The 118,732-nt window shown below is 39.7% G+C and overlaps 4 protein-coding genes across 4 annotated transcripts; 3 read left to right on the top strand and 1 right to left on the bottom strand.

The window, feature by feature from the left end:
* Positions 1-6,775: 6,775 nt before the first annotated feature.
* Positions 6,776-11,405, bottom strand: LOC124149830. Its single transcript, XM_048381553.1, has 3 exons — positions 11,369-11,405; positions 8,680-9,120; positions 6,776-7,115 (listed from the first exon to the last, which is right to left on the bottom strand). The coding sequence occupies exons 1-3, from the start codon at positions 11,403-11,405 to the stop codon at positions 6,889-6,891; spliced, it is 705 nt and encodes a 234-aa protein (XP_048237510.1). The 3' UTR covers positions 6,776-6,888.
* A 7,866-nt stretch (positions 11,406-19,271) lies between these two features.
* LOC124149874 lies at positions 19,272-108,806 on the top strand. The gene is made up of 30 exons (XM_046521705.2): positions 19,272-19,338; positions 19,720-19,770; positions 23,542-23,586; positions 29,273-29,402; positions 30,161-30,285; positions 31,558-31,737; positions 39,369-39,554; positions 44,081-44,338; positions 46,396-46,614; positions 49,578-49,769; positions 52,200-52,679; positions 56,783-56,944; positions 57,647-57,808; positions 58,756-58,960; positions 61,171-61,355; positions 65,980-66,147; positions 67,631-67,861; positions 70,152-70,322; positions 72,270-72,449; positions 75,466-75,744; positions 78,735-78,890; positions 81,148-81,339; positions 84,446-84,601; positions 86,467-86,706; positions 88,152-88,311; positions 92,080-92,195; positions 100,982-101,123; positions 103,266-103,369; positions 104,204-104,332; positions 106,080-108,806. Exons 1-30 carry the CDS (start codon positions 19,287-19,289, stop codon positions 106,517-106,519), a joined length of 5,496 nt encoding a protein of 1,831 aa, XP_046377661.2. The 5' UTR covers positions 19,272-19,286; the 3' UTR covers positions 106,520-108,806.
* Positions 108,807-110,165: 1,359 nt separating this feature from the next.
* LOC125372336 (putative protein TPRXL) lies at positions 110,166-111,667 on the top strand. The gene has a single exon (XM_048381960.1). The coding sequence runs from the start codon at positions 110,178-110,180 to the stop codon at positions 110,985-110,987; it is 810 nt and encodes a 269-aa protein (XP_048237917.1). The 5' UTR covers positions 110,166-110,177; the 3' UTR covers positions 110,988-111,667.
* On the top strand, positions 111,374-112,972 carry LOC125372335 (ribosome-binding protein 1-like). Its single transcript, XM_048381959.1, has one exon. The coding sequence runs from the start codon at positions 111,374-111,376 to the stop codon at positions 112,421-112,423; it is 1,050 nt and encodes a 349-aa protein (XP_048237916.1). The 3' UTR covers positions 112,424-112,972.
* Positions 112,973-118,732: the final 5,760 nt, after the last annotated feature.

Genomic DNA, 118,732 nt, shown 5'->3' with positions numbered 1-118,732 from the left:
CACATTACAAATATACCTGCTTGTAACCGTTTTGCTGAATGCAGATAAGTTAACCATCTTATTGTGAATATTATTGTCCATCTTATGAATCTTATGTGAATGTTATTGTCATGCTTAGTACCTGAAACCACATACCAAGTATACTTGCCTGTTAAACTTCTATTGTGAAATTCTAAATGTCTATGAATCTTATGAATACACAGTCCTCTTTGAATTATCTTCGGCATTCAGATTTAGTGCTTTCTTTGCAATAACCTCTAATGACTTATTCGATACAGCTATTGGCAGGGGAAAGTGTATATGAAGCATTGTTAAAGTCAATTGGACTGGGGAGATATTTATAGGAAGGCTACAAGCCACCAGTGTACTATGTGGTTTCACCTGACAAGTCACCTACATGCAAATGAACCACCCATTACCACTACACTAATCTGTTATAGAAACTGTTGGGGGTAATGAGAGAGTAGGCATGTTGGGTTGACACCCAAGATACTGAGTATTGATAGTTGTATCATCATTTTGATTATGGAATCATCAGGCTTAGTAAGTGTTATAAAAACACTCAAGCATTGCATTATTCAACGAACAGTATGATATCATTGTTGGATATAATTAGAGGTTGATTTTCATAAAACCTTTTTCTGAATGCTCTTCATTTCTGGTGTCCCCCGCCGTGATATTGCTGGAATATTGCTAAAAGTGGCGTAAAACCACACTCACTCACTCACTCACTGAATGCTCTTAGACTCTACAGTAATGTCAATGTTGTAAATATAACTCTGTTGTATACTCTTCTTCCAGCCTTGGAACCTTTTTATTTTTATTTTTTTATGCTTGATCTATGTCCAGATACCTGGAATTAAGTCATAATTTTATACCCATTGAATGGTTGTTACTCTGGTGTACATGTAACTATTTTCAGAGTATTATTATTTACATCAACCAATGACATTTAACAACTATAGTTTGTTGCCAATGAAAACTGTAATCGGTCTCCCATCTGTATATAAATAGGATGACTATTTTGAGAGAGGAAAAGAGGGAGCAGTCCGGTCTGCCAGCCTTTGTGTCCTGACAGACATAAGGGTCATTTTGCATCTTTTAGTTTTGTATTCATGTGTATATATGTTCTGCACTACTGTTCATTAATTGTCATGAATGCCATTATCATAATTATCCCCAATTATTATCATTATCATGATAAAAGTTGAACCCTTAATAAAAAGCCTACGGAAATAGTTCACTTTGTATATTACTAATTGCAATCATAAACCGAAAAACTATGACATTCATTTGCCTGAAACTGATCTGAATTTCATATTTGAGCACAAAGTCTGTGGGTATGTGCTTTATAATATTTAACTGATTATTTTAACTTGGAAAATCATGAATGTTCATCAAGGGTGTGTGTTTATTTCTCCCATATTAGTCACAACACAACCATATCATTGACAGATCAGGCCTACATCAGAATGAATTATTTGATACTGGAGGCAGCCATGGATTGAAATAAAAAGTTAACACCCGATATTTTGGTTGACTGAACTGAAGTTTGGCCACATGCTTGAACTGCAAAAAATGTAACCTACCTTTTGAGCACTTGCATAGAAAATATCCTCCCACCTGTATCGTACTTGTCTTCTGCTAACTAGTTGAACGCCATCTGTGTAAGAGCAGGTAACTCCAGCTTGAAACAAATGAGACCAGGGCAGGTAACTCTTATGGGCAAATATTTCCAAGTTCAAACTTCAGGTCTTCTATTAGGCTGTTCATTTTATTGCACATACCTGCTTCATTTTGCTTTCACAAGTTTAAATTGCTCCTTTTGTCAATTTTAGCTATAATTATCAGGGGTTTTAAACACCCTACCTATGTATGTTCAGTTGACATCAGCATAAATATATGATTATAGACATAGTTACAGACTGACTGAAATAAATGTTACTTATCAGTTACGAGTAATCATGAAGCTGTTTAAGGAAATCAAATATGTATTTATCAGTATGCTTTTTAACTTTTCAAGTAATTGATAACAATCTGAAGTAATTTGAAGAAATTCACTTGTAATATTGGGTAAGTCATGAAGAAAATGAAATACTTAATTTAACCATTTTACACGAAGACCACATCAGAAAGTAATGGAAGTCAGAAACTTTGGGACATAAATCAACATTTGTGTTTCATCTGATAAATTGTATAAATGAAAAATAATTCTTTGATTATATACAACATGTTCTCATTTTTTTATTTGGTTCATGGATTTTTTTGACAATAACAAAATTGGATAAACAATAAAATCTGAAAAGCAGTATTCATCATACTGACCACAAAACAATTAACCATAGGTTAAGCAATGAGATGATCATCATTTCATCATAATCGTTTAAAATAATTAACTTGAAATGTCTTTTTTAGTTTTGTTTACCCCACCTACCAACCAGTATTTTGCACAAAAAAATATATAAACCATAAAATATGTAAAGCTGTACCTAGATATATAGGATAAAACTGTAATGAAACTTGTTTTACGCATGGTTTGTAGTGGGTTTTTAAAAGAAGTTGTGATGTTTTGAATATTGACTTTGACAATGCCCTTTTAATTGTAAATTTTCTGAATATGCATTCTGGCCTCTGTAACCATCTTCTCTTCTGAAACTGCAAGACCCAATACAGCTTTAATGTGATAATTGTGAGCCAGAGAACAAATACACGGTACATATAAGTGATATTGTGTTTTTTAAAGAATTGATGGATTCTGTCATGTTTGTGTTTTTCAAGGCTATAGCAATATATATTTGTTCCTGTTGGTTTGTATTGGAAATATCATGTGACATTTATGTAACTTAAACTGCTTCTTGTACAGTATGGGTTACCTGTGTGCCTGGTGTGTACATTATTTATTTATATTTATGTAGGATCCTTGTATGCCCTTCATGATTATTGATTCAAGTGTTTGTATATATTCAAGAACATTCCGGTGAGCTGCGGAGGGTCATGGCTAGATTTATAAACATTCCCAACCATGAGCACATGTTGAGTCAGTCAGCGTTTTTCATCTCTTGTTTCTCTTCTCAGTTTCACATTATGTTTTTTTTGTTAAATTAATATTATCAGACATTAAAAATTTATGTATTTGATTTGACTTATGTGTAACTATGGTAACAAAAATAGTACATACATGTATGTCACACCATACTATTACCCTTCATTTGTATAAGGGAATCATTGCCAGATTATCCAGCAGCCTTGTAATGATGACTTAACTTTTTATCCCCCCGGCATATAATGCGGTGGGATATAGCGATCAGCCACTCTGTCTGTCCGTCCATCCATCCGTAATCATTTCCTTTTCCGGACCAGAACTCAAAAACAATTCAGTGTATTTGATCGAAACAGTCACATACTGAAGTTGTGCCTTTTACTATATAGGAATTTTAGAAATTTTTATTTTTTACGTTTCCATGGTAACAAGTTGGACTTAAGTTCTATAAGGGTGGTGTTGGTTTCCGGAGCGTAACTCAAAAACCGTTAAATACTTTCTTACAAAACTTTGCATGTCTACCAGGCACATACTGAACTGGTGCCTTTTGCTATTTAGGAATATTATACATTTATATTTTTTATGTTTCCATGGTAACAAGTTGGACTTAGGTTCTATAAGGGTGGTGTTGGTTTCCGGAGCATAACTAAAAAAACGTTAAATACTATCTTATAAAACTTTGCATGTCTTTTGCTATTTAGGAATTTTTATATATTTTTTTTTTTTTACGTTTCCATGGCAACCAGTTGGATTTAAGTTTTCATATAAGGTGGGTTCACTTATGGAGTATAACAAATAATCTGTTAAATATTTCCTTATTTCCTATATATAAAGTACATACTGAACTGGTTCCATTTGATATTAAGGAGTTTTAGAAATGTTTATTTTAGAATTTCCATTGCAGCTATTTTGACATGGGAATGTTGAGTCAGTTACCTGGTTTGGGACCATTACCTATTAAAATGTGCAGGGGATATAGATGACTTCGTTGACTATACGCTTGTTTAGTTATTGTTTCTTGTAATTTGTCATTTGTTTGCAAAAAAAACCCCACAGAAACACACATTTTACTTTCCATTTCATATGGATGCGACCATGGTGGATCTTTTGTTGGTAAACAATGTATACTTCTTAAAGAACATTCAACTCGACTCATTACATACAGAATTGCACATTTACTTGTGGTTACTTTACAGACAGCTGCCGGTGGGAAATGTCATCATTCTGATGACTCTCGTATGACGTCCATACCCAGTAAATCTGTTTTGTAACAATGGTATTCCTCCATATTTCTTGACACTATTTAACCTTGTGGAGATAAGTTATACTTTTTTTATGATTTGTATATTATTTTGAAAATACTTGTCAGGCAGATGAATGTCTGGAGTTCACCCAAACTATGGTACTGAAGTTTGATACTCACTGTATTGTTAAAGATAATTTGAGGTCTCATACGAGGCATATTTTGAGTGTTACATAAGCATTATGCAATAGTTTTAGTGGTAGAAGGAAGATATTAGAGGCGAGTGTAATTCTAAGAATATGTTCAAATTCCATATAATTGATTTCGTTTCTGTTTTTCGTTTCGTCAAATTTTGCTTCCTTCCGGTTCAGAGGTCATACACAACTCACTCACACACTCCTAAGGAAGATCAAGATTTATGATATAGACTCAGTAGTATGTAGTGAATGCAAGACAAGCATATGATGATTGTATAAAGATCTAGTAGAATGATTTGATGCCTGTTTATCAAATATACATTACAGGTTTGTGAACCATGATATCCTAAATGGTGATGCTCTTTAATCTCAAATGAGATATACAATGTAATAATATTTACTGGATTGGTAGTATTTATTTTGTTTGGATGTATTTCATAAAGGATGACTTGAATATAGCATGTATTTTCATATATTCAGTCTTGAGCAAAGTTAAACCCCATTTTACCTCACCGAAACGTAGGAATAGTTTCATTCAGAAAAAATGTCCAACTGATTGAAAATGTATGTAACCCCACCTATTAAAGTTTGCAACACATATTTGGATGACATTGATTTTCAAAGTCACATTGTGTGAAGTTGGGTTCCACAAAAATGATAACTGGAATAAAATGAAACTTTATGCACATGATCTATTGTGTGTTGTCTCATTTTGAGAAGATACTTCATGACCTCAAATGAAGATCAAGGTCACCAAAATCCAGAGGGACGTTGCAAACGGGAAATCGCTTGCAAGCCGTTTGCAATCGCTCGCACCAATCACTGGCTGGGGTCGCTTCGTTCTCAAATCGTCGCCCGACGGAAATTGAGATTGACAGGGGAACAAAACATTCTTGACTGGTCAGCTGGAATATGGGCAAAGGCAGCTGACATCCAATCATCCCCACTCTGCTCCTCATCTTTAAAGTAATGATCAGTGAATATTCATAAATTCATCGGCTCGTCATTGAGCCTCTTCTATTACGATATTATCTTGGGCAAGCCAACCAAGCTTTAGTCGCGCCCCTATTTTGGAAGAGCGCGCAAGCGGTGCCAGCTGTTGCAGACCCCAGGATGAGTGATTAATGTGTTTACACTAATTAAGCGATTCCTGGCTTGCAACGCGTCCCTATTGTCAAAACGATGACTATTTCATTTTAATTCACGATTATACAAAGCATTATTCAGCGATCAGTAATACATACACTTTCTTCTATACTGCCATGTGTCAAAGTCTTCACATGAAAAATATGAAAAATAAATAAATCTAGAAACGTATAAAAAAAGCAAGTCTAGCCAGCTCCAGCTAGCTCTATGAAATCAGCATAGGGAATTTTTTAATTTATTTTTAGAGTCAAGAAGGGTATCGTGTAATGTAACTTTTCATAGACTAAATGTTAGTCTAATACTGTATTGACCCGTGAAGATCCGGGGTAGAGTATGTCTTCAGCAGCCCATGCTTGCAGTAAAAGGCGACTACGCTTGACATAAATAGGCGACTAACGGGATCTGGTGGTCAGGGTCGTTGACTTGGTTGATGCATGTGGATCGATGCTCACGATGTCAATCATTGGATTGTCTGGTCGAGACTAGATTATTTACAGCGCGCCATCATATAGCTGGCATATTGCTGAGTGCGGCGTTAAACAACAAACAAACATACTGTATAATTCCGAATGTATATCGCTTTATATGGTTTCGACAGAGACTGTTTATGGTCTCATAAATTTGTCTGGCAATCTTAGATTGAAGGTCAAAGTCATTAGACCGGATGTGGTTATTATTTTATTTGGGTTAACTGGGTGCATGGAACATTCTGTTTTGAAGTTGACGTTGTGCTGCACTGGGCATGAGTTTTCCCAAACCAAAGTGATGTGTAGTGGAGGTGATGTCATTAAACTGAAAAACCCCTTATTATTTATTATTAGGTTACTTAGAGGCATTGTACTGCACGGGTTCTACACAAAACTCGGTGCAGACGAAGCGAGTTACCTCCCTTTACCCAATGCATTCCGATAAACAACGGTTCATTACAGAAGTTATCGATACCTATGCGAAATACGCAAGTTACCTAAGATGCGTCCGATTATTAATAAGGGGGCTACATGAAATTTATACCCCGACTGTGAGTAGGGTACATCTGAAGGGAAGATGTAAATCCGGCTGGGGCCAATGCAGGTAGCAAAAGTACTTTAATATACCTATTCACCCTCGCGTCCCTCCAAACATGGTCACATACATTACAGAAAACATTAAAACAATTTGATCAGCCGTTTTATTTTTTTATAAAAGTTAGATAACATTCGATATGTAGAAATCCATTGTACAGGCATTGCTATCTGCAGATCTTGAAGGTCATACCACGTTCTCTACCTGTACAGGCGGGCGATGACGACGACAGCAGACAGGAGGCTGAGGGTTGTAACGGTAGGAGCTGAGGCTGAGGAGCCCAGCATCTTGGTGGTGAGTTGTGTTGTCACGACAGATTGGCTGCTTCCGTTTGCGGGAGACTGCGGTGGGAGATCGGTTGTATTTGTCAAGGCTTGGGGGGTGTTGTCGGAAGTGTTTCTGCTGCTGTTGTAACACACGGAACTGTCTGAAAAAGTATATTTGTGAGGTTGGACCATCGTCAGCAATGATTGGCAAGTTAACTTTTACCAGCCAGTCCAGAAAACCAGAGACTAAAATTTTATGGGACAACTCAATGTAAGAAATATGCGGATCTGGGGAAGGAGGTGGGGGTGGTGTATATTTGTGTACAGATGGCCATTCCACCACCACCGCTACCACAATCTCTAGAAGTACACTAAATATACATTTCAAATTGTTAACCGAATTTGGTCTAATCTCACCGCTTGCTTCCCACTATGGATAACTCGTAATTCGATGTGATTTCGATTGTTCATAAGACACTCTCTTTAATATTCAGTTGATTGTTGAATATGAGTCATGTTGAGAAATAGAAACGTCAAAGACTGTTGTGCAAATCAAGACATGTCCAGACTAGTGCACATTTACATAGATGCGCTATGGGCTGGTCAAAGTGTCGTCGTACTGGACAGCTGGCGCTATGGGCTGGTCAAAGTGTCGTACTGGACAGCTGGCGCTATGGGCTGGTCAAAGTGTCGTCGTACTGGACAGCTTCGGGCGTAGCTCACCCAACTAGTTGTCGATCATGTCGAGCATGGCATATTGCGAACCTCACTCATTAACTATTGCGCCAAATATCATTCATTTACTGATATTCACTAATTTTGGAGTTTGGTATTTACGCCGCTTTAAACAGTATTTCAGTTTTATGTCACAGTGTGTAATTATATAAGTTTGAAGTGTGAGCAAAGCCTGAAGTAATGACTGTCTTAGATGTTCACAACTGTGATGCTGACAAACCTACAAACACAAACAGAGTGAACCGGAATACGAACCCCTGCTCATAGGATTCTGGCACGCCTGAGGATCGCAACTCTGCACAGAAAGTTGCGGCACCTTATGTGACTGGGCCACCCGTACCACCCTAAAATGTCAGAAAGTACTTACACGACATTCCAAACCCCGTATAGTGTTACAAAATGGTTGAGAATCAATCGCTCAAACACAACTAAAACAATTGGCTGAGTAATGCAGTGCTGAGGTACCCAAATCAGTGGAACTCATGCTGTACTTACAGCATGTCAACGTACAACACCGTTTGACAGAGACAAATAACATGTTAAGATGAACGACACAACACAGAAAACAAGCTGTTGGCAGGCAACATCAAGGAGCAACGCATGACCACGTCGCAAGGAGTTTACGCTGTAGCAGAATGACAGTTACCGGGCGCGGCAATAAAACGCTGACGACTTTTTGTGGATGTGATAATATTTTCAACAAGCAGAGGCTGATTTTTTATTTACACAAATTTATAAGGTGTGTATTTTCTGTCTTCCCCCACCTCCCATACTCCGCGAGAAATCAAATCGTCCACTCCTAATCGCATTCTTAACCTCTCAAAATTTCGTTGCAGACAATCTCTTCTTTGAAATAGTATTACGTGGACATAGATACATTAATACACGCACATATACACCACTGTTCAAACCAAACGTCATCTCGATCGCAGTCAAAGGAAGGTTTGCCTTGAACAGTTGTGTATTTTCATCGGTTCCTGAAATTCTCACCCCCCAACTTCCAGCTTCCTGTCAATCTGGCAGACACTTGGACCTTCGTGATCCGGAAGTCGTTCCCTGTGTCGAGTGATGCCAACACGACATTCCCTTTCTCGCATCCCTTGCCGAACTCTAGGATCTTGTCGAGTGTACGGGAGCTCACCCAGAAGGATGCGTGACCCCAACAGAATTCCTCCTCCACCATAGGTTTGACCACCACCTGGCACTGACCTCCGCGACAGGCTGCAATTTCCGAGACGACCGATCCTGCTCTGATGGTGATTTGATATTCTTCCTGAATGTCGTCTTGGAGATATAGAGTAACGTCATCACAAGACTTCACGTCAAATACAAACAGCTGCTCATTGTTGTTTAGTTCTATACTAGCTGCGGCAACCAGGACGCGTTCGTTATATACAGTTGAAAGTTCTTCCGTCACACTGGCGATTGGTCCTAGTGAAAATGAAAACAAAACAAGCTTTACAATCATTGCATGTCTTGCGCATTGTTCAAATTTCATTTAAACCAAATGTGAAACTAACGGTATACAGCGTGAAGTGGTTAGTATTGTCGTGTGGTAGTAATTCTAAAAACGTCTAGAGTTCATTTCCAGACTAGGTCTAAACGTGATTATTACCATGTGTGGCGTATAGTCACCAAGCAACCAATTCATAAACAACTTGAATGTATAGGTGTGTGTGACAAAAACACAGGCAATTTCAAATACTTGTTTGTTTGAGAGATACGTTAATCAAGACGTTGTACTGCTGCCGTGTGCAGTAATGGAATTCCATTGTTACGCATTTAGGCCATGTGTTACTTTAGGTCTTTCAGCCCTTTTGTGTGGCTCGATGACTATCTTTGATAGAAGCATCTCTGATTATTATCAAATACTAATTTATGAACGTTCTGAATGAATACCACATGCACATTTCAACTAAAGAGTATTTCTAATCACAACGAACGGAAAACAAGAACTGGTAAACTGTGTTTTTTCTCTCGATACTATCGATAGTGTAGAGCAGCACTGATGTATTGTCTCTATAAGTCGGGTAAAACCTGATTACTACATTGGTCCACGTCATTAAAAAACATCACAGGCAGAAGCGTGCCGTTTTAATAACGTTCAAGGACTGCCAATTGCCTTGAGCACAGTCCTTTAATCATCTAATTTAAAGTATTGGTTACAAAAATCTATTATTTGTAAAGATAAATTGTGTTTATTCACTCCAAAGGTGGTTTTAGGTTTATTACGCGAACCCCGAGAATTCTTATATTTCTGGGGGATATGTCCAAGAGAAATCATTGGCACATGTCAGTATGACGAACGCCAAACGCCTGCAAACTTTTAAGATGTTCTTTGATTTATGATAACACAAAGACTCCACAGACTAAAATTGTCCACTTAAAGTGCATTAACAATTTCCGTGTCAACGTCTCAGTGTATGATCTGATTCAATTTTCATGTCCCTGGGGAATATTCAATGAAAGTGTTAAAGAGTTCACAATACCTCCTACTCCCATTCACTGTTTGAAGATAGCACCGAAGTTGCACCACTCCTTAAACATCACAAAATCGGAAATCTCCCCCGTCACGCTGTGTCGGCCATGTTTACGTCGCTATGTAAATGTCTTACGACGCGCTGTCATTGTGACTGATTTACTAAGGTAGTTTCTCAACAGACCTTTCTAATTTAATGAGGATATTAATTGAATACATCTGTTCTAAAGAAACTTCAAAAGTTGTTCCTGGAGAGCATGTTGAGCATACATACACTCTTGTCACCTCTCGTTTTGAATCATGCGTACTAAATAAAACTGTCTTTAAAACTACATCCTTCGGGGTAAAAAATAATGATATAAAAAAACATAAGAATTGATTTTCAGTGCGTGTGAATTCATTGGATTTTGAACCTTCATAGAGTTCAGTTTGGCTATCACTCTATGAAGGTTCATACTCCAATGAACTCACACAAAGTGGAAGTCAAGTCTTAATACACAAGTACAGATCGATAGCAAGAAAACGGGTTCAATAATATGTGGCATAAATACCCAAGGATTAGAATCAGTTTTGATCAACATGGCATGGCATCGACATGGACGATATCATGATAAGTATCTGTTTGTAAATCATACTGTAACTATAGACAGGTAATTTTGGTAGCTAACTCTGACCAATATAAAAGGGGTCAAAGGTCACACAATGACGACCATAACACGGTGGTATGGTGGCGGCCACCTTCAGCAGTTATCAAATTATGCAAACTTCTTCCCACGTACAGCCAGCATTTTACATTGACACATACTAGGGAGCAACATGATATCCCCAGTTTCGTTTGGTGCCCAGCACATAATATTATGGGCACTTTTAACAAATTTAAGATGATATGTACTTCTGACCATCTGAAGCAAGATTCAAATCATACGCGCCCCTAGCCTCGCGTAGCAGTTGATAGAAATGATATATATCCATGAATGCGTGTTGCAGCTTTAAAAACATAAACACCTTTTGCCTTGTTCAGCCTTTTCCCATAATATACCACTGATGTCAGTGTCAGATTTAACTAAACGCGACAATGAGGATATGACAGCCAAGGCAATGGTACATTGAACAAAGCCAAATAGCGTAATGCAAAACTGATATTTCCCAGTAACAATGCTTAAAAAATATAAGGGGAAATATTATGAAACTGTTTCTTACCCTGGAGGAATAACAGCCATGCGATTATACCGACCATTTTCATATGTAGAAAGAAATAAGACGTCTAATATATACGTATATACATGTGTAAGATCACGTGAATCCTTACAGTATGGGTAATCTTTGAACTTCCATGATTTCCTGTACACATGCAATGTGTATCGATAATTACCCATCTTCGAATGATTAGTTTCTGTGCACAACTGCCATAAAGTATAGCAAACCAATATATCGTTCACACAAAGGTGTATTTATAATTTCCATGCAAGCATTTCCCTCGACCTTATCGTTCATTAATCTTTTGGCAATGCGCATGTGAAAGGTAAATAGGTAAATATACGTCGTAAGGTGAGTTACTGTATTACACTTTATACCATGATTGTTTTGTATGTGTCCCAAGTGATTCTACAGTGAAATAGTTCACTGATTCAATATACATGTTAAAAATTCTTTAGATGGGGATCGACTGGCCACACTAGTTGTTAAGTACGGACAGGTGTCCTACAGGTGTCCTTTGAAGACGCCCCTTTTGAAGGTCCGGGTTAGAATATGTCTTCAACAACCAATGCTTGTAGGTAATGCTTGTCCAAAGAGGTGACTAACGGGATCGGGTGTCAGGCTCACTGACTTGGTTGATACATTTCATCGTATTTCGGCTGTATTTATCATTCAAATCGGGTTATATCAAAATTAATGTTATATCACATGAATAACACATTTCCTACCAGAGTGTGTATGCTCTTCGCTACTTCCTCAAAGGTCGCCACTCGAAATCTATCATTCTTTCTAATCATCTCACCCAACATATTTTTTCAAAATATATACAATATATATACAAAATTTAGTAATCAAGTCTGTATATTCCACTCATCGATGACTTCAGCTTGGATCTGAAGCCAACCTCTGAAAAATATTGCCGCTTCAGAAATATAACAGAACAAAGAGTGAGTGAGTGAGTTTGATTTTACGCCGCTTTTCGCAATATCCCAGCAGTACCACGACGGGGTACACCAGAAATAACAGGTTGAAGTATATAGAGGCTGGCGTGAGAATAGTCAGATATGGAGTCAACTGGATAAAGGTCGTTCTTTCGACTGAGCGTGACAAGAGACTGGGCTACTCTCTGCAAGGACTGAATATTTAGGCGTTTCATGAATTGCCTCAGTGAAACTGTTACACATATAAACTGACTATAAACACATATTATATGACTATAAAATATACAGACAATAAAATAAGCAATGCTCAGTTGAAATATGTACTTTGTGTTGCAAGTCAAAATAGTGTAAACGAAAATCGCACAATACCAAGCAAGTGACTTATCAAAACTACGTCACCATTACCGATGCAAAGATACTTACTTTTCCTTGTTATTTTCAAGACTAAACTGTATTTTAGTTTGTTGATCATTATGACTAAACGCCCTTACTCTATCAATAACAGCGACAAATGCGCTTACGAATGGCGCAGCACAGGTCGCTAACTAGTCTAGATTTCTGCTACATCATCCGGTTACTCACGGGGAAAAAACAATAACAAAGGCTACAACCAGTCCCGGGGAATTGCTCTAGGTCAGTGCCCCTTTAAGCTACCGGACCAGGTGAGCATCACACGAAAAGCAAATTACGCTTCACGCTACCTATAGATTAAACATAGATTTCCCGGGAGTAGTTTTATGCATTCGAAACACACCAGTGACATGAGGAAATATATCCCGGAATTGTTACATTATTTGTAAAATGTATTTTGGAAACAAAGACTGGTCCAGTTATACAACCCGTGTTAACAGTTATCTGTCCATGCTTCTTGTGCTGTGTAGGTGAAACAACATTAAGAAATAGTGTATCAGATAAAGTTTGATTTTTAGGAAAAAAACCGCTGACATTTATGGACGAATTTTGATCCCCTTGATTAAGTGAAATAATGGTAATAAAATATATTTTAAGAGCTACGGAGCTGCGGATTATCTGCTAAGAGTCAGTTCAGTAGCTCTTGGGCCCACAATACATGTACAACTAGACCTGTTTCCTATCACAAGTAGAGACACTTGGTTTGTGGGTTTGTTATTGGAACGACGTAACCTTAAACCGCCATTGACGTCAGGAACAATACCATGTATGGAGTTATCTTTAATTACTTGCTACATCACATAGTTATCATATTACATTGTTACGAACAGTTTCGCAAACAATTAGCGTGAACTAGAAGATACAGCTATCAGAATGTTAAGTGAGACGTATGTGTATAATTGCCTTAATTAATATTTTGCATGGTATGATAATGTACACCAGTTCAACGCTGCGTGCTAAAACATCGTTATGGTATTCTTGGCACTTTTGTATGGTAGTAAACCCTGGAATACCGTTCACTCCACATTGTACAAGTCTTTCTCCAAAGCTTCGTCGTCCCCTTTCTATTAAGAGTGTTGTTATTGTTGGGATGCACGTCATATCCCGTGTCCATCAAACTAATTAGTGTTAATAAGACCTTCATTTTGCTCCCGTGGCGACTGCAAGCCCGAGTATTCCTCTAAATAGTTTTCAAATTGTGTGTCTTCACCACTATCATGGTCTATAAAAGTATCTGTCTATCGTGTGCCAAGTGCCAGTCGAGACGAAACGTTGTCATGACGCTATGTGTGCAGCTTGGGTATTATATTTGTGTGTTTAGCGTATTCAGTAAAAGCAAGCGTGTCGCGTATCATAAAATATGTATTTATAAGACTTAATGAATCTTTAAATTTCTTTAAACACGCTCTCATTGCTAACTGGTGGGAGCTGGGGTCGGGTAGTCGCAATAGGATCTGGATTATGGTTGCGTGCGTGGGTGTACCATCGTATCCGAAGCACTTGGACTGTAGATAATCCTGTCACAAACCAGGGTTCGATTGCAGATTTAACGTTACATCACCCGTCCCGTCAATTACGTGTGTATCTTTTCCTGGTCTTACGTCACATCACTTGCCCTGTCAATTACCTGTGTGTCATTTCCTGGCCTTACATTAACATCATTTGTCCCGTCAATTACTTGTGTCAGTTCCTGGCCTTACATAACATCATTCGTCCCGTCAATTACTTGTGTCGGTTCCTGGCCTTACATTACATCATTTGTCCCGTCAATTACCTGTGTCAGTTCCTGGCCTTACATAACATCATTTGTCCCGTCAGTTACTTGTGTCAGTTCCTGGTCTTACATTACATCATTTGTCCCGTCAATTACCTGTGTCGGTTCCTGGCCTTATATAACATCATTTGTCCCGTCAATTACCTGTATCGGTTCCTAGCCTTACATAACATCATTTGTCCCGTCAATTATCTGTGTCAGTTCCTTGCCTTACATAACATCATTTGTCCCGTCAATTACCTGTGTCAGTTCCTGATCTTACATTACATCATTTGTCACGTCAATTACTTTTGTCTTTTCCTGACCTTACACAACATCTTTTTTCCCCTCAATTACCTGTATCAGTTCCTGGCCTTACATTACATCATTTGGCCCGTCAATTAGCTGTATCAGTTCCTGGTCTTACATAACATCATTTGTCCCGTCAATTAGCTGTATCAGTTCCTGGCCTTACATTACATCATTTGTCCCGTCAATTAGCTGTATCAGTTCCTGGCCTTACATTACATCATTTGTCCCGTCAATTACCTGTATCAGTTCCTGGCCTTACATAACATCATTTGGCCCGTCAATTAGCTGTATCAGTTCCTGGCCTTACATTACATCATTTGTCCCGTCAATTACTTGTATCAGTTCCTGGTCTTACATTACAACATGTGGCCTCCAAGATGTACCAATTATATTATGCATTTAGTGATGAAAAACTATTTACCTGAATTTGATTTATGGTACACTCGATTTTTGTCAAAGTGCCTTTATTATAGTTTTGATGTCAAACCTTACGATACACATATACAATAATATATGGCCCGACAAAGCTAATACACTGAAAAATTGCCAGAAATAACGAATATTGCGGGGCAATTGCATCAAATGTTCTTCATTGAAAGCCTTATGTTCAATCCCATATCATTGCCATTCTTGGTAATCTTCGGGAGTTCTCAGCATGTCATATCGGTGCGCATGACCCTTATGTGTCATTACGCAGTTGAACGCTGGCTTGTATTCTTTTCTAATTAAGTAACTACAGATGCGCCTGATTAGTGGCGATGTAAACGAGATACATCAATTTGTGATAAGCGAAAGTGTAAAAAACCAGGACGAAGGCTGCAGTGAACCACGCGCAGATTGGGAATGCGCCAACAGCAATACTGTTGGCCTGTTATCGAAAAAATTAAGTTGTCCAAGAAAGTACTTCAAAATATAATTATGCCTCAGACTTGTCTACCACAAAAAATACATGGTTGCGAGATTATTTTGACACAACAGTATTGTGGTTCATAGTTTTAATTTAAACAAATTCTGGTTCTGAAGCTGTAGCTTAAACAATATAGAGTCTTCGTGCAAAGTGAAAGTACTAAAACTTTCGGTCATTTCCCCAAGCCATGTGTGAGTTGTATTATTACAGAATAGATGAGAATCTTACAGGTTGCGAGGTTGATACAACAGGTATTTGTGATTTCAAGTGAGTGGAAACCACAGATTGTTTTTATGACAGTGGAGGAGAAAATTGGTCTATTCAGACTAATTTACAATCAATAACTAAGTAATTTAAGTACTTAGGGAGTGTCGTTTGATCCGAGAAATGGATGAAGCTATTTACTGATGGTATCAGTCAGATAATGTAAAACAGACGCTCAAATTGAAGTAACTTCCTGAAATGAGAGAATTCTTTTTGTGCTTACTTGTACCAACTTTGGCACCTCGATTCGCTGTGCAGAGTTGCGTCCCTTGGGCACGCCAGAAACCTATGATTGTGGGTTCGAAGACCTGTTCGCCCCGATTATGTTTCTAGGTTTGTCAGCACCATACCCGTGGGTTTCGAAGTGGTAAACGTCTGAGACCTGCACCACTTCGGGCTTTCCTCCCACATTAAGCTGACACGCCGCGATATAACTGGAATACTGTTAAAAGTGGCGTAAAACCCAACTCACTCACTCATGTCCAGGACGTTTTGGCAAAATGCCTGCATATTCGTCGTCCAAACCACCCTTCCAGACCGACGACCGAAAAAGAAGGAAACATCAAACGTGCAGGCGTGCTCGCCCGGGTTCCATCGATTTCATGTCTTCGGAGTTTCATTTTCAACTCGCATTTGTCTAACTGTGCCTTCCCATTCTCAGGGAACAAATGTTTTAATCCGGCGGTTACTGACCATGTCATTTGAATCATTGACTTTTTTGTTCAGGCAGTTTGACAGTTGTAGTTCTTCTCCACTTTTGCCTTAATTGACAGGTCCTAGGACCTTTGTTTTATGCTACTCTTGTTGATTAGCTGCTGACTTCGTGGGTGTGTCAAGTTATGCTTAAAGAAAACAATCACCTGATTCATGTCACGCTTCAGTATATATTCCTTATCAATCTCGTCATTTTTGTCTGCTTTGATGTATTTAATTTGTTTTCGTTTAAACTATTGTATATAATACACGTATTCATTAACGAATTTCATTATATTGGCGTAGTGGATTCTTACAAAAGTTTGCACATCATTCTTTTTTTATTCATACCTCAAGCTACCGAAAAAAATACACAGTCATAGAGCTGGAATATTGCTGAGTGTGGCGTTAAACAACAAACAAACATCACAGTCAGTCCTCAAATGTATTTTATGAATTGGTGGTAAATAATTCTTCACTGAGGTTGTCAGTGGCTGTAACCTTGGGGGAACTGGATCAGTAAAAACTATTGTCCTACCTCAGTGTTTTATCGCAGAATATATGTGTGTTTGAGTCTCCGGTAAAAACTTGTCATTAATCACCAGTGGCTGAAAGGATGGTGCAAATCCTGCTTGGGAACCGTGTAGTAGGAGACGTACGTAAGTCCGCATGCTTCCCCAGGTATGGTGGCCTAACTTTGGTATTCTTATGAATAGTCATATTCTATAGTTACATACTAGTTTTAAATACAAATGTATGATTCTCAAGTTGTCCATTGCCGACAAGTTTTTACATTGTTTACATGTATTTATTATTATTGTAAATGTTACACCCAATCTGTGCAGCTGCCCATTGCGTGCATTGGGCAGGCCGTTTAACAATGCGTGCAATGGGCAATACAGCATGCCCAATGCATGCAATGGACATTGACGTGTATGAGTTTTAAAATCCTCAGATAACTCAAAAGGATAAAGTTATTTCATAAGGATCTATTCACCGAGTTATTTTACAATGATCTCCTGGGCGAATTGTTTTCACGCACGGATGCATCAACATTAAATCTTAAATTACTATTTATATGGTTTCTTAACTACTGTAAAACACAAATAAGATACGGCTTTTATTACAAGAATGGGTTGGGCTATGTATAATTGACATACAGTTTATTGTTTTGATATCAATCTACCCGAATGAATGAAACAAGCTATCCTTTTAAAAGGTGTTCATTGTATTACATTTAGTTTCAATTAGTTTCTCCATCTTTGAGAGGTGTTTTGACAACGCAAACAAGTTCACTAGTTCACTTTTCATTTAAATGCACTGTTTCCCTTTGATCATTCCCAAAGCATGACTAAAGACTTTGTCACAACTAGTTATGTTTTCTCTTTTTTTCACAAACATTCTGATGGTATATTATTTTCAAAAGGTTGAGCTTATGCAATTGCGGCACAAATAGTTTTATCTCTGATATGAAAAACATTACGTCAATCATATATACTCAACCACATATCTCAGGCTATGAACGAAGAAGACCTAGAAAGACTTCTTGACAACACCTCTACTGCTTATATTAAGACAGATGCTGTTGACGCCACTAAATATAATTCTATATATACTTCTCGTAATTACATGGTTGAAATGTTGCCGATGTAACTTAATGTGTTTACTCACTCACCTTTCACTGAAAGGTTAATCTTTTCACGAAATGACTTATTTCTCAGTGTGAGTGAGTGAGTTAAATTTTTTGTCACATCGGCAATATTTCAGCCATATCGTATTTCTCAGAGTGAGTGTAACATATAGGCATAAAAGCAGAACACATGGCTGCAATGCTAGGCAACTGTCAACATGTTGAACAAACCAAGTAGCAAGTCATGTCTCTTGTCATGCATCAACAAGACATAGGATAATTCATCATATACTAGGAACAACATTTTAGGGAACCCCTGTCATTTCAGTTATAAAAATGAAATGGCCAGCTTTGCTGTTTGAGACTCAGTTACTGCATGAAGATCATGCTGGTTATTTGGATGTGCCAGTAAATGTCACTGATCGTGTACAACTTAATGCCTCTACAAGTGGAAGGAGGCCTAGAAATACTGTTGCCAAGCAGGGGAACAAGCTTTGTAACAGTGCAAATGTTTGTCTTTACTTTTTATAATTTCCACACGGTAACATCATAAAAAAGAAGAATATATATAAAGTAAAGACAAACATATGCACTGTTACACAGCCCTATGACTCTTTGCCTGGATCGGCTTGGATAGCAACCTAATTATCTGAAGAATGGACACCTTCTGTTCAGAGTGTGACAAGTAATCTGTTTTCAATAACAGAACATAGTCGACTACATCGTACTTTAGGTTTTAGGTGAATGTCGTGTGAAAATAGGAACGGGGGACTCCCTTTTATTTACATCATTTCCGAGGAAAGGAATCAAATACAAACAACATGAAATTAATACCCATAACTTCAAAAAAAGTGCATCCTGTTTTCTTGCGGCATGTGAAATATGATGCTTCATGTTATCATCAGTGTTAAATGGACATATCATCTAATCAGTCTAACCACAGCCAGATGTTGTTTGTCCGGCATGCAATTCTTGGAAACAAAATTTGATACTGGTCGCAATAAGATATAATGAACCTCTACCATTCCAGATACACAACTCGAACAGCAACCACTGGGACAGGTGAGATTTCCTTGTGTAGAAATTTTCTGGTTTGGGTGTATTACATCGGTGGCATTTAAAGTTTATAGTTTCAGTATTTGCAAGTGTTGTCAGGAACCCATGTTGTTAATAATGATTGTGACATGTTGTAGAAAACTAAGCATACTTGGGCTGAGCTAAATATTTAAATGTGAGTGACTGTGTGTCTTTTCTGAGAGTATTTTCTAGCAAGGTGCTTATCAGGTGTATTTCTTCTCTTTCCAAACTAGTGGAATGAAGACGGGCAAACGAAAAGGCAATTACGACCACGTGTGGACGATATATCTAGCCTCTAGCCAGTAGTACTGTTTTTAGATACAGGTCAATGTTCTGTTACCTTTACAAACCTCCTTTATGTTTCAGAAAAGAACATCCCCAGGATGTACTTACAATGTCTCCTTGTACTATTATGTGGTGAGTAGAATGGATGCATGATATTGTAGAATGGATGCATGATATTGTATTATCAAATGATTTAAGAGTGCAGTTGAAAATTGTCATGGTAAAATGTTAATGACATCTTATACTGAACTTCTCGGTGACAACTTAAAAGGTGTTTGCATGCACTTGCTTAAATAGAAGCAGACCCTGCACTTCCATGTCCAGATAGCCCAAGCAATAGTTACTGCCATCACTTATTTCCAGTGTGTATAATGTGTTATATGGATATGGACATTTGAACATTACGCGATTCTGATTGGTCAATCAGAGCTTATCAAATAACAATAAACGTCCTCTGATAGAACAGCCGATTTGACGGCTGCACCAGCGAGGAAGCTAATATTTTTAAAATAGTCTTTTTCAGGCATTTTAAAATAATAATATGTACAATCAGAGACCTCATACTGAGGGACAGGCCTCAGCAGTCGATTATCATTGTCGTGCCCTTGAGTGTAATTGATACATGGGGAGGCCTTCTTTTTTTCTCCTGACAGCGGTTAAGATGCACGACACATGCGCAGATGCTCTGACCTGAAACCTTGCTTAGTCTTGTAAACAACCTTACCCAATGTTTGAATGTCGAGAGTGAATTCCCTTCGTTAATCCCCACATGCTGAGATTACGCAGATATTGTGAGTATTAAGTGCGGTAAAAAAAGTACATCTTTCAGCTTAAAGGCAACGAACAGAAGCTAACAAACTTGGTCAATGAAGGTGTGTAATTTACGACAAAACATCACTAGACATGATGATTTACCATTTCAGTTGTATTTCCTGTTCTGCTGTTTTCTATGCAATATTAATTTGTATTTGTCTTGTCTTGTCTTGTAAACTAAGCCGGAGAAAGCAATAAGCTGGACACACATTTCCTCCCATATCTACCGGTGACTTGGTTATAAATCATTTAGATTATTGAATTTTCTGTCCCTTTTGACACTGATGTGATTGACAAGATTTAGGGAAACCATGGTATAAATATGCAGACCTCGCTTTCGAAATGTGACGCTTGAATCCCAAAGTACCAAGTTGTCCGATTCCCCATTGTTCTCTGTGCCTTAGGTTTTGTACCTCCCAATCTGTTGACTGACATTGGGAGAGTACCCAGTTTTGCTACCAGGAATACAGCCTTTCTGACAATCTGGGTAATGCAGAAGGCTGCAGTGTTGGGGAGTCTTCACATTCTCCAAAACGTTCCGGGTGGGTTTGAATAGGCAGCGCTTCCTGGGAGAAGTCCCATTCGCTGTCTGGGCTGCTTGTACAGGGGGTAATGGCCCTGAGCTGATGATGAGCCTAACCAGCCTGACTGTGCCAGGATCATCCAAACCCTCTTTGCTGCAGTTTATATTTTAATCTGTACATAATAATAATGATGTAACATATCTTATAAAGATAACACTTTCTTAGGAAAGTACAAATTCTCGTATGTTTGGGTGTTCAGTTCCATCCAGGTTTCGAACCCACACTGCCAGAGTGTGGCACCGAATCGCCAGCACACAAAATCAGTGTTCTAACCCACTTAGTCACCGAGGCTTCCACAAAATGAATGTCCGACAACTGGTAGCCTAGATCACGTACTTTGTGTACCCCTCTGACAATTGAAGCTCTACCAGTACCATAATATTGTGTGTAGTTTTACTAACGTTCTGAAAATATTTGCACATTTTTATCTGAACATTTTTAGCTGTTTTACAATATACTGTTCCCCCAAATGTCTGACCATAGCACAATATTGGTGTAACCACTGCATCAAAAATCGTGAAAAGATCAGTACAGTCAATATTACCTGCTCATTTTTGATATCCGTATACTGCCATAAGGGCTCTATGTGCTTGTGATGCAAGAAAGGATCGCGCTTCAGTCCAAATAGTCTGGGTGTAAATACTAAACCTTAATATCTATAAAATGACACCACCTAAAGCTTCTGATCATGGAGATACCAGTCGCAGTGGTCCACTGTTAAAACACTAGAACCTTTGTCTTTTTAACATTTACCTTCATACCAGTTAATTTACAACTTTCCAAACTAACACTCTGTTTTCTAACTAAAATGTGGTGTCAGCAACCACAGAAACATCATCAGACCATGTCGACCATATTCTTGTCACCATACTAATATGTTGATACACTCGTGAAGATCCGGGTTAGAATAGGTCTTCAGCAACCCATGCTTGCCGTAAAAGGCGACCATGCTTGTCGTAAGAGGCGACTGACGGGATCGGGTGGTCAGGCTCGCTGACTTGGTTTGATGCATGTCATCGTATCCTTATTGCGTGGATCGATGCTCATGATATTAATCACTGGATTGTCTGGTCCACACTCGACTATTTACAGACCGCCAATGGCTGGAATATTGCTGAATGCGGCGTAAAACAACAAACAAATCCTATAATTGAACAACCTGGATGAAATGGTGTTCGTATATGAAAATAAAATTGTTAGTGGTTACTGAAATTTGAAATATTGTAGGACGTTCTGGGAAATTAATTGTTGTCTGAGAAATTGAATTAAATTAAAGACATCAATTCCCTTGTTTGCAAATTTCAAAATTAAGAAAATGCAGTCTTTGTCTGATTTAGTGGTTTCTGTTTCTGGTTTGGCCAAATGTTTCAAAGCGATATCAAGATCTAAACCCTCTAGTCGATATTGTGGGCTCTTGCTGTTTGTAGACACACCCATCAGTTGCTGGAGTCTGAAACAGAGTATAGTCATGCACTTTACTTTGTGCCGTCCTAATGGTTCATGAAGGAGAGACAACAAATCGTCCAACTGAATGATATCATTTGGCCTTCGTCAATACATTGAAGTTGGCAGTTCGTTGGCTAGACAGACTGTCAACGTCTTTTATTTTGTCATATCATCAACCTAACATTGCATTTACACAGCAGTCGAATCCAATGTTTTTCTCTGGACAATCTTTAAGATCGACTTCATTTAAGGCGATTAGATGGATGGTATATTTTCTCTTATATCCCAACTTTCATGCAAATGATGGAGTGATTTTCAGAACTGAAATGTTGGTTGATACAATTGGAAACATTTCTGTTGATGCTCGGTCTATGCAGGCTGACTCGAGTTGACAGTTTCACTATCTCGGCCCAAACAGTTTATATTTTGTTCATTCAACAATATTTTGGTAAATGCTACACCCAACTAAATAACGAAATAAATTATGCCATGACAAAAAGAAATAAAGTAAATCTTCCGATTGACCCCATCAAGTGAGAACTTGGTTTCATATTTTAATGGAGTAATTTCTAGCGGAAAATGGAGAAATTGTGAATATCTCTGATGCCGCCATTTTCTTTAGGTACTGTGCACAATAGGACAATGGAATATTGTACGATTCCTTTCGTTTATTTACACACAATGTTCATGTATGCATATATTTATTAGTGATAAATGTCTTTTAATAAGAAAACCCCCAAACTAACATAAGTCAACGTTAACAAAGCGCTGAACAGCTAAAGAAATTGTTTATGCATAAGTACTTGTTCATCACACCAACATATAAATGACACTCAAAGAGGTTAGTGGTATATGCACTTCTGACTTAATGTCCATGACCTTCAATTTCAGCATGCTTGATTATTGCTATGTGGAAACATGGTGATGTATGTTATACATGTGCAAGGAAGTAGAACTTCCTTTAACATAGGGATCACATTTCTTATCAGTCACATTTTTGTGTGATGTTGACGTAGTCATTGAATACAGTGAATAACACGTGAATGACGTCTTATTTCAGGAATAGATATATGCATCAGCTGCGGCGATGGAGGCGGAGGAGCAGGTAAAATTACTTTCTCATCTTGGCACAAAACTGTATGCACTATGTATCCACCAGCTAACATCAATCTATATTTTCAGTTCATGGCGGTCACTGACCCATAACACAATTTTGACAAGCAACTGTTGTATGTGTGACAGCTGTAATGTATATAAAGTTCACAAGTTCTGATATTATTCGACATTATATTGCCATATCAAAACCCATAATAATAAATAATGATGTACCGGTGCTTTAATCGTAGCATTATTAATACTAGACATACGAGTGGTGAAGCAGTATTTATTATATATTTCTATCTTTTTTTTCCTTTTCAGTTTATCACAATTATCCCCTCCAAAACAGTATGGAATCATTAACTATAAATGTAAAGATCAATCTGAAGAAGAAAGATCTGTTTTGAAAAATGACTGCCAGAGATAGTACGGTTTCGGAACAAAAACTCACCAATTCACCCGAAACATTACACTATGACCGTGCAATTCCACCAGAGCGAGGGGACCTGTCTTGATTTTGGAACGTCGTCAAATCACTCTTAGCCATTTGTATTGTTGATTTTCAGTATCCACAATAACACGTAAGCTCTCTACTCGTTCTTTCATGCAGTGTATTGTGATCAGATTGGGAATGCTTTGTCTACAGGGCTATTGACACAGTTCAAACTGGTAGAACTTAGCGAGAAGTACCCAATATGTTCAATGTGACTGTGATTTGCAGATTTTGGAACATGTTTCTGCAGACACAACATGTTAACGATCGGCCTCGCACAGGGCTCCTGAGGTCAACAAGTGCAGGAACGATTAATCAGAAACACCAGTTAAGAAATCGACCGTCACAGTTCAAGTGAGAGGCCAGACGTTTAGAAATCGTCTGCGTGCTCAGCGTCCACGTGTTGTACCATCGTTAACTAATCGACACATTCTTACTAGACGCCACTGGTTCATCGCCGACGGTAATCCCGAGGCAAGGTTGTTAACTGACAAGAAAAGTCAATTTTTCACCTGATATTTCGTGGCGTCCTTTCTATGCCCCTCCGTTTGACCAATCAGATTCCACCTCTCACATTACTTGCATTTGCTTCAAACAAAATGGCAGCACCCAGCCAAGACGATCTGATCGATAATCAAGATCTATATTGTAACAAAACGGGTCCTTGCCTCGCGAAATGTATCAAATCATTTGATAAAAATATGAAAAGATTTGGAAAATATCTGTCGACGCCTGTTGACGGTACACATGTTTTGCAAATCCTGCAATCAATTGAAATGTGCACATTGAATTCCATGTTGTTTTCGAACCAGGTGTCTATTTCCTTCCTCGATTTTGATTAGACTATGCATATACTTATAGTCCAGCCAAAACGTAACCCCGGAATTAAAAGGCAAGTGCCCACCGTGTACGTATCGTTACTCAAGAAGCAAAAGGTCACCAGAATGCAATGGTCAGCCATGAGTCCTGACCATTATTTGTTGTCTCTGGTCATTGATTCGGACCATGTCTCGCCGTAGACATACGAATGTGTGACCACCAAGGCATGGTTCATCTCAGACACCCCTATATATCGTCTTTTTTCACGCTTACAATACACCGCCAGCGTGTTCTGTTCATTGCCAGGTTACAGCTATAGTCCTTTCCCCCTATTTTGTTTTGGAGAGAACATATACAAATGTGTCATGTACGTCATGAGAAACAATTCGACAATCTGCATATTGTTATTGGTTTTCATATTTTACTGCGCTGACTTTTGAATCATTACTGACGCAGTGTAATATGTGAAAGTAGTTTGGGTTGAAAATCCATGACAGTTTCCTGTAGCCAAACCATTTGACATGAAAATGTCAAAACAATACTTTAGAAGATGCCCTGACAAGTGAATTTATTCGCACGCTTCGTGTTTTCGACTCGAATGCTTGAAAATGCGTTAGACGGGGGACATGCTATCCCTGGAGATAAAGAGGATGCAGTCTTGTGCATAATAACGAAAACAACCCAATTTTTCCTATTTATAATCCATTTACCCACATGAAATAAGTCGAAACTGAAATAGAATACTGAAAATAAACTGCTTTCATGAACTGTCGCCTGTTATAAAATGTGCTGCCGCTTGACTATATTCAATAAACAAGATATTAAAAACTCGCAACATCGCTTGGCTTATTCAATGACATTGAGTGTAGAGATGACAGGTCGCCCAAAGCTAGGAGCTTAAGCACACTCGATGACTGCTGACGTTATTGGGCATAGTTTTGCCGGTGCACCTGGCAACAAGATATCACATATGACGTCAGAGGAAATTGTGACGTGTTTGAAAAAGTCTGTGGCACTAAAGGTAGGTCAAAATTCGCACGGAAGATGAATCATAAAGATATATTAAGAAGCGTTAGTATAATATGATAATAGCTTCCATTCATGGTCTCTACATCGATTCAAGATCCATGTGCAATCTTTCAAGCAATTCTTCTGAAGTGGGTAAATGGTTTTTAAAAAATAAAATGGAAATTATCAAATGTAATGAGGGTGGAATAGGTGCTGTCCTGCCGTCATGTTTTGCTTCGGGAGTATTACTCAAAGACCGTTCAATAAATCTGGAACAAACATTGCATCGTTCTTGGCATGAAATTGTACCCTTTCTATTTAGGAATAATAGAAACATATTTGTTCAGTTTCCATGACAACAATTTAAATCAATCAGGTTAGGGTTTGTTTCCAGAGCATAACCCAAATATGGTTCAATTTTGGTGCCCAAACTTTGCCCAGCTATCAGGCTAGACAGAGACCATACACTGATATATTTTCCCAGATCTAGCATTGAACTAGTACGTTTTTCACTTTAGGAATTTTTAAAAGTTATTTCCAGTGCTTTTAAGGAATTTTCCAAGGCCTCAAACTTTATTGAAAATTAAGTAACTGTAACACAATTTGTTTATGTGATTTAGTTTTAACACAGAAGTTGCTGCCTATTTTAGTGACCAACTGGACATATAATACTAGTTTCATCACTTCCAAGTTAGTTCCATGGAACATTCTGGCACGAAGAATGTGTTTTCTGAAACTGGAAGTTAGGTAATCCAAACTAGGTGGACTCATATGTTTGTCACAAGAGTAAACAGAACCATGGAGTTTTCATGAAAAGTTTCAAATGCAGAAAGAAGTGATTTCAAAACCCAGAGGCGACATGTTACAAACTGGCAGTGCTGACAACTTTGTTATAATCTGAGCTAGAATCCTGGGGACCTCTGGTTTAAAATTCTTATGCAGCATGAATGTCTTTTCCAAACATTCTAGTGAGATTATACAAACTGGAAGTACTTATATGTTTTCTAAAAAAGTGCTTCAACAATTACACTTTCTGATTTAACATAACATAAGAAAGCATGTTTTCAGAAACAGGAAATGATTTAATACGACTAATTAATAAATGTCTGAATGCTAAGTAAGCAAAAGCCATGAAGAATTTTGGTTCAGTGCTTTAGGTTATATATTTCATTCTTGGTGTAGCCAATTGAAAGCCCATCTAAATGGACCTCCTTGTATGTCAAACTGGATAATTCAATTCAGAGAAGTATCACCTTTGTAAAGTTAATTGCAGCCTTTTTCCTTTTTAATTTTTTTTTGATGTGTCAGGAATATGAATATTTTGACTGTCTTTATTTGCTTGTGAATGTAAAGTATGAACACAATTTAGGATGGCAGCTCACATGGAAGTGTGTGATTTTATTTAGAAGATAAGGTTCCAGTAATTCTGAAGTGAACATGTTGGTCCAGGATTCTGGTCTTTCTGCACTTCAGATTATGGCCCACTCCCTTCTGCACTACAGATTATGGTCCATGTCCTTCTGCACTATAAATAATGGTCCATACTCTTCTGTAGTACAGATTATGATCCATGTCCTTCTGCACTATAGATAATGGTCCATACTCTTCTGTACTACAGATTATGATCCACATCCTTCTGCACTTCAGATTATGGTCCATGCCGTTCTGCACTATAGATTATGGCCCATGCCCTTCTGCACTATAGATTATGGTCCATGCCCTTCTGCACTACAGATTATGGTCCACTCACTTCTGCACTTCAGATTATGGTCCATGCCCTTCTGGACATAGATTATGGTCAATGCCCTCCTGCACTACAGATTATGGTCCACTCACTTCTGCACTTCAGATTATGGTCCACACCCCTCTGCACTACAGATTATGGTCCATGCCCTCCTGCACTACAGATTATGGTCAACACCCTTCTGCACTACCGATTATGGTCCATACCCTACTGCACTACATATTACCGTCCATGCCATTCTGCACTACATATTATGGTCCATGTCGTTCTGCACTACAGATTATGGTCCATGTCCTTCTGCACTACAGATGATGGTCCATGTCCTTCTGCACTACATATTACCGTCCATGCCATTCTGCACTACATATTATGGTCCATGTCGTTCTGCACTACAGATTACGGTACATGCCGTTTTGCACTACAGATTATGGTCCATGTCCTTCTGCACTACATACTAGCGTCCATGCCATTCTGCACTACATATTATGGTCCATGTCGTTCTGCACTACAGATTATGGTCCATGCCCTTCTGCACTACAGGCTATGGTCCATGCCCTCCTTGATTTTCAGGCTACCATTTGGACAATCAATTTCTGTGTCATGGTGCATAAATAATAGATACATTTTAAGTTATATTTCCCAATGTATGAAATTATTAAAATGGGCATTCAACCTCATGTGCAAATAGTGCATAATGGATGAAGAAAGGTATAAGCACTTCTGGTCTGATGATGTCAAACCCAGTTTGGGAGTACATCTGCAATTCCACGTGTGACTCTTTGAGTAGCCCTATACTGATGTCATGAGAATGGTCGTTAGTTGCCACCAAGGAAATATATTTAAATGATGTTACCAGTGCCTTGCAAAACACTTATTGACGTAAAGTCAAACACTGTTGTGTCAAAGTTATAGGGACCTACTTAAAAAACTTCAAGTTATCCGAAAATAATAACTAAAGAAGGAGTACACAGGGACCAAGCTTTCATTTTGAGACAACCGTTCGTTTGACACATCAAAGTTCAACACAATGGTGTTTGACTGTATTGTGATCTTGACCTTATTATAACATCTTTAGGTTTAACAAGAATGCTGCATGATTGTGCAAAAAAAATAATCAAGCCACAAGGCTCTGTAGCATTCCTGAATTGTTTTAGATTTCAATTGGTAAAAAAACAATGTTGAAATTAGTAACCAGCTCCTGCATAATAGATATCTTTACAGCATACATTAAACTATGCACTGATAATGGAATAATTTACTTGGAAGAGGGAAGAACGTAGGTTTAAAACTTGTGAAAATATGTGAAAATACTGATCGGGAATATGCAACAGAAACTTGTTAATTTCATAAAGATACATGACGAAATACCTGATGCAGTGGTAAATGTAATATAAATATATAAATGCACTTGTTAAACCCAGATCATTACTATTATCTTATTTGAAATGCGAATTATTGATGTGTAAATGGATATTCTAGTCCTATAATATTTTGTACCCTGTTGTAATGTTAGATCAAGTTCTTTCTTAGTTCATTGGTATATAACAGCATTTTGAGAGAAGATGTAAAATATGTTGGTGAAAATGGCCTCTGTCTACACATTTACACCAACAATAAAATCTTTTTCAGCCACAAATGAACCACCTTCCATAAAATGCCCAACTATTAAAGGCAATTGGGTTGCTGACAAAAGAAAGACGACAACTTCAGTACACTGGTCTACACCTACAGTCAGTGACCCCAATGATTCAAGCTTGACGTGAGTACCGTATATCGATGTTCTCAACGCGATCCACCTATAAGGCAACCAGCCTGTAAAAGCCGGAAACAGCAACCAGCTGTACACACGTTTTCTCCCAATCTACCGATGATTCGCTTGAAAAAACACCCAATACAATCTGTGTTAGCACATTTGACTATTGTTAAATCTGTAACATTTGTAACATTTGTTACATTTGAATACTTTCTATATGGCAATCTACACTTATCAGAAGGATGCACAATGTACGTGATCTGGACTACCAGTTGTCATTCCTTTGGAAGGCTCGGTGATCGCTGACTGTGTGTGGTGGCGAATTGGTGGCTCACTCTGAGGGTGTGGGTTCGAATCCCAAGTGGTACTCAACCGCAAAGTACTACAAATTGTACTTTTCTAAGAAAGCGTTATCCCAGATATAACATTTGTTACATTTGACCACTTTCTAAATGACATTGTGTATTCAAATATTTGTGACAGTGGGGGAACTAGTGGTTACAATTAATTATTATATAGTAACATGAAATAGTTTCAGAACACATTTCTTACTTAAGGAAATGAACATTGATATTTTCTTGTGAGGTGTAATTAAAGCAGCTTTAAATTTAAGTCACTGACCAATGTTAACGTTGTAGACAAGAAAGAGTGGATTTGTGCTCATGCGATCAGCATTTGGTATGTCAGGGCCAGACTCAATTTTAATATATACAGGCTGATGATATATTACTTGAATATTTCTGATTGTTTACTTGACCTTGCAGAGCTGTGCTGAAGAGTGGCAAGGGGTCAGGATCCAAGTTTGGACGTGGAAGCCATTCTGTTTCATACACAGTGACGGACAGTGGAGGCCTATCTGCTTACTGTATGATGAATTTTTATGTGGAGGGTACGGAGAGTCTTCACTTATAGTGTAATCAAGAGAGGACAGTGGAGGCCTATCTGCTAACTGTATGATGAATTTTTATTTGGAGGGTACGGAGAGTTTTCACTTGTAGTGTAATCAAGGGAGGACAGTGGAGGCCTATCTGCTTACTGTATGATGACTATTTATATTGAGGATACGGAGAGTCTTCAATTATAGTGTAGTCAAGGGAGAATAGACTAGTTAGCTAGGATAGGGATGAGAACTAAATTTAGATGGCTCCAGACACATTTGTATATTTGAGCTTATTGAACACTGCTAATTATGAGGTCACCAGACATTACACGGCCTGAATCTCTATGAAGATGTATTGGGCCATAATATAACTTGGATTTTGTTCATGTTAAAGACCTGTAAAGGTTAGGTTAACCTTTTTTAAAATTTGTCTTCATTTCGTGAACATGTTTAAGCATCACCGTCTTTGAAACCAACCGAATCAGAGAGCTGATTATTGGGTTTGATATGTAGAACTACAGTGGTGGTCATGGCATTAGGAAAAAATACTTGATGAAATCAACTTTAGGAAACAATTTGAGTATGAAATTGAGAACATATGTATAAAAAGGCATAGGTTATGTTCAAAGCCAGCCAGGTGTCTCTGTATTTATACTTTCCAGGGATACAGGTGTCCCAGTTGTCTGATGCACTACAATTTGCTTAAGATGATCCACCACGTTATAACTGAAATACAAAACAACTCAACTCACTCTCTACAATTTCGAACATATAAACAAAATGGATAAAGAACATTTGCTAGCCCAGGTGAAGTATCTCAGAGATGGGTAAAATCTTTTTTTAGAAATGAGCTATATACCTCCATTCGTGAGAAACATATTTATGAAGTAAAGGGAAAACTACCTATTCCAGCCATGGATTATCAAATGACACATACTAAGCTTGATTCCCAAGGCAGTAATGCTGTGGCCATCATAGACTGTATTTAATACATATCTAGTTGAATGCTTCAGAAGAAAAAACTTCATTTGGAAAACAACAAAAACAGTGTATGGCATGAGCAACGGTCCATGCCATGTTATTGTCAGGATTCTTTTTTTCCTGCAAAGTTTATGACAAAGAATACCTAAAATTCATAGAAATGATTTGTCCTTTCTATGGTGCTGTTGAATTTCAAATATAGGAACAATAAGAGTCTCCAATTTATAGTACTTTTTGTTGTTGAAAACCTTAAATTTAAATCAGTGTAATTAAAGTACTCATTGATTTGAATATTTTCAGTGAAAGAATGCCGTCCACCTCATCATATACGGAATGGGGATGTTAATTGTGATCTTTATCCCTACGTCTATGGTGCAACGTGTTCATTCGGATGTGAAGAGGGTTACAAATTGGTTGGGGCATCTCAAATCGACTGCTTGGTAAGCGAGAAATGGAGCTCTGACATACCTAAGTGTCAAGGTAGGTACACCGAAAGAACAATTTATAGGACTAAAATAGCTACAGCTGTGCACCACAGAATTCCTTTGAACACCATACATCTATTAGTTCATAGCCACAAATTTCCCATATTTTGGCTGTCATCACATGTAATCCTTATGCTTTTCATATGACATCCTTTTCAATGTTAGCTATTCCCATTTAGTCTTTATGATAACCCTATGCCATTTCGTTCCTGTCACACTGAATATATCTTCAGAGAGTTTAGCCCACACTGTAATATGTAAGGTTTTCCATTTAAATAGACACTTTATGGTACATATGTAGTACTTATGTGGTTTTTCTTCAGAGAGGATAATCACATAAGTAGATTGTTTGTTGAGCATATTGTGGAGATGGACTCTTCTAAGTCTCTTTGATGCAAGCCTTGGATACTCACTCGGCCAACGTGTTACAGGTGCAGGGATTTATTATGCAAACTAGGTTCAAGATGTGCCCTCTGCACCCCTACATCATTTCAAGATTAATGAATGCCTGGAAGTCTGCCACATGATCAACATCGACAAGGAAGATTTAAAGGTGCAGGTGTCATGCTCCGGGGTGGGAAAGCCTGCCGCCTCCATGTCTAATCCAGGTGTCATGCTCTGGCGTGCGAAAGCCTGCTGCCACCATGTCTAACCCAGACTTGAAGGTGAAGGTGTCATCCTCTGGGGTTTGAAAGCCAGCCGCCACCGTGTCTAACCCAGACTTGAAGGTGAAGATGTCTTGCTCTGGGGTTTGAATGCCTGCCGCCACGTTGTCAAATGCAGGTGTCAAGCTCGGGGCTGGGAAAGCCTGCCGCCACTGTGTCTAACCCAGGTGTAAAGCTCTGGAATAGGAAAGCCTGCCACCACCGTGTCTAACTCAGACTTGAAGGTGAAGGTGTATTGCTCTGGGGTGGGAAACCTGCTGCCTCCAAGTCTAACTCAGACTTGAAGGTGAAGGTGTCATGCTCTGGGGTTGGAAAGCCTGCCGCCACCATATCTAACCCACACTTGAAGGTGAAGGTGTCATGCTCTTGGGTTGGAAAGCCTGCCGCCACTGTGTCTAACCCAGACTTGAAGGTGAAGTTGTCATGCTCTGGGGTTGGAAAGCCTGCCGCCACCATGTCTAACCCAGACTTGAAGGTGAAGGTGTCTTGCTCTGGGCTGGGAAACCTGCCGCCACCGTGTCCACCCCAGACTTGAAGGTAAAGGTGTCATGCTCTGGGGTTTGAAAGCCTGTCGCAACCGTGTCAAATCATGGTCTCAAGCTCTGGAGTAGGAAAGCCTGCCGCCAACGTGTCTAACCCAGACTTGAAGGTGAAGGTGTCTTGCTCTGGGGTGGGAAAGCCTGTCGCCACTGTGTCTAACCCAGACTTGAAGGTGAAGGTGTCATGCTCTGGGGTTGGAAAGCCTGCCGTCACCATGTCTAACTCAGACTTGAAGGTGAAGGTGTCTTGCTCTGGGGTGGGAAACCTGCCGCCTCCAAGTCTAACTCAGACTCGAAGGTGAAGGTGTCATGCTCTGGGGTGGGAAACCTGCCGCCTCCAAGTCTATCCCCGACTGGAAGGTAAAGGTGTCTTGCTCTTGGGTTTGAAAGCCTACCGCCACCGTGTCTAACCCAGACTTGAAGGTGAAGGTGTCATGCTCTCGGGTTGGAAAGCCTGCCGCCACCATATCTATCCCAGACTTGAAGGTGAAGATGTCTTGCTCTCGGGTTTGAAAGTCTGCCGCCACCGTGTCTAACCAAGACTTGAAGGTGAAGGTGTCATCCTCTGGGGTTTGAAAGCCTGCCGCCACCATGTCTAACCCAGACTTGAAGGTGAAGGTGTCTTGCTCTGGGGTTGGAAAGTCTGCCGCCACCGTGTCAAATCCAAGTGTCAAACTCTGGAGTAGGAAAGCCTGCCGCCACCATGTCTAACCCAGACTTGAAGGTGAAGGTGTCATGCTCTGGGGTGGGAAAGCCTGCCGCCACCGTGTCTTACCCAGACTTGAAGGTGAAGGTGTCATGCTCTGGGGTGGGAAAGCCTACCGCCACCACGTCTAACCCAGACTTGAAGGTGAAGGTGTCTTGCTCTGGGGTGGGAAACCTGCCGCCTCCAAGTCTAACTCAGACTCGAAGGTGAAGGTGTCATGCTCTGGGGTGGGAAACCTGCCGCCTCCAAGTCTATCCCCGACTGGAAGGTAAAGGTGTCTTGCTCTTGGGTTTGAAAGCCTACCGCCACCGTGTCTAACCCAGACTTGAAGGTGAAGGTGTCATGCTCTCGGGTTGGAAAGCCTGCCGCCACCATATCTATCCCAGACTTGAAGGTGAAGATGTCTTGCTCTCGGGTTTGAAAGTCTGCCGCCACCGTGTCTAACCAAGACTTGAAGGTGAAGGTGTCATCCTCTGGGGTTTGAAAGCCTGCCGCCACCATGTCTAACCCAGACTTGAAGGTGAAGGTGTCTTGCTCTGGGGTTGGAAAGTCTGCCGCCACCGTGTCAAATCCAAGTGTCAAACTCTGGAGTAGGAAAGCCTGCCGCCACCATGTCTAACCCAGACTTGAAGGTGAAGGTGTCATGCTCTGGGGTGGGAAAGCCTGCCGCCACCGTGTCTTACCCAGACTTGAAGGTGAAGGTGTCATGCTCTGGGGTGGGAAAGCCTACCGCCACCACGTCTAACCCAGACTTGAAGGTGAAGGTGTCTTGCTCTGGGCTGGGAAACATGCCGCCACCGTGTCCACCCCAGACTTGAAGGTGAAGGTGTCATGCTCTGGGGTTTGAAAGCCTGTCGCAACCGTGTCAAATCCAGGTGTCAAGCTCTGGAGTAGGAAAGCCAGCCGCCACTGTGTCGTACCCAGACTTGAAGGTGAAGGTGTCTTGCTCTTGGGTTGGAAAGCCTGCAGCCACCATGTCTAACCCAGACTTGAAGGTGAAGGTGTCATGCTCTGGGGTTGGAAAGCCTGCCGTCACCATGTCAAATCCAAGTGTCATGCTCTGGAGTAGGAAAGCCTGCCTCCACTGTGTCTAACCCAGACTTGAAGGTGAAGGTGTCATGCTCTGGGGTTGGAAAGCCTGCCGTCACCATGTCAAATCCAGGTGTCAAGCTCAGGAGTAGAAAGCCTGCCGCCACTGTGTCTAACCCAGGTGTCAAGCTCTGGAGTAGGAAAGCCTGCCGCCACCGTGTCTAACTCAGACTTGAAGGTAAAGGTGTCATGCTCTGGGGTTGGAAAGCCTGCCGTCACCATGTCAAATCCAGGTGTCAAGCTCAGGAGTAGAAAGCCTGCCACCACTGTGTCTAACCCAGGTGTCAAGCTCTGGAGTAGGAAAGCCTGCCGCCACTGTGTCTAACCCAGACTTGAAGGTGAAGGTGTCTTGCTCTTGAGTTGGAAAGCCTGCCGCCACCATGTCTAACCCAGACTTGAAGGTGAAGGTGTCATGCTCTGGGGTGAGAAAGCCTACCGCCACCACGTCTAACCAGGACTTGAAGGTGAAGGTGTCTTGCTCTGGGCTGGGAAACATGCCGCCACCGTGTCAACCCCAGACTTGAAGGTAAAGGTGTCATGCTCTGGGGTTGGAAAGCCTGCCGTCACCATGTCAAATCCAGGTGTCAAGCTCTGGAATGGGAAAGCCTGCCGCCAGCGTGTCTAACTCAGACTTGAAGGTGAAGGTGTCTTGCTTTGGGGTGGGAAACCTGCCGCCTCCAAGTCTAACTCAGACTTGAAGGTGAAGGTGTCATGCTCTGGGGTTGGAAAGCCTGCCGTCACCGTGTCAAATCCAAATGTCAAGCTCTGGAGTAGGAAAGCCTGCCGCCACTGTGTCTAACCCAGGTGTCAAGCTCTGGAATAGGAAAGCCTGCCCCACTGTGTCTAACCCAGACTTGAAGGTGAAGGTGTCTTGCTCTGGGGTTGGAAAGCCTGCCGCCACTGTGTCTAACCCAGACTTGAAGGTGCAGGTGTCATGCTCTGGGATGGGAAAGCCTGCCGCCACCGTGTCTAACCCAGACTTGAAGGTGAAGGTATCATGCTATGGTATTATGAATAAATTTAGTTGGATGCCACAAATTGGTAAAATATTGTATGAGACTCATGGGTCGCCATTCTCTCAACAGCCCTCCACTGATGATGACTAAGTTCAAGGATACATACTGTCAACAGGCAAATGGTGAATTTCGGAGCATACATCGTTTGGTTTGCGGCAGGGGTACATCACATGTTTTTTTGGACTCGATACACCATTCGAGATGAAATTGGTTTACTCTCGAATATCTGAGCCCGTTCAGAAAGCCAATACCTCTCAGCCAATCACATAACTTGAATTCTTTAACAAGGAACTTCACTTGGTATTGGACGAGGCTCGTTGGGAAACCAAAGGAAGCTTTCAGGTTTCCACTGTAAACATGGTGGTAAAGACTCATAAGTGACTCACCGAGTCTTTCAGAGCGCCTCACGATTCACCTTCAAGGAGACATGTCACATCTGGACGAGATTCGTTTGGTGCCCCGGTTTGGAAGGAGGAGCACGCCTCTACCCTACTTGACATTATGCCAACAACGACCTCACTACGACCAACCGCTGGTTTATCAAAGTTGTGAGGACAGGGTATTTCAACCAACGTCCAGCACTTGCAAAACACTCTAGTCAGTTAATTATATCTGGCATACGGAATCTACTAGTCAAAGGGGTGATTCATGCACTGGGACGTTCAGACACCTCCATGGAATGTTATTTACCAGTCTCCCTAGTGCTGAAAAATATTATGTCAGACATGTGCATGATAATCGATTAGAAGTTCCTCATCAAATATTATCCTGTAGGTCCGCCGAAGTTTCAGTTCGAATCGATCAAAAATCGCAGAACTCATGGGTTAATCAGCTTCAATTTCTTCATGTCCCATCCAAGTCCATCCAAGTTGTCCCAGTATTTCCGCCTATTCCCTTTGATAACCTCCTCGATTTGCACATCTACATCTAGTCAGGCTTTCATCGAACATCGACGACTTTCTCTCTGCAGTTCAGAATCCAGCTCAAATTTTATAAAAATAACAGTTTTCTGATACAGTTGCTGTCTTACCTGGGATTCCTGGTTCATCCCACCGAGTCAAAGACCGAGGTCTGAGGAAGGTTGAGGACACAGAAGGCGTCAAATCCCAACTTGACCAAAGTGTTTTCCCAGACTTTTTCCTCTACACTTGGAAGAACCAGAACTACAAGATCACCTTCTGTGCCAGCCCAGATCGCACATACTTTACAGCAGCATCCACAATCTTCACCTGCACGCTTTGAACTTCACACTTCACAATCGAAGTCTCTACTACTAGAGGATATCAAAACCCCACACACTTTCTCAAAATGGGATTTATCCAACATCCTGTCGGCCTTAATGGAAGCACGACAATATACACTTTTCGAGGAAGACAGCTTTCCTTCTAGCCGTAGTTACTGCGGCCATGACTACTGATAGGACATAAACACCATTCCATTTGAGCATTGTGGATCATCCCGACAGACTCCTATTCACAGTTAGAATACTCCAACAGCATCTGAAATGCCTAGAAGACACATACAATGACTGTTCTTCTCCTGTAAGTCAAAATTCGATAAAAGACTTCACAAAGGCTAATATTGCAGGATGGCTAAAGACAACTATAGCCGATAACTACTGCCATGCACAAGGTTTGAGAACTGCACGGCTCATGAAATACCAGCTAAGCATCATGAAACTCAGTCTCTGTCAGACAAGTCGTATCAAGCTGTCAGTGGAAACCCCACAATACCTCTACTTGCATGATATCCAACCTGATCTTGAGGGGTATATTCACTGGGACCGTCAGTAGAAGCACAGGTTTTTGTTTCTCAGGTCATTTGTGTATGAAGATTCCAACAACTACAACCTTAGAAGGTAAGTTAGCCTTTTGATTATTTGTGGCCAGGGTGTGACAGATCTTAGGTTAATGGCTGGACTCATATTATAACATCTTGAGGGGCTGTATGGTTCAAGGGAATGACACCATATTGGAGTCTCCTCAAAGCTAGATATGATGTCAGATAACTGGAAGTGACGTCATCAAAGGAAGTGACCTAAGTAAAACCGGAAGTGGCATCATTGGAACTGGAAGAGATCACCCACATAAATAGTTGTAACGTCATGAGAGAGGAAGTGATGTCACATGACCATGATGTGGCGGCATAATACCAAAAGTGACGTCATAAAAATGCCAATGTAACGGTACTTTCAGAGGAAGAATCAAGTATTGTGCTTTTTTGTTATTGTTTCTGTATGTATATTTCATTGCTGTCAGGTGTTCAGGGCTATAAGAAGCTACATCCCACCTTTCCCTTTGGTTAATTCTGGCTATGATGAAAAAAGAGAAGGGTATTCCAAGGAATCATTATCACTGTGTATAATTCTACCTCAACCTCAATTGCATCAGTGGTCTTTCCACCCTTCTCCCCAATTTATCTGCATCTACGTGATGTTGGTTATGTGAAAGAAAGAAATGTCATTTTCCCGCCCCAGGCACGCTAGTGGCACTGGTAGTGGGATTAGGTTTTCCTAAAGGCTAATTGGGAGTAGCTGACAGTGAAGAGGACATCTGTTGAAAATATATATGATTTTATAGTGTGATGACAGCGCTGTACCTAAGGTTAGACCTCAAACTATTTTTCTTTCTGAATATCTGCCAAAACTTCTGCAGCTTAAAACAACAAAAGGGTCCAGTGCATACCTAATCCCTTGCTTCTACAAATGTATGTAATTTCTTATTGTATTTTTATCAATCTCTACATATTATTAAATCATGTTTTGTTTCAAAAGATAGTAGATACACATTACTGCTAGAACTTCTAAATGACTCTCAAAGATGAAACGAAAACCTGTTTGATCACGTGTGACTGTTGATTCATATGTGAGTTTCACCCACTTCTCCTCAAGTCCAGTCTTCTGGGCTGTTAGGTGTAGAAGTTCTGGCATGCAGATGATGTCGTTTAGACTCCATGGTCTGTTTGGACTAACCTACTGAAAACATGGCCAACATTCAGAGAACTCTAGCTCCTAAACTGTTTAAATATTGTTTTGATAACCATATTTTAATATAATTTATGCTCAACTATGAGAACACTGTGTGAGTCCTGAAATGTGTTCCCTGAGCCTTTTGAACAAGCACCTTGGTCTTTCGAGACTCGGGTAGAGACATTCATATCCGGGGCAAGTATATAATTCATATAGGACCAACTCGATCACATCAACCACCTAGATATTACAAGCCCATGTTGATGCCACTATTATGAACAGACATAGACCTTATCAAGATAAGAGTTATGTCTTTTCTATCTGTTCGTTTCTTGAACAAAGAGCTACCAAAACACACAAACGTACAATGCACAGGATAACATAAAACACATATTTCCCAGACGGAGAAACTATTAGTAAGTAAATATTTAGTTAATTTCATAATGTTTCTTCCATGTCGCCGTGGCAGAAGACTATTTCGGTGCAGACTTTGTGGGTTCGAATCCCGCTGGCAGCATGTTTTTCATGAAATTGTTCTATTATCAAGAGATAAAAAAAAAAGCTCTGTCACTGCCAAATGGTGTTTTATATCTTTTTTAAAAAAACCCTGTTTGATGACTGACCTACTCTGTTTTATTTTTAGCAACTGAATGTACAGAACTAACACTACCAAAGCATGGCAAGAGCTTCCGCTGTACCAATGGGAAGATTTTTAAGAGCATTTGTTGGTTGACTTGTGATGAGGAGAATGGCTATGCACCGGTCAGGGGACAATGGACAATGTGTACCAAAGACAAAACATGGACAACATATGACATGATGTGTGAAGGTGAGACATTCATTACATTAAAATACAGGTTCTTGATTCCCATAACTAGTTTCGTCTTCGACTATTGTACCCACTCGCCAATCAGGTCTACCATATGTCTAGCATCTATAACAGTGTTTACGTGTGAGCAGAGGTTTGACTTTCCAATCTTCCAGAGGCAAGAGCGTCCACCAGCCTACTTTTCAAAGTCTAGTGGAAACTTGTCTTTGATACAGGCTAGTGAACAGTCTTGCCTTGGGAAGATGGCATTTCCACTATTTGAGTATGTTGAGACATCAATCAGGACCACACAGAAGTTTGACATCATATGCCTTGATACACTCGTAGATAACCATAGAACACACAACACTTCTATACGTGAAATCTCTGACCACGCAAGTGATTTGTCCAATATGAAAACAGGTGGTAGTGACTGTGGGCCAGATCTGATGAATGAGTTTTATAGGGCAGAAGCTCATATCTACATCCCCAGTATAGCAGCAATGGCAACATGATGAAGCAGGTCATCTTGTCAAAGTTTGCTGCATCGCTTCTCTTTGATAGACAAACACCATCTTTCCAGTTAGTTTCAACTCCACCTTTCATAGTTGTTCCCCATGATAAATAGTTTGATATGTGTTTTGCCTTTGCTGTCCAAAAAGAAGGTGTTGCTTTCAGACTTCTTGGTTTACTTGGATTCTTGTTGGCTCTCTGGATAAAAGTTATGGATCCTGTTCTGATCTCCTGCGTCGAGACTAGAAAGAAATTCTTCTGTTTGTGATTATATTTAGTTAACAGGCCATAAGAGATGGTGGCCCACGTAGAGTATGGTATCTCAGAGTCGAAGTCTGGACTGAAGCACATCAAATCATGAAAGCTGACTCAACTTACACAGATCAATACTAATAAATGTCCCATGTAGAGATACCAACAAGCCACTAAAATATACCAGGCTCAATTTTTTCTGATATCCCTTTGTATTATAATATTGATGGTTAAAAAGAACGAGAGCTATAGTACAGTTATGATTTGGGAATAACACAGGCCTTGTAGGACACCAGCCACTAGCTTCGTGGACTATTTACTGAATTCCGCCAGCTGCATGAAGAAAGTCTTATGCTCTAAGAATGGCTACATGATTAACAGACGTTATAGCATTGAATGTATGCAGGCAAAACGTGCTACGAGGCGAGCACTACGGAAATTTAGAAGTAACAAGTCTGCTGATAGCAGAAAGAGTTACTGTTCCTTAAGAAATCGATATAAGTACGAAATCAGGTTATATAAGAACAAGATACGACACAATAGAATTAGACAGCCATGTAATGCAATGGGTAATGCTAAGAAATTTTGGAAAGAGGTTCGATCCATTAACATGAAAAACATCCCTGCTTGTAGCATTTCAAAAGCTGAATGGGCAATTCATTTTAAAGAAGTATTTTCAACAAATGACGTATTTGATCATACGCTTTTTGATGACATATATGGTCCTATAAATGAAGATGATTTCTTTTCTGAAATAGATCGGGAAATCCTTGAATCTGATATTCAACTTCATGAGAAACTGACAGCAATTCAGTCACTTAAAAAACGTAAATCCCCGGGACTGGATAATATTCTTGCTGAAATGCTGCAATCATCAAGGGAGATAATTTTGCCCTATCTTACAGAATTGTTTAATATGATTTTTCGTTCAGGCGTATTTCCAAGTTCGTGGTCGAAGGGCATTGTTATACCTATTCATAAGAAAGGAGATGCTAGCAATGCAGATACTTATAGAGGTATAACATTAAACAGTATTTTGGGGAAAGTATTTTCGAGTATATTAAACAACAGACTAACGTTATGGGCAAATATGAGGGATAGAATTCCAGAATATCAGGCCGGGTTTAGAAAACACTATTCGACTACAGATCATATTTTTACATTAAATGCAATTATAGAAAAATATTTGATGAAACGTGGGAGAAAACTGTATGTAGCTTTTGTTGATTTCCGGAAGGCTTTTGATTCTGTAAATCGTCATAAACTGTGGGTGTGCCTTAGGAGAGCTGGATTACGGGGCAAAATGTACCTGATTCTTAAAAGTATGTACTCTAATGTCAGGGCGTGTGTGCGTTGTAAAGGTGATTTCACTGACTTTTTTGATTGTCCGCTTGGCTTGAAACAAGGATGCGTATTAAGTCTCATTCTATTTTCATTCTTTATTAACGAATTGTGTATAGAAATATTGAACAGTGGCAAACACGGGGTCCAATTATGTCCGGATATTTTAGAATTGTTCTTATTATTGTTTGCTGATGATGTTATTCTTATATCACACTCAGTCTCGGGTCTTCAGAACCAATTAAACATTTTGACTGATTACACTGATGATTGGAAGTTCACTGTAAACTTAGAAAAGAAAAACATAGTCGTTTTTAGAAGAGGTGACCCATTAGCTGCAGTCGAAAAATGGTTATATAAGGGTTCGAGAGTTAAAGTTGTTAGCAAGTTTAAGTATGGCTAATCTTGTTAAGGATTTATCTGTCAGGGGTAAAAAAGCCATGGTCATGTTATTGTCAACTTTATCTAAACTCCAGCCTCTATCACCAAGTATATTCTTTAAATTGTTTGACACACAGATACAACCAATACTTTTGTATGGCTCTGAATTATGGGGTTTTAAACATTTTAATACAATCGAAAAAGTACATCTTCTTGCTTGTAAAAAATGTTTAATGACTGGAGTCAACTCCCCTAATAATATTGTTTACGGAGAGTGCGGTAGATGTACTCTGTACGTTAATTCATATATTCGTTGTATCAGATATTGGCTAAAAATACTTACTATGCACAAACAGCGACTGCCAAGGAAAGCTTACAATATGTTATACAACTATGATAATCTGGGTTACACAACTTGGGCATCAATTATTCGGGTTCTTTTGTTCTCAAATGGCTTTGGCTATGCTTGGATTTATCAAGGAGTTGGTAACACCTGTATGTTTGTAAATATGTTCAAAGAAAGAATTGTAAATACCTTTTATCAAACATGGATGTCTACTTTAAATGCAAGTAGCAGATATGATGTGTATAGATCGTTCAACTCCTTACTGGAGCCTGAAAAATATTTAAGTGTTTTTTGTAATTTAAATCTTCGTTCAACATTCACGCGTTTTCGTATGGGACTGAGTGATATTAGAGTAAATACCGGAAGAAGACAAAATACGTTAAAATCTATGCGTTTGTGTCCATTGTGTGATATGGGTGTTGAGGACGAATTTCATGTACTTTTATCTGTGAGTTTTACCAAGATATCCGAAAACGTTATATCACTTATGTCTAATCAATCTTCTGGTGTAATCTACTGTCTAGCTCAATTTCTCCATCAAGCACTCAATATTCGGCAAGAACTTGTAAATACAAATGTCTCCTAGAACGCACATATATGTTGAAAGTATGTATACATTGTGTGTATTTGTATATAGGCCGGAGGCCTTTCATACAATAAACTTCTTGTCTTGTCTTGTCTTGCCACCTTCAAGTTTTAAGCTTAAGATTTACATTAAATTCATCAAGAAACTACACTGACTGTTTGTTATCAGTTTATGATATGCTTGAGCCATGACTCTTGGCCTGTGGCAACTGTAGACATGTTAAATGGTATCACTGTGGAAGGAAGAAGGTGGAGAAGAGCAACAGGGTTCATTTTGTTTGACTGTGGATATGAAACGTTCCAAGGATTTATCATTCCAGTAGCTAGAGACCGATATAATTCATTGGGATATTCTAGTTCCCTGCTAAGAAACTATCGATAATTGATACGGACGCGCCATCATGATTAACACTAATGACAAAACGAAGTTACCAAGGATACTTTAGGTCGGGGGGGGGGGGGGGGGGGGCAACAGCGACATGATCTCGGCCCATCATGATGTAAGTCGGCACCTTTTGATCTTGGTTTTAATATCAGTCAAGAAGAAGAGTGAAAAGACTTGTTCTTACCTTCAAGAATTGGTCACCTTGCCAACACCAATGGCATACAAAAAATGTAAGTTGATTTAAATATCGGCCCAGAAGAAGACGGAAAAGACTGTTCACACCTTCAAAGTAACATGCTCAGCCTTGGGAAGTCCTATATATGTTGATCATTGCTGAATATATTTCTTCAGTGCTTATTTCCATCATGGTCATGTGCATACATTGAACAAAACTCTATTTTGTTCTACCTTGGTTAGTTAGTTACCCTCTGATCTGGAAGACTCGGACCACTTGTGTGTCATTCATTTTGCGCCTATTGAGAACTATATCGTTGTGTATACAAACTGTCAGAGAGAATTCCAGTTTAGCAAGTGTTTGTGAATGACTAAATGTATAATCTTTCATCATTATGTCACATTTGCCAGTTGAAAAGTGTTACTTCAGTTTCCATGATGCTTTCATAAATGATATCCCTTGTGATCATGGTAAACATGATAACTTCAAGATATTCTGCCTTAAAGATAACATGTACCAACTTAGATTAATGTGTTTTCTTGCAAACTGATACAATTGTTTTCATGCAGATACCCAGCCACCACAAATCAACAATTGTCCTGCGACAACAATCATGAAGACGGCTGACCCAAATGCTCCAACTACTCATGTTATTTGGCCAGACATCACTGTGTCTGACAACTCGAAGGAAACTATCCCTTTAAGAAGTTCATCTGCAATCAAAAATGGTGGATCGTTTTCTGTGGGAACACACATAGTTAGTTTCACAGCAACAGACTCATCTAACAACAAAGCCGAGCCATGTTTCTTCCTCGTCAAAGTACAGTGTAAGTAACTGTCGGCAAACAATACTTGTCATTAACCACAAGAGGGGCGGTGAGGTAGCCTAGTGGTTAAAGCGTAGAAGACCCATGTTTGATTCTTCACATGGGTACAATGGGTACCATTTCTGGTGGCTCCCACCGTGATATTGCTGGAATATTCAATTTGCTAAAAGCGGTGTAAAACATTACTCACTCACTCATTAACCACAAGAACAAGATTTACATGCAACAACAATTCCAGGTGTGCTGTTTAAAGTATGACCTGATGTCTGTTTAAATTAAGATCATGTTCAATGGTCCATTATAGGGCTCTGATTTGTAGAATAGAATTGACTCAAATACCTGTTTATCAAATCTGACCCGACTTGAATACAGGACTTTTACAGTAACATGCAGCAAAATCAATATTTTTCTCCTTTTTCTTCTCAGCATCATCTGAGTCAAAATGCATCAAGACACTGTACCATTTCTCTTTCATGGAGACCTGTTAAGATCTGAGTTAGAATGGGTTTTCATGAACCCTTGCTTGTCGTAAGAGGCAACTTATGGGATTTGGTGGTCAGGCTTTATGACTTCATTGATCATGATATCGTATCCCAATTGCGTGGATCGATGCTTATATAATATCAATCACTGGATTGTCTGGTCAAACTTGATTATCTACAGATATATAGCTGGAATATTTCCGAGTGCGGCGTTAAACAACAAACAAACAAATCTCTTCCTTGAAACCATCTCAACACAAATGGTCGACATCACACCTGCACAAAATGGCGGCATTTTGGAAAGATACTCTCCTACCCAGAGTTCCATGCAGCCAGAATAGTACCTTTGCCATAAGCCAGTGCCATGTGACGATTCGTCACATCTTACATAGTCCATTCAAGATATGGCATATAGTTTTCATCTTTTTCATTTTTGACGAGTCAATACATTGAGAAAAACATAAGTCATAGAATGGTTACAGTCCGTTTGGCTCCAAATGAGAATGATGAATTGCCAAATAACTCAAAATCGGGAATAGTCTATTAAATGTCAATACGGTACACAGAACAGAGTGAGTGAGTGAGTGAGTTGGGTTTAACGCCGCTTTAAACAGTATTCCAGTTTTTCACAGCGTGGCAGCTTAATGTGGGAGGAAAGCCCAAAGTGATGCAGGCCTTAGACGTTTACCTTGTTGGTGAAACCCACGAGCACGGGTATGGTGCTGACAAACCTACAAACATAATCAGGGCGAACCGGGATTCGAACCCACAATCATAGATTTCTGGCGTGCCCAAGGGACTCAACTCTGCACAGCGAATTGCGGCGCCTTAGACGACTGGGCCATCCGTGCCCCCACACAGTAACTAATATACTGTACCAAACAATATCTGCAAATTTTTATTTTTATTCCCATCACATGAAATAGTTGTTTAGGAAACTATCATATTTGTACGTGTACAAGTTGACATCTTGAATGGAAGGGGTACAACGGTAGGAGGAACAGCGCAAACACGCACTGCATGTGCTACACAAAAGTACAGGGCATGACAGCATAAGAGGTGTCATCTCCTGATACTTGTCATCTCAATCTGACACAATCACAGACCCCGTCATCGGAACTGCTTGTGTCACCGCTGATGGTCACAACTATAGGTGGACTGTTTCTTACCGTATTGACATTTAATACACTAGTCCCGATTTTGAGTTATTTTGCAATTCATCGTTCTCATTTAGAGCCAAATGGACTGTGATTTTGTAAAGTCAAAATGGTTCACGATGTTTCTAGTGGGAAAGTTACCAGGCATTCGGGGAAAAGGTGTGGAAGGTCCTACAGTTCAAACACCCTTCCAGTTAGAATTATCTTCTAATTGTCTTCTTGTTATATATAGGACCATTAGGAAAGAAATTTGACAACTAGAAACCACTGCTGTGAAATGTATCATTTGAATCGATTTCATTTGGCATGACGTGACGCTGAATTAACATGCTAGAAAACATTTTTTTCTAAATATCAGTAGTGTCAAATCTGCAGGTTCGTTGATGTGGATACTGTTTGATTAATCTTTCATTTATAGCTGTCACGTGTGATCCTCCAAGGTTTGATGATGAGTACATGGATACGCCAGGCTGCCTCAACTTTCGTGAGGGGGCCTCATGCAAACTGGAATGTGACATGGCTATAAAATTGGTAGGAGAGAAATACATCACTTGCAAGAAGGAGACAAACGAAATGAGTGGTCATTGGGTGTATGGCACATACGATAACCCAAGTAGCAATAACTCTTATTGCAAAGGTAAGATGCATTTGCCATAAAAGTGTATTCACTCTTTGGACTCTTTGGTTTGCGCGAGGCATGATGATATTTAAAATTGAATAGAATACAATTTACCTTTTACATCATGTATATTTCAATGTCAGCTGCAATTCATACATCCTTGAATTCCTGATACATGTCAGAATCTAATGACAAAAGAAAGTGTCAAGAATACATCAAATGAAATAAATTAGATGTTACAATGAATGCTGTGCTCAGCAAAATGCACATTTAAAATGTAAATTTAAAAAAACCTTCAAATACCGTTTAATTGGCTTTCTAAGATGCTGAATTTAAGATTAACCTTATGTTTTATTGGAGCTTGGTTCCAAAATCAAATATATAATGACCTGTGACGTATTATTTAAAAATCCAAATAGGGGTTATTGAAGGGCTGTTCCACTTGATTGCCTGTACCCGTATGTTAAAAGACATATTTACATTTTAAACATAATACAGAAACACTAAAACGTGTTGTTTATTATTTAAATACATCTAATTTCATTAGCTGTTCAGTGTGTGATTTTCCATAAACCCATGCAGCAATATGTAGGAGTTTTATTTTTGTATATTAATTTGCTTCAAACTCGAAACTTTCCACAAGTGCATTTTGGGTCTGGGCTAACACATGTCAACTTAGCCGAAGTTTGGTGTGGCTGGATATTGTGAGTTGAGGTATATCTGTTGTACAAGTTGCAGCTTGGCTGCCCCCACTAATGTTCGCAGACTGTAGCAACTGCAAGCCATTGAAATAGAAGGCTTACGGAGCTGGTTGCGCTGCATGATACCGTCAGTGACGTGAATCAACGGCCTTGGGGGAGATATTGTGTTGCCATGGGACGAACATGGCGTTGGAAGAGCAAAGGCGGACGTTTTGTTTTAACTGTGTTATATTGGTAAATGCCGTACGCTGAGTAGCAGGTTATGAAACTTTTCAAGGATTGCTCATTCCTCTGTACAGAGAGACTTACATAATTCCTAGGGCACCAACGCAAGGGAACACCAGTCGGCGCCTTCAATCTTTCAGCGAAGCATCCTAGAATGTATAACGTTATATATAAGCATACAAAACCATTTGATATGTGTTTATGTCATTCGGATGTTGGGCAGTATTTTGTTTACACACAGTTTCCATAAAGCTGTAAAATAAAAAACCCAAAACAACCTACAGTACTTTTATCAGCGTACGATAGAAAGTGGAGACAGTTTGATGTAAGACATCACTTTGTGTCTTTTCTCAAAATGGTTTAATGATGAAGTTACATTTACACCATCAGATAGGAAATGTAATATTCTACAAGATATTATGAAAATGTGCGTCAGAAACCCACGTGGTTAAAATATATATATATTTTTAAACTTTTAAAACGTAATTTGTATTACGCAACTGCTGATGGGTATATTGGACATCTTATACTTGAACTCAATAAACTTTAAATTTATAATTTTTCAAACATTTTTTGGGTCATATACTGGCAAATTCATCTCTTACCCCAGTTTTCATTAAACGAATTTATTTTTACACAAATTTACACAGCCACAGATTTCTTTTTACAAACTGTTACAGGAATGAGTGATTGTTATATAGACATGATAATATTTAACAACAGTTCTTTCAGGTTTCAATAGCATAAAAAAACTCAGTATACTTTCTTTTGACCCTCAGTTTAGTTTTGATTAAATACCCTTCCCAGTAAAAGTGATACCATGCAGACACACTGCCAGTGTTTCAACTGAACTATATGACAATGGTATGTCGTTTTGCAGACCATTTTGTATAGAATGTTTGTAATGCTATAATCTGCTATCGACAATGTCAGAGGTCATAATCAGTAATTGCTATGTTTGTTACGTGTTTTCGAGGTTTCATTGTTTGTGTTTTGAAAGTAGGAAACTCTTGGTTTTCTAAGCAGAAATGATTCAGTCATCTTCCTGAGGCAAGGGAGTTAACAGATTATAAAGGGTTATATTTTGGCTGGACTAACGAGTCTATGCATCGTCCAATCGAGAAATCAATAGCTGGTTTGTAAACTATCATGTAGATTGTCGATTGCAGAATGTGCAAAGGATGTGTACTGCCAACCCTGCGTAAACAGATATTTTACAAATCTTTTCATGTTTTTAAACAAGGTGCTCACGTGATTTGATGCACTTCGGGAATAAGACCAATTTTATCACAATATAGATTTTGATTATCGATAAGATAGTCTTGACTGGGAGCTGCTATTTTGTTTGAAGGATATGCAAGTGAGAGGTGGAATCTGATTGATCAGTAGGAGGCACATAGAAGGGACATAGTAATATCCACTGGTGACGCTACGATCGAGCCAAAAAATTCCAGCCTAGTTCGGCAAGGGTGGAAACTGGCCTATGTAGTCAATTAATTCCCTTGCCTCGGGAACATGTTATACAGTAGACTAGACAACAATTGTAGGAAGCACACAGACGAACACAGAAGATATATTTACAATTACTGAGCTGGTCTTTCGGCCAACTGAGATATGACTCAAATACTAAGAATAAATGAAAATCAATTGGGTAACGTAATATCTTGCATGATTGGTGTAAAAATCAAATTATATACAGTAAACTACGGTTATAAAAACTCAGAGACCACTAATTTTATTCCTTATAACCGTTGTTCGTTATAAGCATATATACAACATATACACAGCAAATGTCTGTGACAAAAAACATTCAGTTATATCAGCAAATTTGTTATAAGCGTGTTCGTTATAAACGTGGTTTACCGTTCCATATTTTAACAACATGTTCCAAATAAAAGTAACTGCATTCACCCTTATTTTTTTGGAAATAGTAAGAGTATTGTTTTTTATCAAATCCATATTGACACAGGTAGATGTATTTATTTCCTTGGACTGCATGGGCTAAAAAACATTTTCTAGTATTGCTCCTGCATTACAACCTGTTTATTTTTTCAGTTCACAGCTGCCCAGATCTACCTGCTCCAAACAATGGGGCCATGGCCTGTGACACTTGGACACGGGGTAGCCAATGTCAGCTACAGTGTAATGACGAATATGACATTCCGGACTCTGTCTCCCTACAGAAGCTGTATCTGTGTACACTTGATACAGGCATATGGAGTAATAGTATTGTACCCAACTGTGCATGTAAGTGTTAGTTACTCTTCCTTAGTTTCTATTAGTGTGTTAGGTGCCATGTAGTCAAGTGACACAAGGTCATACATTTCCAAATACTGTGGTATCAGGTGTATAGTTTCATGGGCTCCGTTTGTTCATTTGTCAAAAGTGTGGTCAATTACCAGCATCTCCATCTCGGTTGTCAAGCAATTCTAGAGCCGAGATATCCACCGTGTAAAAACCAGTAAGTAACAGCAACATATATCACACATATATACTCTTTTTTATGCCACATACTCGTATGTCATGGAATAGTGGATCTTATTTGATATCATATTGATAGTTTGTCAGTTCGGGAAAAAGGATTACTTGATTACTATAAAAATCAACAAAGTACATAGATAGCCTTGTTTCTGATATACGTGATGTATGTATTCATCCAAGCATTCATTCATTCAGGACAGAAGGTCCTCGTAAAGTTATAACCACGTTTTCTGGGGTGTATCAGTCAATATTCCTACAGTTTTCTTAGTAGAACCTGTGTGGGTATAACTGTCTTATACCCAGCTTCATGCGAGTAAATACAATATAAACTGTTTTTATTTTGCACTAATACGTCATGATGAAAATCGAATATTGCCTAAAGCGTCAGTAAAATCTTCATTCAATAGGTCATTTAAGGGTCTGAGAATTTAAATCCCGAACCAAAATGTAAGATTGTTGATATTAAGCATTGGCTGAGGGCAGACTGTTTTGGGATGGTCTAAAATTTGACTGTGAGATTATCATTTTTGATAAAATATTTATTGATAATTGCTGTGAAGATTATTGGAACGCACTGAAGAGAGGATATTTTGAGTGGGAAGAGTTTTGTTTTCGTTTAGAGGGGTTGTTCGTGTGTTTGTCTCTTGTCAGAAGTGGAACTCAACATAATTATATGTGGTCATACCCCATTTGTCACATACCCCAGCTGTTGATGGTTTTACTACCGTCTCGCCAAATAATGTTATTTCCACAAGATAACATGATCATTATCAACAAGTATGGAGAAACAAAATATTAAATTCTTCAAAATGTACTTCATATAAGCTATTCAAATTTAAATTTTAAACCATATCCTACATTTTTGGATTACATATAGAATACCAATATCTCATTTTTTTAACTTCAAATCATCAACTTTCAAATGAAAAAGGCAGATGGAACAAAATACCATTAACAAATAAACTACGTCCTTTATGGGATACAAGAAACATCGGTGATGATTTTCATTACATGCCTGTTTTTTAAAGAACAGAGAAATATTTGTATCCCATTATGTTATCGTAAACATCCCAAAAATCTGAATTTTGTCTTGCTATTTTCCACTTAATTAAGTAACTCTTGTGATGTTATCATACAAAAAAATTAGATAACATGCTAACATATATCTTGTTTGAACTATTATTTGTTATGTTGCAAAACTGTCTGTCCTTTGAATGCCATCGCATCTGGAGTGGAAATGGCTAGTCAACACATACAAGATTTATCTGTTGTGGTAATGGACCAAACCTTATAGACGTAATCTTCTCTATAATCAAGATCAAATAAATAAATAAGATTTGATGTTAATGGATAAAATAATTGATCTATTTAGATACAATAGGCTTATATATTCTTTTACTTTGAACATTGAATTTGCCACATTACTGTTGTATATAAGATAGCTACGCAATAAATCGCAAAGACAGTTAAAGAACGAAGCTTATATTTCACGATAAAACATTTCTCGATCATGACATCATTGCTGGGGGATTGAACATGTGCTCGCAACTTGATGACGTTGTAAATTGGACGACATTATTTTTTAGAGGGGAGTGTCTGGTGAGTTGTTCTCTGTAGATGTAGCTGGGCAGTGTAGATGAACGATATGACCAAACGATCGCACCCAAAAGTGATAAAAGGTGTAGATAATTGATGTGAAAATTGTGAGAATACCGAACCTACCTCCTTTGTAAATTAAATGGAGTTGTCCAACATTGCCGAAATTGAAATATATCAATGGTGTCATCATTATTTAAAAAACGGAAAAATGTTTTAAAGCTTGTACAATTTATTGACAACCTTAAAAGAGTCTGTACAAAATGATGATATCTCATATAAGAAATAAATGACTTGTTGTCGTTGTTTATCGTGCAATAAGACACTGCAGGGAGATAAACAACTCCCACTCGTTTATTTCTTGAATACAACAAACACCCACTCTGTTGCACTCTAGCACATGCCTCTATATCTGATTAGCTTCAGTTTTCCTGCATGGATTTCACTCATCAGGTTCATGCATAGAAATGGCAGGATTTACCTTGGCCCTAAAGTCCACAAAACAGCAGCCTAGTGTGTTTTAAAATTATAAGCTGAATATAATTTAAATGTCATTTATTTGCTATGTACTTAATCATATGCAAAATTGTTACATTTCAGACCGTGAAGAAAGTGAAGGGTATCGTATGGATGAAATATACTACTTCACTGGAAGATGTGATGTTATGAAGGAGGAAATCCGGAACAACTTCCTGAATGCTATGAAAACAATAAATGCTTGCTTAGAGAAATATTGTCATATTGACAATGTCAAGATCAAATGTGGGGATGAAGTTGATGATGACTTGTTGGACTTTCGCCGAAAACGTGCAACACGCAGTGGTAGAAGTCGTAGTCAGAGAAAAACATCTAATTACATTTCTTTTAAAATTGTACTCCGATCTCAAGTGTTGTCAAAATCTTTTTCTGAAAACAAGAGACTCTATTCTTCAAAATTGAAGTCCATTGCAGTAAGAATAGCAAAATCAAGTTTTCATGCTGGTGGGCGGCTTATCAAGGCCTCAAAAGTTCGAGTGAGAGATGTAATTCCTGTTTGTAAACCAGGACATAAAATTGGGTTCTTCTACAAAGATTCATGTGGTGAGTATCGGTACTTACAAAATGTGTTAGATCATGGTACATGTAGCAATTGTTAATCAACCCTCCTACACACTCACAGAAGTCTTCAAAATGAGTAAGCTCATATTTGACTGCCATTGCTGCTACCACAGTTGGAAAACAATGCGCTTTTTACAGATATTAGAGACATCATACCTGCTCTGCTTCCTACATATCCCTGGGGAATATGTCTGACATATAATTGTGTAACGCTGGTTCCGTAGGGTCATATATTTAAACATAAGAGCCGTCTGAATCTGGGTCTATATATGTTCAAAGCAAAGGAAAACACCATGGTCAAGTTCTCACATTGTTTATTTGTAGTGAGATATACAATATACTGCCGCTGTGCAGCCCATGCTCCCTCCACACCAATCGGGTCACAGAACGTAGTTTTTATTTCTGGGTAATATGGGCACCCTTCCATATACCACCTTTTCTCATTAACAGCTGGAGGTTGTTACAATATTGTGGCTTCATTACTGCCCCTGTCATACATATACAATAATGAACCAATATTTACACATTTCAATAGGAGCTCACTATAGTTGTCAATCACATTGACAATCATTTTATTAAAGCTCAGCAAGGCATTATCATTTTAAAATTGACAAGACATGGTCATTTGACGGTCCAAATCTTAACAGAAATATATATTCTCAAAGGTAAGACTTAATTTATTGGGAGTTTTGGGATTATTATAGGACAAGTAATCAGAAATACTTCTTAGGGTTCGAAAACCTATAAGCTGGGATATATGAGTATTTTACTTAGTTTAGGCAGCTTTCGTTTTGGCAACCCATGTCTATATTTATGGATATATATCCCTTGATACTTTCACTGTAAATACCGTGATGTTTGGCATCTTCATGATGTCACTTCCGGTCAATGACATCACTTCCGGTTGTGATGTCACTTCCATTTCTATAAGTGATTTCCTTCCACTTCCATTGACACCATATGCTTTGACGTTACATACAGTGTTAACGTCGTCTAATCTGTCGTTACTTTCGTAAAACCCAATATACTAGATCTGCTCCAGATATCAGTACGAAAACCAGTGGTAACATTTGAGTTTCAAGAGCAGGATTTCTTTCATGTTCAGTGGGCTCTCCAGGATCAAACAGAAAAGTAAGATCTTTTATGGTCAGATGATTTACTGATTCAAAGTCCTGGAACTTTGCCATAGAGACACTGATTCTATTCATTGACAACCTGACTAGACTATAAAAGTTGTCGTCAATGGAGGGTAGTTGCGAAAGCAGAGAGCCATGTGTCATATAAGTTGACCGCTTAATAGATCACTTAATCATCAGTTTAGTGCATTGGAGATTGTTATTTGCATGACAAATACAAAGCAGCCACTGCATAGTATTAAGGCTTGGGTGGAGGGTAGGCGAGGTTGGCTCAACAGTTAGCCGAACATTTGGGAGCAGATGGATAGACATGGATCATGCTGCTCCCCAACAGACAATCCACATGTTTCTGACGTATCTGGGATAACTAACTCTGTATTTATAAACTTCCCTGACCCCTGGAATCCACAGCATTTTGAGACACAGCCTGTTGTTGTATGATCCATGATCCTGAGTTGAAAACTTAGCCTATTTTAAGCTCCTAAACATCTGGGAATATCCTGTTTACTGTGATTGAGACCGACATTTCTGTTTACATACCAGAGAAATATGTCCCATTCATCCACAAACCCAGCAACCCTCCTTCTTTTGTTTGCTTCCTGTCCACTTTGTTTACAATATTCGCACCTCTACTGATTAGTTCTTTCTGATTGTGCAGGCGTAACCTGCAAAGTCCTGAGTTCTGACAACTTGGTTTTAAGGTCGTTGATCTCGGAATGTAAAGATGCTTTCTTCTCCTTGCCTGCCTATCCATCTGGCCCCTGAGCACTATGACTTGGTGACCAACAGACCCATATATCAACTTCCTTTCTTTTCCATTGACTAGTTCAATGGCCTTCCACTCCCTACAGGAAGCATCTTCCAGGCTTTCAAATTTCTGATGCCTTAACTTGAACCTCAACTCCTTCTTTTCACTTTTCACATTTCCTCCACTCTGTTACCACTAAAGGTATCTGGTAACATCACACTAGCTCCTAACATTGTCCTATCACTAGTCAATGGGTATTGACAGCTCTGGCCAAAACTACATGAATTTGAACTAACTGAGCATAACTGACCACCCACATGATGAGAGTTTGATCTTGCCTTTCCCAACTAGGTTCTTGTCATGACTGAGAAAACTTTTGATTCTATCAGATTTGCATTACTGGACCTTGACAGGCATCTATTGGGGCCATAAGGACAATTAAGTCAGGTTCAAGTGAGCTCATGTCATGGCACATTGTCAGTCATCCTTCTTGTGAGTGAGGCTCAACACATTCTATTTTTGCAATATTTTAAATTTGGACCTTGTTTTGCATTTTGGCTCTATTTGTTGACATTTTAAAGGTTAGTTTCGTATCAAGGTGAGATACATTGCCATAGCAGAGTGAATTTGATTGTCGGAAACAATGCCCAACACTCTTACTCAGTATTTTTCCAAATCAATTTTTAGATTTTCATACCTAAAAGGTCTTATGCAATGACATAAAGTTTTGAAAACAAAAATGAAGTTTAGTCACATCCTTGCTACTTTTCAAGTTAGAGTTAAATCCATCAATGTTCCAAATGGCACAGTTTCAGATTTGTTCAATGTGTCATGATTGGTCATCACTGGAGATAGTAAAAATATGTGTTATTGTTGTTGCAAGTGTTTAAGAGGTCGCCTTCTGCCGAAGCAATTTCGGCTGACCTGTCCCTCTTTGGGACTCACGGGTGTTAGTTGGCTACACATATATTTTGTGAGTTTGGTATTCGCATAATTTCGGTTTTTGCATTGATATGATTTATATTTTCTTATATTAATATAATTTCATTTTTATCCTTGGTGCTCTGTTTATATATGTATGAGTAGCTACCATCTCTCTGAAATAGAGTTAGTTTGGCCTTCGCTATTGCATCTCTTGGCTTTAGGAGATCTATGACAGATAGCGGATCTAACTGCAATTCTTGTTTTAACCGAGCCTGCAGGGGCATGATCTTGACATTCTAGTAACACGTGAGCAATGGATTCAGCCTGATTACAAGATGAACAAACCTTGTCTTAGTGCTTTTTGTGACCGAGTTTGAGGCATGAGATGACAATTTCAATTTTTCTTTTGGCTTTTGTCGTATCTTGGGTTGAATTTTGTATAGCCATCTGCCGATCTTACTTGAGTCCCATTGGACTTGCCATCTTTCTGCTATAGTGGCTTTGATTTTGCTTTTTATCCCTAGTTTATTAAAGGGAATAGGTTGTATATCCGCTTTGTCTAGCGCTAGCTTCGCCAGTGAGTCTGCTTTTTCATTTCCATGAATATCTATGTGAGAGGGGATCCAACACAGCTCCACCTGTTGCCCGTGGTCCGACAGTTTTGTATATTCGTATAGAATATTGTTGACTGCGTTTGGCCTGGACTTTCTTTTTTAGTTCTTGAGAAGGTGAATCTGTCCTGAAAACGTCCAGGGACATTTAGTGCGGCTTGACTATAAGTCATGTTGGCTGTTTTTTGGGGCAGTTTTTTTCTGGTGACCAGAGTGAAGGGATTCCCTTCATTTTGATTGGGCCGACCCTTTCGAGAACTGGGCTGGTTCTCTTGAGAGTTGGGCGGACTCTCAGCAATTGTAATTTGTGGATATAAGTCCGCCATCTCCATTTCCAGGTTCATATTTGTCAGTCCCAGGGGCTTGGGTGATTGACGACCGTGCAGTTTAAGCTGGTGAGCGAACCGGGACCTGTGATACAACTGGAAAAAATGTGGTCTCCTGTTTGTAATATATACTGTAAATCTTGGACCTAATGCGTCTCCAAATTAATACAACTGCTGATCCCTAGCCCAAAATGCGACTCAATATCAATAGTCATATTAGAGACATAAATGCGTGTGTTAATTTCAAGATTTACAGTATATGGCTTTCTTTTCTGATGACTGAGTCTAACCAGTGGTGGGTCATTATCATTTAGATTAATACAACCACTCTCTCATTCAGTACCTTGTCCAAAGGGGTCCTACTACAATTCTACCAGAGACGAGTGCATGGCATGCACCTATGGACAATATCAAGAACTTCAGGGTCAAGTCACATGTTCAATGTGTCCAGAAGGACAGACCACCTTAACTCTTGCTAATCAAGACAAATCATCTTGCAAAGGTAGGTGTGATAAATAAAACACGCACAGATGTTCGGATTCCCAAAATATTTTTTGATTTAAGAAAATAACAACTTCCACTTGTCGTTAATTTCTTGCATGAGATATCAACATTTTGTAAATTGTTTTCAATGATGTGAATAAAATGTGGAGGCTTAAAAAACATTTACCCATCAGGATGACTTCCTGAATACAAACCAACCTCGGTAATGTGGGACAAGTCAATTGTATGAGGGGGGGAGGTTAGTTTGGTATTATCACAATTTTCACACGTCAATTATCTGCAGAACTTCATCTATGGGGAACAATTCACTAGACTCTTCCCTATCAAAATTAGCATCATCCAGTTTAGAAAGGGCATCATGCGAGCACATGTTCAAATCTCCAGAAATGACATCATGACAGGACAATGTTTTATTGTGAAATATACATGTTGGTGATGAGTGGATCATGGGATCATCATGACGGATTTAACAAAACATCATAATCGTGGGTTTATCTCCTAGAAAGGGGGGTCAAACAGATTATCAAAGTCAACAATTACACGTGTGTCCAAAAGAAATGTGTACACGAACCACAAACTGGAAATTTAGAGTCAGTTAACTCCCTTAGCCTCGAGGAGATGAAACAGGATTAAAGATTGCAACATTTGGTCCACCTACTATGTGTATGAATGTTTTACCTTTCTTGTACTATCGTTTCAGTTATGTGCGTGGCTGGCACGTACTCTAAGGATGGTGTAGTTCCTTGTACTCAGTGCCCACGTGGTACCTATCAAGATCGCCATAATATGGTGGAGTGTTTCATATGTCCCCCTGGCAAAACAACATTGGATGAAGGTGCTTCTTCATCATCACTCTGCATTGGTGAGACATACTGAACAGAATCAACATATGCAATCATTGTAGTATTATTTGAGACATACTGCTTTGTACAATTCTCTGTCATTGCAATGTTTTTGTCTTTTAGATTGGTTTCTGAATTAGTTTTCATAAAAAACACTGTGTGAAGCATCTTTTTCATGTAGATTGTCACTTCAGTATTGCTGCAGTGTCATTTCTCTCAGGGAGTCACATAGAAGAACAAAGATTATAGTGGGTTTAGAATTGTACTGCATAGGGTATGTCTTTTCCCAACCAGAAATGATATCATTAGAATGGAATGAAAAGTGATTAGAGCAGAAATGCTTTAAGGCTCTTCATCATGTTAGCTTGAGGCAAGATACTTTTACCTAACAATGTGAATGTTGGTACAGCTTTGGTGTCTGGAATAAGTGCTCACATAATTTCAGCTTTATGAAAAATGTTAGTTTGCCCATTACTCAGCCTTTTTGGCATGTATCATTATGAAATTTCTTATGCAGTAAGTACATGTATGTGGCATGCGGAATATAACATTATAAGTGATGTTTTTTTAAATTTCCTCTTAAACCTCTGATGATGCTGAAATATAATGTTTCTGATCCTAGCAGTTATTTCTGTAAAATCTGTTCACAGAATTCCTCATACATGCGTCATACATGTAATTCGGCCTTCTGCATAGTTATGTATAATTTAATGAACATGCTGTGAGGATGGCTCTTTAAAAGAGACATCTGTTATTTCTTTTGCCTTCCATCTTTGACCTTGTATGACTTTTCTGTTGATAAAACATTAAGGGAGCTACATGGCCTTGTGGTTTTAGGTTTTTAAATTGGTAAGTCAATGCAGTGAAGATATCACCTATATATTGACACCATTATGAGATATGAATCTTCTAATTTAAATATTGTCTTAATTGTTAATCCACTTATGTATGAAATATATATTTTCAGCCTATGATATCCTGTTTCAAGGACCTGTTACAATTCCAGTAGAAGGCAGCGTTCAATCCTCAATTTGTGACTTTACAATTTCTCTGTGGATTAAAGTTGAAGACCCAGACTATGGTGGTATAAAATTCCAGATCTACAGTCCTATAACAAAAACTGGGATTGAAGTGTCCATCTCTTCAGACATCAAAGTGATCCTGAGTAACAGGTACATTCTTTTAGTGTCCAGGGTTTGTATCCAATTTCATCAAACAACTTGTGTCCTCAACCAAAGCTAATTTAGTTGTTTGGGGTCTTTTTCTCATTCGCCTACTCAGCATGAAAATACCAGTGTGTAAGACACCAAACTAATTAAAATCATATCTTAGTTCTTGCTACCACTGAACAAAGATCTGGGAACATTGCATTACGGGTCATGTCAGAATTACCTTTCATCCGACTTATCAGAGCGTCGCTTACTAGATTATAATAGTGACAGTTGGAATTTGTTTTTGTATCATGTAACTTCGAAAACTTTAACACAGGGTTTCCGAACAACAGTTACGGGCTTTATGACTAAATCCACACAATCTAGGACATCTTTTCGCCATTCCAGAATGTTCTTTTGTTCAGTTTCAAATGTTTAAATGAGAATTTGTCGAAATATGTTTCAAAGCGTAGTCAGCAGTTTGAAACTAGTGCCGTAAAGCACGAGAAAGCTGCTTTCTGATTGACTAATGTTGACTTGTTGTCAGTCATTCCATTGGTCGGTCAAAGTTTGGAAAGATCGGTTTGATGTGACCCGTAATGGGATGTCCTCGGACTTTGTTTAGCGGTAGCGAGAACGAAGATCTGATTTTAATGAGATTGGAATGACACTGTTTAATTCCTCATAAAGCTTTTCTGTGCATTGCAAAAGAAGATGTCATAATAAAGCAAAGTACTATTACAGTTTACTGACAAAACTGAAGAAAGATGGGAGATGTGACATTAATGGTGTCTCCCCATTTGTCAGACCCGCCACTTGTCATACAGCTTATAATCCCATAGGTCATGGTTGAGTGGAGTACTAATCCATCGGCTGATAATTTTCCAATGCAATATAGGTCAGGTGAGGTTGAAGTGAGGTGAAAATGGGTTAACTTCGCGTCCAAGATTGTTGCACTTATACAGCGACGTGTGTTTGTGTATCTGGCTGCTTGTACAAGTCGGACTGATGCCGATTTTATAGTGCTAGCCCACAGATATACCATGCCGCAGTTTAACATAAATACCCCACTCAGACACAGTATATTTACTCTGAGCCGACTAGTCCTTGTTTTATCCCCTTAATGCCAGGCACCAGGCAGGGTAAGTACAAGTATAATCTTTTAATGTCCTTTGGTATGAAATGTCCGGGGATCGAACCACCTACCTTCTGCTCTCTTGGAGGAGTTTGTCTCGATCCGCCAACTATAGGTCAGACCTTAAGATCAAGAAGGTTGTTAATAGATCAACGACATCTTCCTTTAATATCTGCATGAATAGTTCTGCTCTTATGTATCTTGGGGAGACCAAAAAAGCACTGTATTCAGTTTTAGAGTCTTAGATAGTCACTTTCAGCTTCACTGATTTCAAGATCATCTTTATCCAACAGCACCTTCATTTACGTTTTACCAGTTTTTCTTTATTTTCACAAGATGGGCCGTGATTCGTGATCTTCTAGCATGAAAAGCATTTTGTCCTTATGAAGCCCTGTTTGTCCCTTCTTTTATGATAATATCAGAGTTATCCATAATTTTTTATCAAGATAATGTTTTACCCATGGCCATTTAGATACATTCTGTCGAATCATAGCATAGCTTCAACAAAGACAACTAAATATTTTTTTCTTCCAGTTTTAGTGGTAACTCTGAATTTGTGGCTCACCAAGCTCCCTGAACAATGTTCCTTGGTTCTTTTACAGTCATCATGATCTTCATTATCAGCAAAATAGTTAGATAGTCAGACTTTTCTTCTGAAATCTTTCAGGCCCTTCGTCTGTACTGCTAGTTTAATCCATACATCTTGGGACTTCTGCACTTTATCCCAGTACATGTATTGTTTTGTGGTTTGAATTTCAGATGGAACAGAACATGCTGATGATTTTGCCATTGTTCATAGATTCAACTAGTATGATTTTCATCATTAATCAATTTTCATAAATAAAAGTTGAAAACGAAAAGAAGGATATAAATTGCCTTCCTTAAATTCAAAAGTGGAAAGCACCAACATTTACAGTACCATTCTTGGTATTATTGTGACATCATGAGCCATTATTACATGGCATGAAATAGGCTCTTGCAGAGCCCAAGGTACTAGTTGATCAGTAAATGAAATTCAAAACCCCCAAAGACTTGACTTCACTCTCCTTATATGACTAGTACTTTTCTTATGTTCTATGTTATTGTCATTCTCCAGATATGAACTAATTGTGGAGGACATCATGGACGACACCTGGACTCATGTTGCTGTGGTATGGTCCAGACAGCGAATCACTGTGTATGTCAGAGGGAAGGCTGTGGCAGAAAGCCATCATGAAAGTGCACCCAGGTGTCCTTCGCCAACAACATCAGTTATGTCAATAGCTATCAGGGATCATGCATGTGAGTCGCTTTCCATTTGTCTTGTACATAGGGTCCAATGGTTTATGATATCAGGTATTGAAAAAATGAGATGATGCAGTTTTGTTAAAATAAGGTATTTGAATACGGCATTTCTGCAAAGGGGAGATAGTATGAGTAGCACAACTAATTATGGATAGTTGACAGTGAAGCGGACTTCTCTTGAAAATTTATATTTATAGTGAGTGAGTGAGTGAGTGAGTGAGTTGGGTTTAACGCCGCTTTTAACATTATTCCAGTTATATCATGGCGCGTCAGCTTAATGTGGGAGGAAAGCCCGAAGTGATGCAGGTCTAAGATGTTTACCACTTCGGTGAAACCCACGAGCACGGGTATGGTGCTGACAAACCTAGAAACATAATTATATTTATAAGATTTATATTGTGGGATGAAAGCCAAAATACATGATTTATGACGTTGATGTAACAGAGGTAGTATTCTTTGAATTATTAACAATAATAACTATTGTTTGATATCACTGAATAAAAGTAAGCTTTTGTATCTGTAGTACCTTAAGTTCAAGTTAGCTTATGTCATGGTGAGCATTGCCTGTCCTTCGTAAGTGTTACTTTTTCCAAGTTTCCTCTGAAAACATGAGGCTGTTACTATTAACTTTAAAATTGTTTTTTCGTAGAATAGGTGGTAGACTATAGAATAGCAGTCGCAATTGAAAAAGTCAAAATGACAGAGCAGGAAACAAAGTAGACAAGTAGATTCACGTTGCTATTTTGTAATATTACAATGTTAAGATTATTATTAAATTAATCATTATATATCACTGAATGATATCACATTCAGTAATATTAACAGATATACTCACACGCAAAAGAAACGCAAGTGGTTTTAAGCAAATAGGTAACAAACACGGAACCATAAGTTTTAGCATGTAGTGAAGCCTGATGGTGTTATCAATATTTTTGGTTGCATTTTGGAAGCCCCGAGTAAAAACGCGACATAAAAAACGAATCGCCAAAAGGCACCATTTTAATGAATATGTGGGTATCATGCACCTATTTCTCGCGAAATCGGAAATGCACGAACTGTCACGAACAGTATAGGGTATAAAACTGTGGCCGATTCTTGGGCCTACCACTCCTTGGTCAACAATGCCACGCCTAACTCAAATTCAGAGAAACCAGGCTATCGGACGTTTGGAAGCTGGAGAGTCTGTCCAAGATGTTGCCCGTCATTTCAATGTTAACATAACCACAATTTACCGTCTCCTGCATCGATACAATGCTACACAGACCACAGATGACCTTCCTCGGAGCGGTCGTCCTAGGGTCACCAAACCTCGACAAGATCGGCAGATTACCTGTCAACACCAGCGACATCCGTTCCTAACTGCAAGCGAAAGTGCTCGACAGACCATAGGAACACCTTAGCCGGGACACTGTGATCCGACGTCTCCATTCCAACAACCTCAGATGTCGCCGACCAGCACGTCATCCTGTTCTCCAACCACGGCATCGACAAGCACGACTTCAGTGGGCACAGGGTCAACACAATTGGCGTCATCGTGAGTGGAGGCGTGTCATCTTCTCTGATGAAAGTCGCTTTTGTGTCTCCCATGCAGACGGAAGAGTCAGAATTTGGCGGCGTCGATGTGATAGTTTCGCTGACAGAAATGTTGTGGAAAGGGATCTATGGGGTGGACCTAGCGTCATGATATGGGCAGGGATTGGACTTAATGCGAGACTTGGACCCATGTGCTTCCTGAATGTTTGTCAAGGTCGGGGACACGTCGTCACTGCTCAGCGGTATATCGACCAAGTGATCAGACCCCACGTTGTTCTATTTTTTGCACAACATCAACAACACATTTTCCAGCAGGAAAACGCTCGTCCCCATGTTGCCAGAGCTACCATGGCCTTTCTGCAACAACAAAACATCCGTGTTCTACCGTGTCCAGCCCTCAGCCCTGATCTGAACCCCCATCGAACACTTGTGGGATGAGGCTCAAAGACGTCTGCACATTGTGCGCCCAGTCCCTACAGCTGCCGATGAACTACGCACAGCTGCTCTGGATGTGTGCAGGAGGGTCCCTAGGGCCTTCACAAATCGTCTGATCCACTCAATGTACAGGAGATGTGAGGCAGTGATCAATGCTAATGGTGGTCACACCAGGTATTGACTGACATATTTTTGGTATTGACCCGAAACTGTGTAAGCCCTTAACATTTGAAAAAAACCAATTATGTCATCTGCCTTTTAATCCATTAAACTGTCTTCAGTCAATTTTTTGTCAATCTTTCCCTATTAGTATTTCTTGTCTTTACTGTTGAAAATAAATAACATTTATCATCCAAAACTGGCTCCCACAGGAGATATCGCTTGGATAAGATCAAGCGATATCTACACTGTAGATATCGCTGCAATGAAATTACATCACAATGCTTTGCAGACCATTGTGACGTCATTGGTTACCATGACGTCACAATCAAATGACGTCACTAATGGCTCTGCAACTGAAGCTGTTAGCAGTAATTTGTACACTGAAGACACTGCTAATTACTGTCTACAAATTGAAAATGTTGGACGCATGATGTTGGATGATAAATAAAATCTCACCCTCGTGTCTTTTGATATCAAATATATCAACACTCGTTGATAAAATCGGCAAAGATCCTCGGCAAGCCTCGGAATTTTTCCACTTTTATCAACTCGTGTTGATATATTTGAATTCAAAAGACACGAGGGTGAGATTCTCTATGTATACTGCAAACTCGACTAGCGTTTCTTTTGCGTGTGAGTATTTATTGCAAATGCATTGTGTTTACATCTATGATGTTATTAAAATTCTACCATAATGAAAAATGTGCATTAAGAATGTGGTGTGTCCCACAACAGTTAAATTTATAATTTAATATTGATATTTGGCATGACTAACCATAACCATAACATAAAGGAGGGGTTTTCGTTATGTTCACAGAAAGTATTTGAGACAAGTTGAATTAAAACCATGTCAATTATCCAAAACGCAAAGGATTTGCTTGAAATTGTGCAGTCTCAGACAAGAACCAAGTTCAATTCTGTCAAAACATTTGATTTTTTAACTTTGTATACCACTATCCCAAATGACAAACTTCATCTTTGATCCATGGTGCATTTGTTACTGCGCCAGGTGACCACAGATATAGTGACAAATCTATCTTCAGAGGTTCAGGGCAATTTTGTCAGCCATAAAAGCAAATGTCATCTGAAGTTTACTGAGAATACAATATGTGAAATGCTCGACTTCCTCATCGATTACATCTACATGTATATCAAATTTTGGGTAAGACACTTAGCATAAAGTAGGCATCCTCATGGACACCTTCTTGCTGATCTGTTTCTTAATGCATTTGAATCTGCTCAGACCAAGGCCATTCGGCCAAGAAGTTTAAGCTAAGCTTCAGGTATATCAATGATCTGATATAAATTTAATAAAAGGTCAAATAGGCTATTCCCTTCCACTGATGGATCAATGCGTAAAGAATCAGATTGTTTTCCCTTTATATAGAGCAATATTCCATCAGTTCCAGCCTCAGGTGTGTGCATTTTACAGCTTTTGAGGTACAATCAAGCATGCCCTTTCTACCAGGACTTTTAAAAGTGTCATTCAACTCTTGCTCAGTTGTTTGATCAAGGTTACAACAGCTTTCAAAAGCTTGCGGATGACATTTCCAAATTTGATACATCAGTGACAAAAATGATGTCAGATGCAATTCGCTGTTTAGACTTGTAGCATATGTTCCCGCTTTTTTTAAGATAAACAATTGACTGCATGTGTTTGTGGTGGGAGGCACGGGTTTGGGCACGTTTTCACGAACAACTGGTACCATCACAATTTGATAGTGATTTATAAACATGTTGGAATCGAACAATGGAATCTGCTTTTAGCAGAGATTTATAGTAAATTTAAAATGGTTTTGTTGTTTTTGTTCAACCTTTGACATTGATGCACATGTACCTCTGTAGTTACAAAGTGTGTCATTGCAGTCATGATAAGAATGAAATTCTGGCCTTCTAAGCCAGGTAAACATGTAAGATTGTTATACCTCTATTAAGAATCTTGCAATTCCATTGGTTAATCCACATGACGAAACAATATACAAATAATTACTCTTGATGAGGCCAATATGCGAAAACAAGGACCCGTGGAATTCAGACCGCCGAGTCAATATTCGAGGCCAGTGTCAGTTACATTTTAGGGTCTTAATTGAAATGTATTGTTTCGTCAGGTGGTATTGATTAACCAATGGAACTGCAAGATTCTTAATAGAGGTATAACAATACATTTCACTGTAGACCACGAAATCAAGTGACTGACACTGACCTCGAATATGGACTTATCACATGATCAGTATTGACCAGTCACGTGATGAATATTGACTCATCTGCTAGAAAACAATAGGTGAATACTTTAATTTGCATTTGACAGAATGAAATTTTTTAGGGGTGGGATGGGGTACTATTCATTATAAGGGTGAGTGGATCAATATTTAATAAAGACATTGCCTTATGTTTTTTTTTTTTTGTTATCCTCATAGAAAAAGTTGGATGAAATATCAAATATAATGGACAACAATGAACAGTATATTATTTATCGATGCTTCCTTTTTAGACATGTACATTCGGGACCTCAATTTCTGGCCTCTGGATAAGGCTGATGTCATCAGGAGTCTCAGTACTTCCTGCGACTCTCGTCGCAATGACACCATCTTTTCTTCTGAACAGATCAACATGCATGCTCTTGCCAGAGTGTATAAAGTTGTTCCAAGCACCTGTCTCAGTGAGTATCCACATATACAGTTGTCTTTCGTTCAACTGCTAGAATAGTCCAATTGAACTATTTAATGAGCCTTTTAAGCACAGATGACAGAAAGTCATTCCTTCTTAAAAGGTTAATATTTGGAAACAATGGGTGGATGTTTGCCATCACTTTGAGGTAAAAGTGAAAGTTTATCTTTTGGAAACAGTTGAACAAAATGAAGTGAAGTTATGTGGCAGTCGTTGTTGACATTTCACACAGTTTACTATATATACTGATGGTAATGAATACGGGAACACTTAGTTTTAGACACAGTAAAATGAAACGCTATCATGGGTTCCCAGCCTTGTCTACCAAATATGAGTTGGAAACAATGCACACGAAGACACCTATATTTTTCATTGTTCCCTTATTTTTTCTATCAGTATATATACTTGTATCCAGATGGGATACAGTCCAATTGTACTAATTTTTGAAACATTGCAACCAAATCACTGTTTTGACTAAATCTTGATATTAAAATGAATCAGTATTTAATTTAGCAGCCCTTAATAGAAAGTTGCATTTTGAGCAGGCATTTTTTATACACATATTTAAAAAAAACAACATTTGAAAGAATATTTTCCATGGGAGTACCCTGTCTCATTCTCACACAAGGATTCCTTTGTTTGCATATTGGATTGTTATAGATATATGAGAATATATCAATATATGAGAAATATTTGTCAGAAATATTTGAATATCATTGATGACAGCAAGTTTGGTTCAGTATTATTTTGTATCCTAATTAATTCCGAAAATTCCAACAACTAAAATACACAGTAAGAGACACTGGGTCACATGGACAGCCTATGGCATTGATAAAAAATATTATAGATGTTCATGTTAGATTATACAAGACAGTATCCATGTAAGTTGTTACTTTAACCAAATGACTCGACAAGAGCAAAATACTTTAAGAATAGAATTTAGAAATACAATTTGGAGATAGTTTTTTTTGTAATATTCTGTGTATACATGGGATACAAGTTATGCCTCATTTCATTGCTGTGAATAATAATTGTTTTCATATGCTTCTACATTATCTTTATACCCCCATAATTTCAGATAATGTAAAAAGATGAAAAATAACCCCAGACAAAATTGGGTATTTTCAACACAACACGGTGTATGTTTCTGTTCTTTTTTAACAGCTAACACTTCTCCATTGTGCTATTAATGAATGCCCATTATATATATTCTATCATAGGTCCTGCAACAATTCCCATCACTAATATTGAAAAGTAAATTAACAGTTTATTACATTGAATGAAAAAGAAGCAAAACATCAGTTTATCATATTGTAACCCATCATATAGTTGGGATATTGCTGAGTGCGGCGTTAAACAACAAACAAACAAAAGCATATTCTAACCTCTCAGTTATATCTTTCCAAATAAAGGTGAGCTTCTGTACCTCTGAAACTCTGTTTTGCATTAACTGAACAAATATTCTTTTTCAACAGAGCCTGATGTTTGTGCTTCTGATCCGTGTGGAGACAATATCTGCATTCCAACCCGCAAAGGTTTCAAATGTGTTTGCAGAGGAGGTTACACTGGGGAAAAATGTGACGTGCCCCCAGATTTGTGTAAAGACAATATTTGTAGAAATAATGCCACATGCTTGTTATCGGGAGGGGGATATCAATGTGACTGTGCTCCAGGCTATAGAGGAGAACTCTGTGAGGTGGAAATAGGTACGTGATCCGTGATGAGAATATACTGTGAATGTGGAAAGTTTTGCACCATGAAATTATTGTGTGACCATGACAGTGACTTGGAAGGGAAACAACATTCAAACTCTCCGTTTTCTAGCCTGCACAGTTTCAATTATCCTGTGTAATCACCAGATGCCAATTAGCATCAGTGTTCCAACAAAATGGGCTTTGGACTAGCGAGGGAGGACCCCCTTGACAGAGAGGGGAATCCCCTTGAATCCTCACATTTGATTGAATTATGCTTTATACAACCTTTGACCATGCAAATTCGTCTGCGTGAGTACATGTGTATGCACAACTATGTAGTTTGGTAAACGGCAAATACATGTACACATTTTTTTTTGCTACAATGAAGTTCAGTTTATCTACACAAAACAGCAACGAGCCTTATTTTTTCATGGAAATTGCATATAATACAACAATTACTACCCCCTTCTTGTTATGTTTCATGGCAGAAACCCTACACCTCTGTATTTGTCATCATTCACTTGATACTCAGTTGATGACTTTATCACAAGTATAATTAGTGCTAGAACTTCTCCGATTACTTGACAAAGACTCTGCAAAGTAACTCAATAACGTTAACCCCTGCTTCTGAGGGTATCAAGGACATATATCAATCAGTGGTTCGCATATGGCATTTCTCCTATCTGGGGTTATTATTTAATCTCAGATTGGGTGATTAATCCAGGTCTATTGTGGTGAATGTATTACATGTTATGTAATATGCACATGACAGCGCAACAAGAGAGTTGTCAGATGAGTTGCAGAAAACATTGATCCGATGATACGTCGATTGATTAATTACTGTAATCTTGCATCGTGGATTTGTCAAAGGTAAGTCTTTATATATGTAGGTTTACTAAAGCAGACAGAATACACCCATAACTGGGCATGAAGTGTCTATGCAAAACAACATACATGTACTTGGTTCAAATGATTAGCAAATAAAACGTTGAATGATGGCTCATTGTTACGTGTGCTCTCCGCTGACCAATAAGACAAATTTATATCATCAGTTGTGAGGCGGACACGGGTAATAATATCCAGAAACACTACATATTTTAAAATATTAGAGTGTTAAAAGGACACGTGACGTCGAACAAGTTTTTTTCTATCGTTTTTTTGTTAGATGTATAGGATATTGCTCCTTTACGTGGATATTGACAGATATATTACTTAAACAAGGTAACTATTTGAAATTATAGATGTAACTTTTGTCAGTTGTAATTATGATGTTTGCATTTTGCTTTCATTCATTTGCTGTAGCAAGAACATGGGAGGCCTGAACGGTGACTCATCAAATTGTCCAATTATATGTATCCGGCAATAGCACTCAGTTGTTACTAAATGCTACGCTTTTGGTTATTATTATTTTGATTATATAAAGTAAAAGGTGCAACTAAAATAACGCAATATTGGAATATATAATTTCTTATAAAATAATAGTTAAGATACAATTCATCTAATCATTGCTTCAAAATTCTTTGAACTTGTATCATTATTTATTTTTTAACCATATCACCATTAAATTGGTAAACATTTTTGGGAAACGGCTGATTGTTATTTCTGACTTAGTTTGCAAGAAAATACACTTGGTAATCTATATTTCTGGGAAATAAATGGGAATTCATCATGATGTGTAGTGATAATATATCTCAAATTTCACATTTTTATTGACCAAGTTTGTTATCAACTGTTCCCTTACCTGAATTCTCTAAAGGGATACTATGTAGTTTTTTACTGTGCATACTATGACGTTGACCAATAGCTTCACCCTTTCAAGTCCTATACCTTCATCAGCAACAAAAACACATGTCAGTTTGGCTGTATCTTTATATCCTTTGTCACTATATATACAGCTTCTCATTCTTTGATCCTCTGCTAGATGTCACTTCACGAAGAGCAACGAGAACAGTGCTGAACACAAGCTGAACTAGTCGAGATTTTAGTCCATATTAAGCAAAATTTGAATCTGCAAAGAAAATGCTGATCCATATTTTGAGTACTTTCAAAGTTGGAGTGTTGATTCCCTTTAACTACGCGTGGAAAGTTTTGCGACACCCTGTTGAGATTACCAAAGATCAAAGCTGTGTCGTGAAATACTATACTTTCCTGCTTGCAAAACGTTCCAGATTTTCAGTATTTGGTGTTGCATTTACATGCACTAGGAGTGATGATATACCAAGACCATGACTGATGTCATTCATTTCTTTTATACAATACATGTATATCTTATGTATACATGATGTTTTGTACAATGTTATAGCTGATGGAGGGTGGAGTAAGTGGATGGAATGGAGTGCTTGCTCGGTAAGCTGTGGAAATGGAACAAGGAGAAGACATCGTTTCTGTACTAATCCACCACCAGATAGAAATGGCAAGACGTGTCCTGGTGACAAACAACAGACAATATTTTGTCAGAGACAGACATGCCCAGGTAAAGTGGTTATTCTTCTGACTATACACAAAAGGACAGACTTTAATATATTTCTTTATTTACTGATCTGCCAACCTTATATAGAAAGTTGAAAAAATGATTGAGAATGATGTTTATTTTTTCACTGCTGACCTGAACTAATTACATATCTATGTAAACAACCTGTGTGCCAGTAATACCAGATATATCAAGGAATTTATTTGGGAATGGATACTTATTGTGATACACAACGACAGTATTGACACTGTGTTAGTCTTTAACTATTTTTGTGATGAAGAGCAAAAAAGCAACAATGTAAATATTATCGAACACTAAGAAAGGTATAAATTAAATGTGATAGACATCAAACGCCTTCAAGTTCGCCTTTGTCTTCATGTGTTCATGGTTAAAGATTATGAATGTTCAACTAAAACTTCACATTTGGCATATGATGTAAGCATTTTCTACCTACTTTGAAAGTTCTGCTGAAGGGTTCATACAGTGAAATGGCCAGTGTGTTGTCTTGCTGTACTTTAAAGAAATTCACCATATATGCAGTGCTACCCTAACATTCATGCTTTATTTATCATTTTGTAAACATGATCAGACATTATTAGTCAGTCAGCTCAATATACTTTCTGAGGATGATCATTATTGAGGGCTGTACATGGCACAACAAGCAACACGTGTTTGAGATGGGGGTGTTGACAATGAAAAGTTCAATAATTTGAGTTATTTCAACAATATTCTTTTCTGTTATATACGCTACCGATTGCAAAAAAATAGGAATCTATAGACAAGATAGAATGACAATGCTAGAAAAGTTTTTTTAGAAAACTCCCCTATAAGACATTTGTTGATTCCAGGTTCCTAAATCTAATTCATCCACTGCAAAAATGCTCTGCCATATGGACAATACCACTCTAAACTACCATGCTCATACATATGTTCAGCGTTCAAGGAAGCCTTTACGGCAGATGGCATCTGTAGGAGATTCAACAATGGTAACTGCTTCAGGGAGTGAAAATTCGCTCATGCCTGTAGCATGTATCGCAAATGAAAACATTGTATGAATCAGCATTCCCAATCCATGAGAACGGCACCTGTTACAAGATTACAATAACAAAATTACCCCCGGCCTCAGCATGCTCAAAGTCACGAAATGACACAGAAGATGGCTTTGAACATCTCATGGAACAACTCTAGCACAAGATTGTTTGCTACAACTAACACGAAGCATACCTGGAAGTTTAAGTTGGAATGTTGTTCTGCCAACGAATCCGTTGTGCTTAGTGGTTGTAACTTTCCATTTTCAACATCTGCACAAGGCCCATGAAGCTTAGAGGCTTGCATGAATGATCTTAAAACATTCTCCTGGTATTCCAATTTTACATGTTGCCACCTTGCCAGGCATATTAAAACACTTTTATTGCTTATCACTGAGCAATTTCTACATGTATCTTCATGTATTATGGTGGCTGCCCTGTTGAAATTGTAAGCTGAGCCCTCTACCCAAAATCATTCATTTATCAATGAATTTCAATCTACAGACAGTTACGATGTCAACTGTTCAAAAAGTTACATATTTTCATTTTTGGGGTTTATTCTTCTCGGTAATCTTTACAATCTGAGGCTGCAAATATTACAGACAAAAAAGGTGAGCTACAGAATAGTGTCTCTTTTTGTGAACTATTTCTGCTTGAAACACTCTGCATTTCAGATAATGTTACAATGCTTTTACCTTGGGATTGGGTAATTCACACTGTTCAAATAGTAATGGATCTATCATACTGTCCTTGACTCGCTATGTTGAATGTCCGGATATCTCTGTTACGACACGGTCCTGCTTGGTTCGAGATACTAGGGTCCGATTGTATATCTAATGCAACTAATTGTGACATGCTATACACTTTTTAAACTGAGATAATTATATGTGGTATATGTATATAACTTGAATTCTTTTTCCAGAATGCAACACGGATGATCTAGTAGTTGGGAAAGGTATAATTAAAACTTGTGACATACAGAAGACGTCGATAACATGTCAAGTCAAATGCAAGCACGGCTTGGTGTTTCCCGAGAAGCCTTTTGTCTACACGTGTGGCCACGGTATATGGACACCAACAAGGCAAACTGTCTCATGCACAGGTGGGTTTGTTTTGCTTTGTTCAAGTGTTGTTCACTTTGCATAATATGGTATTGAGGTATATTCCTATAATATGAGGTCTTCTTCTCTGTCTTTTGATAGTATCTCCCTTCCCAAGTATTCACTCCTTCCTGTGTTTCCTACTGTCAACACAAAAACAAATAACAAATATTCCAAAATATGTTCCAAAGTGGCGTCTCCTACACATGTATGGCATTTCAAGGCCCACTTGTTACCTTTTGGAAGTGTGGATTCTGTTCAAACTTGAAAAAAATAGGGAATTGGGCGTAGATTCAATAGAACTTTAACTCATATTTGCATACATCCTTGGCACTAGTGAGGTGATTTCAGGATTATCGATACCAAATAATAGATAAAGGATTCCAGGTACACCCAGTGTGCCTCTCTGGCACCCATGATGATTTCTCCACCCCAAGCCGATGCCATGCTTCAGCTGTCCCTGAGGCTTACTGCAGGACATGCTGGACAAGCGTCTGGATGCAATCACAAACACCCACCCCCCCCCCCCCCACACACACACACACACACACACCCCACACACCCTCCTGAAGCAGGCTTAGAAAGCTCCCACTGTTGGGTGGCCACGTGTGGTGGGTGGGGAAGGAAATATCATGGCCTGGTGATTCGGATCTGATCCACCTCACACAGTATATGACATTCAGTCGGGGGTGGTGGTGGGGGTGGTGGTGGTGGTGCAAATCACATCCAACCATTAGATTCTATATACATCATTTCAGTGATTGTCCATTTTAGATACCGGGAAAACATTTTGTAGATATGTTTTTGTTTGTTTGATTGGTGTTCACGCACCTTAAAAATCAATAGAGTAGCGAATGTTGTATACTATATATTATTACCACCGTGGTGACCTCTGTCACACCGGAATTATTTTTTTCATTCATAAAAAAATCGCGAGATGTCATTCGCTTCCTCAACTACAAGGTAGAACTAAAGGAATCTCACGAAAGCGAGAGACAATAACACACTCTTTATTAAACCAAACAAGATCGTCACACGCAATAAATTCGCTTTGCATTCTATATTAGTTATGCATAAAGCAACTGCATACATTATATAATCGAGCCATACCCATATGCAATGTCTACCGATGGATCAAGGGTCCCAATGAGCGTAAGGCACCCGACCACTTTCGCGACTTTCAATTTCAAACGTAAAAGGTTAAGCGTGGTGAAATTAGGTCAGTTTAAACTATCTGGACACATATGTAGACTTACGTTCGATGCTCCGGTTGTGCCATCAGTGTCGCCATTCGATGCGTATTGCTTCCGAAGGTGTTTGTTCATGAGCGATAATGTCCGTTTCAAATCGTTCGAAAACTCCGTAGAAGTCTGCCTGACTTCTGATTATATGACCCAAAACATTCCAAATGTGTACAATAACATTCCCTATGTGCAGCGTAAAACGCTGTGAGTAGATCACGGTTGTGTTTTCTTATTCCGGTGGTGACCCTGTCCTTCGTTCGAAGCTGTCACTGACATGCAAGCAGACTTGCGTTTGTTGATTTTCACATCTTCAGTATAGGGTGATACAATTAACATGAATGTCTTTGGCGAACACTCTGATTTCCCTCTTCCAAAATGGTACGGACAGGATATAAATTTAGCGAGCGAGCGAGCGACCGTTGGTCCGATATTCAAAGCGCGCGCGAATGTGACTTTTAACATTTTCTTATGGGTGTCCTATGTACTAACAACAATGCGCTTGAATAACCATAAATTGAAGAAATTTTTCAAAAAGGATATATAGCGTCGGTGCTGTTATGTTTGAAAACACAACGATGTCAACAATGCCCATATTTAGGCATATATCCATATTCATGCGCAACCAGATTTTGAAACCGGTTTCAGTTTGGTCTGTCAACGAACGAAAGTTGTTATGTATTTACACTTTAATATATTTAACGTGGGTAATAATAAAAATACCACATTCATGCTCGTTAGATACCATTTTTACGAAACTCGCAAACTTTCTATGGTATTTGACCTCGCTTTCGTTCGGACAGATCCCCTAGAAAGTCCACTCGTTTCGTAAAAATGGTATCTAACGAGAATGTGTGTAGTATTCTCTATGCACGTGCAGTACATGTGTGCGCAGTTCATCCTAACGTTGTGCCCCCTCCATTCAAGATGTGATCCTGTACACATAACAACATGATAGTTTCTTAAAGAACTTTTTTCCAGTGATGGGAATAGAAATAACAAACAGCAGATCTTTTTGGGTACAGCGTTTCATTGCCGTGTAACACACTGACATTTAATAGACTATTCCCGACTTTTAGTTATTTTGCTATTCATCGGTCTCATTTGGAGTCAAACAGACTGAAGTCTCCCAGCAGTAGCTTCTAATTGCCATTGGCAAGAGTAGAATATATTTATAGTAAAAGTTATCCTAAAATCACTTGCAATATCTTTGAATAAGTAATTATTAGAAATATTGTAATGAGCCAATACATGTGACAATTTCAGGGTTCGATGATTTGAGAAATATTTTCAGAATTGTATTCATATTTTTCAAAAGTCTTCTCATGATGAATCTTATGCAGGAGATTAATGTTAATAATCTGCAACAGCACCATTTCATTGTAAACCCTGCTTGATGGTACATGATACATGTTTCTGGTTGGAAAGTTTGGGGGCATTCAGTAGGTGATGGGGGATGAGGTTGCTTCTGTTTTTGCATGTAATGTAAACACCATTCTAGTTGATATATTTTGTGTGACACAATGGTATCTGACACTTCTGGTAATTGCGGACAAGGTAGTGCTTTTCTGGAAAGTACGTTGAGCAAAATTCAATCCATATTATTCCAGCCATATATTCACGCATTGTACTCATTCGTCCCTTTTAAATTTAACAACTTGCGTATTGTTTTCATTTTATATTGAAAATATTGAACTTTTAAGTGGCTGTTTAAAGCTGTCATATATAACCAGGTGAGCTACAGTACTGTGCACTAATGTTATGATTTACTTCACAGACCCGGTGACTCCACTCTCAGCTGGCATCAACTACACTGTGGTATTCGGCAACTCTGTCATAAAACCTGGCCTCATCAGCTCCAAGTTGCACTCTGTGGGAAGCAGTTTCAATTGTGTCAGAAGTAATCATTGTTCCATTCAAATTGGGTCTTCTGTATGCCATGAGAGTATTACAAACTGCAATAAAGTTGATGGTCAGCACTACGGTTCTCTCATTGTCAGAAGAGATGTACCACAAGGACAAATAAATGTATCAAAGATTCAGAAGAACAAGAAAGGTAGGACATTATTTTGTCAACATTATCATCATTGCATGCATTTCTTTAAGGATTTTGTGCATTTATATATTTTACCTACGAGGGCAAACATATCGGGTTCATAAAAATCATATGTGTCCTAGGGTCATATCATGTCTCGAGACAACAGTGTATTGTTTCCGTCATCCAGACGTCATTGTTGACCACATTCCATTCTTTTTGTGACGTAAGGTCGGAATGACGTCACACTAGAAATGGCGTCACTGTTGAAGATTGTTGACGTCATTCGATAAATTGTGGTTCCGCTGCTGTTGCCACCTGCTGTCCTTATAGGTAAACACTAAAATAAGTTCCTGTATGTAGACATCTTCTTCGGTAATAAATAGAACATTATATTCGTGTTTGGGCCAGGCATGTTCGGCGTTTGGAGGCTCAAGACTCCTGTTTTCTTCTGAGAGCAGGGTTTGCTTTGTTCAAGCTGATGGTCAACAGAGTGTTTACAGACACCAAGTGAATGCCTAGCCTCAAACTGTATCCAGGAAGTTGGACCATTTGTAGGTAGTGGTGTCATGGTCTGGGGAGGAATCTATGGAGACGTGAAGACAAGGTTATTTATCATTCAAGGCAACATTACTGCACACAGGTTTGGGGATGAAACAACATGAACATTAATGTTTGCCATGGCCTGCATGTTCTCCTGGCCCCATCCATCATTTGTGGGATCATTTTCACGAGCAAGTCAGAAGTGAAGAGTACCACCAGTCAATAGTCGGGACCTGGAGTTATGTTCCTTCGAGACATGCCAGTGAATGTTCCTTGCCCAGGGCCAAGTTAAAGCACATTCAAGGATTGGGAACAATTGCCAACTTGCAAAAAGATTTTCTGTATATGACCATAGATAAAATGTATATTGAGGACCAGAAATGATTCTATACAAAGGGTTTGGCTTATGTAAGGGAAAATACATATTATACACCAATAATTTTATTTCTAAATAGCCGAAAAAAGTTTTCAAATAAGTTTTCTTTGTAAACGCAACGATCTTTGCATGTAACAACATCCACAGATGAAATCGCAAATAGCTATTACAAACGTTACCTTATTAACGTGGCAAATATACAACTGAAATGGCGAGTTATTCCGTTCACCATTTGCAAAAGACATTAATTATTGAGAGCAGCTGTTTCCTGTGACGTCACAAATGGTGAAGACTGTGATTGTTTCCTCTTGTTAAGAAAGTAACACAAGCGGTACACAAGGAAACGAGCACTGATAATTATGGGGCTGATTGGTATTGTCATGTTGTTTCCACAAACACTTTTCAAGTTGTGCGTAGCGGTTGTATTAGGAGTGTGTTGTGTTTGTTTTCGAGAGATTATTTTCATAAACTGGGAAAGCCTGTGAGTAAGTGATGGTCATTCAATGTTCACATAGTTTATGTAATTATGATGGACGAACATACAATAATGGCGGCAATGTTTGATGAGATGTAGTATTGAGAAACATTAGTTACTGTATAGGAGTATTAAAGTTGATATGTTTTTAGGGACTGACAGTCTCATCATGTGTTTGAAAAGAAAACACCACACTTACGATGCTGACTTTAAACTGTGAGTTGTCACTCTAACAGAGACAACAAACAACAGTGCGACTGCACGAGAGTTGGCATTAATGAAAAATAAGTCCCAAAATTGGAGAAAAGCAAAGAAGTCACTCATAGAAATGTTGAAAATGATGAAATTCCAGACGGTTTACAGTATCGCCATACGTTTAACTGAAGGATTGGACATCGAGCGCTGACCATCTATAAAAGCCCAAGAAGATGAAGTGGCCGGTGGCTTGAGATGATGCATGTCGCTTCTCAGGTGGGACATGTTTAGGGCGCACTTATGTCGGACTGTCAAGAATTCACTAACAGGGAAGAAGATCCACCAGGCAGTGATCCCAGGCGGCTCTACCCATTTGCTTCAGCCACTTGATGTGTGTTTAGACAAGCCTTTCAAGCCCAACGTCCGAGAGCAGTGGTCAGAGTGGAAACTTTACAGAGAACACACGTTCACAAAGACAGATGCCATGTGAAGAGCTCCACTCACAGAAGTGGCAAAGAGGGTGAACGAAAGTGGGTCATTCTTACAATGTGGAATCTCAAACGCAATGGATGGTTCAGTGGAGGAAGTGCTGTACGAGGAGTTTGTATCCATGGCGATGCAAAAGAGGATCAAGACGACGTCCTGGCTTGAGACTATCTCGCAGATTATTATTACGATGCAACTGACAAAGCTGCATGGACCATTCAGGCCGGCGACGATAGTCACACCGAATTCGACGGATTCACCAGTATATTGAGTAGAATATTTGCAAGACAATTCCCTTCCATGAGATTAGCTTCCAGGTTTCTCCTAAAACATTATATCAGAATTGCAAAAGATCTAACTTGGGGAACTATTTAACATTTACATGCCTTCAATTGTTTCCTCCCTTGACTAGGCAACAATGAATCGAGGCCACGTTTCACATTCTGGATATTGATTTTACTTCCTCATCAGTATCTGCTGTCTGTGAAGTTCCTGCCTTAGCAGCCCAAGAGCACACTCTCTCTTTTTGTTAACTCAATAGTGACATCGTTCCAAATCGCTGCTGTCCTCTTGATGCCCATGCCTTTTTATTCTTCCGACTCTGTACTTTGAAGAACAGTTGACTCTGGCAATTTTATTGAGTGAAGATGTGTTTTCGTGATCTTGCCCACTTTTAGAAACACCAAACAGGAACAGAACTCAGACAACATGGCCCAACAAATGTCCTTCTGTTGCATTTACAGTGTTCATTTGTTTATTAATATTTGTTACATATGTAAAAAAACATCCTGATGAAACTGTTCGCATTTTCAAAGTTGTCAGTATTATTAGCAGTTAGTCCCCATTATCTCTACAAAGAATATATGGATATCCATTAGGAATAACCAGAACCTGTACTATCTGGTACCATCTTGTATATTTTGCTTTCCTTTGCAGTGATGACTTACTTAGAACCGCTGTTTGCAACATGGAACGTTTTCACCCACACAAGTGATGAACCAACAATGATTGAACATAGAGCACTGGAATTGTCTGTTGTCAACGACTCACTAATAGTGAATCCATATGATCATCCATCATTGGCATTTGAAGGTGCGTTATACTAGACATGCTCAGTAATATCACACAAAAATATCTTTACCACTACAAAATCCACACCAGTAAAATAGTATGAATTGTGCAAGCGAGAGAACTAAATTTACAAGTGGATCTTGTTTTCATTTTACAGACAAGATACATCATATTATATTGATATGTATCATTGTAGGGAAAATACTGGTAAGTCTTCATTATTATCTTAGCTCACATGACTAACAATCAAGTGAGCTTATGGCGTTGCCTAGTTGTCTGTTCTCATGCAACATGGTCATCTGTGAACAACTTTCAGGAACCATTAAACCTATGATGATGTGTGCTTCATGAAGTCTTCTTTGTAGATATCATGCGTGCCTGGCTATCATTCATCCATCTCTTGGCATTCAGCCTGTCTATCGTCCATCCATCTATCCTCCATCAATCTGACTATCATCCATCCATCAATCTGTAATTATCCAATCTCACTATCATCCATCCATCAATCTGTAATTATCCAATCTAACTATCATCCATCCATCCATCCATCTGTAATTATCCAATCTCACTATCATCCATCCACCCATCAATCTGTAATTATCCAATCTCACTATCATCCATCCATCCATCCATCAATCTGTAATTATTCAATCTCACTATCATCCATCCATCTAATATGCCTGTCTATCATCGATCAATCCATCAATCTGTAATTATCCAATCTAACTATCATCAATCCATCAATCTATAATTATCCAATCTAACTATCACCCATCCTTCCACCAATCTTTAATTTTTCAATCCGACTATCATCCATCCATCCATCAATCTGTAATTATCCAATCTGACTATCATCCATCCATCCATCCATCAATATGTAATCATCCAATCTGACTATCATCCATCATTCTAATATGCCTGTCTATCATCCATCAATCCATCAATCTGTTAGCATCCAATCTGTAGACCATCTATTCATCTCTGCAAAGCTTTCAATTCCATCTGTTCGAAGACCTGTGTTTGGATGCACCCGAGTAGCATCAGGTTTCCAGGTTCACTCAGGAATGCTGCTGACAGTGAGTCACGCATCGGGAAAAACTTCGGTTTGATCTGTTCAGTGATTAAAATTTGTCATTTATTTACGTTTAGATAAATATAGAATAATAAACGAGCTCCCGTGTAATACCAATTTTATGAAACGAGTGAATAGTTGTAGTATCTGACGAGCGAAAGCGAGTCAGATACCACAACTATTCGCGAGTTTCATAAAATTGGTTTTACACGGGAGCGAGTTAGGTATTTTATTTATTACTGGCCATTTATAACGTTTTTAGAATTATACTGTTGAGTGTGAATAGGCTGACACCTACACGATCCACGACATAATCCAACTGAGTTTAACACAGTAATACTTCAAACACGTCAAAAGTTGAAACGTATGAATGTAATACCATACAACGGTCCACCTTTAGAATTCAGGCGTCCGTTCCACAAAATTATCGTAGCGTTAAGGTTATCGCAACTCACATACTTTAACTTAGACCAACGACTGTCGTTGCGCTACAGTACCTGCCTTGTGGAACGGGGCCTTGCACCTCAAAGTTTACAATCACGTCACAGTACCCGATGACATCATTTGTGGAATTTTGTTGCAAGATCCATCGGCGAAACGATGCCATGTGACGTCAGCCTAGCAACATGGTTGCTGGGGTCATCGAGTGTGCATAAGCTCCTCTCAGTGATCTATCATCTCCACACGCAATGTCATTGAGTAAGCCAAGGGATGTCGAGAGCTTTCAATATTTGTTCGTAAAACGTGTTCCGAGAGTACATAAGCACGCGTTTTGGTATTACACAATGTGTAATACAGCTGTATGTTTATTAAACGGGTGATCTCTTCACGGGCAAGTAATAGATATTGATATGAACTGTTTGCAATTTGGAGAGATATCATTAGACCACAAGTTTTTACATGATATTTTCTTCTCAAAACATGAGAGCATGAAGAGGTCAAGAATTCCGAAATGTTTGATACCCCTGTTACATAAACTGTCGTATGTGGTTCATTTATACAAATTTAGAGCTATATAGGTCATAGGATCGAAGGTGATACATTTCCTGGCAACAAGAGATGCTCTTTTATGTAGTAAGGTGTTGATGGCAAGTTGATGGAGTCCCATTGCCGGGGCATTTGTTATCATACAGGTGTTTCGCATGTAGTTTATAAAAAATCAAGAGGATAACTGCAAAGTTTAATTCTATTTAATAAATATTGCAGTTCCAGGTCAGTTTGGCAACATCCTGAGAACTTGGCACTTCCTGGATGACACGAACTGGGAGGTGAGGCATGAGAACTACACAGACTTCAACATGAAACTGGACCAGCAAAACCCCTTACAACCCACCTTCATGTCAGCTGTACAGATCATGACATGCCCCACTGGTGCCATCCAAGGCGGCGTGTTCTGTAGTAAGTAGTCCCAGGACTGAAGTGGCATGGTTTGCGTCCAATGTTTCATGTAGGTTGCAAATTAAGGAAATAATGGTGTGTTACTGTTTGTACTCAAACATTGTGTTTTTCTTTAGTGATTTTTATTCGCATAAATGACAGGCATTGAAAGGATTAAGCACAGCTACTTTGTAAGAAAGTGGACTCACCTGAAGAAAAGGAGAGGACCTTGCAAGGTTTAGTTTTAAGTTGAACAAAGCTGTTATGTCATCACTGCATCCATTATTGTCAGATCAAGATAGAAACGCACCAGTTTTCCAGCTTCCCCCATCCCAAGAAATGAAAATGCTCTCTCTCTCAGTCAATTCCTATAATGGTTTCTGCCCCTAATGTATTGCCACACACACTTTGAATATTTTAGTAACTACATCAGTTTTTTTGTGACTTTGCTGTTAGAGTACATATCATTATTGAGCCTACCAACACTGACTGAGAAAGAAGTACATCAGTCAAGTCTTGTTAATCAGACACACGTAAATCCGACAATCGGCCTTATCCGACACTAAAATTGGGAACTGATTAACTCAGTGCTATTTGGACCTGTTAACCCCTCAGTCTTGCATCCCAACTTCAACACACCTAATTTGCAAGGAATTGCCAAAATCACTCATTAATCAGTCTCGTTAATTCAACAGTGATCAGCATACTCCGTGGTATTCTGCCCGCGAGTACAAAGCCCGTGTTTTGATACGATATGAGTCAGCTGGTAGCTGCATATTACAACTGAAATCAGATACAAGTTCTCGCTACTGCTATGAACATCCCATTATAGATTACTTCAAAACGACCTTTCTCAAAGTTTGACCGACCAATGAAATAACTAACAGGAACGTATAGTTGTCCGATTTTCGATCACAAAGGTTGATACTACTTAATTTCTCATACTTAATAATCCAACATAATCATATGCAACCAACCATGTCCGATTAACATGACTTGACTGTATTTATAAACATTAGCTTCTGTCAGACAAACAGACAATAGTTTATTAACGTCTCACTCCTGTACATACACAAAACAGCTTTATACAACCTGACATAGATAAAATGTACAGAACCATTCAATAGAATTATGAGAGACGAATTATCACAGAATTTATACATAAATGATATAAAGATGATATAGTAAAAAGTTATCCATATAAAAGATGTTTTCTACGATTAAGAATTAAAAAGCAGACTTTGGCAAGTATAAAACACACCCTGGAGTCACTGAAAATAAAACAAAGTTTGTCGATATCAGGTATATCTAAAAAATTATAAGATTTAGCAATACATTCATTAAAAAGAGTTGCCCTGATGTCATCATATAATGCGCAGTGAAACAAAACATGGACCTCGTCTTCTACGCTGTCATTACAGTGAAAACATTTTCTATTATTGACACCTTCGTATCGACCGGTTTCCACTCGAATAGGAGCCACTCCACATCTAAACTTGGCTAGTGCCGATCTATAGTTTCTGGGCATCTCATTTGAAACATAGTATTCTGTCCCATTTCTTAACATATCACTCCAACGGGTAACATATTAATTTTTACACCATTGTTCCACCTGTGTACAAACAGAAAATTTATCAATAAAACCTGTAGCGTTTAATAGATGTCCTAAATCCATATTAGTAAACTTCTTTCTTACCCTACCATTCCAATTTTTACAACCATTTACATCGTATCTATCAGCCCAGTTAAACACGTGTTTGTTTAACCTACTAGACATATTCTTAAGGCGACACCATTGTCTTGCTACACTTTTCCACTGTCTGACAACAGGCGGTATCCATCCCATGTCCCCATTTATAGCGACGTTAGGGGCGTATTTGCCGAGTCCCAAATAAAATCTAATGGCGCTATGGTGTACAGCATTTATTGCTGACACATCATAATTACCCCAGATAGTCAAGAACAGACCACACCATACTATCGTACAATTTGGAATAGGTTTGGAAATGCATACCGCCTATTGTCTTAACTTTGGATATCAAGAGGCCCAAAGCCCTATTAGCAGACTTCGCTGCTGCACGTGCCATTGCAGTAAAGTCTAATTGGTCTGTGAACAGTAGACCAAGATAATTATACTTAGCAGCAATGTCTAAAATCATATTTCCGACATTAAGAACATGCTTCGTCTGTATGACAGACGGATTTCTAAAATGGACAATTTTAGACTTTTCCTTATTGATCTCTATCTTATTTGTGCAACACCAAGTATGTAAAACATCTAACAGTAGACTGAGATCAGCTTCATTCTCAGCTAGCAATGCTAAATCATCTGCATATGCTAATGCTGCAATATTAAAATTGTCTACAGTTACACCAATATTAAGACTGTTGAGAGTATATAATAAATCATTTATGAACAAGTTAAAAAGCAAGGGAGATAACAAACACCTATGTTTTAAGCCACGGTTTACCGTGAACCAGGAAGTAAAGAAACCATTCACTCGAACACTGCATTTAACACCCTTGTATAATGATTGCAAGGCAGGTAACATTTTGCCTCCATTACCATGGTGAGAAAGTTTATCCCATAAAATGTTTCTATTAACACAGTCGTAAGCTTGCTTAAAATCTATGAATGCAACAAATGTAGATTTCTTTTTTACTTTTCTGTTTTCTATAATTGCTGTTAGCGTTTGGACGTGATCGATAGTAGATCTTTTTTGTCTGAATCCGTTCTGTGAATCATGGAGTACGTCGTTAGCTTCTGTCCACAGTTGTTGTCTTCTGTTAAGGATACTACAATACAGTTTATAGATGGACGTAGTCAGTGTGATACCCCTGTATGCGAGGGGGTCTCTAGGGTCCAGGGTTGAGCACTTTGGAATGGGACTAATTATGCCTTTCGACCTTTTTGTCATGATGCAACGATCAATTCAGCTGTTTCAATCTGAGTATGGTGGGATATTTTGATTTGAAACATCTGTTTGGTCAATTAACTTTGAGTGTTTTCCAAATTCATGGTAGAATTTTGTTTTGTAGCACATGTTATCATCGTTGTTTTAATAATGGTTCAAATATATCAATTTTAATGTACAACAAACTACTTCATACCCATATGTGTATTTAGTCAAGTGCCCTCCTGGAAAGATGTTTGACACTCAACAATGCAAGGCGTGTGAACATGGGTTCTACCAGGACAAACCAGGAATGTCATTTTGCCACTCATGTCCTGGATTCAAGACTACGGAGCTCAAGGGAAGCCCCGATGTCAAGCAGTGCACAGGTGAAACATAGCATTATGGTACAGAGCCTCGTTCCTCAAAGCGTCTTAGCGCCATGACCATCATACTTTATGCAAGGGTATCGGAGTCATTATGTTTAGATCGCTTTGTTGACTTTGCCCAGATCAACCTGACATACAGTCAATCAACCTTACTTTTTCTCAATTGTCTTAAAATTGATTTAAATTCATGTAATCATTTTTACACAGATCAAATGTCTGCCTGTGCCTGAATAGAAACCAATTTTTAACAATTCAACACTTGTGAAAAATGTTACCAATACAGCTATCATTATGATCTCGCGTTTGTTTTAATTACAACATTCAGAGTGCAGTAGCGAATGAGGGAATATTTGATAGTATGGCATGTATGCAAGTGATACAGCTATCATTATGATTTCGCGTTTGTTTTAATTACAACATTCAGAGTGCAGTAGCGAATGAGGGAATATTTGATAGTATGACATGTATGCAAGTGATTCACGTGCATGAATCTGATCTGCCATTTGAGAACATGTTTAAGATATTTCATTGACTAATTAATTTATGAAAACTGGAAACAAAGATGAACAAAGAAAACAAGCTAGGGGACAGTCAAAGACATCATTATTTACCATTTTGGATATGCACAACAAGCGTTGACATTTTGATATACAGATTTCAATCCTTCATCCATCTTAGTTGTAATATCGCTATTTGAAATACATACCAGAGCTATTCTCTATTGACAGAATTGAATGTTTTTGAAAGATCTATGATTTACCTCTTTCTTTACTAACATTTTAGAGGAGGTGTGGTAGCCTAGTGGTTAAAGCCTTCGCTTGTCATGCCGAAGCCCCGTGTTTCCTTCCTGACATGGGTACAATGTGTGAAGCCTATTTCTGGTGTCCCCCGCCGTGATATTGCTAAAATATTTGTTAAAGCAGCGTAAAACTGTACTCAATCGGTCACTACTAACTTTTTAGGTACAACTGAGCACGTTCTTTCTTCGAAGATGTAAAAAGAGTATCATCCGACTCTTGCTAAACAACTTGCTCGATCAGGGCTACAACATTCAAGGCCTCAGTAGAACTTTCAAACAGTTTTATGGAAACATGTGGAGGACATTTCCAATTTTGACGCCTCAGTGCCAAAGATGTCCGATGCAATGTACTACCATAATTGACTTGCCTTTGCATGAGTTTTGATGGATGTCACCGGAGGGGCAGGATACACTCACCTTTTCATGAACAACTGGTATAATCACAATTTGATAGTGATCCATAAGCACATGCTTATCCTATGGTCGGAATCGTACAATGGACTCGGCTTTTAACAGAGTTTCCTTATGATTTTGGAAATGTTTTGGCCACTTTTATTCACTGAAGTGTAATCTGGCTGGTTAATTCTTTCTTACTGGAATTTTTCAACAGCGCTGTAAGGCAGCATAAGTTTGTTTGTTCATGCTGCACTGAGCAATATTTCCTCTATATGACAGCGATCTGTAAGTAATTAAATCTGGACCAGACAATACAGTGAGTGATATCATAAGCATCGATCCACGCTATTGGGATACGATGACATGCATGAACCAAGTCAGCGAGTCTGACCACCCGATCCCATTGGTCGCATCTTACGACAAGCATAGTACCCTGTTAGGGCAAGTATGGGTTGCTGAAGACCTATTCTAACCTGGATCTTCACGGGTCGGCAACATCAGTAAAGAAGATGTTTTACTAATACTTACACAAGTCTCCCTGCAACTTCATAGAGCATCTTTTTTGACACTTGATATTTTTATTTCAATTCCTACTCTCAATAAGCTGTTATTGCTACTGAAGGACCTACCTGAATCAAGCATGCCATATTTATATTTATCTCCATTTCAGACACAAACACGTCAGAGTTAAAACTGCTGTTTGGTGTGGGTGACTCCGAGTTTGGAATCCTTAACCTTCACAGCATGACAATAGGTACAGTGAGTGTGGAGAGGTACTTTGGAACTGTTGATCTTCTCGTGTACAATCAGAGGGATCAGTTCGTTTACTTCACCACACAGATCCCAACCACAATCGGGAGAGTCAAGGTGGATGGCGTTGGACAGGAATTGCTCTTCAAATTCCCCGAAGGTATATCAACAAGGGTTTCTGAGAAAAAGCAGTTTCTAGTTGGCTTCTTGTTGTCATTTCAAAAGTTGTTATATACCTTGTTTCTAGTTGTCTTTCTAAATGGTTCTTTAATGAGGGGTCACTAGTTCTCTGGTAGCTAATTATTGTTGTCTAGTTATTAATTAACGGTATCAGCCTTGTTTTCTTGTTGCCAGTAACCTTTTGTTCTTATCGTCTTATATGGTCCCAAAAGGAAATTCTGGAATGTAACAATAGGGAGTATCTCAAAAGCTCAATGCAGGATGAATAACTTAATTCCACAAGTGTAGAGACAAACCCGCACCCACCTTAAAACGTTAATTGAGAAATTGTTTACACACTGTCAAAATATTCTAATTATATGTTTACTAATAAATAATTCAAGAGGGCCATGTTGCATTTTTAAGCAATATGAAAAAACCTGCGGGGAGAAAGGGGCTTGAAACATCCTAATCAAGTGACAATGAAAGATTAAACCATGTTCAGATTAGATCACACTATGACATTAAATCATGCACAAAAACATTACATGGAAGGATGTCAAGGAGCGATGTTTCGTGAGGTAAATCAAAATAATTGTGCCTTAATGTTGTTTTTGTGGTTTCTAAGGACGTAATGATCAGTGAAATGTATGCCTCAGGCCAGCATACCTTGAAAAATCACAGATGTGTTTCAATAGCTAAAGAAAACTCTTTGAGATTCTTCCCAATGACTTTCCGTATATAGCATTCCCATGTGTTTCAAACAATACTTATTCACTTTTCAGTTGGAGGCAACTCGATGACTATCTGAACCTCTCTCCTTACACATTCTGTATGACAATTGTGGTTTTATGCATAATATGGTGCACGGTTGGCCGAGTCGTCTAAGGCGCCGCGATTCGCTGTGGAGAGTTGCGTCCCTTGGGTACGCCCGAAACCTATGATTGTGTGTTCGAATGCCGGTACATCCCGATGATGTTTCTAGGTTTGTCAGCACCATACCCGTGTTCGGGGGTTTCACCGAGGTAGTCAACATCGGAGACCTGCATCACTTCGGGCTTACCTCCCACATTAAGCTGACACGCCGTGGTATAACTGGAATACTGTCAAAAACTCACTCACTCATGGAGCTCGGGTATTTGCCTTTGCTCTATGACAGAGAACTTGTGCCAGTACTTTTTGGGGAGATAAAACATACTGTCGTGAGGCAAAGTTCTCCCAATAAGGTACTGGCACTGGCTCTATCTATAACATGAACATGAACAGGAACAGGAACATGTTGGTACATTTATTCATGTTATGCCTAATTGGTCGCATCTTTGAAAATAGTACTTGTCGTAGTTGAGAGGTGTTGTTATTTGGAGCCCGTCCTGGAAGCTGTGTACTATGTTGTGTCCAAGTATAGCATCAATGTCAATAACCCTGTTCTACATGTATGTCCACCAGGGATCGTGCTGACAGGCCTAGACATAGACATTGCCTCTGACCTCTTGTTCTACACAACTTCGTCGGGTATACTCTCTACCCTTCACACCACATCTGGTGCTGAACTGGTCCTGCTATCTAACCTGACCAAACCACGAGGACTTCAAGTGAACCAAGACTTGTGAGTTTCATTTCTTTATCAACTTCAAATCTCTCTATTGAGAATTATTGTGGACATACAACCTCATAACTTATGTTGCATCATTTCCCTATGGGAAATTCCGGTACGTATGTCTTGATCAAAGACCAGATAATATTTTGCTGTGTAGCACTGCCACATGGCAGTTTGCACAAGAATGTTACCAACCTTGTTATACACATGTTTCCTTGGTAACTCCTGTGTTGACAGTTACTTGTCTTGTGAAGTGGTGTTTGTTCCTTGAGTCTTCTATCTTACTATGTCAGACCCTAGAGTAAATGTCACAGCATTAGATGTCTATCTTGCCAGCATTCAAGTCCATGGCTTACCCACTCCCTCAGTTCTTAAAACTGTCTGACCCGCAAAGTCTAACCTATGAAAATGACTCCAGAAATGATCTAAATCATCTATGCGCATCTGTACTATCTTCATCCACTTGGCTATTGTACATAGAGAAGGCGCTAGACCCTTCTACATCTCATGCTCAAGGCAGAAATATCACTTCTTTTCCATATAGACAACACATATTATATACGCTTAGTATGCCCCAAGCACAATTTATTTTGTTTTGTTTTTCGCACTGTTCTAAATCTAAATTAATTTCACATTATGTAGTAGTTATAAGCTAACCTTTTATTATATCAGTATAGTTGTAGTACATCTGTTTCTCAGGAATGGTTAAGGTAGTGATCATGTTTGAGAGACAAGATGGCGTCCTCTACCCATACTTGGGTATGTGGTCAATTGATGACATTGGGTGACCCAACTCATCTTGCTGGACATGTCATACTACAGTCTGTATGGGTGAGGATTGTTGTCAGCAGTGTTTCCCTCTTCCGTCAGAGGTCTTCCTTAAACTCATGGAATCCTGGAAGAGGTCCAAACGGGGGAAAGCTGCTAAGAGGCCAGTGAGTGAGACCCCTACCTTGTCAGTCTACACTCCAAAGACTCCTGTAGAGTCCATCCCAGATGGGGGCCATGAGCCTGTTGACACAACTTATCAACCAACAACAACACACTATTCAGGCGATGATCGACAAAAGAACCACGAAATATCAATGCAGACCACGACAGACAGACAAACGGATCGAGCCTACCCTCTCTCCACCACCATGGGCAATATAACGTTCGATGGAACAGTTCACCCAGCCGCACGGAGGAAGTCAAAGTGGCCGACGTGGAGTTAATGTCGGATTCGGATCCATCTTCCATTCACCCAGTGACCCAGAATGCCGAGGATACCAGACGGCTATGCCCTCTTAATTGCACATACTGTACAGAGCATTCATTATTTAACAGAAAACAGATGGTAGCGGTCAGATCAGATCAGTCTACCGTTTCACAACCAGGATGCTGAAATGGCAAGCAACTTCGTTGTCTACAATCCAGATCGGCCAGATGGTGACAATACTTCTGAATTGGCGGTGGTTGACTCATGGCCTTCACCTCCAGTGGTGGATTACGAGCCAGGTCACTCATTTAAAGATCTAATCGAGAAGCTATATCATCTTATACCACGCCTGCAGCCTACCGTGCAAGATGAGGTTGCAACGCTGGTTGCCATGGGCTGGCATCTTCCTTTCATAAACATCTTTCACTTCCTTGGCCCAGCTATGGTTCAGCCAGGGATTGGCCAAGTTGCGTTCTGACGAGAAGTTGCCTCCATATGTACCTCCGCTGAAGTGGACAACTTAACCACCTACCATCGATGAGGAATTTTACAAGTTGTTACGAGCTCCAGACCTCTATGTGTCTATTCCAATGATGAAGATCAGAAGGATAGATGGCTTTAACAAGCATGCAATGAATATCATGGCTTATATAGATTGGTTTGTGGTTGGGGGTTCTTCACCTTATTCTGCTAGGGATACCACTGTTCTACTACATACAGACCAGACCTCCAACATATTCCTCCGTCCTGACCCCCAATTTTCCTGACAGCCAGTTAGTTGACACAAAAGGTTGAGGTCACTTAATGCGAACTAGTCCTGAAAAACAGTGTCCACATCAGTAGCGATTGGCATGGGACTTTCAGATTTCAAGTTATGTGTTTACTCAGAACAAAACCAAAGGTTGTTATATCAAACTGGAACTGCATGATGGTTTGTTCTAATTTCTAAGGCCTTGAGGAAATGGCAGTGAAGGATTTGTTAGGCTTTTGCATTATTTTTTCTAGTTATATTCCGACCATGTGGTGAAGTAGCCTTTGGCTAGTGTCAGGAAATGATTGTGCAGAAATTCAGATAAAACATTCCATGTCTGTGACAGCATACGAGGGCTGGTAAAACAATTCTAAGCCTTACTAACGTTCAATTATGGGCCATAACAAAGTGAACTAGTCAATGTAGTACATTGTTTGAGTAGTTCATGCAAGTGTATTTAGTCTGTTGTCAACGTTTGTACATTAGTAACAGCCAGTTAAACATGATAGGGATCCAAATGGACACAGAAATGGAAAAGAAAGTGTACCGAGCAGTCATCAAGTTTTTTACTTTAGAGAAATGTTCTCCCCAAGAAATGACCACAAGTGTATGGGGATAAGTGCCATAGCTATTCCATTGTTACACATTGGGCGGCTATGTTTAAGGCTGGGAGAACAAGCCTTGGTGATGACCCTAGATCTGGACGCCCCTCAACTTCCATCAATGAAGATTCAGTCAAGGAGATAGAAAAAACTTATACTGTCCTATAGACGTGTTACCATTGCTGAACTTGAGGAAGACACAGGTCTAAGCCATGGGTCCATTGAAACTATTATTCATGAACATTTACAGATGAATAAGATATCTACTCGTTGGGTGCCAAAGTTTGTAAATTCTGATCTTAAGGAAAAAAGAACTGACATTGCCAGAGAAATTTAAGAGCTACTTGATGAGGATTTCGTCATATTCCGAGAAGAGATAAGTAACGGGTGATGAAACATGGGTCTACCACTATGATCCCCAGTCAAAACATCAATACATAGAATGGCTCCATTCCACTTCTCTGGCACCAAAGCAATTCAACTCTCCAAGATCAGTGAAGAAAGTTATGGCCACTGTATTCTGCGATGCGAAGCGTGTGATGCTTGTTGATTACTTAGAAAACCAAACAGACGTTTACCGGTGCCTACTATGCTGATTTGCTTCATCGCCTTTAGAAATGTTATCAAAGCAAAGCGTTGAGGAATGCTGACTGTTGGAGTTCTACTACTTCATGACAATGCCTCTTCTCACCTCTCTCGACTTGCAAAGGCTGCTGTGCGACAATGCGAATTCGAAGAGCTTCCTCCCACCCCCCCCCCACCCCCCCCCACTCGCCAAACCTTACACGAATTGATTTCCATCTGTTTCCTAAACGGAAAGAACGCCTTGTAGAAAGCGCTATGATAACAACGATGACCTCAAAGCAAGTGAATGGGTATTTCAGGGTGGCTTCAGAAAACTGCGTCCTGACTGGAATTGAAAAGCTTCCCTATCAATATGAGAAGTGTATTGAAAAACAGGGAGATTATGTTGAAAAATAAGATTAAAAACACTTTAACAATCGTTGGTTTTGTTTGTTAGTCTTAGAACTTTTTGCCAGCCCTTGTATAGCATAGGTAACGTTTCCATGTGATTTCACTATGAACTGATATATCAAAAGCAAAAGTTGCAATCCCTGCAAACTGGTGCAATCTCACGCGATCACAAGTGGATGTATTCCTATGTATTTTTGACTGTGACATAGTTTATGCAGTTTTAGAACTAACTGGCATTTGTTATTTTCTAGTGGTCTGTACTGGGTGGAGAATGACAGGATAATGTCCCTGCAGTATGGAAGTGAAATAGCCTCCGCTGTTGTAAACGACACTCATGCTGTATGGAACCCTACCCTTCACAAGCAAGGTATGTTTCTATAAAGGATCTGCATCATGCATATTGAATAAATAAATGACCTGTGGTCATTGTTTATCAAACAACACTGCAGGGAGAATAAACCATGTGGGGCCATGGGGCCGTGGAGCCCTGAATGGTTTATTCCTCCCTGCAGGTTTTTTTGTACGATTAACAACAACCAAGAGTAGTGTATTTCTTATATGAGATATCAGTATTATCTACAGCCTCTTTAAGGATATTAATAAAATGTACAAGCTTTAAAACTATACACCAGTATTTAAATAATGATGACTCCCAGAATACAGACCGACCTAGGCAATGTTGAACAATTGACACACAATGCCAATGTGGATTCGAATCCTGGACGGAACCCCAAAAGTACGAGAATCTGTACTTTAATGAGAAAGTGTTATCCCAAATATAACATTTGTTGTATAATGTTGAACAAGTCCATGTCACGAACAGGAGGTTAAGTTTGGTATTTCCCGGATATTCTCACATTTTTCACGTCGATTATCTGCACCTTTCTCCCAAATACTGATTGTCATATCTCTCGAAGGTTGATTTGCATGATACCATATGTATGGAATATCAGTTAAAGAAAACATATTATCATATCACTAATGTTTAATGTCATTTGCATTATATCAGGAAATGTAGACCTTCTAACACATGAGTATGTGCGTTGTTTAGTCTACAATGTCACCAAAGGATGGGGCATGGAGACGTGTTCAGTATCAATTATGAAATACCCAAAGACACTAATTTTTCATCTGCGCAATATTTCAGAGGCATGTGTATTGACAAATCTAGCCAATTAATGACAGACTGCAATGAAAATATTACTTGCGTGAAACCTTAGAATTAAACTAATTTGAAAACTTCCTGTGAAGCGACATACAGTAGACAGTAGAACAGGGATATAACGAACACGGTTAGAGCGAACAAACGGATACAACGAACTGTTTAATTGTTAACTGTTTTATTGTCATATAAAGTTTACGTACGTAACGAACTCTCTTACTTACTTACTTACTTACTTACTTTGGAGATTTAACGTGCGCTTTCCGACTGATGCGTATTTCGCACACGGGCCTGGCCAGGCCATTTAATGTGTTTCCGAAAGGGGCGAAGGTGGTCTGTGCAACCCAAGAGGGGGCTTTAGGGGTTGCTTATATAGAATTTGGGAATTTTGAGATTTGGAATAGATGCTGATGGGATTGGGGAGGAGAACTAAGGGAGCTGGGTATGGTGGATGTTTGTTTGTTTATGTGATTTTGATTTGGTAGGTTATTGTGTTTTTAGATGCGTTTTATTAGTTCCGTTTTTATTAAGAATACGCCTAAGGCCTTGAAGTTTACTAGTTTATTTTGTGGGTTTAGTATTGCTTCTAGAGTTAGAGGCTTGTTTAGATTGAGGGTGGTTTGTAATGCGGTTCGATGTGTTAGATAGTGTGTGCAGTGGATGAGTGCGTGTTCTGGGGTTTCTGGTTGTTTGCCGTGTGGGCAGTTACCTGTAGTGTGTTTTTTTAATTTTTTTTAGGTGGTTATTTAGGTTGGTGTGTCCTGGAGTTTAGTGATTACTCTGTGATTTTTTTGGATGGATGGAGAATTTTTGGTTTGGCTAGTGGTTTGCTGAGCACTTTTTTGATTTGGCTATTTGAGTTTAGATATAGGTTATGCCATTTTTTGTGATTTTTGCTTGTTTACACTTTTAATTTCTGATTTTGAGATGGGTAAGTTTCAGCTTATTTCTGGGATTTTGAGGGATAGTTTAGCTGCTTTATCGGCGTTTTCATTACCGTATATTCCTACGTGGGCGGGTATCCACAAGAAGGTTATTTTTTTTGCCTGCCTTAGTTAGGTCGTTGGAGCTTTTAAGTATTAATTTAGGTCGGTTTTTGGTATTTTTGTTTTGGAGGGCTTGCAGTCCACTTAGGGAGTCGGTAAGTATTAGGATTTTTTTGTGTTTTTTGGATTCTTGATTATGGAGGGCTGAGGCCATGCCCATTAGTTCTGCTGTGAATATTGATTGGTTGTTTGGGAGTCGGAAGGATTGTGTGGTTTTAGTTGGTTGTGTGGTATGGACTCCGAAACCTGTGTGTTTGGAGGTCGGATCTGAGGATCCGTCCGTGTAAATGTGACACCAATTTGGCCAATTTTCGTGTATGTATGCTAGTGTGGTAGTTTTAGCTATGTTTGGGTCGGTTTGTTTATTTATTTGGCTAGCTAGTGCTGTGTCTAGTTTGGGTATTTTAAGTTTAGGGGTGAAGATATTTGATTGTTTGCAGTTTTGTTTACGATTTTTAATTTGGTGTTTAATTCAGGTAGTTTGTTATTCTTTGGGATATTGGGGTAAGTAAGGGGTGTTTACGCGCTAGAGCTTGGTTTTTGGGGCTGATGTTTTGGTTTATTAAGTTTTGGATGAGAGGGTTTGATTGGGACGCGGCCCAGAAATTTAAGCTTAGCTGTTCCCTGCATAGACTTAGTGGCATTTCTCCTGTTAAGGCCTGAAGTGAGGTGTAGGAGGTGCCATGTTGGGTGCGTGTAATTAGTTTGAGAGCCTGATATTGTATTGAGTCAAGTTTTTTTAGATATTAGATAGAGAGTTGTTTAGGGTGTTGTATATGGCGCAGCCGTAGTCTAGTTTTGATCTAATTAGTGATATGTAGAGAGAGAGGAGGGCATCTTTGGATGCTCCCCAGTTAGAGCCAGTTAGGCATCTTAGGTGTTTAGGTCTTTACTGCATTTAGTTGTTAGGTTTTGGATGTGAGCATCCCAGGTGAGATGTTCATCGAAAATAAGTCCTAAGAATTTGGTTTGTTTTTTAAATTTGATTGTTTGATTGTTTAGCTGGAGGATTGGGGAGGCGGGTTTCATGTTTTTATGTTTGAATACTATTCCTGTTGTTTTTTCTGAGTTAAGGGAGAAGCCCCATTTGTCAGCCCATTGTTGTATTTTATTAAGAGATTTTTGGAGTATTTGGGACCATGTTCATGCTTTTAGTGCGGATCCAGATGGCTCCATCATCCGCGAATTTTGATGTGTTTACTTTAGGGGATAGGCCCTCGAATAGATCGTTTATCATTATATTGAAGAGGGTGGGGCTGAGGATACTGCCCTGTGGAGTACCATTTTCTAGGGGACATTGGTCCGATAGAGTTTGGTCTATACCCACGGTTATTTTACGATTGTTTAGGAAGTCCTGGATGTAGTTTATTATCTGACCTTTGAGTCCTATTTTTTTAAGTTTTTGTATAAGCCCATCGTGCCATACCATGTCGAAAGCTTTAGAGAAGTCTAAGAAGATGCCTGTGGTATATTGTTTATTTAGTTGTCCTGTCTTAATATCTTGTTCTAGTCGGGCGAGGTTATCTAGGGTTGAGCGGTCAGGAGTGAAACCGCTTTGATCTGGGTTTATGATGTTATTTTGGGTTAAGTAATGTTGTAATCTATTTTTAGCCATTGATTCCATTACTTTACATACGTTTGAAGTTAGGGATATTGGCCTATATGAGTTAGCTTGATTAGCTGGTTTATTAGGTTAGGGATTGGTATGACTAGGGCCTGTTTCCAGGGAGTAGGAACCTGTCCGTTTAGGTAGATGAGATTGTATAGTTTGAGTAGTGCCTGGAGTAGTTTTAGGGGGAGTTTTTTAATTATTTGGTAAGAAGTTAGGTCTAATCCTGGGGCTGTGCCCTTTTTCCTGTTTTGGATTACGTAGAGGAGCTCCTCCATTGTGTAGGGTTGATTTATTTCTAGATTGTTATTGTTTGGTTCTTTTGTGGGTTTGTTTTCTGTTTTAAGTTTATCTTGGAATTTTTGACTGAAGTTGGTGTTACTGCTAACGGCCGAAAAGTGGTTGGCGAGATTATTTGCTTTTTGGGCGGGGTTGGTTGAGTTGTCAATGTTAGGGTTTTTTTTATGTCGTTTTAAGCCTCTGATGGCGTGGATTTTGCGCCAGACCATTCTGGCATCTGTACGGTTATTTATACCTTCGCAGAATTTTTTCCAGTCTCTACTTTTGGCTATTTGGACTAGTTTTTGAACCTGGTGGTTTAGTTCGCGGGCTATGTTTAAATATTTGTAGTCGCGTTTTGCTTTATTGAAGGCTTATTTATGTTTTCGTCTAGTCTGTTCTATTTCCTCATTCCACCATGGTACCGTCGGTTTGCCTGTCTTAGATGTTTTGAAGGAGATGGAGGTTTTGGCTGCGTGTATTATATAGTCTGTTTTTACAATAGGTTTCTGGATCATTATTTTCTATTTCGTTTAAGTTAGCTTCGTTGCAGATATCTTGGAATTGGTCCCAGTTAGCTTTATTATAATGGAATTTTGGTTCTTGGTTTTCTGTTTGGATTGGTACGTTTGTATTTCCTATGGTTATGTTTATGGGGAAGTGGTCACTACCTAGCGGGACGTCGTGCACTTCCCATTGAGTACTTTGGGCTAGATCTGCGGTGCATATGGTTAGGTCGATAGCCGACATTTTTTGGTTTATCTTATCGTACCTCGTGGGTTGGTTGCTATTAAGGAGTACTAGGTCGTTTGTTTCTATCCATTCGGAGATTAATTTGCCATGATTATCTATTTTATCATCTATGCTCCATGTAGGATGGTGAGCGTTAAAGTCTCCTAGGAATATAGTAGATTTATCGCTTATTTGGAGTAGTTTGTTTAGATCCTCAGGTTGGACTTTTTGTTCCGCCCAGTGGTAAATATTTATGATGTTTATGTTTCGGTTATTTAATGTGATTTTAATGCCGTTGGCTTCTAGGTTTGGCGTGTCTATTTTTATTTCTTCGTAATTTATTTCTTCCCTGATAAATATGATTAGTCCTCCTGCGGCTCTTCTTGTTTTCGGTTTAGCTCTGTCAGTTCTAACTGAGTTGTAGTTAGATAGTGTGAATTTGGATTTTTTTGAGAATTTGGTTTCCTGTATACAAGCAATGTGAGGGCCTTTATTTAGTTTAAATTTAGTTTTTAGTTCATGGCCGTGGGAGGTGAGTCCGTTGGCGTTCCACTGAAAAATATTTAGTCCTTCGAATATTGGGTTCGGGTGATTGGTGATTTATTTTTTATTTTTTATTTTATTCGGTGAGTTCTTTTAGATGGAGGTTAAAGAGGAAGAAGGGAAGATCGGTTAATTTTAGATTGAAAGCTACTTTGTGGAAGGATTTCATGCTAGCTTTTGGTGAGTTTTGACTATGCATGTATGCTAGGAGTAAGGTGAGGTTATTTAGGTTTTGGGTGTTGGCTGGTTGGGGAGTTTGGTTTGTTTTAGTTGGAGTAGTGTCTATTGTTTCCTCAGTAATGGAGAAATCTTCGTCATCGGTTAGATTAGGTTTAGCTGATTGAGTTTCCATGGGGGAGGCATGTGATGTGGAGGATTGTGAAGGTGTTTGTGGGATGGGTGTAGCTGATGATTTCTTAGTGTTTGTGTTTTGTTGTTGTGCTTGCTTGTGGGAGAGTGTTGTTACCATATGGGCTGTAGGGTGCTTGGATGAGGGTCGTGTTGTGGTGGTCATTTTGAGGTTTGTTTTGCATGCGGGGGTTGATGTTTTGGCTATGTGAGATGTGGGAGGGTTCGTGGTTGGTTGAGTGGCTGCCTGTGTGTGTGAGGTGGGTGCGGTTTCTCGGTAGGGGGCCCAGACAGAGCTGTCGGTTATGGATGTGGTGTTTGTTTGTGGGACGGTGTTTGGGTGTGGTGTAGGGAGGAGTGAGTGAGTGAGTGAGTGAGTTGGGTTTAACGCCGCTTTTAACAGTATTACAGTTATATTGCGGCGTGTCAGCTTAATGTGGGAGGAAAGCCCGAAGTGATGCAGGTCTGAGACGTTTACCACTTCGGTGAAACCCACGAGCACGGGTATGGTGCTGACAAACCTAGAAACATAATCGAGGAGAACCGGGATTCGAACCCACAATCATAGATTTCTGGCGTGCCCAAGGGACGCAACCCTGCACAGCGAATCGCGGCGCCTTAGACGACTGGGCCACCCGTGCCCCCTGTAGGGAGGAGTGGTTTAGATGCAGGTGTAGCAAATTTTCGTGTTTGGATTTTAGCCGTGTCTATGTTTATGTGTTTGTTGGCCTGCTGGGTGAGTGTGTGTCTGTATGGGCATTGGTTTGAAAGTGAAGTGTGTTGGGTGGATTTGCAGTGGATGCACCAGGGTGTGCATGTGCCTGGGCAGGCTGTTTGTGTGCATTTTTTACATTTAGTTTTACGGTATGTGCATTGGGAGGCAGTGTGGTTGTATTTGAGGCACTTTGTACATTGCTTAACCTGCTTTATATAGGGTTTGACTTCTAAGTTGGTGTGGGCTCCGAAGGATATGTGTTTGGGGGCTTCAGGGAATTTAGCGGTCTTTTTAAGTTGATTATGACAATGGAGGTTGGGACCGTTTTTCCGTTTCTAGTTGAGGTTATTCTACGCGTGCTGGTGATTAGGGGTTGAGGGTTTTGGTCTTGGTTTATGTTAGCTTCTAGAGAGTATAATTGTAAGTCCTCATTTGTTTCCCTTGGGTTAACCCTAATTACGCCTCGTGTATATTGTTGCCAATTAGGTGTTTGTTTGATTACCGTGACGTGGAATATTTGAGTTATTTTATTTGCTGCGTTGTAAGATTCTCGGTTAGGGAAGATTATCTGGTATCCTTTTGATGGCTTTTTTAATATTGTTGTAATTTATTTTTTCTCTTTTAAACCAAAGTCCTATTTTATCTGCCGAAAGTTCTAGTGGTGCCTGAGCCTGCTGAGAAGAAGTAGAGGACGAAGGTGGTGAGGAAGGTGGCCGGGGAGGGTGTGGGCGATGGAGGTGGAGTGGATGTGTCAAGTTTGCGTTTTTTGGTGTTTTGAGGTGGCGAGTTAGCTGGTTTGGTGGGGGCGGTGTGTGTCGTGTTTTCGCCATACTCGGTCGGGACGATGTTTTCGAGTGACCTCCCGGAAGTGTTGTGCGCTTCCGCAGGCGTGGGTGAGTAAGGAGCTGGAATGTCTGCGAGTGTGGCGTTGCGGGTGTCAGTCATGTTGTTTGGATGTTGTGTTGGAGAGTTGGAGAGCGTGTGTTGTGGTGAGTGGTGGTGGAGTGGGAGTAGTGTTTTGGGGAGGTGAGTTGGTTTGTTGTTTTTACTTGGTGAGTTGTGTTTAGGAGGCGGAGGAGGTTGCGGTGGTTATTTGTTGTTGGTTTTAGTAGGAGGGTTTGTGAAATGGATTAATTATTAAAGATTTATTTTGTTGCTGGAAGGCTGGGATTAGGTGAGACAAGATGAAAGCGGGGATTAGGAGATATTTAGTCGAAGGAATGGAGGTATGTGAGTGGTGGGCGTGGGTGGTGAGTAGGAAAGAGCGTGCGTTGTGTTAAGAAGAAGGGGGGATTAGCTGTTTTTTTTGTTTTTAGGAGTTGGGTCAAAGGGTGTGTTTGAGTGGTGGGCGTGGGTAGCGAGTAGAATTGAGTGCGAGCTGTGTTAGGGATATGGGGGAGGATAAGGTGTTGGTTACTTATAAGAGTTGAGTGTTGTTGTTTTTAAGGATTTAGGGGTTTTGTGATTAATTCGGTGAGAGTGATGTAGGTGAATAAGGATGAAATGATAACGTGATAATTACCGATGATGGAGTTTCCTTGGCTGGCTATCAGGCAATGCTCTGTGCTGGCTTGGGAAGTGTTGCTCGCTTGGCCAAGACTCGATTATTTACAGACCGCTGTCCTATAGCTGGAATATTGCTAGGTTCGGCGTTAAACAACAAACAAACAAACGATGAGAGTGATTTTAAGAGTATGTGAATAGGGCTGAAAGGATAACGTGATAATTACCGATGATGGATTTCTCCTTGGCTGGCTATCAGGCAATGCTCTGTGCTGGCTTGGGAGGTGTTGCTCGCTTGGAGTGCAAACTGCAACTGTGAAACTGAAACTAATTGTTGTTGGGAAGCTTTATGCAACCTATCTACCACGACAAGCCCATCTACCACGAACTTTTGACGTGTATAGCGAACTGAGAAATCTCACTCAGTGTCAAGCGTCACTGACAATTGGCTGTAGGCAATCAGACGCGAATCAACACAATGGCGGCGAATCAACACAATTGCTGGTGACGAGTCAACCTTGTTAAACTTGCATTATGTTGATCTTACCTGTCCATGTGATTGGACTCATCTATTCTGTAAAACAAATGGCATTCAATAATGTTTACATTAATTTCGGTGATATTGGAATATATTATTCTGATAAAATACTAATTTCAGATACAATTTCTTCCGACCATTGCATTAATTTTTCTTGAAGTTGTATCATTTGGTACTTTTAAACTGAATCACCGGTAGATGCGGGAGGAAACGTGTATAAACGTGCATGTGTATTGTGTTTTGTTTTGGCCAAGACGGCGGACATTTCCCAGCGAAAACGTTTATAACGACCAACGTATATAACGAACTGATTTCTCCGGTCCCTTGTATATAGTTCGTTATATCCATGTTCTACTGTACTTCGCTTTGGAGGTGAAAACTTTTTCCCCCCATTGATCATGGTATCCATTAGTTGATAAACGAAGGCTTTTGCTGAAACATGCCTTAATGATAGTAAATGTACTGCTAATATCTCATTGGAATTAACAATTAAAGTAAAAAATAAGTGTATAAGGTACTAAGGGTAAGATGAGATTGAGACGATATCTGTTGTACATTGTGAATGCATTTTTAAGGAATTTCATTTTTACATGTAGTAACAAACGGTATTTCTACCCCTATTGTTTTCGTTTCATTGAGAGTATTTTGTATCTCCCATTGATCTTATTTGTTCTTCAGACAACAGAATAATGTGGCAAAGCTATAATAGACTGAGGACAGCATACATCAATGGTTCGACTTCCCAGACTTTGGCTACTAACTTCACATCCAGATTTGGCTACACAGACAAATATTATTTCTATGTTGACAGCAATGCAGTGTATGTATATTTGTGTGTGATATAATGCAGCATAGTGAGTACGTGAATGTGTGAGTACTGTTAAATGACGATACATATTCATCAGTCCTCTGTCAGGATGCTATCTTTGTTACAATATGACCGTGTCAGGTCAGTATTGTTGTTAATATATGACTGTGTCTGGCCAGTATTGTTTTTAGTATATGACTGTGTCAGGCCCGTATTGTTGTTAATATATGACCGTGTCAGGCCAGTATTGTTGTTAATATATGACTGTGTCAGGCCAGTATTGTTGTTACTAGTAGGGAATACTTGAAATTTACTTAAAATTTCCAGAATTGTAAGAGATATTAGATTCTAGTAATAGCTGTATGATAATAATGAACGAAGTGGGAACACATTACACATAGATGTTATGACCTCCCACAATCTTGAAGGACGATAGGGGTAAGATGGGAAATTTCAAAGTTGACGTTTTTGGATCAGTAGTGCGTAAAACTGCAACAAATTTGTCAAACATTCATTCACTCGACAAGGCATACTGCTTATGAGTCACCCAATGGCGATTTGAGGGAGTCTGTCCCACTCCTTGTGCAGCGCCTTCCAAGTTCCGCCAATGTGGTCGGTAGCCTATGACGTTGATGCATATGTCTCCCAGTCATGTCCCTGATGTGTTCAATGGTGGAAAGGTGAGGTCTCATTGCTGGCCATGGCATTCTATGGATGTTGTGCTGCTGGAGGTGAGCATTGATGATTTGTGCACTGTAAACATGGGCATTGTCGTACTGAAAGACAAAACATTGACCAACGTGCCTTGAAAACGGGGCAACAAAGGATGTCAGTATGTTGTCATAATAGTACTGTCCAGTGACCCTTGCTTACTCAATATGTCATATTGATGCCACCCTACATCATTACCGATCCAACACCAAAAGTGTCATGAGGTCTCAGGTTGACATTGGCTTGACCTTCGTTTCGACTTTACCAGAAAACGACCACAGGTATCATGGAGGGGCAAAGTGATTCAGGACTCATCTGGAAACATGACACATGACCAGCGATTACCCCAGTTTTTATGTTATGTGCACCATTGACATCTGTTGGCAGTGTGACGATTTGTAACGGGCGGCTCAACAGGTGGAGAGGTGTTGCATGTAGATGAGTTCTAATCATCTGACCTGTAATTCTCCAGTAGCCTGATCCAAGTTTACAGCAACCTGATTCGCTGTTTCAGTTCGATTTCATAGAGTCTGGTTTGGGATCATTAGATCCGGTACTCTTGTCAATGACCTGGAACGTCCTGAACAGGGTCGATGGTCCATGTTTTGGGTTTTGTGGTACCTGTTCCATAGTCTGCTAATAGACACTGCATCGCTGGTTCAAACACAAACAATGACTGAAACCAAGTAAATCACAACTGTATGATAAGCAGCATCAATAAGATGGACAGAAATAATGGTCATTAGAGATTATTTGATCTTTCTTGAAAGAGTCAAAGTCAGGAATGACACCTTACGCACATGCAAACTATCGGATGTGTTTTGGTGTTACGTTTTACAGACAAACGTTCTTGCATAGTTTGTTTGTCGTCAACACTTATCTTGGTTCTAATACTTGGTATAACATCTATATGTCATGATCCTCTACTTTTTTGGAAGAGTGTATATGCCTGTCAGGCCAGTATTGTTGTTACTATATTACTGTCAGGCTGCTGTTGTTCCCACTATATAATTTTGAGGCCACTATTGTTTATACTTGATGTCTGTACCTGGCCACTTTTGTTGTTACAATATGACTGTACCTGGCCACTATTGTTGTTACAAAATGACTGTGTCTGGCCAGTATTGTTGTTACACTATGTCTGTACCTGGCCAGTATTGTTGTTACACTATGTCTGTACCTGGCCACTATTGTTGTTACACTATGACTGTACCTGGCCATTATTGTTGGTACACTATGACTGTACCTGGCCGGTATTGTTGTTACAAAATGTCTGTCAAGCCAGTTAGGCCTTACTACACATGTCAGAACTACTGGCATATGTTTTTATCAACCTAACATGTGTGTTTGTTGGGTCGGGTAGTTATACAATTGTAAAATACCTCATTCACTATGCATTATAAGGATACTTACTTATATGACACTGACTACCATTGTTTTCAGGCTGATGCGAGTAAATTCTGACCTGAGTGCAAGGGCAGCTGTATATGTGCTGCCATTGTCTGTCACAAGGGTGCGACTGGTCAACACAACGGATGATCCAAGCCGTGAGTGTTGTTTGTATTGACACCATAAACTTTGATAGATTGCATCAACATACGCATGATAACTTCCTTGAACAAAGGAGCTTGGTTTATTGAGATATAAAATACTGTTGGTATAATGCTTCGTACCAAGATAGTTTTGTCACTTCGGTGTAGCACACACTCAGTGTAATCGACATAAGGACACCAGCAGAGATTTGATTACTCAAGAAAAGGGTAGGTTTCTCAGCAGGATAAAGCCAGCAATTGGGGTCTTTTTTTATATAAGTATGCAAATATAAAAGGTCAGGTATGTAATACTTCATGTGATTCAGCTTTGAATTGTTAACGATTGTAACTATTGTTTGATATTTCTGGGGAAAAACTCATGTTTGCACTCTCACACATCGCCAGCTTTGATGACGTCACAGCTCTCATCATGATACATACATAAAAGGTGTACAGCATCATACCAGCCAAGAGTAATTGTATGAATATTCTGACATTGTTGATTGTTCGGTTTTCCATAACCAGTCCCCATTGACACTAAACGTCTTCTTTTGTCTGTTGTGCAGGCAGATATGTCCACCCACATTTTATTGACAATTGATTATGGTGGCCAAGCAAACGTAAACGTAAATGTCAACCCCCCTGGCCCCCAGGACAAGGACTTGAGAAAGAAAACTCTTAAACTGCCTTGTTTGAAGATGTCACCTTGATAACTTACACCTATAACATAGTTAAACCAACATCAGGCTGCTCTGGTCCAAACCAGTATGAAAGTTAACCTCAGCACATCAGGTTTTTTTCACCTTAACAATTGACTCACCTTTATGTTTAAATACTTTTTCTTTACAGTTGTTAATATATGCAGTGCAAAGAGAAATGACTGTGGTCAAGGGTGTTACCCCATCAATCAAACCAAACGAATTTGCTTCTGTGTATCAGACTCCACACTTCAAAAGGACAATAGGACCTGCAGACAAGGTAAGTTAATATACGTCCTCATAAACCAGTCAGTTTGAAAACTGCTGAATGTATGATAATGTAAGCCCATTTAAGCAATACAATCATCAAAACCAAACGTTTGGAAAAACTTAGTTAGAATGCAGCCGAAATCTTGTCATTATACTTGGTAGAAGCTCAACATCTTGGCAGGCGGCTTATCATGTAAAGGGAAGATAGTGGCTACGGAATGGTTTCTTCGCCTGGAAATATTACATTGGACAATATCGGTGTGGGACACAACTCACCTTGACTTGTTCTCGGAGTGGGAATGTTATCCTTTGACTGGACGGGGATGTTTGCAAATGCCTTCCCACCATGGTCTTTCTTAGACAAAGTCGTAATGAAGATAGAGGACACAGCCTGCTTGATCATCCTCGTGGCACTGGTGTGGCAAGCTCGGCCATGGTTTCCCAGACTGTTTTCGCGGCACCTGGACAAACTACTGGAATGCGAGATCTTCTCCACAGACCCTGATCATACTTCATGTAAGGCAGTAAACACAGTCTTCATCATAATGATATCATCATCATATCGCTCATAAGATGCAAGTTTCTGGCTACTCCAAATCAATCTCAGCAGTAGTGGCACTTGGCGACCATTTGTCAACCATCTACAACAACAGATGTGACAAGTTCTGTAAATGGCAAAGATGACTAAGAGTTGGGATGGTACCTATAACTATTCCCATGTTCGTGCATTTCCTGCTTTATCTTCACCAGGGTGCCGTTGTACAAAACAATCTTATCGCTATGACGGTCATAAGCCTACACTAATGTATAAGAATTACGATCACCTTAGCACTAAGATCGATTTGTACCATGGCACCCTGGATAGCAAGTTCCATCACAGCACCATCAAAGGATACAGGTCTGCCCTAATCTCAGTTCTTCAATGTGATGGATTTTCTATAGATCATACAGTCCTCAACAAACCACCAGGTCGTCATTGCAGGCACTTATCAGCATTCAGGGCTGACACTCCCGAATCTGAACCACTTATATTCATGAAATAACAGCCCTACACGCCTTGCATGCTGTGGAATCAAATCCGGGCATTCCGCATGACGAGCAAACACTTTAACCACTAGTCTACCCTGCCGCAACTAGGATGTCCCCAGGTAATTCCGGAAGGGGGCACAATGGGATCACCACTGAAGTGACAATTCGTATTTCTTTTTTTATGCCTATCGACCACATCTTTTCACAATGGACAAAATATAAATTTGAGAGTGTTTTTCTTTTTCAACAAACTTAAGGTTACATCCAGCAGTGCCAAAAAGTTGTAAACCAACTTTTAAAAAATCCAAGAAGTCTTTGGTGAAGTAAATTTAACCGTTATATATGACAGCGTTCTACAATAACAGTTTTTGATACTTTTTTCCTCAGTAGTTATTGTAGACAGAAACCTTTTCAAGTGTTTATCTGTGTTGACCTTTGAAACTGTTGACTATATATGCAGGTGAGCTACACTGCCATGGCAGTATTTTTTTGGTTCAAGGTCATTAAGTTTGTACTAAACACTAATACCTAATAAATCCCATCGGTGATTTCATTCTCTTTAGATGTGTGGATATCTTGTAATTATTTGGGGAAATAATTGTTCCAGATATTTAAGAGTGTTTTGGCAACATATTTACTCATTTAACCATTGCCTGAAGTTACTTTTAATGTTCACTACTTCATCTTACTGTTCAGAGATTTGGTCAGTACATGCTTTCACTTTTCAGACTTTTCTACGAGACTTGAAACATCTGACGCCAAATCTTGGATGAAGCCATCACCATCAGACTTCTCTGTGCCGCCAAGCATGACCTTGCGGCTAAAGGTGAAGTCATGTCATTCTGCACTCCTGGCACTGGCTGAGACAAACAGACGCTTGTATCGCATTGACATTGGTCTCAAAAGAGGAAACGTCACAGAGATGTCCATCAAGAAAATCTGGCCAAACAGACCTCCTGTCACCCTGGCTCACAGGGAGATCAGTATACTTGACTGTACTACTTTTAAACATGTCTGGCTGCAATGGGCTGACAAGACCCTGAGGGTGGGAAGTGGAACAAAAGTTGGAGAGCAGCAGATCTTAGTAGCCAAAGACTCATGGCCATTCAATGTGAATTTTGTTATGTTTCGGAGTGGCATCAATTCTACTGCCGAATGGCAATTTTAGGTTTGTGCCAAAATTTCAATGGACTGAAAATCATATCAAAATGCCATACAAAATGACCCAGTGGTAAGTAGAATTGCACCACATGTTTGCAGTGAAACTAAAAGTGAAACATAAGTTTGTAGCCCACCATGGATTGGTTTTCTGTTGTGTGTCCTGTCGATCTTGTGAGATATAGATTATGTTAATGACCAGCATAAGTTGCTATTTTAATCATCACAAGGTCTCCCCAAATTTGAAGTAATATCGTAAACCAATTTGTTATTTCCGAAAGCCTGATGATGCCATTTTGGTAGCATATATTTTTTTCAAAAATTTCTTGTTATTTCAATTATTTGTTGTTGTTTTTTAAAAAAACTTGAAATTTCGAGAAATAATTGAAATAATGAGAAAATAATAAAAGGTATAAGAAGAAACTTGAAATTTTGAGTTTTTAGATAAACTTGAAATAACGAGAATATATTCATAGTAAAGAGAAAATATCTTTTTTTCGAGAAAATAATTGAAATAACGAGTAAATAATCAAAGCAACAAGAACAAACTCAAAGTAACAAGAAAGAACTCGACATTTCAATTACAAAGAATAAATTAATGCTAGCAAAGTGGCACCATAAAGCTTTACTAGTTATTAAAGTTGCTAGAAGCAAAGAACCTTCTTTTTCAAAAAGTTGCATTGCATTGGGTATGTTTTTCCTTAATCCCAAAATGACATCATAAAACTTAATGTGCTTATAACTTCTTAGTAGGGTAGCTAGAGGCGTAGGACTGAATTGTACTACGTTGGACAACTATAGGGTTAAAAAAAAAGAATACAGATGGCTATTGGTGAGGTCATTTAATAAGGGGCCGCATACATCTCATTTCAACAATGGAAGTTCATGTACAAACCTGTTTTGGAGCTGGTCCATTTTGACTGGCATGTACACATTAATGAGTAGTAGATGAATGTTGACAAATTGAGAGCTGGTGATAAATAATAATATATATGGGGTTAAACAATTCAATCCAAGTTGATGAAGGATTTCTTGTTACATTGAATATGTCCAATATAGATCAGGTTTGTTTTTCTACATTTTCCCTGACAAAGCATTTACACCAAGAGCATGTATAAGTTTTTATTACCAACCCTGATATTGATATTTATATATAGTCATCCCAACATGGATATACTTGTGTATACAAGGAATACCAGTGTATTGGATTTAACAATCAATATTTTCAAAGCCTCCACATGCTCTCTGTAATGTCAGCTGCTGTGTCACTGTCAACTTTGTGACTTGCTTGGGTAAACCACAATATCTCCATTTAGCGTATAAAATCAATGTTTGATGGGTATCAATCAACACCCATGGAGTCATCATTGAAATTGTATTATATTGAATGCTATTTGTACTTTTAAATGAATTTGTGAGGGATAATTGAGAACAAGAAAAAGAAAGGACAAACCCGGATAAGAGATAAAGAACTGAGGAAGAACACTCTGAGCTTGACGTGTTTAATTCTCATTCAAATTTCAACAATTTCACAAATCTAATTGTTTCTAAACATAATGCTTACTATTTTTACTTCAGGTCAGAATATTCTATATGCAGCACTTGATTGTTTAAAGGTCCTTGTGATATAGCTGGAATCTTGCTGTTGCATAAAACTGCAAACTTCTTTTGATTCTAATCCTGTCATCTGACAGATTTAGGACAATGGCTTTAGTGCATGGTGTGTTGATTAACATTTCATATGGAGAATGTTTTGCCTTGTGCTGGTGATTCAGCCGTGAGTGGGAGAGGTGGAAGGGGTGTAGGTGAAAGTACATCCAGCAGAGACCATATGCCAGTATATGTCTGTGATCTTGGGAGAGGTGGAAGGGGTGCAGGTGACGTTACATCCAGCAGAGACAATATGCCAGTATATGTCTGTTATCTAAGGAGAGGTGGGAGGGGTGCAGGTGACAGTGCATCCAGCAGTATATTACTGTGATCTAAGGAGAGGTGGAAGGGATGATGGTGACAGTACATCGAGACAGAGACCATATGCCAGTATATGTCTGTGATCTAAGGCGAGGTGGGAGGGGTGCAGGTGACAGTATATCCAGCAGAGACTATATACCAGTATATTACTGTGATCTAAGGAGAGGTGGAAGGGGTGCAGGTGACAGTATATCAAGACAAAGACCATTAGCGGTATATGTCTGTCATCTAAGGAGAGGTGGAAGGGGTACAGGTGACAGTACATCAAGACAGAGACCATATGGAAACATATGTCTGTCATCTGAGGAGAGGTGGAAGGGGTGCAGGTGACGGTATATACAGACCGAGACCATATGCCAGTATATTAGTGTGATCTAAGGAGAGGTGGGAGGGGTGCAGGTGACAGTACATCAAGACAGAGACCATATGCCAGTATATGTCTGTGATCTTTGGAGAGGTGGAAGGGGTGCAGATGACGTTACATCCAGCAGAGACAATATGCCAGTATATGTCTGTTATCTAAGGAGAGGTGGGAGGGGTGCAGGTGACAGTGCATCCAGCAGTATATTACTGTGATCTAAGGAGAGGTGGAAGGGTTGATGGTGACAGTACATCCAGCAGTATATGTCTGTGATCTAAGGAGAGGTGGGAGGGGTGCAGGTGACAGTGCATCCAGCAGTATATTACTGTGATCTAAGGAGAGGTGGAAGGGATGATGGTGACAGTACATCGAGACAGAGACCATATGCCAGTATATGTCTGTGATCTAAGGCGAGTGGGAGGGGTGCAGGTGACAGTATATCCAGCAGAGACTATATACCAGTATATTACTGTGATCTAAGGAGAGGTGGAAGGGGTGCAGGTGACAGTATATCAAGACAAAGACCATTAGCGGTATATGTCTGTCATCTAAGGAGAGGTGGAAGGGGTACAGGTGACAGTACATCAAGACAGAGACCATATGGAAACATATGTCTGTCATCTGAGGAGAGGTGGAAGGGGTACAGGCGACAGTACATCAAGACAGAGACTATATACCAGTATATTACTGTGATCTAAGGAGAGGTGGAAGGGGTACAGGTGACAGTACATCAAGACAGAGACCATATGCCAGTATATGACTGTGGTCTAAGGAGAAGTGGAAGAAGTGTAGATGACGTTACATTCAGACAGAGACCATCTGGCAATATATGTCTGTGATCTAAGGAGAGATGAAAGGGGTGCAGATGACGTTACATCCAGCAGAGACTATATACCAGTATATGTATGTGATCTAAGGAGAGGTGGAAGGGGCACAGGTGACAGTACATAAAGACAGAGACCATATGGCAATATATGTCTGTGATCTAAGGAGAGGTGAAATGGGTGCAGATGACGTTACTTCCAGCAGAGACCATATACCAGTATATGACTGTTATCTAAGGAGAGGTGGAAGGGGTGCAGGTAAAGTACAACAAGACAGAGACTATATGCCAGTACATGTCTGTGATCTAAGGAGAGGTGGAAGGGTAAAAGTCATGTTACACATTGTCGGGAATTTTGATGCATACGGAGACATGACATGATAAGAGGATCATGCTGATCCTATCTGTAGACTGCACACATGATGTTCAAACCATGACAATTGATCCTCACATGTATTGTTATGTCACCTAAACAACCAGCGTCCTGCAAATTACCTAAGACTGAACTTGTAAATGTTAATCATTAATAATGCATGGTATGTTTACACATGTAGAGGCACACCCAGTAGAGATACACCCAGTAGAGGTACACCCAGTGGAGGTACATCCAGTAGAGGTACACCCAGTAGTGGTACACCCGGTATACCCAGTGGTGGTATACCCAGTAGAGATACACCCAGTAGTGGTACACCCAGTAGAGATAAAACAAGTATGTGTACAACCAGTAGTACACCCAGAACGCCCAGTAGAGGTACACCCAGTAGTGGTACTTCCAGTACACCCAGTAGTGGTATACCCAGTAGAGATACACCCAGTAGTGGTACACCCAGTATACCCAGTAGAAGTAGATATATACCCAGTAGTGGTACACCCAGTAGAGGTAAACACAGTAGAGATACATCAATCAGAGGTACACCCAGTAGAGGTAGAGATACACCCAGTAGTGGTACGCCCAGTACACCCAGTAGAGGTACACCAAGTAGTGGTACGCCCAGTACACCCAGTAGTGGTAAACCCAGTATACCGAGGAGAGGTACACCCAGTATAGGTACACCCATTATAGGTAGAGATATACCCAGTAGTGTTACGCCCAGTACACCCAGTAGAGGTACACCAAGTAGTGGTACGCCCAGTACACCCAGTAGTGGTATACCCAGTATACCGAGGAGAGGTACAACCAGTAGAGGTACACCCAGTAGAGGTACACCCAGTAGAGATACACCCAGTACACCCAGTAGAGGTGCACACCGTAGAGGCTCACCCAGTACATCCAGTAGAGGTACACCCAGTAGAGGTTCATCCAGTAGAAGTACACCCAAATAGAGGTGCATCCATAAGTGATACACCCAGTGATAAACCAACAAGATTAGACATTATTACAAAAGTTGACATATATAAGAATCTTGCTTCACAGTACAAGGGAAGATAGAAATTGATATTTAGGTTTATTAGGTTATAAACATAAATGTTATGCGCTGCATGTGTTGTTTCTTTGTCTGTGCACTGTTAACTCCTTTGTTATGGTTAATAATTTAGCTCCATGTACAATAAAAGTTCTCGATGACATGACATGATGAGAGGATCATGCTGATCCTATCTGTAGACTACACACATGATGTTCAAACCATGACAATTGATCCTCACATGTATTGTTATGTCATCTAAACAACCAGAAGCTTCCTGCAAATTACCCAAGACTGAACTTGTAAATGTTAATTATTAATAATGCATGGTATGTTTACACATCTATACCACATGACGAGGTACACCTAGTATGGGTATACCCAGTAGAGGTACATCCATTACACCCAGAGGTACACCCAGTAGAGGTACACCAAGCAGAGGTAAAAACAGTAGAGACAGAGATGTACCCAGTAGTGGTACACCCTGTACACCCAGTAGAGGTGCAGCCCGTAGATACACACAGTAGATGTGCAGCCAGTAGAGGTGCACCCAGTCCACACAGTAGAGGTGCACCCAGTAGAGGTACACCAAGAAGAGGTGCACCCGGTAGAGGTACACCCAGTAGAGGTGCACACAGTAGAGTTGCACCCAGTAGAAGTGCACCCAGTAGAGGTACACCCAGTACAGGTACACCAAGTAGAGGTACACCCAGTAGAGGTGCACCCAGTAGATGTGCGACCAGTAGAGGTACACCCAGTGGAGGTACAGCCAGTAGAGGTGCACCCAGTAGAGGTGCACCCAGTCCACCCAGTAGAGAAGCGCCCAGTAGAGGTACACCCAGTAGAGGTGCACCCAGTAGAGATACACCCAGTAGAGGTACACCCAGTACAGGTACACCAAGTAGAGGTACACCCAGTAGAGGTGCACCCAGTAGATGTGCGACCAGTAGAGGTACACCCAGTAGAGGTACAGCCAGTAGAGGTGCACCCAGTAGAGGTGCACTCAGGCCACCCAGTAGAGGTGCACCCAGTAGAGGTGCAGCCAGTAGAGGTGCACCCAGTAGAGGTACACCCAGTAGAGGTGCACCCAGTACACCCAGTAGAGGTGCAGCCAGAAGAGGTTCAGCCAGTAGAGGTGCAGCCAGAAGAGGTTCAGCCAGTAGAGGTGCAGCCAGAAGAGGTGCACCAAGTACACCCAGTAGAGGTGTAGCCAGTAGAGGTACACCCAGTAGAGGTGCACCCAGTACACCCAGTACACCCAGCAGAGGTGCAGCCATTAGAAGTGCAGCCAGTAGAGGTGCACCCAGTAGAGGTACACCCAGTAGAGGTGCACCCAGAAGAAGTGCACCCAGTTGAGGTGCAGCCAGTAGAGGTACACCCAGTAGAGGTGCAGCCAGTTGAAGTGCACCCAGTAGAAGTGCACCCAGTAGAGGTGCACCCAGTAGAGTTGCGCCCAGTAGAGGTGCACCCAGGCCATCCATAGAGGTGCACCCAGTTTAGGTGTACCCAGTAGAGGTACACCGAGTAGAGGTGCACCCAGTAGAGGTACACCCAGTAGAGGTGCACCCAGTAGAGGTACACCCAGTTGAAGTGCACCCAGTAGAGGTGCACCCAGTAGAGTTGCGCCCAGTAGAGGTGCAACCGGTAGAGGTACACCCGGCAGAGGTACACCCGGCAGTGATAAACCAATCCAGTGATAAACCAACAGGATTAGCAATATTGGAAAAGTTTACAAATATAAGAATTAAAAACTTATCTGGCTTCATAGAAATTGATATTTAGGTTGATTGGATAAGAAACATAAATTTTCTGCACTACATGTGTTTTTTCTTTGTCTGTGCACTGTGAAATCCCTAGTTTTTTGTTTATAGTTTAGCTCCATGTACAATAAAAGTTCTTTGGGTCTCTGTTGTCTTCATTCGTGCTTTTGCAGTACAGACTGTTTATAAGTTTATTGCTGATACTGATAATTTAAGCTGAAAGGATAAAACTAGCCACCCCTGGAAACCTTATTGCTGTTTATTTAATACTTTATTATCACAACAATGTCGTGATACTATGTTTGTTTGTTTGTTTCTTGTTGAACACCGCACTCAGCAATATTTCCATTTATATGAGAGTTTGAAAGGGTACAGGTGACATTACATCCAGCAAAGACCATATGCCAGTATATGACTGTGATCTAAGGAGAGGTGGAAGGCATGCAGGTGAAAGTGTATCCAGAGAGACTATATACCAGTATATTACTGTGATTTAAGGAGAGGTGGAAGGGGTGCAGGTGACAGTATATCAAGACAAAGACCATTAGCGGTATATGTCTGTCACACAGTAGTAGTACACCAAGTACACCCAGTAGAGGAGCACCCAGTAGAGATACATCCAGTAGAGGAGCACCAAGTACACCCTATACACACAGTAGAGATTCACCCAGTACATCCAGTAGAGGTGCACACGGTGGAGGTGCACCAAGTACACTCAGTAGAAAAGCGCCCAGTAGAGGTACACCCAGTAGAGGTGCACCCAGTAGAGGTACACCCAGTAGAGGTGCAGTCAGTAGATGTGCGACCAGTAGAGGTACACCCAGTAGAGGTGCAGCCAGTGGAGGTGCAGCCAGTAGAGGTGCACCCAGTCCACCCAGTCCACCCAGTAGAGGTGCACCCAGTACACCCAGTCCACCCAGTAGAGGTGAAGCCAGTAGAGGAACACCCAGTCCACCCAGTCCACCCAGTAGAGGTGCAGCCAGTAGAGGTGCACCCAGTCCACCCAGTAGAGGTGCAGCCAGTAGAGGTGCAGCCAGTAGAGGTGCAGCCAGTAGAGGTACACCCAGTCCACCCAGTCCACCCAGTAGAGGTGCAGCCAGTAGAGGTGCACCCAGTACACCCAGTCCACCCAGTAGAGGTGCACCCAGTCCACCCAGTCCACCCAGTAGAGGTGCACCCAGTACACCCAGTCCACCCAGTAGAGGTGCAGCCAGTAGAGGTGCAGCCAGTAGAGGTGCACCCAGTCCACCCAGTCCACCCAGTAGAGGTGCACCCAGTACACCCAGTCCACCCAGTAGAGGTGCAGCCAGTAGAGGTGCAGCCAGTAGAGGTGCAGCCAGTAGAGGTACACCCAGTAGAGGTGCACCCAGTAGAGGTACACCGAGTAGAGGTTCACCGAGTAGAGGTACACCCAGTCCACCCAGTAGAGGTGCAGCCAGTAGAGGTACAGCCAGTAGAGGTACAGCCAGTAGAGGTGCACCCAGTAGAGGTACACCCAGTAGAGGTGCACCCAGTCCACCCAGTAGAGGTGCAGCCAGTAGAGGTACACCCAGTAGAGATGCACCCAGTAGAGGTGCACCCAGTAGAGGTGCACCCAGGAGAGGTGCACCCAGTAGAGGTGCAGCCAGAAGAGGTTCAGCCAGTAGAGGTGCAGCCAGAAGAGGTGCACCAAGTACACCCAGTAGAGGTGTAGCCAGGAGAGGTACACCCAGTAGAGGTGCACCCAGTACACCCAGTAGAGGTGCATCCATTAGAGGTGCACCCAGTAGAGGTGCAGCCATTAGAGGTGCACCCAGTACACCCAGTAGAGGTGCAGCCATTAGAGGTGCACCCAGTACACCCAGTAGAGGTGCAGCCAGTAGAGGTACACCCAGTACACCCAGTAGAGGTGCATCCATTAGAGGTGCACCCAGTAGAGGTGCAGCCATTAGAGGTGCACCCAGTACACCCAGTAGAGGTGCAGCCATTAGAGGTGCACCCAGTACACCCAGTAGAGGTGCAGCCAGAGGTGGAAGGCATGCAGGTGAAAGTGTATCCAGAGAGAGACCATATGGCAGTATATGACTGTGACTTAGGGAGAGGTGGAAGGGATGCAGATGAAAGTGTATCCAGACAGAGACCATATGCCAGTATATGTCTGTGATATAAAGAGAGGTGGAAGGGGTGCAGGTAAAGTACATCCTGGAGAGACCATATGCCAGTATATGTCTGTGATCTAAAGAGAGGTGAAAGTCATATTACACATAGTCGAGAATTCTGTTGCATACGGTGACATGGCATAATGAGACTGACACATGATGTTCAAACCATGACAATTGATCCTCACATGTATTGTTATGCAATCTGAGGACATCCCACTAGGGGTCACGTCAGAACGACCTTTCATCCGACCAATCAGAGCGTCGCTTACCAGATCATGAAAGTGACAGTCGGAATGTGATTCCTAATCATGCAGCCTCGAAATCTTTAACACGGGGTATTCCGAACGATAGTTACAGGCTTTACGACTGAATCCACACAAGTTAGACCTTCAATTAGCCATCCCAGAATATTCTTTTGTTCAGGTTTCAATTTTTTAATCGAGAATTTGTCAAAATATGTTTCGAAGCGTAGTTGCCAATTAGACATGAGTGCCGTAAAGCATGAGAAAGCTGCTTTCTGATTTACTAATGTCGACTTCCTGTCAGTCATTTCATTGGTCGGTCTGACGTGACCCGGCGGGGAACACCAGAAATGGGCTTCACACATTGTACCTATGTCGAGAATCGAACCCGGGTCTGACTGCCCCACACCAATTAGAGGTATTCACAGCAGTGATACACCCGGTAGAGGTACACCCAGAAGAGATACACCCAGTACACCCTGTACAGATACACCCAGTAGAGATACACCTAGTAGCGGTACACCCAGTGCACCCATAGTGGTACACCCAGTAGAGGTGCACCCAGTAGAGATACACCCAGTAGAGGTACACCCAATACACCCAGTAGTGGTACAATCAGTAGAGGTACACCCAGTAGTGATATACCCAGTACACCCAGTAGAGGAAGAGGTACACCCAGCAGAGGTAAACACAGTAGAGGTACACCTCGTACACCTAGTATAGATGAACCTAGTAGAGATACACCAAGAAGAGGTACATCCAGTAGATGTGCACCAAGTAGAGGTAGACACATTAGAGTTAAACCCAGCAGTGATACACCCAATAGGCGTACATCCATTACACCCAGTAGAGGTACACCAAGTCGAGATGCACTCAGTACACCCAGCAGTGGTAAACCATGTACACCAAGCAGAGATACATCCTGTAGAGTTACATTAAGTACACCCAGTAAAAGTTCTCACAGTAGAGGTACACCCAGGAGAGGTACACCCACTAGAGATACACCCAATAGAGATACACACAGTACACCCTGTAGAGGTACACGCAGTATTCCCAGTAGAGGTACACCCAGCAGAGGTACACCCAGTACACCCAGTAGAGGTGCACCCAGCAGAGGTAACCCATTAGCGATACACCCAGTACACTCAGTGGGGGTATACACAACAGTGATACACCCAGTAGAGATACACCCAGTACACCCAGTAGAGGTACACCCAGTACATACAGTAGAGGTACATCCAGTAGAGATACACCCTGTATACCCAGTAGAGGTAAACCCAGTACACCCGGTAGAGGTACTGCGTTAAAATTTAAACTGAAAAGATATAACGAGCCATTCCTGGTGCCATTATGCTGTTTGTTTATTACTTTATTATCATAATTCATGTCTTGATACAAATGTTTGTTTGTTATTGAACACTGCATTCAGCAATATTCGATCTATATGACTGCAGTCATAAATAAATAATAAATAATCAAGTCTGGGCCAGATAGTCCAGTGATTCATATCATGAGCATCGAACTACGTCATTGGGATACGATGACATGCATAAATGAGGTCACTGAGTCTGACCATCCGATACCGCCTCCGTGGTCTAATGGTAGAGCGTCCGCCCGGAGGGCGGAAGGTCCGGGGCTTGATCACCGACCGCGTCATACCAAAATACGTTAAAAGATGGTACTTGTTGTTATCCTGTCTGGCGCTCGGCATTAAGGGGCTAAAACAAGGACTGGTCGGGTCGGAGTCAGTATACTGTGTCTGGGTGGGGAATTCATGTTAAACTGTGGCGTGTTATCTCAGTGAGCTAGCACTATAAATCGGCATCAGTTCGTACTAGTACAAGCAGCCACACACACGCATACACGTGCATGCACGTCACTATATAAGTCCAATATTCTTGGACGCGACGTTAAGCCCCATTTCACCCACCTCTGACCATCCGATCCCGTTAGATGTCTCTTACGACAAAGTAACATAGTCGCCTTTTACGACAAGCATTAATGCTAAAGACCATATCTAACTTGGATCTTCACAAGTATAATTAGATTGTATTCTTTTGTGATTTTGTTAATAAATATGAATGAAATGAGAAGATTACACAATGAGGAAGGTTAACTCACTCAGCGCAAGCAAGCTGTTGCAGTGTCTGTGGTTTAAGATTAGTCTGTCATAGACAGCAATCCAACCCAACAATGTGTTATGTTATGTTATATCAATGGGGAAAATACAAATGAATGTTATACAAATGGCATGAACATGATTCACCATTTCTTAATAATCACACTGCAAAGGGATGAATGAGAAAATTAAGTAACTGTCACAATACAAAAAATTCTATAGATATTTAGACTGAAATTCATATGAGTGAGCTAATATCATTCGGATAATTTTTATTTTTGTTTCAGCTACGACCTTAGACCTTCACATAACCGGTTTTAGCACCCCTGACTGAAAGTTGAGTCACGTCATATCCTGTTTGTCTCCTGCCCGTCATGAATCGTCCATCATAAAACAATTCTCTTTAGAAACCAGTGAACCAAATGAATGAAAAAGTGTCCAAGACTTTCAAATCTGATTTTAATATGGTCACCCGAGCAACCATATTTATGGGCATTGTTGTACCATTTCAAAATGTTATGAAAATTGGTATTTCTTGAGTTTGATTCAAAACATATGTTCCTTATTGAGGCATGTTGTGGAGCTCACCTGACTAAAAAGTCAAATGAGCTCATGTCGTGGCCTGTCTGTCCTTTGTCTGTCAAAATGGTCTTCTAATACTAAAACATTGTACTGCATGCATGTCTCCAGAAATGATGACACCCCAAGAAGTTTCAATCAATGGCAGTCATTTTTCAAACTCTTTTATGGCGATTATGCAGCCATTTTACTTCAAATGGAATTGAGTTTGGTATGTGTGTAGTCAGAAGTAGTCAACAAATTACTCTTTTTTTGCAATATTTTGAATTTTGACCATGATTTGACAACAATTGTGTGAAATAGAATTTTCCCTCTAAACATCGCCTGCTCTTAAAACACTACTGATCTAATGAAACTGAAGCTTGGCATGCTTCACTAAAAGTCAAGTGAGCTGATGTCCTGACTTGCTTGTCCAGTGTCCGTCGACAGCAGCAGCAGCATGGGGTCATCTCATCAGAAACCAATGGACAATTGAAGTTGAAACCAACTATGCCATGGCAGCCATATTAACCCCAATTAAAAACCATAATGTGGCCGTCTTTTGACCAAATGTAATGAAATTTGTTGTATTTGTAGTTGGTAGTGGCACACATGTAAGCAGCCTATCATAAGATGATGAAATTGTTACTCTGTCCATTGTAAATGGGGATGCATTCATTAGAATTTGGTCGGCCCTCCTAAATAATGTCCGGGAGCGTGCGAAAACTTCCGGAAGCGTCCGGGTAACGCCAGGGATCGTCCGGAAGAATGATACTAAATAATAAAGTGTATTCTATATAACTGTGTTCTTGTAATACTTGTAATAAAATGCCGTTAATGAGGGT

Source organism: Haliotis rufescens, unplaced genomic scaffold (genome assembly GCF_023055435.1).
Source record: "Haliotis rufescens isolate VD_foot unplaced genomic scaffold, xgHalRufe1.0.p SCAF_4, whole genome shotgun sequence".
NCBI lineage: Eukaryota > Metazoa > Mollusca > Gastropoda > Lepetellida > Haliotidae > Haliotis > Haliotis rufescens.
This window is presented reverse-complemented; position numbering and strand designations above follow the sequence as displayed.

What these genes read in the sequence shown, in the direction of transcription:
- LOC124149830 (XM_048381553.1), bottom strand. Translation starts at nt 11,405, where the DNA reads ATGGTCGGTATAATCGCATGGCTGTTATTCCTCCAGG. An exon ending in ATGGCTGTTATTCCTCCAGG is followed by an intron (nt 9,121 to 11,368) that starts GTAAGAAACAGT and finishes CATTTTCACTAG; the next exon opens with GACCAATCGCCAGTGTGACG. An exon ending in AGGAAGCTGGAAGTTGGGGG is followed by an intron (nt 7,116 to 8,679) that starts GTGAGAATTTCA and finishes ATACTTTTTCAG; the next exon opens with ACAGTTCCGTGTGTTACAAC.
- LOC124149874 (XM_046521705.2), top strand. Translation starts at nt 19,287, where the DNA reads ATGAACCTCTACCATTCCAGATACACAACTCGAACAGCAACCACTGGG. An exon ending in CCCAATGATTCAAGCTTGAC is followed by an intron (nt 29,403 to 30,160) that starts GTGAGTACCGTA and finishes TTGACCTTGCAG; the next exon opens with AGCTGTGCTGAAGAGTGGCA. An exon ending in CCCTACCCTTCACAAGCAAG is followed by an intron (nt 92,196 to 100,981) that starts GTATGTTTCTAT and finishes TTTGTTCTTCAG; the next exon opens with ACAACAGAATAATGTGGCAA.
- LOC125372336 (XM_048381960.1), top strand. Translation starts at nt 110,178, where the DNA reads ATGTTAATCATTAATAATGCATGGTATGTTTACACATGTAGAGGCACA.
- LOC125372335 (XM_048381959.1), top strand. Translation starts at nt 111,374, where the DNA reads ATGTTAATTATTAATAATGCATGGTATGTTTACACATCTATACCACAT.